Raw genomic sequence first — 144,179 nt, 5'->3', positions numbered from 1 at the left:
CTCAGGGGAGGCAGAGCTTATCCTAGGGGAGGCACTGCCTCCCCCAGCCTCCCCCTAGACACGCCCCTGGCTGTTAGAACAGAGTGTGATATCTCAAGACATATTTTTCAATGATAGGCCCTATCTGTCAGGTAATCTTACGGTATATTTTATATGTGGTATTCAAATATCACTTACAGGACTTTAAAGATAAGGTTATTAACAACATTAAAGGAGCAATATGTAACATTTACTTCAAGCGTTTAAAATGGGTACTGCAGCCCAAATTCCAAATACTGGAGAGAGTTGTCTCACCCGCCCCCTCTTCACACGCAGGTTGCCAGGTTGAGGACACGCAACAGGAACGAGCAAACTGACAATGGCAAGCAATGAGCCTTACACTGTAACCGTGGGTTCAGACCAGAGGCGGCGAGAGCGTCAGAATTCGCTCTGGCTGCCCTGCCAACAATGCAGGGGCCACAAAACATCCAGACATGTCGACCGGTATCTTTTTGACGACATATCATAAGTAATGTATATCCTCATGAAATATTTGAATATTATTATATAATATTCTATAAACCATAATATCCACTTCAGCAATTCACCTGGCACACCAACAATTTCAGACACCTTTGTCCACTCATTGTTTTTTCTATTTTATTTATATATCTATTTTTACAGATCAAATATTACGGGAAAACCCGCCATGGCAATAATCAGTTTCTCCTCCATTTTGTCTTTGGAACTATTGTTTGGTGGGAAACAAAGTTTACACTGTTCTCCACTTCTCGCCGCTGAGAGGTGCTGGCTGTCATAGAAAATTAATGACTTCCGGTCGATTTGACGCTCTCGACGCCTCTGGTCTGAACGCATGGTGAGTTGATCAGCTAATGTATACGTAATGTTTTTATTGTTTATAAATTATAAACCAGCTCATGTGGATTTTTTTTTACACTGTCAGTGTTAGCTAGATGTATTTTTGACTTCCATGGCTGCAGAGCACTGTGTTTGCCCTCTAACTTGTTTCAAATCTGGCAACCCGGGGTGTCCAAATACTATTGGGAAATGGGCGGGATCACACAGGCCAAAACACAAACAGAAATTCCGGCCTGGAACAGACATTTAAAAGAAGAATATACTGGCTGTAGCATTGATTTCAGAGAAGCCAGTATTTCAATTTAGCATGCTTCCTAAATCTTTGAAAACATATTATGATAATTGTATGCTTTAATACAGTAAATATGTTACATATTGCACATTTAAATGAATATTCCGGGTTTAATAAAAGTTAAGCTCAATCAACAGCATTTGTGCCATAATGTTGATACTATTAAAAAAATTATAATTTCGACTCGTCCCTCCTTTTCTAAAAAAAAAAAAAAATAGAAAAAAGAAGCAATAATCTGGGTTACATTGAGACACTTACTATGGACATGAATGGGGCCAATCCGTAAAGGTTCAAATATTCGCTTTTTCAAAAGTATAGCCACAAAATATAATCAATATGTGTTAACATGATTTTTGTGTGATAAAATTGCTTGTACAAACATTCTTTTAGCCAGATACAGAGCAAAGCAATCGTTAAATGACCACTATGCGGCAGTATAATGCTTTGAAAGAGGCTCCGACCTCCTTGATGCTCTAAATGGGATCAATCACAGTTTATCCCTAAAACACATCCACATTCTCCAGGGGAGCTGATCAAAGGTTTATTCCATGACAATAGATCACACATTGGTTGAAAACATCCATTTAAACATGCTGCCTAATAAAACCACAAAAGAGCAAACAAACTTGTTAAAATATGTTTTCTTTATTATCTGAAGGTATTGGGCTTACCTGCACACCAACGTGAGCTTTAATTAGATCTGTAAGTTGTTCCTGATGACCATTGTTCATATAATACTCTTATGCTATGAGAGATGATTTTCAAACTCTGGACCAAATGAGATAGTGTAGTAACATCCTGAGCCCCTCCACATAATCCAATCACCCTGTCCGAGAGGCAGGCTTAAGGTTGGTTAATATTGTCTTTGACTCAGGTGATGTCATCCAGCTCAACATGGAGACATGTAAAGGCATTTAACTTCATCTAACTTTGTTTTTCTGGCTTCAAATAAACAACAGACCAAGTATGATAACTACAGGAAACAAGTTTGTATCCTCCATCAATCTTATTGGCAGTGCAAATAATTCCCTACTAGTTGTTGACTGTATATGTGTCTTAAGGATAGAGGATAACTTGCGCAGACAAGATTACATTATAGTATTTTTCCTGACCTTTGTATAGAGGTCTCTTCACTCTTATTAATTTAAACTAATCAGATTTGTTCTTCTTCTAGCAAATAGCAGAACGATTTGCCTTTGTGTCCTCTTTGCCTTTGGAAATTGTCCACTCACTTTACGCAACCTATTGCTTGTGTGCTGTCTGAGGTGTTGATCATCCGCATGTTAAATCGACAGCGTCAAATTCCTGTTATGACTAAACACAATTACTATGGGTAGCTCATAAAATGTCAGTTTCGTTGCCAACAAAACAGTTCAAACATATTAAGAGTTTCTTATCGGCTCATTATCTCTTGCTTTAGTGTAACTCTTAGCTTTCCAGAATGTTATAATTGCAGATATCACTTTACCTCCCATAGGAAATTAGTCATTGCGTGGCAGGGTTCTTATCTTCTCTGCTGTCTTGGAACACAGGTAAAGGTGAGACACTGAGACCTGGTAGGGCCAGATGACTGACTCCTGCCATGCAAAGCTTCACTGGCATTGAGGAATGACTCCAGCAGACCTGGATCACAAATGCACATCCTTTCCAAAGCATGGACCTAAGGATACACCGCTTTTTTGGTCTGTTCGAATAATACAATTTGCTTATCAGTTGTTTAATTGATTGATTATAATTATGCTATATAATTATAGGAGTCCATTGGCGCCATAAACCCTGTAAAGACACCTCACCATTTGGCTTCTATTCTAAAGTGAACAATGCTGGATCGTAGCACATTCTTCTTGCAGCATTGCTGCATACTTTCCCTTTTGTGGAACTAATCCTTGGGACTGTAATACTCGTGACTGGTATTGACACACCAGACATCCAGTTTGCCCACCCAACCCCATTTCCCTTGAGATCCTAAGTCCCTGTATGAGGGTTAGAGGGGAGGTCGCCACTTTGCCATGGTTCATTTGTCTGACACGGCAGGCAAAGACATGACGAATGGGGCTCATCCCAGTGCCCAGCCAGGGCCCTCGGGCACCTCTACTCTACCACACTACCTGCACAAGAAACAGCAGCACCAGAGAGGAGTCCGACCTTTTTCTTCTATGGGCAGGGTCATGCTCATTAATGCCTCATTATGTTGGTAACAGTTTATAAAGTATATACCCACTTGAAGTACTACTTCTCAATCTTTATTATTACTTTTTTCCACATTTCAGGGTCATCAATGTTAAAGTCATCAAAACTCTGAAATACCACAAATGAAAGTTTGGAAATTTTGCAGTGACCAAAAATGTTAAATGAATCAAAACAAACTAATATCTTTGGCTTCTTCAAAGTAGCCACCATTTGTCTAGCAACTTCAAGATGGGTTTTAAACAGTACTAAAAGAGCTCTGTATGTATTCTGGATACTTGATGGATGCTTTTACCCACATGTATATACAGTATATTGTATATATAGAATTGTCAAGAAATTCATACATGGGCACAATTTATATTCCTCTTCAAAATTACTGTAATTTCAAGGATTAAAGCATAAACCTTAAGAACATAAGGATTTAAAGATAATTACAAACAATACATTCAGTCAAGTGTGTCCAGACTCTTGACTGGTAGTGTATCTGAGAGAACCCTTTTGTTATGGAGCTAAGTCTTTGATGGAATCCATGACAAAAGTTGTGCTTTGCACTAAAAGTGTTTTCAGAGGGGCTAAGTTTTTCTACTTGTTGATGTTGGTGCACCCAGATGGAGATGATAGTGAGGACATCCACACAATTACCGTGGACAAAGGTGAGGATGGAAGATTGGGCTTCAGTGTACGTGGAGGCTCAGAACACGGCCTTGGCATCTTTGTCATTAAAGTGGTGGATGACAGCTCTGTAGTTATTTCACACCACACAACAATCTGCTGAGAACTGATTTTAATAAACGTACAGTAGGATCAAGATTTCGCCCACAAAAAAGTTACTTCGTATATCAAAGTATGTGGGAAGTTGGTTGGAAATACTTTTGTAAATGTGACATGTCCTGTGGTGTGATATGCTATGCTCCATCTTAAACTATTTTTAACAGCATTTTGATTATTATTTTATAAATATAATGTATGCAGCTTTTATAACCTCATATTTAATTGAGGTTTAATTGAGAGACTATATGGACTATTTGATTTTTTAATAAATTATATGTCACCACATTTATGTCATTAAAATGTAAAAATAAAAAAAATAAAAATAAATGATGAGCAGTCCCAGCAACTAAAATAAACAATTTCCTGTATTTATTCATAGTCATTTTAGTTTAAATCTTTTTTGGATTAAAAAAGTCCATGGACATGTTAAAGGGGTCAAGACATGAGGAATTACATCTTTTAACATATAAGAGGTCATCATACAATAAAAACATGCTGTAAGTTTCAGAACATAAAATGTCCTCATCACTGCAAAATGAGTATATGTTGAAACGAAGCTGCCACAACGACTCGTTCTCTACTTCCTCCACATTGTGAAGTCACACTGTGGAAGTCATTTACATCTGACTGCCTCCACAAAAACACATCAACGACTACTTTACCTTATCACTTCTGTAGCCCTGTCCAGAAGTGGTGAGTAGAGAGATGGCAAGAGCAGAGAGCCAATCATAACAGTGGGCATTTACTGTCAAGTCTTAAAGGAGAAGCAGCACCAAACAGAGCATTTCTGACAGAGGGTCAGAATGAGGCTGAATGATCATGTTTTAGAAAAATATCACAGTTTGTTTGTGCAAAAAACTTTAGTAATTTTACAAGTGAACCTCAAGGAACATATTAAAGGGGTCATGACATGGTTTTTTTTATTGTATTATCATGTTCCCTTAGGTGCAATTATAGTATTAATATATTTTTTTTTAAGAAAAACTTTTAAAATCTAGTGATTTATGACCTTTTCCCACCCTGTTTCTCATCCTCTGATTCAAACAGTCTGTTTTGGGGGCGTTTTCCATTTAAGACTTCAGTGTTAACGCCCACTGTTATGATTGGCTAACGTCAGTGCCTATGTATCAATTATTGACGCCCCCAGCCAGAACAATATGCAAGTAAACTAAGTAAAAACACTGTGATTATTCATAATGAATGAAATTGCGCTTTAAAAAGTAGTTTAAAGTTTAAAATAGATTACTTACAGTTTGCGTCGTCGTTGTTCCCAGAATAGTCGGCACGGACTTATCTTTGAGCAACAGTTTTCTGGCAAAGCCAGCATCATATTGAGATTTGTTCTCAAAACAGTCATCCTTAAAATGTACAGAACAAACGCTTAAGTTAACACTGCCGTGACTGGAACGTCCGCAAAAAATAAACTGCATCCATTTTTCCCTGACGTCTGGATCTTTCGGCAGCTTATTCAGAGGTTTTGTTTGACCACAGCCAGGAACAGCACATCTGTGTGGCATCGTAATTTTCCTGTGCACAAGTAGTCTCTGTCAGAGCTCGCTGTCCATCGACTGAACACTTGTGAAGCGCACGGCGATACGAAATGAGCGTAGTTGTCTTGCGCTGGAGGCGGTCATATGCAAACGCTGGTACGTCACTTCTAACCGACACGTCACTTCTAACCATGAATCCAGAACGAGCTGTATTTTGAGCTTGATTAAATAAATGATTCGTTTAGAATGGGGAGGACGTCTTAAAATATTAAACTTGCAGGACGTTTTAATGATACAAAGACCTCTTATATACCAAAAGATCAAGGCAAATTTGGTTTCTCATGTCATGACCCCTTTAAAATAATAAAAAAGGCATATCATGACCCCTTTGCACATCAACAACCCAAATATGTATAAATTATACTGTGAGTTTACATTATACAATATCTGTTTAATTTGGTTTCCTTACTCCATGTTACAAAGTTGGCAGGGTTGCGTGTTCGGGATAAAGTTATAGAGATCAATGGCAATAGCCTGGGGAGCATCACCATGAGTAGCGTGGTAAAAGTCCTGATGGGAAACAATCGGCTGCGCATGGTGGTAAGATGTGTTTGGAAGGTGCCTGGTATCCACTACTCAAAAGATAAGATGACATAGTAAGAGAGTAGAAATTTACTTCAATTCAACTTGATTCATTTTTAATTTTCCAAAGTACATCAAAAAATCATGCTAAATACAGTACACATTGCCATCTACCAGTTTAGATTATTTAGATGTTACCTCTACACTGATGAGTCTTTAAACATATCTGTGCATGTGAAAGCTTGCAATGTTTTACTGCTGGTCTACACAAACAAGTATAGAAATGATTCAGCATTGTGCATGAAAGGTTGTGGTGTGACCCCTGTCCCTCAAGCCTGCCTCGTGGAGGTTTTCCATACATTTTTTGATGTTGCTTTTGTTGGATAATCCATTTAAAATACTGGTAGTTTTTTAGGCATTCATTTATTGGCAGGTGTGCTGAATGAGGGTGTTTAATCAGGCTCACTGTAGTGAGAAGATAAGTAGATCCTAGTGATGGGCTGCTGTCTTTTCAGCCATTTAATTAACTGATAGTAAATTAGGCAGGTTTCTTGCAAAAGTATATGCGAAAAGTTACATTGTGTTTGTTTCATTGTGTTGTTGTCAATGATGCATACCAAATTTCTTATAAATCTGACAATGCATCCAAAAGACATTTAACTTAAAATTGCTGGAGAGGCAGTATGGATGCTAAGGGACAAATTATATATGGCTGATATGGGTATCCTTGAGATCATCATTTTAGGACATGGTTCAAAAGTTAAAGACAAAACCAATGTTTTGCATTTCTTGCCCCATAGGTAGTGCTGTCACCAAACTTTGCATCCGCCCTCAGATCAGGGTCTTGATGTAGCATACAAAGTTTCGTTTCAATATAACATACCATTGCCGAAATATAGCCTCATATCCTGTTTTACATGGACCTTGCCAAATTTGTGTTAACGTAACTTTTCAACAAAATCCATCCATCCATCCATCCATCGTCAACCGCTTATCCTGTGTACAGGGTCGCGGGGGGCTGGAGCCTACTTTTCAACAAAATCAAAAATCAAAATTCTGTATTATTCATTCTGTGCAGATCAGAGATTATTTGGAGCCAATGTTTATGCAAATAAGACAAAGTTTGAAGGAATAGAAGCAAATAAATGATAAATGTCATAAACCAAGATGGCGGCCACTGTAATGGGCAGAGTTTGAATTTTAACCAATCCATTTGTATCATCAGGAGCAGAGTACTTACATGAATAAAAAGATAAGCACAAAAGACACGGGTTGCTTGGTGCCCCCATTGCACGTGGAACAACCCAGGCATGTAATTTTCCCCCTACTGCTCATACTGTTTGTACTGTTCAGTTACATGCAGATTAACAGTATACTTTCACTCCGGATGATTGACTATTGCTCTCTTGTTTTGTGGTGTTTTATGTATTTACTGTGTTGTTTGGTTTTAATGTATATGTTTGTAATTTGTGAAGTGCTTTGAGCACTGGAAAAGTGCTATATAAATTGAACTTAATATTATTCTTTATTATTAAAAGAAAAGTTAATTATTGAACTGATGGTGGCACTTTAGAGTGTGTCCAAGAGACCGCAAATTTAGTGTAAGTGCTATTCTTGGCCAGAAATTATGCTTCACTTTAAAATGACTTAATTGCAACAAGAAACCAATCCCCATGCAACATTTAATACCATGACCATATTAATTTAAGACTTCAATTCACTCCGATTTGAAGACCTTTTTTAAGGCCTTAATTTGCGAAAGGGTAATTTAAGACTTTTTTCAGACCTGCATAAACCCTGATTATCTCTAATTAAGATTTAAACAGTGTTATTATTGTATTACTAATTTATTTTTAATTAGTCCACTCAGTTTAGTTTTTAATTTAGTTGGTGTTCACTCTGTAATTTAGTGTTGTAGGTTTTCTAGTTTCAGTTTAGTTTTAGTTTTTCAGTATATTTAGTTTTTATTCCTACATTTTCAGTTTGGTATTTTAGGGCTTCCAAAGTTAAAGGGATAGTTCACCCAAAAATAAAAATTCTGTCATCATTTACTCACCATCATGCCATCCCAGATGTGGATGAATTTCTTTCATCTGCTGAACACAAACAAAGATATTTAGAAGAATATTTCAGCTCTGTTGGTCTTCACAATGCATGAGAATGGGTGCCAACAATTTTAATCTCCAAAATACACATAAGGGCAACATAAAAGTACTCCATAAGCCTCCATCTTCTGAAGCGTATGATGGGTTTGGGTGAGAAACAGATCAATATTTATGTCCTTTTTCCTTCACTTTCTCCTTTTTCTGTTTCTGGTGATTCACATTATTTGTGCATATCGCACCCAACTGGGTAGAGAGGAGAATGTATGATTAAAAATTGCTTTAAAATGTATCTTTTTATCACCCATACCTATCATATTGTGTCTGAACACATGGATTGAATTACTGGAGTTATATAGATTACTTTTATGCTCCCTCTATGTGGATTTTGGAGCTTCAACATTTTGACACCCATTCACTTACATTGTATGGACCCACATGGCTGAAATATTCTTCTAAAATCTTAATTTGTGTTCTGTAGAAGAAAGAAAGTCAGACTCCTGGGATGGCAGGAGGGTGAGTAAATCATGAAAGAATATTCATTTTTGAGTGAACTATCCCTTTAAGTCTTGGGATTGATTTCCAGAGAAGGCACAAACTGGTAAAATCTATATACCAAAATGCAGTGGATAAAGTGCCTGCAAATGTATATGCTTTACTATGGATTTCCACTGTGCTGGACAGTCTGTATGAATCCATTGTAAAGTGACACAGCTTCTGTGTCTAAAAGGCAAATTATGCTGCCACCTACTATCATATTAATAATGTTCCAGTTCTTGTTAAATGTTTGTAAAATACTAGACTAAGATATTCTGAGGGGCCTGTTTGACCTCAAAGTGAGGTAAGCGTACACCTGCGGGCATCAGTCAGAAATGTCTGAACTGACAAATAATATGAGGTCGTATTCTCTTCAGTCTTGCCTAGTGGAAAATGCTGTTCTAAGTAATGGTTGGGCTGTTTTACACTGCGTAAGGTTTTCAGAATGAATTACATTCAACACAGGACATTTTATATTCAGTGCACTTAGTTCACTCAATAGTTCACCCAAAAAATGTTTTATCTGAAAACCCTCATAACGTTCCATACCTGTAACATTTTCTTTCTTCTGTGGAACACAAATGAGAAATGTCTGGGGCTGAAGCTTTCAAGCTTCAAAAGATATTTAAAAATCAATACAAATATGATAAAAATGATCCATACTCTTCTGAAGAGACTTCTGAAGTCAAATGGTAGCTTTGTTACAAACAGACAATTTAACAGACATTTTATTCAACCTAAATAAACAGAAATTTAAGTTGTTATTCTCTGAAAATATTGCCATTCGCCCTAACTCTCCTTGTAGTTCATTCGAGAAGTGATGTATGATTGTAACGAACGCCAATCCCCAAGTTCACCCCGCCCCCTCTAGTTCTCACACTCGCTCCCAATCACCGGAATATTAGTTTCACCTGCACTGTTCTATTCCCCTATTTATACTCTGCCCTTTCTCCCCACAGTTGTTGGTTATTGTTTAGTTTCCCCTTCGCTTTGCCAGCTCTAGTGTTTCGCTAGCTTCCCCTGTTTAAACTACTCGCTTGTCTTGTCTCTGTGTATTCTGATTCCCCGGCTTCGACCATACGCTCCCCTTTACTACGCTTCTTCGGATTTGCCCCTTTGCTATATTCTGATGTCCCGGCTTCGACCTTACGCTCCCCTTTACTACGCTTCTCTGGATTTGCCCCTTTGTACTTTTGCCATTCTGCCAATAAAGCAGTTTTACCCGACATTGTGACTATCTCTTCTTGTGCGTGTTACAATGATCTATGAACAATTTCATTATTTTGAGTTACCGGTAGATCTTTCTAATGTATCAGATACAATTCACAAAACTGGTCTTAATGATTTGCTCACAAATCAGACTGATCCACATCACATGCTCATCTCATTAAATCAATGATCCAGTCGCAGCTGTTAACAGTAGCTGGGTAGTAACACTGTAATGAACACAATATGCCATCACATTTTTCTCTAAATATATATGCCTAGAGAGCAGAAGAACAATCATATATACTGTATACATTAGTCACACTTCAAATTTAAAAAATGAAGTGTTACTAATGTATACAGTATGTATACATCAACCAGGCCAATTTGGTTGCTTAGGAGGCCTGGCTGGAGTCACTCAGCACGCCCTGGAGTTGCACCAGGGGTGGTAGTCAGCGTCAATTATCTGGCCTCAAAGGTTAACATTCCATTTGAGAGCAAGATTATCAGCGAATTAGTCCGAATTATACTGATTTTAATTTTGGGGGCAGTCCCAGTCCTCATTCTCTTTCATTACATAAACAAATGGCCCAGAATATTCTTCAAAATGATCCTTTTGTGTTCTACAAATGACAGAAAGTCATATAATTTTGGAACATTTGGAAAATGAGGGTGGGTAAATTATTATGAAAAAATGTGTATTATTGGTTTAAAGTTTAAATATGGAACTTTTTCTGTAATAAAATGCTTTTTCCTATCCCAGCTTAATATACAGAAAAAACTATAAGTAAGTCATTGATAGTTTAATGTTCTTGAAAACTGTAAACACTGTTTCCCTGTGGTGCTATGAAAATTCCTCTGTTTTGAGTAACCCGTCTCAAGAGAGACAACAGCATTGACTCGACCAATGGTGTGACTCGCATGAGTGTTGGGGAACAGGACTATCTGTTTGTTTGATCAACGGCAGAGGGGGCATTTTCAGAAAGCTGTTTTGAAAACAATGTTTATTTTTGCAATTCTCTTTGGTGGAGCTACTGGCACAGAAATTACATACTTCAGCTTCTCCACCATCGAAAAAAATTACACACTTTAGCTTTAAAAATATAAAAAGGAGTCTCTCAGCCCACCAACAAAGGCTATAAATTTAAAATAAGTTGAGTAGTACAAGGCCATGCTCTGTTTACATCACTGATGGGACATGCAACTCATATCTTAGTTGCAATGTCCATGCCCAAGACCACAACCAGATCAGTGATGGGTAGAGTAATTCGATACATATGCCATGCAGTGGAAGTTCCTCTCAGACTAGAAAATGTGTGGTTAAAAATCAACAACTGACCCATGAAGCAGCCCTGTAGTCATTCTTCTGCATCTGTTTGGCATATGCTTTGTATATAGCGCTGTTGTTGGATTTCTGCATTGAAATGAACTCTGTGGAATGCGTAATACATCACTATTACAGGATGGGATCACCCTGTGAAAGATGAATGGTTCAGACTGGAGAATCTGATGCCATGAGAAATGTACACTCAAAATCCACAGAGCCAAGTTTATATCATCTTATTTTATATGCCAGGTTTATCACCTCACACTGTGGAGATAAATGACTGGGGTATTTGTAATGACAAGTGGCCTTTAACAATACATTCAATCACAAGACTCATTTCATCATTGTTATCAGTTTTAACATAATCTGCCACCAAAAATTGTCTAGGTTATATTTTAAAACATGCAACAAATTAAAAGAAAAAGAAACAAAAATAGATGTTTGTTGTTTATAGAAAATAAAGCTTTTTTAGTACCATTAAGATTTTTTGCATTGTGACATTATTCTTATGAAAATTAAGCACCTCACCCCAGCTCTCATTACTGTAATGCAACCGAATGTGTTATATTTGTTTGTAGTAAATGTTGTTTTATATTCTTTTGTTTAGGTTTATTTGTAATTCAAATTATTCTTAATTGTGCACTCTTTTAAAAAGTTTTACTTCTAAAGAAATAAATGGTCATATAAAATCATGACCACTCATGTGAAATGACGAAATCAGTAACCTTATAAAAGCACTTTATTTTTATATAGAGCATGTTAGAATCACATGGCCATCTGAATACTACTTGCTTAATCTCATTATTGGACACTTTCATTCATGGATTAAATTTATCCTGGTTTACTGTGCATAGTGGATTTCTACAATGCCATTTGTAACTGAAAACTACTGTGTTTGATTGATGCAGCATCCAGGCCACTAGGTGTCACTGTAAGTCATCCTTCAACCGACTTAAAAAACTATTACTGAGTGCTCCTTTAAAGGAATAGTGTTCCCAAAAATGAAAGTTCTCTCATCATTTACTCACCCTCATGCCATCCCAGATGTAGGTGATTTTCTTTCTTCAGCAGAACACAAACAAACATTTTTAGAAGAATTTCTCACCCACACCTATTATATGCTTCTGAAGATATGGATTTAACCACTGGAGTCTTATGGATTACTTTTATATTTCCTTTATGTGGTTTTTGGAGCTCACCATTAACTTTAATTATATGGACCTACACAGCCGAGATATTCTTCTAAAAATCTTCATTTGTGTTCTGCAGAAGAAAGAAAGTCATACACATCTGGGATGGCATGAGGGTGAGTAAATGATGAGAACATTTAAATGTTTGGGTGAATCTGATTTTGAATCTGATTCTGAATGTGAACTATCCTTATACTGATGATTCTCATTCATTCATGAAAAAATGTAAATGTGAAAATACACTAAAAATTTTATTGTGTAAATGAAAGTAATCAAGTACATCAAATGCAACCATGATATGTAAATACTTTATATTTAAAATAACTATTTTATTTCACATTTTAATAATTACTAATCATTATGACAATAGTGCCACAGTGCAATTACGCCTCATTTTCTTATGCAAAATATAATTTTTTTCTTTGATTTTGGTTTTATTCTTTTGATTTAGGGGTGAAACATAACATGGGCTTGTTCTTGTCCATGATCTTGACAGGCATTGTGAGAATTACACTTTTGACCGTTGCATAGCATCCACTTTAATAATTTCACAATAATTTCACATGAATATAATTGGTGTCTGGAAATTGTAAACACTTCAGCAGGTGTTTTTCATCAATTTTATTGCACTCACCATGGAGCGACCCAGGTTTAAGTGTCTTGCTCAAGGGCACAATAGTGATAGAACATGATTTGACCTCACAGTAGCTCAGGACTGAACCTGCAAACTTTGTGCTATAATGCCGCATTTCACTTGGGCATGCCATTGTGTTTCTTTATGAATATTAATTTCTACAATATAGTTAAAAAGATTCAGTATGCATTTCTAATTTAACTGAAACTTCCCATGTCTGGAGGTCACTCTTTTACATGTGTCTGTTTGGATGCTGGTCAAAGGACAAGCAGAATAAAAGGAAACATTAGAAGGACAAGTTAGTGGCAAAAGGAAGCACCCTGCAGCGCTCCGAAATCTTTGTCAGCCTGCTGTTTAAAAGCGGACGGAAGTGGGAAAGGTTTTCCTCTTGAGACAGGAAGGACATGGGGACAGGACATGGACACAGAGGAAGATCCAAATCCCCAAACATTTTGATAATGAACCAGGTGAGTTCACACACAACTCTCAGTCTACTTATGTTACAACAGCCTTTGATGAGGCCAGTGCTCTGTGTGAATACCAGGGGAATTGGAGACACCAAAAACAGAGAAGGTAGGGTATTTGCATTTGAAAAGCCAAGAAGCTGTATGATGAGTTTTTAAAGAGGCTAAATCAGAAGAGAGAAGCTGCCTTCTTTACAGTGTCTCCTGGTCTACTGCAGTGAGTAACACACAGGCATTTCAATGGGTTTTTCAACACTTTGAATATGATTTAAAACTCCAAGATAATCACAGCATGTAGGCTGGTCAGTATTGCCATTTTAGAGTGCATTTTCTCATATATAAACAAGCATTGGGAAATATATGCGTGTATTGTAGGCACTGTTTTTGAAACCACGTAGCATTACGTTAATTAAGCAATAAGGCACTGATTCTTTCGTTTCTTCTGCTGAACACAAATTAAGATGATTTGAACAATATTTCTGCCCTGTAGGTCCATATAATGCAAGTGAATGTTGGCCAGAACTCACAAGGTCCAACAAGGACATAAAAGCATCATAAAGTAATCCATATGACTAAAGTGGTTTAATCCATATATTCAGAAGTGACATGATTTAGAATTAGCTATATTTATGACCTTAAATATTCACTTTCAGAATGTGAATGTGAAAGTGTAGATTTTAAGTAAAAAAGGATATAAATATCTCTCTTTCCCACACCTATCATATCACTTCTGAAGATCCGGATTTAACAACTTGAGTCGTATGGATTACTTTTATACTGTCTTTATGTTCCTTTTGGACCTTTGAAATTTTGGTCACTACTCACTTGCATTGCGAAGACCTAAAGAGCTGAAATATTCTTCTGAAAAGGCATGGCATGAGAGTGAGTAAATAATTCCTTTTGGGTGAACTATCACTTTAATTTAATTATATTACTGAGACTACCATTAGAATTGCTCTCATCAGGGATCTTACATTGGCTCCTTTCCTGACCCTCAGGTAAAGAGCAAGGTCAACCTATAATTATCATGTTGAGTTCTCCCAGAGAGACTCAAGCTGGTATGAGGAAGTACAGCCCCATGCACAGCCCAGAGACTACGGCCATGATGGAGGACGTGGCTCGCAATCTGCTCAATGAGATGTAGTGGCTGCTGTCATGAGACACTGTAAAAGGGTGAGTCTGCAGTCAGCTAAACATGCCTGCCCTAGTTTATCCAACTAGCCCCCTTGGTCCATGTTGATTGACCAGCATTTTTGGCTGGTGAACAGCATAGCTATGCTGATCCACCTGCTAGACAAGCACCAAACCAGCACTAACCAGAATAAACCTGCTTTAACCAGCATGGATACTCATCTTGTTGTTGAAGCTGGTCTTTTCTGCAGAATAGATAAATGTCCAGGAAACAAAATCCTGGATAGTCAAATAGTCACTACTACAGAGAGATCAATTCAGGAGCTGTTCTGAAAACTCTTGCGAAATACCAGCATACAGTATTTCTGGGGTTCAAAAACCTTGTTCAGTATTATCGACAGCATACAAGCCCAAATGAAAAGTGTTTTTCATGCTCTAGACAAGATCTGTGAGATTTAGGCTGGACAGGATGAACACCACCTTTGTGTTTTGAGTGTTGGTGTATTGGTGTCCATTCCATGCTTCTTAACTGACTTAACCAGCAAGCCTCCCTTGGTCAACCAGTATCAGATCAGTATCAGTATCAGATGATGCTTTCATCTAAATTGATCTATAGAAACATTGTACAGCATAAACCAGTTTATACCTTTACATTCATTTATTAAACCAGTTGGCCTACCAAAAGTACTTTAAATGCAACTTAGAACAGACTGAACATGGAAAACTGTTTTCAGTATGTTTCCTTTGGTCTGATGTTTAATCACTGGAATCTAATAATGCCCATCCCAGGTAACTTCCTTGTTGGTGTACTTAAGCGTACCATTCTTTATTTTCTTATTTTCACACTCTCTTTTCAGTGCTGTGCCATCAGGCTGATTGGGGACCAGGCGTGCGTTATTCCAGCCCGGCCCCGCCCTCCTCCGCTCTACACTCCTCCCGGCGTTGCCTCAGGCTGGGGAGCCCCCAGCATGACGTGCGTGCTTTGCGCCCCATCTGCTGGCTGGTAATCCATGCTTTGCTCGACCAGGGATAAAGGCTAACACAGAGAGAGAGAGAGAGAGAGAGAGAGAGAGAGAGAGAGAGAGAGGAAAAAAACCTCACTTACCGGTTCTCTGATGCGCCGTCATGTGGTCCCCAATCACTCCTCCACCCTCTCAGGCAGACAGCAGCTGCTCCTCCCCGGGCAGACCACAGTCAGACCAACCCCCAGTGGACAAAATACCCTTCCGTGTTCTCGACGATCCGTGGGGACTCTCCTCTGCCCCTGGCAGCAGCCCTACTTCTCCAGGCGGTCGGGTAGTTGCTTCCCTCCTCCTCTCGCGGACGGCGGTCCTCTCAACCCCTCTGTGCTTCTGGGGTATGGCAGGGTACTCCTCCACCCCTGGCAGCGGCTCCTTCGCTCCAGGCAGTCAGGGAGTCCTGTCCCCACTCGCCTCGTGGACGGCGGCCGTTCTCCGCGTCTGGGCGGTCACCCTGCGTGGACCGCAGTGTCGATGACTCTGCAACGGGCATCCCTCCTCCTTCCCAGGTTTCGGCACCAATGTAAAGCAGTTCGATGGAAAAGAGGAGGTGAGAACTGGCTTGGCAATATAAATAGTTTAAGAAAAACTAAACGAAAAACACACAAGTCAAGTCAAGTCAATTTCATTTGTATAGCGCCTTTCACAACACACATTGTTTCAAAGCAGCTTTACAGAAGATCAGGCATTAACAGACGATAAAACTGTAATATCTATAATGTCGATGAATCATCATTGTGTAATTAGATAAAATACGATTGTTTATCGTGTTTAAAAATAAGTAATTAAATTATAATTGTATTAATAACCCCAGTGAGCAAGCTGAAAGTGATTGTGGCAAGGAAAACAAAACTCCATAAGATGTTGATTAATGAAGAAAAATAACCTTTGGAGAAACCAGACTCACTGTGGGGGCCAGTTCCCGTCTGGATAACATCATGAATATAATGTAAATATTACTTATGTATAGTTAAAGTCATGGTTTAAATTTATTAAACTAAGTAAGTGTTAAGGGTCAGTGTTTAAACATCGATTATGTTTGAACTGTAAGATTTTGATGTCCATCCTGGATTAACTGCAGAAGTTCACATAGATGCAATTGTCCTTGTTAATTGGCTGATGAAGGCTTTTGTTGGCAATTGTTAGTTTATGGATTCCATTTCAAGATCGTAGTCCATCAATAGACCGAGGTGATGAAGGCAGAGATCAGAGATGTGAAACGCAGTTGAACCTGGCCGGTAATTTCGGTGAGGTTCGGTGAGGTCCATTTTATTCTTAAAATCTTAATTTGTGTTCAACAGACAAAAGAAAGTCATACACATATAGGGTGGCATGATGGTTAATAAATTATGAGAGTATTTCCTTTTGGGTGAACCGTCCCTTTAAACGTTTCACTGAACACTTCAATTCCATTTTTCATTGCCAAGGTTCAGACAATGGCATATGAAGTATCCCATGTCTTATTGGTTGGAGCTGGCATCAGTTCATCCTCTGAAGTCCATCATAACAGACTGAAGTGATGTTTGGCTGGCACCGGCTGCATATAGTCATCATCATTCAGCGACATGTAGCAGTGGAGTCCAACACGAAGCATGAATGGTGCTGGATCCAGAGACAGGGAAACAAATAAAATAATATAAGCATAGATGCCATTCAATTTATTGCAGAGTTATAAATCAAGATCAATGTTTCTAGTTCTGGTTCAGGCAGACCCAACTAAGACCGCCTAATTGTGGGTTGGAGGATAAATTAGGTGGATGCCTGGCTAAGTAGATGAGTCTTTCATCTAGACTTAAACTGAGGGAGTGTGTCTGCATCTCGAACAGTGTTAGGGAGACTATTCCATAGTTTAGGAGCCAAATATGAAAAGGATCGACCTCCCTTTGTGGATTTTGATATTCTAGGAACTATTAACAGGCCAGAATTTTGTGATCGTAATGAACGTGATGGAATATAGTGTGGTAGAAGGTCACTTAAGTACTGCTGAGCTAGACCATTCAAAGCTTTGTACGTAGTTAACAGAATTTTTTAATTAATACGGAATTTAGCCAATGTAATGATGATAAAATGGGGCTAATATGATCATATTTCTTGGTTCTCATTAGCACTCTGGCTGTTACATTTTGAACCAATTGAAGTTTATTTATTGATCTTGCAGGACATCCTCCCAGTAATGCATTACAATAATCTAGTCTTGAGGTCATGAACGCATGAATTCGTTTTTTGGCATCAGCAACAGAGAGCATGTGCCTTAATTTAGCAATATTTCTTAGGTGGAAGAATGCTGTTCTACAAACATTGGTAATTTGATTTTCAAAGTACAGATTGGTATCAAATATAACACCTAAGTTCTTCACTGTTGAAGAGGATGTAACATTACATCCATCGAGAGTCAAATTATATTGTAGTGGTTTATTTTTAGAGTTTTTTGGTCCAATAATTAGTACCTCTGTTTTGTCAGAATTGAGTAGAAGGAAATTTCTGGCCATCCAGTCATTTATTTCATTGATACACTTTGCTAATTTCGAGAATTGTGAAATCTCATCAGGTTTTGAAGAAATATAAAGTTGTTTATCATTGGCATAGCAGTGGAAACTTATTCCACGATTCCTGATAATATCTCCCAGGGGAAGCATATACATCGAGAAAAGCAGAGGCCCTAAAACAGATCCCTGTGGCACTCCATATTTTACTTTTGTTTGTTTGACAATTCCTCATTTACATAGACAAAGTGGTAGTGGTCTGCTAAATATGACCTAAACCATGCTAATGCAACTCCACAAATGCCAACATAATTCTCTAGCCTATTCAAGAGAATGTCGTGATTTATCGTTTCGAATGCAGCACTAAGATCTAAAAGCACTAGAAGAGAAATGCAGCCGCGATCAGATGATAAGAGCAAGTCATTTGTAACTCTGATAAGTGGAGTCTCTGTACAGTGATGAGGCCTAAATCCTGACTGAAATTGTTCATATATACTATTTCTCTGTAGAAATTATCATATTTGGGAGGATACTACCTTTTCTAGTATTTTTGACATAAACGGGAGATTTGAAATCGGTCTATAATTAGCCAGATCTCCAGGATCAAGTTGTGGCTTCTTAATAAGCGGTTTGATAACTGCCATTTTAAAGTTTCTTGGGACATGTCCTAAGCATAGTGAGGATTTAATAATATTAAGAAGAGGTTCTGAGATTACAGGGGATACCTCTTTTAAGAACTTAGTTGGTATAGGATCTAACAAACATGTTGTGGCTTTTGATGTTTCGATTCGTTTTGTTAGCTCTTCATGACCTGTGACAGAGAAGGATTGAAGTTGCACGTGAGGAAAATTATTAGACACTGTTTTCTGAGGTGCTATGACAGATGATTGCATAATTCCAATTTTATTTCTGATTATTTCAATTTTATCTGTAAAGAAATTCATGAAGTCATTACTCTTGTGCTGTGACAGAATATCTGGTTCTGTTGAGGCTTTATTCCTAAACAATTTAGCCACAGTACTGAATAAATATCTAGGATTGTTGTGGTTATTTTTGCCATTGCAAAATTTCTATATTATCAACATCAACTCCATATGACAGAATTAAATCTAGTGTATGATTATTGCGATGAGTTGGTCCTGTTAAATTTTCTCTGACTCCAAGACAGTTGAGAAGATCGATAAATGCTAATCCCAATGTATCATTTTAATTATCTTTGTGAATGTTGAAGTCACCAACAATTAAAGCTCTATCTACAGTAACTACAAGATCTGATAAAAAATGAGCAAATTCATCAAGGAAATCAGAATAAGGCCCGGGTGATCTATACATTATGATCTATACATTATAGCAAGGATAATAGACGACAGAGATTTTTTATTTATATCTGACGGTGTCACATTAAGCATTATTAGTTCAAAAGACTTACATTTATATCCTGTCCTCTGAGTAACACCAAAAACTTTACTGTAAATTGTAGCAACACCTCCTCCTCGACCTTTCAGACGTGGCTCATGTTTATAACAATAACCTGGTGGAGTAGTTCCATTTAAACTAATATATTCATTAAGCCAGCCAGGTTATATATTAAGCCAGGTTTCAGTCAAAAGGAGCGCATCCAAACTATGATCTGTAATCATTTCATTAACAATTAGTGCTTTGGTAGAAAGAGATCTAATGTTTAGTACCCCTATTTTTATATGAGGTGTATTTTTAATTTGTTTGTTTTGTTCAAGTTTGACCTTAATCAAATTTTTTCTAAGTTATTTAGTGAGGGTATTGTGTTTGGTAGTTCAGGGAACAGACACAGTCTCTATGAGATATCTAGGTGATACAGTCTCTATGTGTTGTAGTTTATGTGACCTGTGTGACGTCTCAAGGCAGCTAGCAGACGTTCGGATTAACATTAATACACAGAGCAGCTGCCTGTCATTCTCTCTCTCTATAGAGAGACCGTCACCGGCCGACTTTATCCTTCGCACGCCCCCATCAGGCTGATTGGTGCTCCAATCCAATCCAATCCGATGTCCCAGCCCGGCCCTTCTCTCCTCCGCTCTACATGTATATAACCAGAGGATTTATAATTCCACTCTTCCCTTCACCAGCCATTTCATATCCTGAAATGAGTGTCTGTCCAGAAAAGACATGCTTCTACTACAAATAACCTTTTGCTGATATTTCACCCCCCCCCCCCACACACACATATGCAGAATCCTTTTCAAACCCCCTTTATTACTGTACTCTGCCATCAATTTTTTTGTATAATGAGTCTCATGCATTTTGACCATTGTAAGCTGTAGATGTATCAACAGTTTTTTCTGCAGCTGACACTGCATATGACCTCTAACCCTGAAGCGCGGCTGCTGTCATTATCCGCAGTGTCAGGCCAATGGCTGCATGTTCCTCTGACTTTTGAATGAAAGTCTTTTCTGAAATGCAAGAAAGGCGCCTTGCATTGTTTAACCTTCAAACGTCCACCCACGCAGGTCTGAAGCTTAATGCAGCTCCTTTGTACCATCCACAGAGTAATTCAAACCTTTCTGCACCAGAGGCCCCTGAAATCTGAGCAAACAGAACTCTGCTGCCTACTCAATGGATATGAATGTGTGATTGTCACTCACATTTCTTGATGAAAAGGAAAGTGTGTATGTGTGTGTGTGAGAGCTTTCGTAACATCTGCAATGATTTAAAGAGATGTAAATGAATTCTGCCTTTGGACCATATTCATGTATATGGGAGAAGGGGAGACCTTGTGTGTGAATGTGATCAATTGTTTGATTAATATATGTGAATTTAACAGTGTCTCCTCACATGCGCCTTACAAAAAATTATTGTGATGATAATACCATGATATTTTAATATAAACGTTTCCACAAAATATGGTTTATCCATGGTACATGTCCAAAATATTAGATAAATACTGGGCCATGGTACTGAATGATTACCACATATAACTACCATGTAATTTTAAATAATAGCACAAAATACTTAAATACCATAGTATCGCCATGGTATGGCTCTAAAAACATGGTTTTACCACAGTGATGTATGTCCAAAATCACAGTATTACTATTCTTAAGGTGTCCAAAAACCATATATCATGGTTCTGAATAGCTAACATATTAAAATTCATATACCAAGGTATTAACATTAACAGTTGTCCAAGGTACATCAAAGAATACCACAGTATTACTATTGTATATGTTGAAATACCATGGCATTACCATTGTGCCATGTGTCCAAAAACCATGGTAGTAACATGATAATATGATACATAAAATGGTAATGAATGACTTACATATTCATTTGCCATGGTATTTACATGATAGCCCAAGGAACTTCAAATAATACAATGGTTTTACCATGGTACATGTCCAAAAAACAGTAATACCATGAAATGTTTTTGTAAATGGTTAATGAATGAGAACTTGGTTTTAATATCCATGGTGGATTCCACCTGCAGCCGGTGCAGGATCTAGAGAGAGAACGGTAGCTCATGGAAGATCTGGAGCAACTGTGCTTGGCAGGCCTACTAACCATTCGACTTCCTCTTCCTCAAGCTTTCACTCCTCTCTTGGATGTTCCGGTGGACACATACATAACAGACTCACTCCGTCATCACTACTTGTGCCCTCCTCAGCCCAGCTGGCCACACTCTGAGTCCCCTCACAGCACAGAGCATTGTGGACTCTCCCCACAAATAAGAGAGAACCACAGTTTCTCCCTGTCATCACACCATGACTCTTTATCCAGTAGAAGTGTTTCAGACCCGAAGCGTGGAAGGTCCCCTTATATGAATGGACATATAGCGAAAACTGACAAATCTCAGAATGGAAAAGAGGTCAAGTATACTGTAATGTGTGTGAATCGATGGAGCAGGACACCATTGAGGCAGGTGTTTGGGCCCAGCTCAGATCAGGACTGGAGAAAACCAATGAATGGACATTTGGACAGCCAAGAAAGCCCATTGTTTCTATCTCCAAGACCAAACAGTCCTTGGGTGAGTTACTTAGAGATACTTTGTCCTGGCTCTGTGTGGAAATCTCTCATATGACATCTGTCTCAGAGGCTAAGTGAGCATACTATTTCATGAATTGAAATTTAACATACATAAATAATAGACTAAAACCTATTAATAAAGTTGGTTTGCAGAGCATGTGTTTCAGTCTGTACTCACAATGTTTTGGTGTACGTATTTTGACAGAATTAGAAATTAGAACTTTGTGGAACAAAACATGGATGTGTGGTTGTCAAAAATTCTGTGCAATCATTGGTAGATTATCTACAGAGATGTTGCAGTTCTATCCCAACCAGCAGATGACAGTGAATTTCCCAGTGCAACCACAAACCCAATTTGAATGGAGCGTCCCATAAAAGGAATAATTAATCCAAGAGTGAAAATTAATAATTTGCTCACCCTCATGTTTCAACCCCATTTTTTTTCAGTGAAACACAAAATTAGATGATAGACTAAACATGAAAAACTTAAGCTTCTCTTTTTCTATACAGTGACAGTGAATGACAAGCTCCAAAAAGAACAAAAGCACACAAAAAAGTATCATAAAAGCACTTAATACAATTTGTGTACAATATTTCAAGTCTTCTGAAGAAATATAATAGCTTTGTGTAAGGTATAGACCAAAGTGTAACATGTTTTTCACCGATAATCTACCCCTTTGCCGGAACTCTCAAATCTTATGGCACCTTAAGACCTTAAGACATGTTGTTCCAGGTTTGACAACATTGACAGCAAATTCTACTAGTTCTCGCTTGTCATGCAACAGCAAATATCACATGTGAGGACACACTGGTAAATTCACATATATCAATCAAACAATTTATCACATTCACACACAAGTTTTTCGTGTGTGAATATCTTCAGAAAACTAGCGCACAAGACATATGAACTGCTTTGAAGGTACTTTGTTGGTGCCTTTTTGTCCTTTTTTGAGTTTATTTTGTAGTACACTGGAGGCCAAAAGTTTTGAATAATGTACAGATTTTGTTGTTTTGAAGGAAATTGGTACTTTAATTCACCAAAGTGGCATTCAACTGATCACAAAGTATAGTCAGGACATTACTGATGTAAAAAACTGCACCATCACTATTTGAAAAATTGAATTTTCTAGAAAGTCAACAAATCTAGAAAGGCCACATTTCCAGCAGCCACAACTTATCCTTGATTAATCATGCTAAATTGCTAATTTGGTACAAGAAAATCACTTACCATTATATCAAACACAGTTTAAAGATATTTGGTTCATTAAATGAAGCTTAACATCGTCTTTGTGTTTGTTTTTGAGTTGCCACAGTATGCAATAGACTGGCATGTCTTAAGGTCAATATTAGGTCAACAATGGCAAAATAGAAACAGCTTTCTCTAGAAACTCATCAATGAATCATTGTTTAAAGGTACGTTTTCATTGCTATCCAATGAAATTGCTAAAAAAAAACTTAGAACCTAGAAGATTTCATACAAAGGTGTATACTACAATCTTCAAAGACAAAGGACAACTGGCTCTAACAAGGACAGTAACAGATGTGGAAGGCCAGATGTACAACTAAACAAGAGGATAAGTACATCAGAGTCTCTAGTTTGAGAAATAGACATCTCACATGTCCTCAGCTGACAGCTTCATTGAATTCTACCCGCTCAACACCAGTTTCATGTACAACAGTAAAGAGAAGACTCGGAGTTCAGGCCTTATGGGAAGAATTGCAAAGAAAAAGCCACTTTTGAAACCGAAAAACGAAAAGAAAAGGTTAGAGTGGGCAAAGAAACACAGACATTGGACAGAAGATAATTGGAAAAGTGTTTTATGGATTGTGGTGAGTAGGGCAGAGCTGAGCATCGTCTGGGCAGAGTGAAGCCGGAAAAATAATTGCCGAATGACTTCCACCTGTGAGCCACACCGGCCTCGTGTTCCAGAGAGGGGCGGAGGGATTATTTAAGAAGAGACAGCGGCAGATGGGAGAGAGATGTATGAAGCTTATCTGCATGTCTGACTGTCTTTATGATTTGACACAGCTAACTGAAAAGCAGTGCATGTTTTTGTTTCTTTATAAACTGAAAAGTGTCATTAATGTCTATGAGTTTGTCAAGCTGGTTCCAGCTTCCTCCTCACTGTCTTAAGCATTACACTGGTGCCGAAACCCGGGATGGAGGAAGGATACGGCATCCAAGGAAACCTTGCAGCTGACTGAGGATTGCAATGCCAAGGGAGAGCTCGATCCGGTGGCTCTGGAGCACTGCATCAACTGGCAACTGGAAGGGATGGCTGAGGGGTCCAGTTCCATTGCCTGGCGTCGCAGACAGAAGCACGACACCGAGCTGAGGGTCAGTCGACGGCATGTCCAGGGCCTGCGAGCCCATCTCCGGGGCCTGCAAGCCCATCTCTCTCTCTACTTTCTCTCCCCCTTTTGTTATTCCCGCCCCCCTCTTCCTTTTCTCCTCTCTTTCGCCCTGTTCCCCCTCCCAGGCATGCACAGGTCGGATCTTGTCTACGCGTCTGTCTGTCTTTATGATTTGACACAGCTGGCTGAAAAGGAGTGCAGGTTTTGTTTCTTTATACACTGAAAAGTGTCATTAAATGTCATTGTGTCTGTAAAAGGCTGTCCCAGCTTCCTCATTACCATCTTAAGCATTACATGGATCTTAACCCCATTGAGCTATTCAGGGATCAGCTAGACTGTAAGGTTTGTGAGAAGTGCCCAAAAAGACAGCCACATCTATGGCAAGTGCTACGGGAAGTGTGGGGTGAAATGTCACCTGAGAATCTGGACAAACTGACAGCTAGAATGTCAAGGATCTGCAAAGCTGTCATTGCAGCACACAGATGATTTTTGGATGAGATCTCTTTGTAGTAGTTTAAGAAGTTCTGAACATTTATTTTCAAATTGTAAAATGTTCCCGTTATTATTGTCATGACTATACATTGTGATCATCTGAATGCCACTTTGGTGAACAAAAGTACCAATTTCTTTCCATAAGAGCAAAATCCTCTTATAAAAAAAAAGATAAACATTTTGCAGATTCTGCAGGCAAACGTATGCACTGTATATCTTATACAATACATTCTAAAAATCTCATGAAAATAGAAAAAGGCAGTTTGAGTGGTCGTAAGATTTATTTCATGCATGTTCTTCCAGAGAGCTGGAACTTTTGGATGGCTCAATGATTTCTTCTCTTGTTTGTACAGGTATAAGCATCTCAGGTGGGATATGCATCAATGGTGAAGATAGAGATGATCTTTCCAGGAGGAGCGGCCTCCACTAGTGATGTTCTAAAGGTAACTGATTCTCCTCATATGTTACTCAGAATTTTGTGTTTGACTCCTAAACGTGAGGAGTGGCTGGCAATGATAAATATATGCCACCTGATTCTTGCTCTTCATTTGACTCCTGTTTTGGTTATGACTACTATTCAGTTACATTAGCTGAGCACAGAGGAGTTTTTATATGCATAAGTGGTACAAGTTATTAATTATTGATGAGTTATATTGACATGGCCCGCAAACACATTACTTTGAGTCAGCTGCTTATTTTAAGCTTGCTTTCTATGCTGTCACATACTGTATAAACACAAACTATACTTTCAACATATTTTTATACTGGCCCAGGCTAGTTTATTCTGGTTACTGCTGGTTTGGTGCTGGTATTGTTGGTGTAGCTGGCGGATAAATATAGTTTTGCTGATTAAGCTAATTGAGAAGCATGTTGAGGACATTGCACACCAGCATCACATGCTGGAGACCATAATCCAGAACATAACATATGCTGAGGACCAGTCCTGCTGGTCTTTTCACCAGAGGTACACACAATTGTATGTATCACAATGTGTCTATACAATGTACTGACATGCCCAGGTCTTTCACCTGTACTGACTGAGGCAAAATTAGGTGTAAATGTCAAAGCACGAGAGTGCATGATGCATAGCATAGCATACATAGATGCATACAAGGTTAAAACCCCCCAATCCCATGTGTGTATGTGTTTACTTGAAGAGAAGAAGTACAGTATCTTGTTGATTACTGCCTATCAGGTGACAGCACTTCCCTGTTCTGCTCTGAGAGGCTTGTGTTGCACACACTCAGGAGATCTGGTGTCAGGCTACAAACACTTCAGTTGTCCAAGAACATCCACTCATCTCCTGCCTCCAGCTAGGGCTTTGGTGTGGATATTTCCGTTCATATCAAACACACATAATTAATATTCCACTCAAGTCACTTGGTGTCACACCTTGAAGAGGGTTGATTGGCTGATTATAATATAGACCTAATTATAATTGACAAAAAGGACCACAATTCGGTAAAGTTACATGCATAGTTATAATGTAATCAAGCTACAGCAGGTTTTTGCAAAGTCAAGCTACTGTCTTCATCTATCTGTCCAATTATACATGACACAATGCACAATTGAATGTCAGGTGAGGAATTAACATAGACATTTTCTGGTTGAACTTTTGTGTTCTTCTAGCTTTTTCCCGACTTTGTCCAAAAGTTCGTCATTCTTTGTTTTTCATCTGCCCATATAATTAACAGTGTTCAGCTCCTTCAGCTTCAACAACATGAATGCCGTATCCTCATCCATATAAAAATGTACTTTCCTAGCATTCCCATGATACCCCTACCTTGTTTGTGATGCGTGAGAATTCTGGGTTAAATGCACGTTGAGTGTCGAAGCCCATCACATTATCTACTCCTGTTAATCTGACTTCGCAAAAATAGGACTGGTACAATTCTTTTTTTTAAAAGAAGCAAATTATTGTTTTAGTCTGACTGAAGTCTAACTTTTAAAGTGCATGTAAACAGAGAACATTTAGAGAGAGATGAGCCACTTCTATTAAAATGAATGGGAGAAAGTGTAACGCTCAACCAAGGAGCTCTAAGCCAACAGTCAACAGATGTAGAAAGGAAGTCCCGTCTTACAGGAAAAAGAACCAATCACCTTTTAGATACAGACATCGCCTGTCAATCAACTCGAGAACACAAATGCGCTTTATCTATATAAGCTGGGAAAATTGCATTTTTAGCGTACTATGAGGTAGAGAAGTACAATTTATAATTCCAGTATTATCAAATTTTATTGCTGATTTGAAATATACTATGTCCTTTGATTGTTATCTTAACCAATTTTTTTTATTTTGATCTTTCCCAATTCAATTAGATAGGAGCTGCACTGGCATTGACTGGAAAATGGCCAACAGTGGACTGACTTGTTAGAAGACTTTGATGTAAATGTTCTGACTGAATCAATAAACCAATTAATCAACGTATAACAGTAAATTAACTGATTGTGTTAAACATTTATTTTGTGATAAAATGTTTCTATTGTCTCAATAACATAAGTTATGATTCAGTGTACATAAAACTTGCTTCAGCATGTATTGTCATTGAACTAGAGTCTTAAGCCCAAAGTATACTTCGATTTTGATGGAAACACTAAGCGTCTGTGTACAGTTGAAAGTGAGCCTGTCAAAATATCCTCCATATAGCCTAACACCATGTCCTAACCAGACGCGACACTGCGACATGCGATAAAAGGTATCTTTTCCATGTCAATCAGAGTTTTTGTATGGGATCAAAATCCTGACAAATGTGTTGCGATCACTGATCCAAAAACAATAAGTGTAGATAAAAAATAAAATAAAATAAAAAATAATATAAACACATTCAAAATCATGTTTTTCTTGGTTATACAACTGTTTTTTGAGCTTTCTGACAATTTTGCTCATATTTTAAAAAACAAATTTACGCTTACACTGTATTTAACTTTTATTCTAAGTTCTGCTCTTGGTTTTCCATAACTTGTCAGTAGATTTTCATGTAAATCAGGGGGTGTTTTGTGTCCCCATTAGTCCACTAGTTCTTGATCGACAGCAGGGGCGTAGCACCAAATTTTGGGCCCTGGGTACAAACCATCTTGCTGGGCCCCCGTACCAAATATGTATGTATAGAAAACTGACTTCTAAGGGGCCCCCCCTGCCTAGGGCCCTGGGTACTCGGTACCCTTTACCCCCCCAGTCCGACGCCCCTGATCGACAGCTCCTTATGAGGTGCCCCTAGGGATATTATTCAGAATTACCATGCACATACATGTACTTTTCATCTCACATACACATATGAAACCAAATTCATTCACATACTATAGTGAAATGCTCACACACATACAAGTGAAATGCTTTTACAAACACAACTGAAACGCTCTCATACATACAACTGAAAATATTACGCTCACACACACAACTGAAATGCTCACACACACACAACTGAAATGCTCTCACACACACAACTGAAATGCTCTCACACACACAACTGAAATGCTCACACACACACAACTGAAATGCTCACACACACACACAACTGAAATGCTCACACACACACAACTGAAATGCTCACACACACACACACACAACTGAAATGCTCTCACACACACAACTGAAACGCACTCACACACACAACTGAAACGCGCTCTCACACACACAAGTGAAATGCTCTCATACATACAACTAAAATGATTACACTCTCACACACACAACTGAAAAGCATTTCAGTATGTTGTATGCAAGCATTTCAGTATGTTGTATGCAAGCATTTCAGTATGTTGTATGCAAGCATTTCAGTATGTTGTATGCAAGCATTTCAGTTGAAACGGAAGCACATTTCAGTTGAAACGGAAGGTGGTTAAAGTACCCACTCCACTCCAGTTGGTGGCAGTAGTGCACCTCAAGACGAATAACTAGAAGCTGTTGAAAGAAAGCATAGTAGAAAACCGCGCCTTCCACAACATAAGCGACTGTTGACCGTTAGTTCGCCCGCCAATTGCGCTACACCAATGTCTTCCCAACAACAGCAAAGAACATTAGTCGATGCAGCAGGCTTGCTGAACACCATATTGGCTTCAGCGGAGACCATCAGAACACTGTCAAATGCCACAACAATCGGGCAGCAGCCGACCGTTGCAACTCCAAGTGTGGACACGTGGATGTACGATCACCTAGCGTCGCTCTTCCCTTCCCGCCAGCGTAGCAGCGTTGCATTGTCAACTGCAGGTCCAGTCAGGAGAGAACGTGCTCCACCACGTTATCAAGCACAGCAATGTTTCAGCCCATGGACGTCAGGCAAAAGGAGAACAAGGTAAGTTAGCTAGAAACCAGCTTGCTTCAGCTTGTCATTTTTAAAACTAGGAAGACCACTAATCACAGCACCTAACTTAAGTTAGCTGTAGATAACGTGATGTATCCTCCAAACACCCATTTTCGTCATTAGGGAATAAAAATGACAAGCTGAAGCAAGCTGGTTTCGGAATTTACTGGTTTGGTTACAAATTTATGGGTGAACCTGCAAACCACAGAGAGTACAGTAGCTGAAAAAGCCGTATTGGCATTTAACTTAAATTCCGAAGACGTCCAAGATGTGCCGGCTATTGTTGGATTTCACAGAGAATGCTACATGCTCTTCACCAACAAAGAACACATAAGAAGAGCACGTAAGAAGATAGAAAATGCAGCTAACAACAGTGAAGGTTTGTATCAAATGTATAATTTTTATATAAAACGTTTCATTTATATACGTTTAACCCCTTACTAGTCAGCCCCAATTTTGGCAAGTGATGCATTCATGACATCCCCAAAATAAAAAGGTTGCTGCTCAGAAGTCATTCTGAATATACACATAACCAACATATATTTAGAAAGCCAACCCTTGAGAGTTTACATTTCAAGACTCAAAATTAACCAGACTGTTATTAATATTGAGATATATAAGCTCAAACATAGAAACAAAAAAAAATATTAAGAATATATTTATAAAATGTATAAAAATATTATGTGAATTTAGGATTGCAACTTATAACCACAACTAAAACATGGGGATTTTTTTAAAGACAATCATCCCAGCACATCCTATTCAATATTCTATAATAAAATCAACTAATCGAATATTCGAAAATCGTGACTCATCCCTAATTAATATAGTATTTCAGTGCAAGTGGATGACATGACATGTAGCAAAAGGCAGTGCAATATGTGTGTAAGTGGGGTCAAATGTTCATAGCAAATATAAAAATAAAAAAATAAACCAATGTAGCAGCATCATAGTGTAAACTACCAGTGTATTTGTGCAAGAGTCAATCAGCTGCCCTTAGGTTATTGGAGGGTGGGGGTGGAAGGAAGAGGCTCTCTATGATTCCCCTATAGAAAGTTAAGGGGATGGATTTGTGGGAGATGAGCCTTCCTCAACTGTGGGAGGAAGTGCAGAGGTTTTTGGACTTTCTTGGCCAGGTTCTGTTGGTGGTGTCGATAGATCAAGATGGGTCATCTGTGATGTGGATACTAAGCAACTCCGTGATCTTGACCTGCTCCATTCATGGTGCTGTTGATGTGATGATTGGCAACGATCACCTCTGTAGTCATTTGGGTGTGGAGAGATATGATGTTGTCCTGTCCGTGTCTGTGTGTTAGATAAACAACTGAATTATATTCAGATAAATAAACACAGAAAGCACACATTACTAGATAATTTTAAATCACATAAGCTACCATGCACACAATTTTGTCATTGTATAAACTGTGACGATCAACCATAAATGGCTTATATAACTCCATGACTACCACTATAAAGTTGATTTGAAATAATTTCTTTGTTTTGCTTTGCACTCTTTTTAGCTGATAATTAGTCTAGCTTACTTGTAGCCTAGGTAGCTTGCTATAAACCAATCCAACCTTGACATACCTGTCAAATTATTTCCTACTGTCTTCCCGTTTAAATATTAACCCGTAATTATCCCGTATTTGAATACTCTTTGCTTAGTTCATTGTGTATGTACCGAATGATTTGGATTAGCCTAAGCAACATACCATTAGACCTAGCTTTACTGCTCCACTACCAACATTCTTTCATGGCTACTGTTCTCATCAACGACAACGCATATATTCACGACGAAGTATAGCTTGCAGTCTTAAATACAACTTATATGAAAAGCATTAAGATATAGGGGTGTATAATCATTGTAAAACAAATCTTACCTTGACGTTGTCTTGCCGAGACACACCGGTCTCTCCAGGTTGGGTTGTAGACTCATTTGGCTTCAGACTGACGCGAGTCACGCGACGCCGGTTCAACGAATAACGTGATTGGCCAAATCAATTCAACAAGGTAACAACACAAGCGTTGATTGGATCTCACTCCGCCAACGTTTGTGATCAGCTAGCGAAATTAAATCTATTTTTATACTTTAATGTGCAACAATTGCCGTTGGAAACAATCGGTAATCTTTTTGTGAATTATTCATACAGACAGATAAAAAAAATGAGCCAGACAGCTGCTGGGTAACTATCAAATCAAAAACTAAACGAGATAGACGGACTCGGCCCACCGCCTATATGCTTTCTTTCAACAGCTTCTAGTTATTCGTCTTGAGGTGCACTACTGCCACCAACTGGAGTGGAGTGGGTACTTTAACCACCTTCCGTTTCAACTGAAATGTGCTTCCGTTTCAACTGAAATGCTTGCATACAACATACTGAAATGCTTGCATACAACATACTGAAATGCTTTCATACAACATACTGAAATGCTTTTCAGTTGTGTGTGTGAGAGTGTAATCATTTTAGTTGTATGTATGAGAGCATTTCACTTGTGTGTGTGTGAGTGCGTGTCAGTTGCGTGTGTGAGAGCATTTCAGTTGCGTGTGTGAGAGCATTTCAGTTGCGTGTGTGAGAGCATTTCAGTTGCGTGTGTGTGAGCATTTCAGTTGTGTGTGTGAGAGCATTTCAGTTGTGTGTGAGAGCATTTCAGTTGTGTGTGTGTGTGTGAGCATTTCAGTTGTGTGTGTGTGTGTGAGCATTTCAGTTGTGTGTGTGAGAGCATTTCAGTTGTGTGTGAGAGCATTTCAGTTGTGTGTGTGTGTGTGAGCATTTCAGTTGTGTGTGTGTGTGAGAGCATTTCAGTTGTGTGTGTGTGTGAGCATTTCAGTTGTGTGTGTGAGAGCATTTCAGTTGTGTGTGTGTGTGAGAGCATTTCAGTTGTGTGTGTGTGAGCATTTCAGTTGTGTGTGTGTGTGTGAGCATTTCAGTTGTGTGTGTGAGCGTAATATTTTCAGTTGTATGTATGAGAGCGTTTCAGTTGTGTTTGTAAAAGCATTTCACTTGTATGTGTGTGAGCATTTCACTATAGTATGTGAATGAATTTGGTTTCATATGTGTATGTGAGAGGAAAAGTACATGTATGTGCATGGTAATTCTGAATAATGTCCCTAGGGGCACCTCATAGCTCCTCCTCGTGTCTCGTCGCGCCTGGTGTGAACATGCAGACAGATTGCTTGTCACTGGAATCTTATCGCGTTGCACCTGGTTTGGACACGGTGTAGTGCTGCATTCCATTCATCTCAGAAAGTCGGATTTTCCAATTTCTTACTTGGAATCGTGCAATGGAACGCCACTTGAATTCGGAATTCCAACTAAGAAAACACGTGAAAACACATGAAATTAGTGGCGATTTCATATTCTAGCACTTCTTAATGACAACAATGGCTCAAATGTGAATATTGCCACCTTGTGGACACACAAATTAGTGCAAATAATTCCATTCTGCACATTCAAAGACGCGCGGTTACAAAAATGGGGCTGCGCGAGTTCAGAGCTCGCACTCTCTGCTGATGTCGAGATTTGCGTCACACATCCTGTGTGAATGAAGTATCCACCATTTTCCTGAACGTGGAAGTGTTCCACAATTCGACTGTTTTCAGTTTCCGGTCTCCAGTGTTTTCATTCGCATCTGCATATATTCTTATTATATACTAGTATTGTTTAAGGTATTACATTTGTAAAAATTTTCAAAAAACATGCCGATACTTCACAGTATCGATACACAGCGTACAGATGACTTTTTTTTATAGACAGTGCCTCACTTGAGTGTGTAGATGACATGAGGAGATGGTCCGTGGTTAGTTATGTTGATATCATGAATTATTCTGAGTTATGACCGAAAACAACTGCACAAGTTGAGCCTGAAATTCATTTGTACACTAAGCAACACTTAAATGGTTGTTATTCTCTGGATCGATAGTTTTGTCAGTTTTTACTTGGCGTCTCGAGACCAAATACAAAACAGGCAATTAGAATCATCATGGCGCCGCCCACTGGTTGCTCTGGAAAACTGTGGATAGACCATTTCAATTATATAAACAAAAACAAATGATTTTGAATGGTCCAAACGTGTTTCCGGATCCTTTCAACAAAGTCTCTTTTTCAAAGTAAGTCAGTCCACTGTCGTCATGACTGTGCAGCTCCTATCTACTTGAATGGAGAAAGACCGAAATCTCCAAAATGGCTGATCAAGATTACGATTAAAGATCCTATTTCAAATAAGCAGTAACATTTTATTTGTCTGAGTCTTCACTCAATCTGCCCGGCGTCACATCTAACTCACACCAGACACTCACCGCTGTGTTCCTGGAACTGCGAAGATGCCAGCAGGTAGAGACCTGTCTCCCGAGGAGAGGCGCACTAGGTGTTTAAAGGCAGCGGTGATGAGGTTGTATATTTTTCCATTGACTGTTGGCTGCCATTGGGCATTCCAATTAATTCCATACTTTTAAATAGAAGTGGCCCATCTCTGCTAAATGGTCTCTGTTTGAGAAGCAGCAAATGTTCACGGAACAGTGACAACACCAATGAACAGTCCTTGAAATGGTCTATAATTTGGGCTTTAGGGGGTCTGCAAATTTTGTTTTACTGTTGAAATGCTTTCAAAAACACTGTTTTAGAAGCTCTTCAGAGTGGCTATCTTACCTGTGCTCTGCAGATTAGCTGACACTCAGAGGAAGTGTGGAGTGCACTGTTGACACTTCCTGTTCCAATTGTCTAACTGATAAGTGCATTATCAGAAAATAAAGTATGCTCCTGTAGCACAGAGGTCAGGTTCCTATCACAAATAGTCTGCAGTCACATCACTCTCTTATCAACTGTTTTTGACATGCTTGGCAGAAGGAGGACAGGTGTTGTGTATTGTGTTTGGGCTCCAAAGTTTCTGCTTGTTTGGCTCGAATGCAGAAATTAGACCAGCATCCTTTATTTGATCTGGATACTCTGAAGTAAAATTCATCTTTTGCACTAGTGCCTGATTTCTTCCTAAATCTGCTCAAGAGCATCCCTTTATTGCTTTTCCTCTCTCCTTGCCCCCTTTTTTGTGTTATTCGGCTTTTGAAAAGTTCTATACAAATGTGATAACTTTTTCCTGTGGTACGAGTAGCCTCAGAGATGTGGGGTCTTGTCCCATGGAAACCATGGAAGTAATTGCGTTCACATAATCAATGAAGAGCACAATTAATAAGATTACATTTTTACTCCACTGACAATTTGGTTTAGGGCAGAAGTTTGGATTTGGGTGTATGATTAATACAATTTGCATTCCCACTGACTGTTTTACATAATTTACAACTAAAAACAACATGCTTTACAACTTGATTTTGGTGCCACTCAGTGGATATTTCACCTAAAAACTGGAGCTCACACATGCTCAGACATACAGCAACACTTCCAGCTTTGGCCACAGGGGGACAGTGATGACAATTTCACTCTTCTTACTTATGGCAGTTGGAAAAGCACTGGGCTAATTACAATTGGAATTTGAGGTTTGAGATCCATTTCGGAGCACCTCCGTTGGAATTACGGTATCACCTCCAGTGCAGGCGTGAATAGGGCTGTTATCTGTGATGTGGCTAATGGTTTGTACCTCACCACAATCACCGTTTGGTGAATCCTTGATTTTCCACTAATGGAAGAGGTAGGTACATCTTCTATGGCGTGTTCAGCCCCGGTTTATTTGGGTCCATGATTTTCGAGGTAGGGAAAACTGGGTACTCCTTTTGTTGATCCAGGATCAGGTTCTTATTATGGACATTGTCATGGAACCATGATTCAAGCCACCGGCCATTCACATCCCTCTCCCCGGCTATCAAGGTTGGGTCTTGGATTCATAATGGTTTTCTGGATTTCAATCGGGGGGTGTGGTGCTGATGCAGGCCTTGTTGCCAGGGTTTGCCAGGATCTTGTTGTATTTGCGAATGTTGAAAGAGTTTCGGCAGATGTTGGCTAGTGAGATGTTGGCAATTTCGGTAAGCACAGACCAATTTCAGCTGAAGAACTTTCAACATTTGTTTAGGCATTCTTGATAGTTTCTTTGTGGTTGATTAATGGAGAAACAAAAGCCCGCTCCCAAATTTCAATTATATTCTCGTCCCTAATTGTGGTTTGGATCTCTTCTTTATCGTTTGTCTTTGAGTTTTGGAGGGTTATTTTTCCCATTTTCTCATCTGCCAGGCAAAAACCCTCAGTATGTCCACTTGGAGAAGCAAATATGCCTCTTCTCAAGCCACACAATTTGAGGTATTATTCATGTGCAAGTCCCACTTTTCTTTGCAAGCACCACTAATATTACCACAATTGAGTCTGAATTGAAATGGACATGTAGAAATGTGTTTCAATGCAGCTTTAGGAGAGTGCTAAATGCATTGATATTTACTTTTCCCTGAGTCATATTCAAGTGGTTCCCAATGGCAGGCTAGTGCCTTGCATGGCAGCTCTGCCGCCATTGGTGTGTGAATGTGAGTGTGAATTTGTGTGTGAATGGGACACAGTGTAAAGTGCTTTGGTAACCTCAAAGATTAAAAAAGTCACTATATAAGTGCAGACCATTTACTATTTATCATTTCTCTTACTCTCTTCCGCTTTAAAGACATACTATACACACTATGGCACAATAAAGTGTGCAATAACTTGATAAATTACTTGTCTTTTGGAGTCATAAAATGCTTAGGTGATTTGTTTTTGGTCAAAAAAGCAGATGGCATGCATAAAAGATTGATGATATCCCTGTGGCCTCCTTAACGTAAGTGCTATTAGAAGCAGGGATGTCAGGCTAAACAAATCTCAGGCCCCTAAATGGCTATAAAGGGACACTAAGTTGTATTTAGTTGAATGTTTTGAACTGCTCTTTATGATGCCAATTAAGTACCTCTTGTAATCTACTCTCAGAATGCTGAGAGAATACTGAGTTCTTATTGGGTTCCCAAACTGTAACCATAATATTCTCAGTGGAAAGGAAAATAGAAGGTTATAGCTGACTGGGGTTAAAGGTACAATGAAGTAGTCCTTATGACTTGTGCAATATATTCCTAGTCATCTGAAGCCATATGATAGCTCTGACGAACAGACTAAAATGTAAAGGTGATGTGTAATTTCTTTGTTAAAACATTTTCTTCTATTCCATCTTAACATGCAAAAACAACTGTCTGTAAATACAAATTCATAGGTTGATTCCCCAAAATTGTTTTGTTTGTTTGAGCACCCCGACCAACCCAATACATCAATATTTAGAAATGGTAGCTCTCAATTCTCATTTGCATGTCCGCATATACACATTTGGCATGACATAGTTACAGGTTTAAAACAGAATTGTAATTTTTGGGGGAACTACCCCTTTAAGTTAAAGGATTATTTCAAGAGGAACATTGAAATGTTCTGTTGTTTCCTATGAGTTCTCCAGATCCAGTGTCTCTATAAAGGGAACAACACTGTTTGTTCTGCCTGATCGATGGAGAGGAGGAAAGCATGAAAACTAAGGATGACCCGCTAAGGATGGGTGTAGTGGTTTTACCAGACAGGTGCATCCTAGTTTGTGACAGGAAATGTGCCCACTTTTAACAACTGCTGCTGCTTTGTTAGCTCAGCTGCACTTTGTACTTTTTCCTGGCAGGACAGGAATAATTCAAATTCTTTTGCATCTGTGTTAGTTTATGTATAACCTTTCCACATGATACTGGTCTTAATGGGCCCTGCTCACTCTGATTTGACAGTCTCCTTCAAGTTGTAAAATAATTAACTCTAATAGTGTTGTTAGAGATAGGATTATGATTTTGATGAGATATGTTGAATATAACATTTTTGACCTGAAAGACCCACGCATCTGCATGTTTGATCTGCCAGTTTTTCCAATCAGAGAGTATCAGGAAAATCGATTTCTGAAGTGATAGTGATGTTATCCACTGGCAGAGAAGTGCTCTGTTTTCTCTCTGAAACACAAACACACACACACACACACTGTCTGAGGCAGACTAGATGAGTTCATTCACAGGTATTCAACTCAGAAAACAGGGGAAACAAGTGGCATCCTGTGCCTGCAGCATCTGTTTTTTAGTTTTTTGCCATTCAAATGTTGCATGCCTCAGTCAGGATAAGAGACATCTGCATTAATATTAACATTTATACCTTCCTCTGTATTTGTGGAATTTATTCTTTTACATTCTTTATGTGAAAATCTGAGTCATAACTTTTCATTTCCACCATTATAGGATCAGAAACCCTGTATAAGCATGAGGTACTGAGGGTTTCTATTTTTTATTCTGGTTTAAGCCTCAGTGGGATAAGAGGCACACTGGCATGACATGCTGATAATCTAAATCATAACATCAAACATCCGGGCAACAATTACATAGAAGGGTCTCTCCATATTCATGGCAAAAAGAGATTAAATAAGGCCACGTTATAGATTGAGATTCAGATTAGGTCTTTTTTTTTAACTTTTGGTTTGTTTAGTGAATGTCTAGGGGATTATTACAAATTGCGGTTGATCTCACGGCAGATCCCTATCTCACTCTACCTCCTGTGCAATAAATATCTAATTTGGGAACAAACCTGTATGCATACACACTTAGCATTTTTGTATTTGTGCCTTTATCCTACATATGAGGACAGTGCAATTGATTGTAGGATCAGTGTTATATACTGAACTTTTTTCTTAGACCGTGTAAGCATCTTAGAAAGCACGTAAAAATGAACGGGCTGCATTTTATTTTTATTTATCTTTTTGCAATTCATTTTATTATAAAAAAAGCATTGTGTGATTATAAATAATAAAAAGTGAAATATTACCTGTTTCCGTCCCACAGATCTTTCAGACTGTAATTCTAAACTTATTTGAGAATTCACATGTTGCTATTAAACGTAGGGCTTCATAATTAATTCGAAAGTTTCAACATTCCAAATATCCAATGTTTGGGGTGATACTTCCTGATTGATTGAGCAATGACAGAAGTGTTAGAAATTTGTTTGAAAGCAAGTAATTATTTTGGAATTCACTGATATGGCACATATGGTTCTGCAAGTTTGTTTGTTGACATTAAAAATTGTAGGTAAAACTAAAACACACCATGTTCAACATGTGGTGACTTCTTTAATTAAAAACAAATTTTTACAAGAAATATACAGCATGAAAATATACATGCATGACTAAAAACACTAAAGATTGACAAAGAAAACATACACAAGCACATCCATGAGGGGAAAAACATATTAAATGTTAATTTGTTTTGGTCTATTAACAGTGGTTACACCTCCAAAATAGATAATTTGTGTTTGTAAAAATGTCAATAATATTACAATATGAGGAATATTTACATGCATATATGCATCAAGGTTATGATTGACTGATAACAGGAAGGATGCAGTTCTGTCCAGGGGAGAGTGCTCTTTTTGTATACCCATGACAAATCTTTGATATCAATGTAGGATATGACCAAAAGCAATACCATATCAGACAAATCGTGAACAGTGAACCATTATGCCCAATTCTGGCCTTGAAAAGATGACATACTGTTCTACTGTCAGATTGTGGAGAGTATATTACACTTTGTGTCAGATTTACCTCACACAATGTTATGAATTATCTTAGAATGTAAGATTATATATATATATATATGGTTCACTGTTGAAAATGTATACACACACACACACACACACACACACACACACACACACACACACACACACACACACACACACACACAATGATCAGTCTTGCACCAACAATCATGCCACAGTCCAAATCACTGAGATCACATTTTTTCACCATTCTGATGGTAGATGTGAACATTAACTGAAGCTCCTGACTTGTATCTGCATGATTTTATAGACTGCTGCCACATGATTGGCTGATTAGATAACTGCATGGATGATTGTTGATGCCAGATGTGCTGGTTTGAGTATTTCTGTAACTGATGACCTCCTGGGATTTTTACGAACAATAGTCTCTAGAATTTACTCAGAATGGTGCCAAAAACATCAAACGAGCGGCAGTGTTTCGGATGGAAATGCCTTGTTGATGAGAGAGGTCAACAGAGAATGGCCAGACTGGTTCAAATGGCAAAGTCTAAGGTAACTCAGATAACCGCTCTGTACAATTGTGGTAAGAACATAATATCAGAATGATATTCTGAGCTGCGGGTTGGTACTGTTTTGGCAGCACGAGGGACCACCATATTAGGCAGGTGGTTTTTAATGTTGTGGCTGATCGGTGTGAATATACAGTATACAATGGCGGCCAGAAGTTTAGAATAATTTACAATAATGTTTCAGAAGGAAATTGGTACTTTAATTCACCAGAGTGGCATTAAACTGATCACATTATAGTCAGGACATTACTGATGTAAAAAACTGCACCATCACTATTTGAAAAAAGTCGCCTTATCCTTGAGTAATTATGCTAAATTGCTAATTTGGTACTAGAAAATCACTTGCCATTATATCAAACACAGTTGAAAGATATTTGGTTTGTTAAATTAAGCTTAACCTTTTCTTTATGTTTGTTTTTGAGTTGCCACAGTATGCAATAGGCTGGCATGTCTTAAGGTCAATATTAGGTAAAAAATGACAAAACAGAAGAAACAGCTTTCTCTAGAAACTCATCAGTCAATCATTGTTTTGAGGAATGAAGGCTATCCAATGCTTAAAACTGCCAAAAAACTGAAGATTTCATTCAAAGGTGTACACAACAGTCTTCAAAGACAAAGGACAACTGGTTCTAACAAGGACAGAATGAGATGTGGAAGGTCAGATGTACAACTAAACAAGAGGATAAGTACATCAGAGTCTCTAGTTTGAGAAATAGACACCTCACATGTCCTCATCTGACAGCTTCAATGAATTCTACCTGCTCAACACCAGTTTCATGTACAACAATAAAGACTCGGGGGTGCAGGCCTTATGGGAAGAATTGCAAAGAAAAAGCCACTTTTGAAACAGAAAAACAAAAAGGTTAGAGTGGGCAAAGAAACACAGACATTGGACAACAGATAATTGGAAAAGAGTGTTATGGATCTTAACCCCATTGAGCTTTTGTGGGATCAGCTAGACTGTAATGTGTGTGAGAAGCACCAGACAAGACAGCCACAACTATAGCAAAAGCCACAGGAAGTGTGGGGTGAAATGTCACCTAGAATGTCAAGGATCTGCAAAGCTGTCATTGCTGCACACAGAGCATTTTTGTATGAGATCTCTTTGTAGTAGTTTAAGAAGTTCTAAACATTTATTTTCAAATTGTAAAATGTTCCCGTTATTAATGTCGTGACTATATATTGTGATCATCTGAATGCCACTTTGGTGAAAAAAGTACCAATTTATTTCCATAAGAGCAAAATCTGTACATTATTCCAAACTTTTGGCCACCAGTGTGTGTGTGTGTGTGTGTGTGTAGAGAGAGAGAGAGAGAGAGAGAGAGAGAGAGAGACATACTGTAGATAGATACAGATATATATATAAAGGGATGCACCAAGTATAGAATGTTCTAGGTGTTCATTGGAAGGTTAAATAGTTCATTCAAATATGAGATGTTTGTGAGGGGTCTGGCATAATTTTAATACATTTTCTTTGGTTTTGGTGGCTAAATTGCTATATAGTGTTATCATTATATAATTTTTTTAAACTTTTCTTTTCTTTTTATTCTATTTCATTTCATTTTTCTTCCCTGATGTCAAAGGAATCACACATTGGACAAAGGTGTTAGAACAATGTTATCAGGCAATGTTCAAGGCACCTTTCTTTAACAGGCTGTTAAATAGTCAGTGGTAATGATGTTCTGTATTTTCGACAGACAAGTTAAATACCCGTGCAGAAGATGTAAAAAACACTATGAAAGCACTAACTGCTGTATGAACTACTGTCAGATCTCCCCGTGAACTGCTGATGGCAAATCCCTCTGGATTGAAAGTGTGCGAAATATGCAATACAGATTTGTTAAACCCACAAAGTTACCTGTGTTACCACAAAATAGCTTGGTGCTATATATAAAAATATGATATATATATATATATATATCAAATTCTTCCTCTTTTTATTTTAAAAAGTATGTTTCGTTAAAAACAACAATGTTTACATAGTATATATATCCCTTTTTTCCAACATAAAGACCACAAACATTTGATTAGTATTGCTCGAATTGCATAAAAATCCAATATAATATAATATTTGCATTCATCAACTATGTCATAACTGATCAGAATTGCCCCACCCACTATGAGTGGTGAAACCACTGATTTACTAGTTATATTTGCTAATATATAATCTAATATAAAAAATAACACCTCTACATTAATGATTAGTATCAAATGTTGTGTTAGCAGTGACGCTGTGAGATGAGATGGAGAATTCTTGGTGCATAGTGCCATAAATGACTGAGAAGTAATGGCACAGTTATTGAGGACTCTAAACACCAGCATAACAACAAGAACATCAAGAATCAATGCAACAAAACTGCAGTTTCAGTGACCTAACATTAGACGCTTCATATAATGTTTCCAAGTCTTTTCCCATCAGAGTTAGTGCTGGTACAATAGAAGAGCCAAGCAGTGTGCCTTGTCCTTTTGTGATATGAAAGCATTCAGATTATGCTTAAACATATGAAACTGTATCTTTCATCAGTTCTTCATTAACATTTCAGTATTTTTCTTTGCTGGGATTGTGCACAAGTTTTTAAAATGAAGTAATATAACATTGTTATATAGGGGTTTGTCACAGGTGGCATCAATGAACTGCTGTTCATACATTAAATTGAAATCACTCACAGATTTCTGAGGCAGTGTGAGGAATGTATCATAGACATGTCTAAATATCGCGTACTTATTTAATTCGCCACTGCTGACACCACAACAATAACTTACACAAGAACACTATATGGCCAAAAGTATGTTTACACTCAAACATGACACCCATATGTGCTTGTTTGACATTATTTCAAAGCCATTGGCATTAATAGAGAGACGGTCCTCCTTAACAGCTCCCTGTATTCTGAGAAGGCTTACGTTTTGAATATGATTTGAAGATCATCTGCAGGGATTTGCTCCTATTCAGATATGATCATCAGCGATTCATTGATTGCTGTGATTTCAACAACCAATTCATCCCAAAGGTGTTCAGTGGGGTTCAGGTCTTGGCTATCCAGAGCATTTCTACCAGACCAGACCTAGTAGAAAATTCCTTAATGGACCTTGCTTGCATTTGTCATGCTGGACAGTTCTCAGGCAAACAGTTCTCAAGAATGTAAAAGTATGACATTGCATTAAGATTTGTGTTCATTTGAATTAAGGGGCAAAGCTAAACCCATTCATTGTAAAGGGGTGTTAACATTCCGTTAGAGATTTTGTGTCTTTCTGAAATAGTGTTAAGAATTCCATGCTTCTATTGCATTTTATTGCTGTGATGACCAGTACTCCTCATACAACCATGGTGGAGGGAATTTTGAGAGGGAATCAAATGAGATGATGGCAGAGAGTAAGATGTGGCCTAGATTTCAGTGGCAGTGATCTCCTCAAAGTGGATCTCGTTGTTTCGCATGTCAAACTCCTCCATGTCCCTATTCTCCAGCTCCAGACTAAGCTCCCTCATAACACGCTCCAGGTCACGGTTTCGCCGGTACATCTGTATGTAGTTCTGTTGCAGCTGCTTCTGGTAACGGATCACCTTGTCTTTCTCCTCCTGCCACACCCTGCGCTCATCATCAAAAGTCTCCAGCTGGTCCTCGCTCCGCCTCCTCTCATACATCAACTCCGCTCGCAGTCGCTCCACCTGCTGACGGAGACCATGAAACACATCCACGCTCTGTCGTTGCACCTTCGCTTCATCGCTCTCATATGCAAGAAGCTGCTCTTCACTGCTGTTGTCCCGGAAAGCAGGGCTAATACCATGAGTGATCCCCCGGTTTTGAGGCAGGGGTAAACTCTTGCATTGGCCTTTAGGAGGAAGAGCTTGGGACGTGGGCACAGCCAGGGCCTCTTTGAAGCGGAGAGACTCTACCTCCAAACGGCCTACCTTCTCTCGCAAGAGCTCTGCTTCACTCTTACGGCGCTGCAGCTCATTTTCACAAACCTCCAGTTCTAGTGTGCGGGTATGGACTGTTGCATGGGCTTCTTGCAAATGAGCCTGGCTGGCTTGCAGTTCAGATCGAGCCTCTCTCAACTGAGCCTTCAAAGCAAGGATCTCACTGGTCTTCTGACCAAGCTCTGCCTGTATGTCCTTCAGCTGCTGCTTCAACAGAGAGATCTCCCCTGACTTTTGACATACCTGTAACAGATACAAAGACATGGGTTAAACATTTATTCCATGTTCAGTTACACTCAAAGCCTCAAAAGCCCTACATGTACACCAGATTTTGGTCCAGGGATTTTTAAAACAATTCTGGAGTCTCCCGAGCACTGCAAATTTTGGATGGATAGGGATAAGTGAGACATTCTAAACGTGCTGTGCAGGGGAGGCTACAGGAATGGTTTGAAAACCCCTTTTGTAGTCCAATGGCAAGAAATCTAAGAGGCTACCAGGTCTTACCTCCCACTTTGTTTCCTCTAGACGGGGACCTAGTTGAGTCTGTTCTCTCTCAAAAGAAGCACATCTCTTTTCCAGTGCCTCCCTTTCCTGCAGCAGCTGGGAAAAATCCTCCTGCAGTTTCTTTTTCTCCTGCTGCAGCTGAAATACTTGCAGCTGCAGAACCTGTTGCGCACGTTGTGCCTTCACCTGCACCTGCTTCATTTTTGATGCACAGCTCTGCCGAAGATCTTCCATCTCCTGTTCGCAGCGTTTCTGCTTCTCCTCATACACCTGCAGAAATGGAGAATACACATGATTTAAAGGCATTAGACTCATGGTTTGTCTTTGCATAGTATTGTATTTGAAAATTCCCAATCAATGAACACTACAAATTGGTAGACATTCAGAAACATGCTCCATTAAGAAAGTTTTCTTCACAATTATCACCTGACAAATGGCTGCCTCATTCTCATCCAGGTTCTCCCGGAGTTGCTGTAGCTCCAGGTCTCGCTCCCGCAGTTTCTCCTCTAGTTCACGAATAACACCTTCATATCCTTCCCCTGGAGCAGGGGACCGCCCACATGATCCGCTGTCTGACAGTGGCTGACCTCGCCCACTTAAAGACCCTGTGCTCTTACTTGATGATGATCGACCGCTGTCAGAATTAGAGTGTCCATGGCCACCACTAGAGCGTGTGGTTTCAATCTGGCCAGAGGATACTTCGCTCTGTGCCAGGCTGTACCCAGTGCTGCTGTAGGTGGGCAGGCTGGAGAGAGAGTTGCGGCCTGAGTCAGACATGGTGCAGGACTGGCTACTCCGTGCATTGCGACCCCCACTATACGAGTTACGCTTCTCGGCACAAACCAACCCTGCTACCCCACCAGGGAGTAGGAGGTTGAGACTGGCCTGGCTTTCAGACAGACTGTCCCCTGAGCGTGGAGACAAGTACTGCACAGAATTGCGATTCTTAGGCATGACAGGCTTAAAGGCAGTGGGTCGGATTAGTATCTTCTCCATACTCTGTAATCAAAATCGTGGAGTTAATATGACTACTAATTAAAACCATATTTCAAATCCTTACATCAATAAAATGCTGACTACACACATGATAAACAACTAAACCACAACATCATGAAGCTACTACTAGCATAATCTATTAAGCTCAAACTTGTATAGTATAAAATCTCAGTCTCTTCACATAGGATAAGGTCACTCTGCCTCCTATCTTTTCACACACTCTGTAAGCACTTTTTCTAATGATTTTCTCAGGCCTCATTGAAAGTTAGAGTGTGTAACTGAGATCATTAAATGAAAAACAGAGTGTCTTTGATTAAATATGTGAGTGATGGCATATTGACATTTTGCAGTATTTTTGAGTGCAGTGATTAAAGGCTCTACCCAATCAATAGGAATGAAAATCCAATTAGACATTCATTCACTGTGTGTAAAGGTGCAAAGCCACCAAATATATTAGAACTCTGCTATGAAACAAACTTTAAAAAAGAAAGAGTTATTTAAATCCAAGGCATGAAAAAAACTATTCCCAAGCATACCCCAACTTACCTTTTCCAGCCTGCCAGACACAGGGATGAGCTTGGGCGGAGGGCCACCAATGTTACCATTCATGCCTCTGTTATCAGGAGGCTCTTCAGTATCACTGCAAGGGCTGCATGCAGTCACATGATTATCATTCCAGTCCCCCACTGGCTCATCACTCAAATAGCCATAGTTGCCATTGCCAGCAGAAATTAGGGCAGAGGACTTGTTCTTAGCAGGTAAAGGAGGCTGGTTGTTGAGGAGCTGCTCCTGTGAACTGGCACTGCAGAGTGTGTCCTCTTGCTGTAGGAAGCAGCTAGTGGCTGGTGTGGGTTTACGATATTTAGCGCCAAATTCGCTGATGGCTCGGCAGTGGCGCTCCTGGTAGGTACGTCCAGAGATGAGGCTGCTTACGGAACCCATGTTTCCTGCCGCACACACAGTGGGGGAGTGAGATACTGAGCAGCACTGCTGGATGTCAGCACTGGGCTTTGGGTGATCAGTGGGCACAGGCAGAGCCTGAACTAGAGCCATGGCGAACACGCGCCCAGGACATATACTCTGCAGAGGGGGAAACAGGAAGGCAAGTAATAAAGCTTGAGTCTGTAAACAGATGTTGGCAGCATAAGCTAATTTTCATGTAACATGCAAAATTGGCTCATAGTGGATGTAATATAATTAGACAGTTCACTAATCATGTCTAAAGTAAGGATTTCCATGGTGGGATAGACTGGTTTATTCTAGTTAATGCTAGTTTGGGGTTGGTCTGGTGAAAATGGTCAACTGGCATACACCCTGAAGGCATTTTGAAAGATTTCATGCTTAAATGACATACCTAAAAGTAAGAGCTTATAACTATAAACACATAGCAAAAAGGGTCAACTGCATGTTATCAATTTAAACATTTTATGAAAATATATTAGAAACAAGCTTAGAGACTCCCATGCTTCACTACTGCTTAACCCCCCCACACACACACACACAAAAAGGGATCTAAAAATAAACTTTTCAGTTATTATTCAAGTTTGACATTATACCCTTTAGACAGAAAGTATGGATTATCACAAATTAACTGGTGTTGTTCTCCAACATGTCAACTATACGAGAAAATCAATTGTGTTGATAGGACAAAGCAATTGAAAAGTTATAGCAAATGGAACCAAGGTGCCCAATGTGGAGTTTTATTTATCAGAGTGTCCAAATACCTCTCCAAACAAGTATTCAGGTGATATATTGAACATTAAAACTATGAATGCAAACATCTAAAAAAATATAAAATTATTTAAACATTTGCTTCTTATTACCCTCTTGTGCACAGTTTGTGTATGTGCGCTCTGGCTCTGCTGAAGGATGTTTCAGTGAATATATCCCAGAGAAACCATCTGTCGCTAAAGAACGGCATTGGTGATGGCCAACAAAGCTGTCATGAAACACTGTGAGGAATATATTATTTCAGCATCTACGTCGAGTGTGGGCTGGTTTGATTCAGGATCGGCTACTGTAAGTTGTGATATTACATTTTCTATATCATGTTTATTTTCCATGAAATATTAAAACAAAATGGGACAGACATGCTGTTTATCTGTATATAATACATGTGGATTTCACACATTCATACTCATTGTAGTTTGGGCTCTGAGTGAAGCAAATTTGCACGTTACGTTCTACTAATCAAGACCTTTCCAAATAAATATAGTATGATACATGGCTGTGTGATATTTTTTATCTTACTAGTTCTAAATATAATTGTGAATTCTGAAAATGGAACAGTTATAATTTATTAGCTAATTTAAAAGCTGCATCATCAACACACTAGCATCCCATGCTGGTGACAAGCATTGAAAATACAAAGTGTGTCCATGCTGGTTAGTTCAGGTTTGGTGCTGGTCTAGCTGGTAGACCATCATAGCCATGCTGTTCATCATCACAAAAAGGTGCCCAAACAGGATGTTTTTTTGATGAAGCTGGTTGATCAAGAAACCCTGGACATTTAAACTAGTTAAAGGGATTGTTGTTAAACCTAAAATTGTGTCATTATTTACTAACCATGTGTTATTTAGGTTATCGATGGACCTCTCTTAGAACTGTTCTACGTTTACCCTAACTTGAGAGCTGAATAATAACATAAGTGACAATGTCACATACTGTAACCTGTAAATGTAATGCTGTCTTTATTTAAATCTAGTTATGTTATGCATTTTGAGTTGTTGTTGTTCTAAAAACTGTATTCGGTAAGGACATTATGACCTCCCTGATCTTTGACATTACTTGTTCCTGGTTCAAGACCTAACATTTACATTTACATTTATGCAAAACGATGCATTTATGCAAAACATTTGGCAGACGCTTTTATCCAAAGCGACTTACAGTGCACTTATTACAGGGACAATCCCCCAGAGCAACCTGGAGTTAAGTGCCTTGCTCAAGGACATAATGGTGGTGGCTGTGGGGATCAAACCAGCGACCTTCTGATTACCAGTGATGTGCTTTAGTCCACTACGCCACCACCACTCCGTGATCACACATGAAGTCGGCATGCTGTTTCCAAGTTCCGGTACCTTGGTATCGGCCACATTATGCCGACTCACAGACAAGCACCATCTCCTATTATTTTAACATTGGCTTCAGTGTGTTTTCTTTCCTTTGTGCTGCAACCGAAAGAGCGTTGTGTCAGCAGCGTGGGAGACCCAGGTTCAGAATCTGCATTTGAAACCAAGACGTAATCGCATTTTCATAATCAGTGGAGAGCACAATTCGGAGGTTGCACTTTACCCTTTAACATAAAATTTGTACTGCATTGAAGGTGTTTGGGTTGGGCGGTACAGTTTAATAAATATGCATTACTTTTCACTTTATGACAGCCTTTACAGCTGAAAACTACTTGGTTCACAACTTTCGTTTTGCGCCCCTCCGTGGACATTTCATCTGGAAAATGGAACTTTCTCATGGCCACACTGCTTTGGCAACTGGGGGCAGTGTTTTGCATTTTGGTAAACAGACCGATTTCAGCTAAAGAAATGTCTACATACTGTTTTCGATCAGTATGCAGGTTTAAAATGCCAGTGCAGAGCTGATATTTCAAGCCAAGAATTGCCTTTCTTCTGTGGAAACAATCTGGAACAGTTCCAGATTGAGCACTGGCTCCTGAACTGTGATGGTGGAAAAGGAGTACGAGAGATCTATTCCTCTGTGTATATTATAAATACATCCAGGTTCATGCTGACAAGGCAATGGGAATCTTTCTTTCAGAACAGAGTCTGGATAAGATTAATATTAATTGCAGAAAATTTGGAAATAGCATTGAGGTGAATGAGATGAAACAAAGTTTGAGAGAGAGGCTTAAGAGGGATTGCGTGACTCTTGAAGTGTAACAATTTCCAAGGCGGCTCTTTGCTTATGCACATGGTTCCACTAACTTGGCCATCAGGTATTTCAGCTTAAGCAGTTCTTCTAAAGTATGTTCCTGTATACAGTCCAGCAATCTAATTGCGCTGTGCCTCAGCCACAACAATTAGACCTTAATGCAAATGATCATCAACTATGGCAGGAAAAAGCTATAAAAAAGTTTTATTTAAACTTTTTATTAATAAAAATTAGTTTATTCTAGTGCTGTCAATAGATTACAATTTGTAATCGAATTAATTACATGGTGTCCCAATTAATTAATTGTGATTAATTGCATAAACAAATATTTGCTGAGAAAGCCTCTCATATAACAATAATTCAATATATAATGATTATACATATTTATATCAATATATAATTATACTTAGTTATCTTTAAATATAAAAAATTATATTTATATAAATATTCAGATAATTAAAATGCATTACATTCTTGTAGCAGAAGAGTTAATCATTGATAAGACAATACAAAAAGCGGCTTTACAATACAATGTATTGTTTACTACCATATTATTGATCATAATCCAATCATTGATCAACAGTTCACAGCAATCCATTTCACAAATACATTTGTCAATCAGTTGGAGATTTATTATGAGGGCTTGTTTAAGGGCCCATCAATTTACACCTACGTTAGACGTCTCGGGTGCGTTGCATCATAAACATAAAATGTTTAGGTCACTGTGTCAAGTTAAATATAGTTTAATACTCAATCTTTAAACACACCTTGAGATCCCTTAGATCGCATTTGCGCTCCTTCGAGTGTATTGAACGCAAGAACATTACGTATGTTTGTGTTGTTCTGCCTACTGAAGTGTTTTCTTCACTGTATAAACTGCGCGTTGCTCATACAGCTGAAATTTCACTTACTGCCCTCTGGATTAAACAGGTGGTACTGCAAGCTTGAATTTCTCAGGAATCTTCCTTATTATGGTGCGATTAATTGCATTAATTTTTTTTCATTAAATCGACAGCCCTAGTTTATTCTGGACCAGGTGAAATGTGTAAGGACTTTTGTTGCCAATGTCTGTTTCCTGGGAACCCTTTTCAAGCATGTAGAAGGCTTATAGAAGAGGAGGTCACATCACACCATGCTGAATTATCATGGATCACTTTACTCTTTTTACATCCAGATTCTACCCTCTCCCCAAACTAGTCCTTACCCTGTTGTCACCAACCCACACCATTCCCCCATCAAATTCCAACTGTTACCATTAAGTAAATACCCTTAACTGCTACCCTAATGTAAGCACAGCCAGAGTTCACGGCTGGGGTAATCTAGAGCCTATTGTAAAACCAGCTGCAATTTTACACTGACTTGAAAACTGAATGGTGACGTAACAGGTTACATGTCTACGTGGCAGTTTTACGTGACTACCTAACCTGCTCACAAACAAACATGCCACATTACAATGTTTGTGTACAGCGTTTACTCTTTTTTTTGAGGACATATTAGATAACAAACAGATAAATGCAATCCAGATGACTTCTACAAAAAAAGACGACAGGTATTGTCTACAGACAGTGTGCACTTGGCTTAAGGAAATTACATTATTTACTATGAACTTTGTTAATGTGGCTTAACTTGCTAAGAACTATTAACTGTAACAATGGGATCGTAATTAGCATTGGTGTAGCAGATGGTTTTATATATATATTTTTGCCATAGCATCTAATGATTGATTGAGAATCCCATCTGTGTCCATCTGTGCCACAATCTTCCTAACTATGTGGGTATTCCCCTTACTGAACAAAACAATGCACAAAATAAGACTAGAGGAGTGTAATTCTATGTTTTTCTTGAGCATTACTGACTGAATTAAATACACCGATTAGTTAGGTGGATGGATGATGTCGAAGCAATCGTTGCTCTGTCCACGGGCACTTTTGCTGAGGTCCTTCTTATGGTCCATGTCCACACCAACACTATGATTTTACTACAAAATAATATAGAGATATTATGGTTGCTGTAGTAAAACCATTGTTAATTTTTGTAAGGGAACGTTATGGTTAGGTTTACGTGTAGAGGTTGGTGTAGGGTGAATGTGGGACACTACATAAAAACAATAAACAGGCTGCAGTGATGCTGCTATACTGTATGTTAGTATTTAATTAGTGTTACAAATAGTAGCTATCTGCCAGTATTTGGACCAGGGTGCAAATCTATCTATTTATAGTGCAAATAGCCTCTGCCTTTGTAAAAACATGTCATGCTTCATTGTTCTGTGTCAACTGATGGATAAATACTCTAACAGTGATGGCTGAACGTAGCTCACTCAACATGTGCCCACTGTCTCTTTGATCTGCTCTGTTATGACAGTAAGAGAATAATGTGGCTCTCTGTCCAGATGTTTCTAATCAAATTTGACACTGGTCTGGTGGAAGAAATCTTGTTCTGATAAGTTTTAATAGATCTGTTACTGCCGGAAAGGATTAGCGGCGAGGTGTGAATCTCTTAGGAATCACGGAGCTTCTCTGTGGAGTCTGGAGCAGAACAGGTTCAAAATGCCAGCACTGAGCCTGGAATCAAGCAGAGCTCCAAATCTCCGGGTAGAAATCCCTAAACCTTTAATCACATTTGGTCTCTGTTTGGTGCAAATGTAGATGCAAAGGGCAGGATATTTGATGCGTGCTCAGATCCTGATCAAAGCTTCTTCCCATGACATTGTGGTGTCCGTCATTCCAGCATTTGTTCAGATAACGTCAGGCCTTTTCCAGTAACTGTGAATAGAAGTATGTGTGTACCCCAAAGTAGATTTCTCACTTCACCAAAAGAAGTCTTATTAAGATAATTTAATAGAATGATTCAACCAAAAATGAATATGCTGTAATTCTTTTCTCACCCTCATGTCTTTCCAAACTCGTATAACTTAATTTCTTTAATAGAACACAAAAGGAGAAATTCTGAATTATGTAATGTAATCTATCTTTTCCATGCAATCACAATGATTAGGGACTGGAGCTTTCAAGATTAAAAAAATATGCAAAAGCACTATAAAAGTATAATAGAAGTGGTCCATATGACCTGCACACTATATTCCAAGTTTTATGAAGTCATACAAAAGCTTTGGGTCATATGGACCACTTTTATTATACTTTTATAGTGTTTCTGTATCTTTTTTGAAGCTTAAAATATTCAGTAGCCCAGAATTTCCCCTTTTGTGTTTCATGAAAAAAAAAGTAATACGGGTTTGGAATAACAGATTTTCTATTTTTGGGGGAACTATCCTTTTGAGAATTTTAGGTCATGTTAAAATCTGTCAAAACAAGACAATTTCAATATATCTCAGACAAGATGTAATAAAAACAGATCACGTTACACAACCCTTACAGGAACACACCAACACAGAATCAAAGGAAACTAGAGAGCAGTGGAAGCAGCAAAAGGAAATGCTGACCTCATCCACTACCTCATCTGATTGTTGCACACGGTGTGTGCACGTGCTCCCCAAAAATAGAGAGGACAAATGTACATGCTTGGCTAAATGTTGCCCATGGAAATACAATTTGCCATTAAACAAAGGAGACAATTTATCCACAAGAATGCCTCATTGTGTTACCCTCCTTTATGGAGCATTCAGTGAGAGTCTTGGTACGCTAGAGTGAAAATGATAAAGTGATTAGTAAATCCAATGATTAAGAGTTTAATGATTATGAAGCCTCAGGCACAGCTGAAGCATCTGAAGACTGAATCAGTCAACTGTGTTTATTTACATTCTTAAGTGAACTCTCAGCCCTGATGACCTTTTTAGTCTTTCTCATTAGTTTTCTAATTCTTCTTCTTTCCTATTCTCTCTTCTGCTCATTTCCATTCTATAAAATGTTTCACACACTGATTCATTCTATTTCCAGCAGGTGCAATAATAAGGCTTGCCTGACACCAGTGTGAAAGAGTTTTGGGACAGTTGATGAGACTGTCACTTGCCCTATAGAGTCAGGGTTGTGTTGTAACAACATCCTACGTCGTAAGTTGAACATTTGGATTTCTATGATGTATTGAACATTGTTGTTGCAAATTTTGCAGATTTAAATGTCACCAAGGTAATGTTATCTAGCTGGCTAGCACAAGTACAGATTTGTTGAAATTGCAAGAAAAACCGAGTGGCCATTCACATCGAACGCATCTAACTCTTTTAGACGCAGCATAATGGATGGAACAAATTGTAAAATTGTCTTGGGTCGCATTTGGACACAGCTTCTAAAACATTTGCACTCCTGCTTGAGATGCTGAAAAAGGGAGGAGTAATTTCCTTTAACTCATCTCTTTGTCTGCTTTCCTATGTCCTGTCCTCTCATCAAAGAGCCACACGGCAACCTGCGGCCCCGCTCTGAGATTTCCTGCCAGCTGCACAGTTGTTGTCCCCCTTTATAGATACCATATGCAGTGATACCAAAACACAACCGACAGAGATCATTGTCACATGACCATAACAGAAAACACACCATTAGTAATCTTAAGGACCTACTTTGAAAACCATGAAACAACTCTAATTGGGTTGCAGCAATTACAAAGTGTGTGCTGTGATACCACACTCATCTAGTGTTTATACATGGCATGGAGAGTAAATGTAGCAGTATTTAGGGTTAATTATTAGATTCTTTGTTATTTCAAAGAGGATGGGGAAATAAGCAATGTACAGCAACTACACATGGCCAAGTTGCATATTCTATAAGCTTTACTTGTCAGTTATCTAACTATGCTTGCAATTGAGTAATATATAATACATTTTATAAGAACAAATATGCTTTATAATATGGTTATATTTGTTAACATTAGTTAATGCAATAGTTAACACAAACTAAAAATAATTTCTTTATCTTGGTTAATGATCATTTCCACATATACTAATAAATTTTTTACATATAAAGTTAAATACGTAGTTAGTCATTGTTAGTTCATGATACCTCATGCACTTATGAATAGAACCTTATTGCAGGTTGTTATCAAGCATTTGTAAATACAGAACAATAACTTTAGGAAGTGCACTCGTTCTATCTGACACTGACTGCATTAAAATGCCAGCTGTTCTCCACAGAGGGACTATGAATCCATGATTAAGGAGAAAAAATTTTACTAATCTGAGGGGCCAGTGGGATCCATACAGCTCTAAATTAGTTTAGCTCTGAATGCCGCTATGACACAGCAGAACCACAACTACTAGCTGAGATATCTCATAAGACAGAGGGGGAAGTTTTAAAAAAAAGTTTGAAGTTTGAACACAGAAATGATCTTCATTCAAAAGTATATGAATTTCAAGGACTATCAAGGCACTTTATGGTAGTATATCAATGCTAATGCTAATTAGATCCAAGTGTTTGGTCCAGTGATTCAGACTTAACCCCAATTCACATACTATCTGTCATATACAGTATTCTAAGTGTGTCCCAAATACAGTATTCTTTTTTTGTCCCAAAAAAAGTGTGGCTGACACTGTGCTCTGACCCCAGCTTAGTTGGGATATGCGAAAACAATTGCATTTCATTGGCTCTGCACAATGCCAATAAAGTTGAATCTTAATCTTAATTTAATAAGCTAAATGTTGGGGAGGACGTGTCTCCCTCAGTTTCTATGGTAGTTACGACGCTGTTAAAAGGTGCTTGACATATTTTTTTGCAGTGGATTTTCAACCACGCATGCTTTTTGTGCTAATTAAGCGAAGGTAAGTACTTTAGCTAGATGCTAACATTTACAGTATGCAAGAATGTTGTATGTGGTATCACGATACGTTTTTATATTGCTGTAGTATCTCTCAGTACACGTGTATTGCATTACTACACACTTCCCCATCACCAGCAAAGTACACATTTTTAATGTGTAACAGGAGAATGCTAATTAGGATTCACCCAAAGCTTTTTCAGCAGTTTGAAAAGATGTCAGCCAGTTTTAACATCTATCATCCTTTGTCCTTATCAGCTAATGTGCAAGATTTAAAATTTGAATTAATAATAAGACATGATCAATTGACATGATAAAAGTCCACTGGCTCCCAAGACTGGAAAGTTTAGTCATGAATGACGCATTTGAAATAATAGAGCAAATAGCAAAAGGAAGAAAGGGATCACTGCTGTCAGTGGACCCTAAATATTCCTCCCCAGTGAGTGCTGCAATGCTCATGCAGACTGAAATAAGCAGATGCGGTATCTTCTTTCAGGCCTCCATTTCTCACTCAGGAGATCCATTCTGAATTATGACAGTGAGTCACTGATCACAATTTCACAGTCGCCTTATTGTCTGAGAGCGAGGATTATGCTTTTTTGGCAAACTTACAAAAGCACTGTGTGTGTTGTCATTAATTATGAGTAAACTTGTGTGTGTCAAGGAAAACAAGGCAGAAAGAGGCTGCCAGAGTATGAGTTCATATGATTTATTAATAAGGAATATCAGAGACTTCCTAATAAACTAATGTTTATAATAACTGTAGTGTATTTGGGTAGTTGACGTATGAGTTAATGTAAAGTGTTGTCTTTTAGTTTTCTATGCTACTTCATCTAAAATGATGTAAAAAATGTTTTAGCTAATTCTTGTATAATTATTATACAAGCAGATTTTATGATTTCATTTTAATCGAGAAACGAATCGAAATATTTGTACTTGTCTAAAAAATTGTAACTTCACAGGACTATTTAAATGAACTGCAAAAGAGCAGTTTGCTTTAACATTCCTATAAATATTTTTCTTAACTAGAATAAAAGTTAATGCCCATATATTTTGTCAGTTAACTAAATTGAAACCTTTAAAAATAAAGATATTCTCTTATGTCGTTTGCACAATAGTTCACCCAAAAATGAAAATTCTGTGTTCACATGAGAACTTTTAGCACCAAACAACTCAAGTTTGAATATGAAAGCCACTGTGAACAAGCTTGACTCATAAAATTCCTTAAAGTGAGTCACAGCCATTGTATTGAAAAGATGGACCAGGAGACTCACTTCTTTTGGAACAACATGAGAGTAAATGATGACAGAATTTTCATATTTTGGTGAACTATAATCATTTAAGAACTTTCAAAGCTAGCTAACTATAGTCTTACTCATTCAAATTTTCAGTTTTTAATTTCCAAATCCCAACTATAACAGAGATCCACAGAAAACACATTGCTGCTGCTTAAACTCTGACACTCTCTATGTAAAACTACTCCCTCTCTTTATGGTAAACTCACTGTAGCTCTCCTTCTGCACTCCATTAATTGTGTTTTTCTTTGTTGAAGCACTGGATCAAATTAAAAGCGGCAGGGAAACACTGCCTGTAGAACCAGAGTTATTGGCCCTGCTAGTTTCATTGCCAACCTGATGCTGTTGCAGGCTCTGTTTGGGGCTGTTTCCATGGCACTTGAGGTCTACATGTGCATGTCCTGGGGTGAAAGAGAGAGGGGGTAGCAAAAGTTTGTAACAAAAACAGAGGGAGAGCTCCACAGAGAAGAGAAAGAGACAATGAAATAGAAAGAGCATAAAAGAAAGACAAAGAATAAAGACAAATTAAAAAAGGGCACAGGTGGAGTTTTAGTGAGCATAAATCGAATGCAACAGAGTGAAATAAAGGAATCTGTAAAAGAATGAGTGAGCGAGAAGGACAACAGAGGGGGAAACTCTGTAAGTTTAAAGAAAACAGGGGGTTGGTCGGCTCTTTAGCATCTCAAAGCATATAGGCTCTCTTAAAAACTAATTTGAAAAAGGGCCCGAGCTGCCACATAAACCTACCAAAGACAATCAAGCTCTCCTGTCCCATCTAACTCGCCCGGGCCTCCCTGGGTATCCCATCCAGCGAGCCTTTCAGAAAAGAGTCCACTGTCTCAAACTCTAAAATGAGATGCAGCAGGCGATGATTTCTACACAATACCACACAGAAGTTGCTGCCATCTGGACTGACACTACCTGTCAATCAACAGCATACATTTCATTTCACCCAGTGTGCAGTGCAAGCCCTACTGGCATAGGTCCAAACGCTAGCCATGGTACCCGATTACTAAAAGTCTGCCAACGGGAACAAACATCCTTGGCCTCCTTGGCCTCTCTTATATACCTTTGTAATCTATACAAAGTAACTTTTAAAGCTGAAGTGTGTAATTTTTTCAGTGTTAAAATATTTTCTCCTATCCCAGTTTAATTTGCAGAGGCAACAAAAAGTAAGCCATTTCTAGGTTTATTTCCCCACTGTGTAAACACTGTGCCTCCACAGCACAATGTAGGGCTCTGTTTGTTTGAGTATCCTGAACAACACGACACAGCAACAATGGCTCAATCAGTGGCATGAGCTTGGGGTGGGACTCTGTTTGATTGACCAATGGCAGAGGTGGGGTGCATTTGGAAAACCTGCATCATTATAATCATTATTTTTGCAAATCTGTTCTGTATGATGTTAGAGTCACAGAAATAACACACTTCAGCCTCATTAATTTGTTCACACAGAATATTGAATGGTTGCATGGATGCAATTATTGTTATTAAATACATCCTAGAAAAGTAGCCTATCCTTACAGTACCATTTGACTTGGTCCAAAATTATACTTTTCAGACTGTGACCCAGATAACTTTAATTCAAAGATGTGTATTTCACTGTGTAAATAACAGTTGTCTGTTTGACACTGCAGAAAAACAGAGTTGTTTATGATTTAATTATAGCGGTCAGTTTGTTAAAAAGAAGGGATTTCCACAGTCTGTTAAACTGATCGTCTGATACATACTGCACACAAAAATGGCAAGCGTTTGCTGAAATGGCCAGTTTCAATCTGACTGGATGGCTGCTATGCAACTTCTGGTAGTCTGGGTGGCACCAGTCGGCCTGGAAATGAAGTTGTGTATACAAGGTACCAGCCAGATTGATGCAAAGAGTTCTTTGATGAAGAAATAATCACTGGATTTGCCAAAGTTTGTATGGTGAGTGGCATCAAATTTAAAAAAGTTTTGTTTGGGCCACTTTGCAGCAAGAGATCCATGAGCAAAACTGTATATTCCACTTTGTTTTCTGAGTTATGAAATAATCAGTAGTTATTACTTTCGATGGACAGATATTCAGATTACAAAGTCTACAGACATTTTATGCTATCTTTTGGTGTTTTCTGTGTTCCTAAAAAACACTTTCGCCCCCTTGTGGTCCAAGGTTAGTTACCGCCATAGCGCAGCAAGACTGCACTCTGAAATAAATTGACTGTTCATAAAAAAAAAAAACCTTGGATTGTCAGCAGACGATTTGTCAGATCTGATATAGCTTCATAGGAATGTTCCTAATCAAATGCTCATTTGCAACTAACATTTTTGTGTGAACAGGCCTAAAAAATTAAAGATACTTGGGCAACATTTGGGGTTCACCTCAGCTCAGCTGCCACACTGGCAGAACTCTCTGGACAAACTCCTAAGTCCCATACAAGGCAAGTCAGTTCACTGGGCAGCCATCTTTGGAATGCTCTAGGTCAGGCTGGGCAACTATGTTCAATGTAAACAAACAGCATAAAGGTTAAGCTCCTATCTACTTGAATGGGGAAAAACCAAAACCTCCAAAACAGCTGGTCAAGATCCAAGAACATATTTCAAATTAGGGCTGCAACTAACGATTATTTTGAGAACCGATTAATCTAACGATTATTAGAGCGATTACTCAGCGATTATTGCAAACATTAATCATAAGCTCTTAACCGATTATTCAGCTTGTGCCCTGGTTGTATTAAGCGTGCTTACTAACAATAAAAAGGAAAAAAATAATCTTTTAAAAATACCTCGAAATTACATTGGTGAAGAAATTCACTGCAAAAAAATCCTATTGTTATCAAGTGTTTTTGTGTTGTTTTCCATTTAAAATGGTCTAAAACATCCATAAAACAAGATACATTTACTTGAGAAGAAACATATACTATATTTAGACTTGCTTTAAGAGAATGTACCTTAAATATAAATGTATTTTGTTTATACAAGTGTATTTTCTTTACTTGGTTATACTTCTGCGAGTGCAGTGAAGACAAAATATACTTATATTCAAGATCTAGTCTCTAAAAGCAAGTCTAAATATCTTATATGCTGCTTCTCATGTGAATGCATCTTTTCTTTAAAGGATTTTTAGATATTTTTAAATATTTGTATTTTTAATATTATATTCAACATTCTCAGATGTTTTTTTCTGCTGTATAGCTGCTAAAGTAAATGTACATAGTTTTAAATGAGTTTTAGATATTTTGATTGAAAAACAAGCCAAAACAAATCAATGTATAAATGTATTTTGTTGCAGTCTATAATAAATATCACCTTTCTGTTCACTTCAATCCATCTTTAACAAAACAATTTTTTTATTATATACTCGTTTATTAATAAAGCTGCTTATTACCAATTTTCTTCATGAAAAGAAATGCACAGTGACATATTTTATGATTCAATACGTTATAATCGAGCTTTAGCAAATGCGCGCTCAAGTGACGAGCATCTCCGCGACAGAGTTTGTATCAGCCGGATGCAGTTTCAATCTCCCCCCTTAGATCGGGACATTCGCGCAACTCGTAGAAGAGGTGCTGACCGCACAGAGAAATGCCAGTTTCTGAGTTTGTAGTTAATTACATGATCTTCCTCTGTATTATTTTAAATTTAATAAAGTTATAACGCATTAAACTGCATTTAAGATGTAACACCGGGATGTTCTGCTCTCGTGCGTCATCATTAGAGTTTAATGTGATCCCATGTTACGTTAAATGAGATCAAACGTCTATTCGACAATTAAAGTTTTGTCTACAATTTTTTATTGTCGATGTTGCTGATAAAGTCGCCTAATCAGAAGTTACTGTAAATCTTACAACAATGGTATCATAAGTTGTGCTTCTTTAGCTCAGATAAATCTAAAAAACACTATTTTTCAGGCTGATTCAGCAAATGTGCATTCCCAAGATGAATGACAGGCTATGTCTGTATCTAAAAGGTGATTGGTTCTTTTACCTGTAAGGCAGGAATTCCTTTTCTACATCTGTTTGCTGTTCCAATTTCTCCCATTCATTTTAATACCAGTGATCCGTCTCAGGCTAAATATTCTGGAATCTCTAAGCACACATTCAGTTCTCTGAGGAACTTACCTTAAATTCTTGCAAGAACTCTAAAGAACTCAAAGGAATATAAATGGTTCCTTCAGTAACCTTATCATAAGGTAAAGGCTTTGAGGCACTTGAAATGTATCCTGTATACATTCCTTGAGTACATAAACAGTATATTTGATGCTCCTTTAAAGGGTGTCTGCAGAATCTCCAGAGGGTTCCTCTGGTGTGGAAGATGAGGAACCCCAAATTTTGCCTCCAGGATCTTTTACTTTTTACAGTGTAGTCCTAAGTATGGCTACAGGACTAGTAACACCATAGTTCTGTGGTTAACATAGTATCTAACCTCACTGCATACTTGGTCAATTAAATTTAACCCATTGCAGTTCTGGGCTTTCCTGTCTATTTGTAAGCACTAGAAAAGCATCCGGCGTGGGAATGAGCATGTAACATCCAGGAGCCAGTTGTATCTGTGTCAGCTGCTCTTTGCCATGGTAGGAATTTCCAACCGCTAATGGTTTTTCGGTTCAATCCAATGGTCAGAAACAGACACTTTGAATAACAGCAGCACAAAGAGGAACTGCGGTTCCACCACACTGTTATTACTGCTAAAGTGGTCATTCTGAGGAGATGCCACTGACAGAATGGTAACAAGCTGATGGGGTAATTTTCCCTCAGAGAACATTTAAAATGTACTTGGTCTTGGTAACTGAGTATGTGCTATAAAAAAATAATATTGATCTATCAGAGTGAAAGAGAGAGGCCAAAGACCCTTTTGTTATACACAAGAGAAAGGACAGACAGTTCTTTGAAGAGTACAAAGAGTAAATAAGGACAATCTATAGTCTGTCAGAAAAGACAATACAGATGTTTCTTTTTATTGTTCCTCAACACAAATTTGTCCAGATTTGGTTGAATATATACAGAATATAATGCCACAATATAAGAATGTAATGTCCCTAAAAAATCCATAGTACTATTTTTTGTGATATCTGATAACTAATGGCTGAGAAAGAGTAAGAAACAAAACATAAAAGGTACATAAATGAAAATAAACAGTGCAAAAGATGAATATAAGTGTCTCGCCACAGTTGACTGAAAAAAAAAAAATCAGGGCTACTTCCTGTCTAAATGGAACATCGGCAACTTTTTAAATGTACAGTTCTTAGAGTCAAAATATCTCTTTACTGGCTGTAGACTCTTAAAATGGCCTCTCTCTCTCCTCCTTGAAACTTTCTCAACCAGCATCAGCAGAGAGTTAGACAGATAAATAATCTTGTGGTCTTTCTGACAAGCCTTAATCACCACTCTCATGATCAAACCCAAATCACACTGCAGATATGCACAACACAAACTGCAGTTGGGGGAAAAGTGGCACAGCACACATACCACTAAATTAATTCCACACCATAGCTTACATAACCATGACCTCAGACAAACTATGCCAGCATGAATATGTAATTCATCTAAAAAGTGCAAAGATGGTGAACCATGCAGGAGCCACAAACCAAACCAAACAAAAAAAGACAACCTTGGAGATGGTTTTGAAAACTTGCAAACACGTCGCAGTGAGGCCAGCCACAAAGGGATGTGGACTTACAGACAGTGTCCCAACAGATTCCAGCCAAGCTCAGACAGAGAGGAAAAGAGTGGCATGGAAAGTTCTGATTCAGTGCTGTCAGCTGAGACCGACTCGCAGTTAATGAGCTCTCCCTCTGTATATACGTCTGCAGGAAGCTAAAGCCTTATATAAATACTTGGCACATAGGGGTATCTCATAAATGGAAACAGTAAAAGAGAAAAGACGAGAGGACCATGGCATGGTTTTTGGACATGTACTATGGTAGTACTATGGTATTTTTGGTATTGTGATGGTGCTTTTTTGAAATTACCATGGTATAGTACGTCACTTACAAAGAAGTACCAAAAAGGACCATGGTACTAATACCATGTTTTTTGGACATGTACCATGGTATTACCATGTTTTTTTTTAACATGTACCATGGTACTTTAGAGTACCATGTAAAAACCATGGTATAAATCAAAGTAACATTACATTACCATTTGATACCATCACTGTACCATAATACTACCATAGTTTTTAATTAATTCATCATTAATTCATAATTGTTTTTCACATACAAACATATACTCTGAGTACCAAAAATACAATGGCACTAAAATTATTTTGTACTGTGAAGGAAATTTTTATTTGTTGTAAAGAATGGTACTCCAAGGTACTTCCAAAAACACCATGGTGCTACAATTGTCAACATGATCACGAGAAGTCAGTATGTTATTTCCTATTTCCGAGAGTTCCAGTACCCTAGGATCGGCCTCGTTATGCCGACTCACCTACAAGCGCCATCTTCTATTAGATATTTTTGCATCAGCTCCAGCGATTACCTTTCCCTGTGGGGTGACTTGAAAAACATTGCATCAGCAGTATGTGAGACCCAGGTTCGGATCCTGCGTTGAAACCCTGAAGTAATCTTGCTTGCATAATTAGTGATGAACACAATTTAAAGGTTGTTTTTCCTTCTAACAATACAATTTTACTGCACTTATGGTTAAGTTTAGGTTTGGGGTTTGGGATGGGTTGTACAGTTTATAAAACATGCATTCTTTTTCACTGTATTACAGCCTGTACAGCTGAAAACAACTTGCTTTACAACTCGCATTTGGTGCCCCACAGTGGACATTTTACCCAGAGAATTGAGCACACACGTGCCCATATGCCCAACAACACTTACCACTTTGGGCACTAGGGGCAGTGTTTCGAATTTCGGTAAGCACAGACCGATTTCAGCTTAAGAAAAATCAACTTACTGTTTCTGATTTCAATGTGAGATCAGTCTGCCATGGTACATGCAAAAAAACAAACAAACAAAAAAACAGCACTAACATGATACTTTTAGATACATTTTTGTAATAATAAACTTGTAAGACTCAGTAGAGGCACAACATTTCCTTATAAAGACGGCAAGCTGACAGCATTTACTAAGGCTATGTTTTAAAGCCCTGTAACATATGAGAGTGATTTAACTTATCTACTATTTTCCGACTCACTGACGCAAGCACCTTTCCTCCCCCCCAGGTGATCTCATCTGGAGCAGAGTATGTGCTTGTATATACAATAAAAGATTACTCTATTTCAGGCTTTTCCTGTATAAGAATGTGCCACTGAGCTAAGTAACATCCATCTACTTTAAACACAAATGGGAGCTCTCAAACTTTGGAACCCTTCAATCAAAACCTCAACCCATTCTAAACCGAAACGTCAATAGAGTCAGACTGCATACTGTGCAAGAAGCTTAGTGGTGTTTGACCAGTCTGAAGATGCTTTGTGTAAGCACTGAGTGAGGAGCGATTTGAGATTCCTTTCTTTCTGTGTGTGTGCTGACAAGGCAATTTGATCATACATTACCAGCTCTTAAATCACAATAATGTATAAAAGCAAAAAAAATTCTTCCAACTTACTGCTCTCTCCAAAGCTTGTCATAACAAATCAGAAACAAAACCCAACAGCTCCATCCATTAGACATAAATGCCCATATGAAACCAAAATCACATAAAATGGAGACTTTTGCTTCAATATCCTGCTTCTCAGATATTTCTCCAAAGAAAAAGGCTCCAGTAATTTCTCCTCTAGAGTTTCAGAAGGGATCTCCACAATGTCACAAACAGTGCTCAGATTTGCCAAGATTTTGATCTGCAATCAAAAGTCTGGTATTTTAATATGAGCACACACATTTTCATCAAACTTCCAAGACCAAATGATCTGAGCTATGCAACGCTCCTTAATTTTTTATAGCTAAATACTCTTACTGCATATCAACAATTACATAATTTGTTCCTAAGGTTTCTCTTAAGGAATTTAAGAAGAAACATCAGAGGCAAAATTGATACTTTAAAAGAAACATAAATAAGAATACATAAATCAATTTAGTCTCCTGAGCTCTGATAGAGCACATGACATACTTTTTTAAAATAAAAATAATCCTCAAAATAACACATTAATACAGTGGTTTCACTCTAAAGTAAAATATTTCCCATACAAACCTTGTCACACATAACTCTCTTCAACAGAAATCACTATCAATGCCCCAAAACTTCAAAGAGTTTCTTCCCATTGTAGACCCTCACCCCACTGCTATCAACTTTAAGAATGTTGATCATTCATTTCACTTCACTTCAAACCCCTGAGAGCTTATTCTTGCGAGCAGCAGTGGAAATTTGAACTCCTATGCCTAGTGAGGGTTTAATAAATACAGTTGTGTTGCTGACATACCCATAGTGCGATTCATGGCCGCTTCCTCACATCACACCAGTCTGTCCTGTAGGTACAACTCTGTACACAATCACAGCCTGCTCACTGTACTCTGCACATTTGCTTTCTCTATCTCAGACATACACACTCACTCTATCTCTTTCTCTCTCTCACACATATTCTCCCTATTCCTCCTTCTCATGCTGAAGTATTTTCTTTCCCCGTTTTCTCTGAAACCCCTTCCTCTGTGTCCTGTCCTCTCCTTCACTCTCCCCTCTTTCCTTGCTGCCTGCCTGCTGCAGCACCGCCCCGTTCTCCTTCTCCCCTCCTCCCTCTCTCTTGTCTGTGGCCCCTTCCTTCTCCACCACCCCCATCCTCCTCACACACATTTAATCCCTCCTCGTGTGCACTCTCCTTCTCTTTTACCCTGTCTTTCCTCAACTTTTTCTTCTCTTTCTCTCTGTCCAACACGCTGTCTCTGGAAAATGGAGATATAAACAGTAAATTCAGAATCTGCAATCGGACTGAATTTATTCTGATTGATGAAAATTAATGTGCCGCTTTAAATGGAAGTTATTGGGGCCAGTCCATAATGATTAAAATACATATCGTTTCAAAAGTATAGCCACAAGATGTAAACATTACATGTGTTAACATGATTTTATTGTGATAAAATCGCTTACTGACCATATCAGTGTAAAGTTATATCCTATACAATATTAAAACTTTATTGCCATGACAACTGCAATTTTATCAAACTAAAATCACATAAAATTTCATATTAACAGGTATAATCTTGTAGCTATACTTTTGAAATACAACTATTTGCCAATGGAGTAAGAATTAAAATAAACTTTAATCATGACATATACCATAAAAAATTTAAAAGTCTTAATATCATATGCAGTTTTGTTTCTCAATTAAGTCAAATCTTTAAGGATGTTTGGATGTTTTTACTTGAAAACAAGACAAAATACTGATTAAGAAAATTACTTCTACCATGCGTAGGTGTGCTGATCCAGTCAAAGTGCACCAAATCAAAATGTTAGAAGGAGGGACAACCACTTTGGCTTTGGTTTGCATTTCAACGAGCCCCATTCACTCGCTCCCTTCTTTCAATCTTTTACCACTTCTCTTTGTAATTTACAGGCAATTCTCAAACAAAAGCAGGGAGGCATGACGTGTTATTCTTCACCTGTGTGAGTTGTGAACAGTAAAAACAGGGATCTTGAGTGTGTGTGGGACACTCAAGCAAAGCGAAAAGTAGGAGATTGGGGAAACGAGAGAGAGACACAGAGAGAGAGAGAGAGAGATGGAAGAAAGAGAGCTAATGAACTGTTAGGAACAGATGAGCATCTGAGTGATTAATGGACACTTGTGCCCTCCAGGGGAGTTATCATATGAACATACACTCCATATAAAGTCACCAGGGAGGCTTAATGTGATACTCCCAACACATACGCACACATAAAAGTACTTCCGGTCAATTGCATTCACTTGGCCAGAACGATTGCACATGCATGCTTGCAGTACACCCTGCATACTATCCAGGAAGAAAACTTTTCTCTTCCAGTACTGGTCTAGAAAAGCTGGGGGGAGGAGATATTTTTACACCCCCACCCCAACTTCCCAATCCCACTGTCTCTATTGAACTCTGAATTAAAAAGGGAAAGAAATGGGACGGAATGAAGTTGGTTTGGAAAGAGAGAGAAATTAATTATAGTGAGGGACAAAAGACTGAACAAGAGCGTAATCCCTCCCGCCACACACACATACCACACACTGATCTAATCAATTGCACACACACTCATGCAGACAAGCACACACACAAAATGAGAGGTCTTCAAACTCCAGCAAAACACTTAACCCCTCTAAAAGAAAGAGAGAGAAGTAGTAAGAATGATAAAGAGATGGAGGAGAAAGGGAGTGAAACCATAAAAGAACTGTTGAACTGTTGAGTGCAGAAGTGGGGGAATGGGGGAGTTTGTGAGCCTCGGTACTAATGAGCAGGTCCACATGGAATCTAAACTCAGAAAAACTTTGCAGAAAGCTCCGCAGATCTGCAGCACCCATCACTTGCAAAGTTCTACACATCCTCTGTCCCTTTGCATAGTAGCATTTTATTCTGAAGAGAGTGTCACCGAAACATCAGGGTTGGTACTGTTCTTTCCCTGTAGTGAACCCTTCATTTTAAAGCTGATAATTACACATTGGTAGGGTGATCAGATTCGTGCTTGTGGAAAAAGGGACAGCCCCCTCCCAGCAAAAATGAAATTGACGTATCTTACCATGGCGCAGATCAATACGAATTAGAGGGTGTATCCGCATCTGTAATTGTTGTGGCCTTGTACTTTTAGTGTGCGCTTGTCTTTCAAGAGTTTATCGTAAAATGCAGAGCAGTCCAGTCCAATATTAAGATGTACGAAAAGCTTTTCCTTCATGACTGTTACGCTGAATCGAGATATATCCAGTGTCCATGCTGCGTTTATTAATGGGAACACACGCTACACAGATGCAGATGTCCCAGGCAGGCATAAAACTCCACGACCTTGGCTAAGACTCCGAAGTTGATGGTCTTGCTCTCCACCTCACAAAAAACTTCTGTCCATCTCTCAGACACGGCCATCTTGTTCATGTTCCACTCAGTGATGCGACGAGTGACAATGTTTTTCATGCAGGCCCATGAATCAAAGAGCGTAGTTTCATCAATCAAACTGAGATTGGGGATTCTGGAGTAGAAGGGTTCGAGGCTGCTCTGAATGTCTTTCCCCTCTGGGATGTAACACAGTAGGGCCCACTCAAGTTTTCCTGTGTTCTCCAATGAGCAGCTCCAATTTTGGAGGTAATCCACTGATGATGAATAAGAGTTTCTTACTGCACAAAAGAAATCATCCACTCGCATGTCACCAGCTTCAACCAGGGCACCTAACTGCTTTTTATTGAGGGTATGAATGATTCCTCCAGCCTGGCCTGCAAGACTTTTCTCAAGTAATGAATGTGCAAAGCTATGGCGGTGAACAACAGAACGATTAGCAAATAGTCCTTCACTTGCATAGACCTTGTGCATTCGTAACTTTGCTTCATAAAAAAAAAAGAATCGCTAACACTTTGTGTGGCACAGTTACTTTTAGCAGCATCCACATAATTTTTTGTATGAACATGGGCGATGGAAAAGCAAGCTCCATAAATCTCACACCTCACTTTACTAGGCTTTGTATGTGACTCCTTTTTTAGAAATGTAAACTCTTTTTAAGATGTACAGTAATTTAAAATGTAAGATGATTACAACATGCTCCAAAACATTTGAGACAGGGGTAATTTAAGACTAATAAAAATTTGATGAGTTAAAATAACAAGGTGATGTGAAACAGGAGATTTTAAACAGGTAAGTTAATCATGTCATAGTATATAAGGAGCCTCCAAAAACAGCCAAGTCCTTCAAGAGCAAAGATCATTCGAGACTTGTCAATTTGCCAACAGATGCTTCAGCAAATAATCCAGCACTTTGAGAACAATGTTCCCCAAAGACAATTTGGAAGGATTTTGGGCATTTCACCCTCTACAGTGCACAATATAGTTAAAAAAGATTCAAGGAATCTGGTCAAATCTCGGTGCATATAGGTCAAGACGAAAACCACTTCTGAATGCGTGTGATCTCTGATCCCACAGATGTCACTGTCTGCCATCCAAGCTGTTATTAGTGTCAGGTCCAAAAGCCAGTGTCTGTATGGGCCACGGGTGTGTCAGTGCCCATAGCATGGGTAACTCGCACATCTGTGAGAACACCATGAATGCAGACAGATATGTACAAATTTTGGAGCAACAAATACTGCCATCCAGCATTTCCAGTGACGTTACTGCATTTTTTTAGCAGGACAACTTCAAACCACAAACCGACTACAAGTGCATGGCTGTATAAGCAGAGAGTGTGGATGCTAGATTGGCCTGCCTGCAGTCCTGACCGGTCTCCAATTGAGAATGTGTGGTGCATTATTAAGCACACCGTACGGCAACGAAGACCCTGTACAATTGTGCAGCTAAAGACCTACATAATGGATGAAATTCCCCTTTCTAAACTTAAACTTGTGTCTTCAGTGCCCAAATGCTTAATAAGTGTTATTAGAAGAAATTATGTTTCACAGTGGTAAACACTCAACTCTCCCAACTTTTTTGGAGCATGTTACAATCATCTGATTTTAAATTAATGTAAGTTTAAAAAACTATGAAATTCACAAGGTAAGATAGTTGTAGTTCTTTAAATATAGCAAAGGGTGAATATAATTTAAAAATCACTCCTTTTGGTTTTATTAGCATTTATTATACTGTTCCAACTTTTTCGAATTGGGGTTGTAGAAATTCTATTTGAAGCAATCTTACAGCTAGATTATCATGATTATGCTCCCTTTGAAGTGCCCTTTGAAGGCTTATTTATCCTGTTTGGAATGCAGGGATAGTATCTCTTTGAATGAAATACAGAATAATGGTTTATATTCTAAAAAACCTTAAATACAAATTTTCAATCAAGTCAATTGCTGATGTATAAAATAAAGTCAAAATGTTTTTTCTTGTTGAATGTTATGATTCCCTTGGAAATAAATCATATTTAGTAAGTAAATGGATTGCGAGCACCATTTCATAGTCCACATAAGTCCACAGATTCTGTCTGGAAATGAGAAACATGCATGTCAATGGGGCAAATAATAAATCACAATAATTCACAAAATGCATGTTAGTATGAATCAGTATGAATCTCTGCTCAGGCACTGAAGGTATGAGAAGATCATGCTGACACCACTAAATCTTAGAAGCCAGATGAAAATGTGTTCGACCATCTAAATGATCAAAGACTATAGTGAGGACTGAACACCAATCTTTGATTACCCCTCTGATGGAGGAAGATTACATAACTAAATCATGGGTTCAGAGAAGGACATCTAGTCTGGGATTGTGATCCATGCCTGAGCTTAGACCCCCCAGTATCAGAGATGGGGGGTCTGAGGTCCATCACAAAGCTTTCAGCTTAAGCCAAACACATCTGCTGTCATAACACATCCAAAACACCCTCTACACTATAACACATCCAACACATCTGTACACTATCAGTAACAGATACACACACCCATATATATCAACACCTACAGTGCAAGAAACGTCACATAGACACACAAACACGCACACTAGAGCTTCACAAACTTATAACGCAAATACATATTTACGTGTGACTTAAGTGTCAAAATACTTTTAGGGGCCACTGTATACAGAGCCCGGCCTGAGTGCAGTAATGAATGGCGTGTAATGAAATTGTATGTGAAGCTGCCAGCAGGTCTAAGCATTGCAAACCAATCTACATTTACTGCTCTGCTCTCTGCCATGGAAAAGCAATAAAACCACTGAGGTGAGGTGTGGAGTGGAGGGGGATAGGGATGAAAAACTGAGAGAGCAATTGAACTCTGTGTCCTTTTTGTGCACTGCTGAGTGGGAGTACAGACCACTCAATACTCTTTAACAAAGAAACAAGCTTTGGACATTGGTCCTGAGTGGGTTCGGTACACTTCTACCCTTGTGTGCACAGTGCTGGAAATGAAAAAACATACCAAGAGTTTACCGGGTGTTTGAAAAGATGTCTATTCTTTCGTTTTCAGACAGTTTCCATTCTCAGAATCCCATCATGAATGAGTGGTTAGGTCTCCAGCTAATAAATCCCAAAGGATAGGCAGCAAATGGGGCTCGGGACTGCTAGCGAGGAGGTCTATAATGCTTGGAGAGAGATCTCTACTAGCATTGTCAATCATCTCAATGGTAGTTGCTCAGCTGGCGCATGCAGCCCCACTAAAAGTATGACAACATTCATGGGCACTCAGAATGTGTTTTAGACAAAATCACCAAATGACTAGCTTTTTAGCTGCAAAAAATGACACGATGACAACGCTAATTGATTGCAATTTCAAAAATAAAGCACATTGAGATCTTCTGAATATCTAAATTGTTTTTCCTAGAAAAAATAAATGATTTTTGATTGTCTTTTAATTGGTTCATTGTAATTGCAATTTTTTTCTAAAAGAAAATCAAATGGAGAATTTTGCTAAAGTCTCCTGCTTCTCAGATTTTTCTCCTAAAAAGAGACCTCAGTAATCTCACCTTTTTCCTCTAGTTTCAGAACACATCTATTTCTCTGTGCTCAGATTTGCCAAGATACAAAAGTCTGCAATCAAAAGTCAGGGTTTTCAATGTGAACACAAACATTTCCAAAGCCCAAATTATTGGAGATATAATAGTTTTATACCTCTACACTCTTACTGCATATCAACAAATGTCTAATTTGTGTCCATTTTATTTATCTTAAGGAATTTGGTAACACTCTACAATAAGATAGCATTAGTTTACGTTAGTTAACCCAGTAGTTAATACGAACTAACAATGAACAATATTTTTAGAGCATTAATAAACCTTGGTTAATGTTATTTTCTACATATTTCTTTTTTTTTTTTTTTACATTAAAAGTTGTTTATGTTAACATATGGGCATATGCAATTTTCCCTTCTTTTTTTTGGAATGTCCAATTCCCAATGTACACACTATGGCATATGATGACATAGTGACTCAAATCAGTCTGGGTGGCAGAGGACGGATCCCAGGCTTCACGCCACCCACCACAGCAACCATGCCCAACTCACCACTCGACCCACCAAGAGCAAAACACCTTATAGCGATCACGAGGGGTTACCCCATGTGACTCTACCCTCCCTAGTAACCGGGACAATTTGGTTGCTTAGGAGACCCGGCTGGAGTCACTCATCACACCTTGGGATTCGAACTCCAGGGGTGGTAGCCAGCGTCTTTACCACTGAGCTATCAGGGTCCCCCAACAATAGTATTTTGATAAAAAACCAAATGCATTAACTAACTTAACATTAACTAATTTAACATTAATTAACGTTAACCTTATTGTAAAGTGTCACCAGGAATTTTAAGAAAAACATCTGGGACAAAATTTACAATTAAATTAAACATAACTGCGATATAAATTACATTATGTCTCCCATGCTTTGAAAATATCTTAAGAGGTGCATTCTGTAAATGAGGACTCCTGAACTATGAAAGAGCAACCTCTCATCAAATACAATTTTATACTGGGCACTGCTAATGTCTGCTATCAGAGGAAATAAAAGAAGGAGTGAAAGATTGAGAGAGATACAATTTATCCACCAAACACCTGTTTCTAACCCCAGCCATGAAACTCAAGCTCCCAACGCTGTTTTATGGGAGCAAAGGGTCAAGTGAGGTCAAAGGTCGAAAGACTGACTTTCTAGAAAAGAGCAGCAGTCCGTGTTCTTAGTCACGTTGTGACCTCAGGTGAAAACACCTTATATAGTATCACAATTAGAAAAGGTCATGCCGACAAACACCTAAGAGAAACATATGAGATGACGCCTTTATCAAATCAGGTATCATTGTAACATTAAAACAACTTCAAGGATGAACTGAGCCATAAGCTCTTTTAAAGATCAGTCCAATGCTGTGAGTCAGAATGTCAAAAAGGGTTAGACATGCCTCACCACTTTAGCAGTGAATGGAAAGAATAATAGGATTTCTACAAAGAATAAAGGCCTCTACAAAACCAAAATCGTTCACAGCTACAGACTCTCCACTTTGCTATGGGAGAATGGCTAACATAAACACTGAAAAATAGTTATACACAGACAGTTATTTCCCATAAATAAACAGAAGTGATTCACAAGTCTATGGAAGACACACGAGAGCTGGAATTGAGAGAGGATTTACAGAGAGAGAGAGAGAGAGAGAGCGCGAGAGAGAGAGACATCTGAAGCTGCCCAATTCAAAAGGATTGCAAATCACTTAGGGACACGATATCACCATCACCACTCTGGTTTTATAACACAGTGGAAAAGAGGCAACGTGTGGCATCTTTTAAACCGTGCACACACAAATTTCAGGGCTGCCCAGCACTCCGTCAGTAAATCTTAGCAGGAGAGAGGTGGGAGCAGGCAACATGTCAGACACTCTTTACTCTGTCTGTCTTACCATTTATTTCCCATTAACTCCCAGCATGCTCGCTGTTTTTTGTTCCACTGGCATATAGAGAAGGTCAGGCTGGCCCTCTCTGCCAACACAGCAGTGGCTCACAGACATGTGAATACCATGAAAGTTCCTTGGTTTGATGAGACATACAACAGACACATGAACACACATACCAGCCTGTATAAGCAGGGTTCAGTGGTTGTCATGGAGATTACACACACACTCTCTCTCTCACTCACACAAAAACACACACATGCACACACACACACACACACACACACACACACACACACACACACGTTCACCTAGCTAGCTAAATACCATAGACTCCTGTTGTTTTTACATAAATCTAATTAGACTAACTATAACACTAACTATAACACTACTCTTAAAGGAGAGCAATTATGCCCCTTTTTACAAGATGTAATATAAGAATCTGGTGTCCCCAGAATGTGTCTATGAATTATTTTCAGATCAAAATACCCAACAGATAATTTATTATACCCCGTTATAAACGCCTCTTTTTGGGTGGAAAAAAAAACACACGCTGTTTTCGTGTGTGTCTCTTTAAATGCAAATCAGCTGGTGCTCCCTGCCCCAGACATAGCTCTGGTCTCCTTGAATACAATCAGAGACAATGGTAACTTTAGCTGCGTTCGCTGTGGAATCAGCTAACAAGCACACTTGGAAAGGCGATTTGCAAACATTCACAAAATATAAAGTGTAATACTTACATCTTCAGGACATAAAGCTGGAACACGAACAGTTGGTACTGATCCATGCTTGAGAATAAAAAAGAAATTAAATCCTACTTTATATTGACACTCATTCACAAAGCAGTACGGTGTAAAATTATTTGCCCAAACATACACGAATATTGTATGTTTGGGGCATATTTCCTTCAAAAACAAAACTTGTCTGTGGCGTCTTCAGTGACTGTAGACAGTGCTGGAGTACATGAAGACTCTTATGTTCACTTTAACAGCCAACAACAGAACACTTATGATGCTTACAAAGCTGAGACATTATTCTTCTCACTGTATCTGCTCCAGTGCGGAAAAGAATAACGGACTGTGTGTAGATCACTCAGGGGAGGCTCTATGATAATAGGGTGGAGTCTGTCACCAGTCGTGGGTGAGGCTTGCTCTAACGTGACGTCACATTTGAGCAGTAACGAAAACCATTCATTTTGACACACTGTTTTTAATAGGAATATAAGAAAGTGGAGTGGGTGGACTTTTAACATTGCAGGGTGGTTGTGTACACACACTGTCGACTCACATTTATGCACAAACACCATGTAAAAGTGAATTTTGCATAATAGGTCCCCTTTAAAAAACATATTAGTATTTTTAGAATAACAAAACATTTTAGACATTATTTACGAATAATTTTTATCTGTGAGGACATCCCAGGACATAACCAAAGAGATGTTTTGTGAGATTTAGCTACAATTTATTGCTACAACCCCCCCATTTCCTACACTTTTATAAATAAAACTTCCCCCAGAGTCCATTATATTATATGATTTTATATTTAGGGCTGTCGATTTACATTTACATTTATGCATTTGGCAGACACTTTTATCCAATGCGACTTACAGAGCCCTTATTACAGGGACAATCCCCCCGGAGCAACCTGGAGTTAAGTGCCTTGCTCAAGGAGACAATGGTGGTGGCTGTGGGGCTTGAACCAGCGTCCTTCTGATTACCAGATTACAGTTATGTGCTTAGACCACTACACCACCACCACTTAATGTGGGATTTAATGCGTTAATTCAGTGCAATTAATTTGACTAAAAATAACGCGTTTTAAAAATTAACGGCATTAATCACAATGCCCCCGGACCGCAATATGGAAGATTCCTGAGAAATGCAAGCTTGTAGTACCACCTGTTTATGCCAGAGGGCAGTAAGTGAAACTTCAGCTGCGTGGCAATGCGCAGTTTATACAGTGAAGAAAACAACCATCCAGCAGCAGAACAACACAAACATGCTTATGTTCTTGCGTTCAAAACACTTGATGGAGCGCAAATCCGAACTAAGGGATCTCAATATGTGTTCTAAGAATTAAACTATATTTAACTTGACACAGTGACCTAAAATGTTTATGTTTTATGTTGTTATGTTTTACGCTACACAAGCATGTCTGATGCAGCTGTTCATTGACGGGACCTTAAACAAGCCCTCATAATAAATCACCAACTGATTGACAAATTCACTTGTGAAATGGATTGCTGTGAACTGTATGCCAATGATTGGCTTATGTTCAATAATATTGTATTCTAAAACTGTTTTTGTATTGTCTTATTAATGATGAACTCTTCTGCCACAAGAATGTAATGCATTTTAATTATCTGAATATTTTGTATTTTTAAATATTTAAGATAACTATGTATAATTATATATTGATATAAATATGCATAATCTTTATATATTGAATTATTGTTATATGAGGGGCTTTCTCAGCAAATATTTGTATATGCGATTAATCAAGATTAATTAATTGGGACACCATGCAATTAATTTGATTAAAAATGCTAATCGATTGACAGCCCTAATATATAAAGTATGTCACAAAAGTGAGTACACCCCTCACATTTTTGTATGTATTTGATTATATCTTTTCATGTGACAACACTGAAGAAATGACACTTTGCTACAATGTAAAAAAGTGAGTGTACAGCTTGTATAACAGTGTAAATTTGCTGTCCCCTCAAAATAACTCAACACACAGCCATTAATGTCTAAACCACTGGCAACAAAAGTGAGTACGCCCCTAAGTGAAAATGTCAAAATTGGGCCCAATTAGCCATTTTCCCTCCCCATGGCATCTCATGGCAAAGAACTCTCTGAGGATCTGAAAAAAGACCCTGACACTGAGCTGCAGCACGGTGGCCAAGACCATACAGCGGTTTAACAGGACAGGTTCCACTCAGAACAGGCCTCGCCATGGTCGACCAAAGAAGTTGAGTGCACATGCTCAGCATCATATCCAGAGGTCTGCATTGCTGTCATCCCATAAGGAAGCCTCTTCTAAAGATGCTGCACAAGAAAGCCTGCAAACAGTTTGCTGAAGTCAAGCAGACTAAGGACATGGATTACTGGAACCATGTCCTGTGGTCTGATGAGTCCAAGATAAACTTATTTGGTTCAGATGGTGTCAAGCGTGTGTGGCGGAAACCAGGTGAGGAGTACAAAGACAAGTGTGTCTTGCCTACAGTCAAGCATGGTGGTGGGAGTGTCATGGTCTGGGGCTGCATGAGTGCTGCTGGCACTGGGGAGCTACAGATCATTGAGGGAACCATGAATGCCAACATGTACGGTTACATACTGAAGCAGAGCATGATCCCCTCCCTTCGGAGACTGGGCCGCAGGGCAGTATTCCAGCATGATAACGACCCCAAACATACCTCCAAGAGGACCACTGCCTTGCTAAAGAAGCTAAAGAAGCTGAGGGTGAAGGTGATGGACTGGCCAAGCATGTCTCCAGACCTAAACCCTATTAAGCATCTGTGGGGCATCCTCAAACGGAAGGTGGAGGAGCACGAGGTCTCAAACATCCACCAGCTGTGTGATGTCATCATGGAGGAGTGTAAGAGGACTCCAATGGCAACCTGTGAAGTTCTTGTGAACTCTATGCCCAAGAGGGTTAAAGCAGTGCTGGAAAATAATGGTGGCCACACAAAATATTGACACTTTGGGCCCGATTTGGACATTTTCACTTAGGGGTGTACTCACTTTTGTTGCCAGAGGTTTAGACATTAATGGCTGTGTGTTGAGTTATTTTGAGGGGACAACAAATCTACACTGTTATACAAGTTGTACACTCACTAATTTACATTGTAGCAAAGTGTCATTTCTTCAGTGTTGTCACATGAAAAGATATAATCAAATATTTAAAAATGTCAATCGATTGACAGCCCTAATTATATTATATTATATTATATTATATTATATTATATTATATTATATTATATTATATTATATTATATTATAGGGAAGGAGGTATTGCCCCAAGTGAAGGAGTTCAAGAACCACGGGGTATTGTTCATGAGTGAGGGGCCAATGGAGCGGGAGGTTGGCCGGAGAATCGGGGCAGTGGGGGCGGTATTGCACTCGCTCTATCGCACCGTTGTCATGAAAAGAGAGCTGAGCCAGAAGGCAAAGCTCTCGATCTACCAATCAATTTTCATTCCTACCCTCACCTATGGTCATGAAGGCTGGGTCATGACCGAAAGAACGAGGTCGCGAGTACAAGCGGGCAAAATGGGTTTCCTCAGAAAGGTGGCGGGCTCCCTAGGGAGGTGTTTCAGGCACGTCCAGCTGGGAGGAGGCCTTGGGGAAGACCCAGGATTAGGTGGAGAGATTACATCTCCACACTGGCCTGGGAACGCCTCGGGGTCCCCCAGTCAGAGCTGGTTAATGTGGCTCAGATAGGGAAGTTTGGGGCCCCCTGCTGGAGCTGATGCCCCCGCGACCCGACTTCGGATAAGCGGTTGAAGATGGATGGATGGATGGATATATTATATTATATTATATGCAATATTGTTTTACACAACACTGGCTAGCCTCTTTGCATGTGAAATGAGTAACGATAATTACTTACAGGTTGTGGGTTTGCTGTTGGTTCCAAAGTAGTTTGGTTCTAAGCTGAAGTACTTTAACTCTGACAAAGAGTTTCCCACTGCTTACAATATGATGTAAGGTAATATGGGATCAAAGAATTTGTTGTGATTCAGAGACAAACTATTTATAGGGCATTAAAGTATTAAGTAAAAAGTATAAAGTATTATGTTCCACAGTGGAACAACCAATGAGGCAGAGAGATGATATGTCCATATCTAAGGGTTGTTATTGAATGAAGAGAGCAGTCCAAAATACCATTCAAAATGATAAAACTGAATCCACTTATTAACCACTAAATTAGGCTGCACCAACTAAAGTAATTTCTAATGGTTAAATCAAGTAAAAATAAGGAACAATAACAATGTTCCCACTTTTTACTGTTTATAGTGATGTACATTAGACAATAACAATAAAAACAGCTATAAGATATGGTGAAAAAATCCCACAATTTCTCTGGGCTGTAGCTAAACCTATGATGTCTTTTACACCACAGAGAGGAAGAAAGAGAGCCGGAGTCTCTCTCTCCACTGCTGTAGGAAACAGACAGCTGCTATCAGGGTTAACGTAGATTGAGAGCTGAAGGGGTGGAGCAGCTGCTTAGACCACACACACACACACACGCGCGCGCGTTGTTGCAGCTATCCTTAGGAGGACTCTCCATAGATTTTTTTATACAAACTATAGATTCTATACCCTAAACCTAATCCTCACAAAAAACGTATTTTATGGGGGCACTAGAAATGTATTATGAACCACATTTATTGCATAATACCCTTATTACAATTATTACCAGTTTGTAACCTAAAAAATGTCCTCATAAACCACCCAAACCCGCCCCCACACTCACACACATAACACAAAGTCCTGAAGAACTGCCAGTCATGTACTGTAACTGCATACTAACCAGCTGAGTCGAGCCAAAGGAGCTAAAACTGGAATTTGAAGAAGAGCGCCCTCCTGGGAAATACTGGCAGAAGAACCAAGAATGTTTTCAAGTAAATGAAGGGGCTTTGAGTATGTTGGTGTCGAACAAGGTATGCATTTGTGTATGTGCTATGTTGTCCTATATGTTTATTGACTAAAAGAACAGACCGTAAACCAATTTCACACTCTATTGTAATGTCTCAGAAAAAGTATTGTGGTAGTACCATGGTACAGTGATAGTATCATATAATATTTAATCATTACTGTATGTACCATGGTATTTACATGTAGTCCAAGGTACTTCAAAGAAAACTATACACTCACCTAAAGGATTATTAGGAACACCTGTTCAATTTCTCATTAATGCAATTATCTAATCAACCAATCACATGGCAGTTGCTTCAATGCATTTATGGGTGTGGTCCTGGTCAAGACAATTTCCTGAACTCCAAACTGAATGTCAGAATGGGAAAGAAAGGTGATTTAAGCAATTTTGAGCGTGGCATGGTTGTTGGTGCCAGACGGGCCGGTCTGAGTATTTCACAATCTGCTCAGTTACTGGGATTTTCACGCACAACCATTTCTAGGGTTTACAAAGAATGGTGTGAAAAGGGTAAAACATCCAGTATGTGGCAGTCCCGTGGGCGAAAATGCCTTGTTGATGCTAGAGGTCAGAGGAGTATGGGCCGACTGATTCAAGCTGATAGAAGAGCAACTTTGCCTGAAATAACCACTCGTTACAACCGAGGTATGCAGCAAAGCATTTGTGAAGCCACAACACGCACAACCTTGAGGCGGATGGGCTACAACAGCAGAAGACCCCACCGGGTACCACTCATCTCCACTACAAACAGGAAAAAGAGGCTACAATTTGCAAGAGCTCACCAAAATTGAACAGTTGAAGACTGGAAAAATGTTGCCTGGTCTGATGAGTCTCGATTTCTGTTGAGACATTCAGATGGTAGAGTCAGAATTTGGCGTAAACAGAATGAGAACATGCATCCATCATGCCTTGTTACCACTGTGTATGCTGGTGGTGGTAGTGTAATGTGTGGGGGATGTTTTCTTGGCACACTTTAGGCCCCTTAGTGCCAATTGGGCATCGTTTAAATGCCACGGCCTACCTGAGCATTGTTTCTGACCATGTCCATCCCTTTATGGCCACCATGTACCCATCCTCTGATGGCTACTTCCAGCAGGATAATGCACCATGTCACAAAGCTCGAATCATTTCAAATTGGTTTCTTGAACATGACAATGAGTTCACTGTACTAAAATGGCCCCCACAGTCACCAGATCTCAACCCAATAGAGCATCTTTGGGATGTGGTGGAACGGGAGCTTCGTGCCCTGGATGTGCATCCCACAAATCTCCATCAACTGCAAGATGCTATCCTATCAATATGGGCCAACATTTCTAAAGAATGCTTTCAGCACATCAATGCCACGTAGAATTAAGGCAGTTAAGACAGTATTAGTATGGTGTTCCTAATAATCCTTTAGGTGAGTGTATAGTACTACCATGGTACCAAATAACCCTTGTATTACCATGGTACCACTATTAGTGCAGTGTTTGTAAAACATCTTTTACAAACGTCTTGGATCCAGTTGTTAGAGTTAAGCTTTGACTGGCCACCCAGTTTATCTACCCATGTCAACAACAACACCTATCCTCCAATTCCTGCACTTTGACCCTTACTGCCCATGCCATTTAGGCTCAAGCCACCCAGTATCCATGCTGCTGTCACACACTGCACTGGTCATCCATCATGAACCTGACCCTAGTGGAAAAATACACTTCAAAGTGTTGGATGGGAAACTTTCTTGCAGGATTAAGACTCAGCCAGACACATATTCACACCATTAATCAATGTCCACACTCCAGCTCAAGTGATACTCAGCAGTGACAGCAGGGAAAAAGTTGTTTTCACTGAGAACGAGCATCAATTCTGCTGATGCCTGTAAAATTGACATTAAAATGATTTTTCCAAATTATTTTGTTTATCACAGACCAGTGGTCAGGAAATGGCCCAGTTGGGCAAGAAGCTAAAATTCATATTAGGCCTTCTTATATTTTCACTGGCTACACCACAAAATTTTGTATTTGTTATTTTAGCATTAGCAACATATTTTGTAAGGTGTAAGAAAGTTTATAAGTAACACTGTAAAATAAGGTTGTATTCGTTAAAATTAGCTAATGCATTATGAACTAACAATGAACAATTGACCCTTCCCTAAGCCCGCCATAAAAGCACTTCTGTTCACAACTGTTGCCCTGCCGCCATTACTCTGACACGTGTTTGCTACTTTCCAATGGCAGACTATGGAAGTAATGTGTGTTTGAGTACTTTTAAGCAGGATTTTATAAAAAATAATCCAAAAAAGAAAAACACATTGTTGCCAGGTCATTTGTAATAGTGACACTAATTACCCAGAGAGGATAACCGCAGCGTTTTTAAATAAATCTGGAGAAGAGTATGTTATGAATTAAACTGTATCAGCCCTCATTCACAAATGAACATATAACATCTGCAATGACACCTACACTTGCATCAAGGTAAAATAAAGCTAATTAACTGAACGTTAATTCATTTATATACAGTATTCACAGTAAAAAGTATCTTGTTAAATTTACGGTAAAAGAACTGGCAGCAGTGGTTCCAGAAATTCCATGTGAAATATACACTAACCACGTTTCAGGGTTTACGGGATGTAATTTTGATTCTGTATATTTGATCTGTATATATTCTGTATATTTTATGGGGCATTACCGTCATTTATATTATTAAATAATAAACTTGATATATTAGCCTTCTGAAACTGTAAAAATCTGCTTTTCAGTATATAATGTATTGTTAATTACCGTGGTAACTACAGAAGGGCACATGATGACATGAAGTTCATCAATAGTGACTCTTCCAGGAGCAATGAACAATAAACATGTAGAGACAGTCACTCACACAAACACTAAACACCATCAGGGTAACACATATGAGATTTAAATAATGCAGTAAACATGAACTAAACTACATCAGATATAAAACAGAACACCCCAAAGTACATAACTGATATTAAAAATAAGATGAAACATAACTATTCCCATAAAATATAATGAAATGTAATGGGTCACACAGGAAATTCTGGAAACGCTAGATTATTGTTTTTTACTGTAATGCTACATGTACTCTTTTGTTAAACATAATATACATTTTAACCATTAATTATATTGGAAATCATACTTTTTACATCTAAAAAATATTTTTTTTTTACACCATTTTATCGTAAAACTACATGTATTGTCTTTTTAAATATATATATTTTTTAAATTATATACTTTACATTAACTACTCGTTAACTAATTTACGTTGTTTAACTGTAGCATTTTTACAGTCTTTTACCGTTAAAATTACAAAAAATGTGTACAGTGTTGATTCAAGTCATAGCAAATGCGATTCAATGCGATACAAATGCGGTCACAGCATCAAAATGAGTGTTATGAGACATTATAAACAGCTCTGTTCATGTACGCTAATGTTATTAGATGTGTAATCGCTATTAAATTACGTTTTTCTCTTTTCAAGTGACTGCAATAATTGTTTGCCTTGATTCTGATTCACAGTTTCCACAGTTTTCAATCAAATTACTATAATTTAACAATTTCTTTTTCAAAAGACTTCAGATAAATATGCATTAAAATGTCACTCTTCATATCATCTTACATAAAATTATGATCCATTCCGTTTATGAGAATATTTTGCCAAAAAACACATCGTTCACGGCAATCTTCCATTAATTCCAATAGGGAGTTCTACAGAGCTTGTCAGAGCGAGCAACCGTAACCAAGGGGGGCGGAGCTAAGTGAAGAGTCAATTGTATTTAAATGAAATAACATTAACTACAATTAGTGAATGCTGTAAAAAAAAAATATGTTAATTGTTAATTCATGTTAACTATTAACAATGCATTAACTAATGTTAACAATAGAACCTTAGATTTTATTTTTATATTTGTATTGACATTAAGATTCTTTTACACAAATTAGTTAACAAAAAGTTACAAATTATTTACAAGGTATTTAATTTGCAATTGTAACTGGAAATGATGCAGCTGAAGTGTAACTCCATGTCATCTATAAAAACATCAACACTTTTGCTGAAAAATTACGGCATATAGTAATTTAGGTAGTAACACTTTACAATAAGGTGCAATACATTCTTTAACATTAGTTAATGCAATTAGTATCAAGAACTAACAATGAACAAAATATTATTTACAACTTTAATTATTGTTGACCAGAGGTCAATCACACAGGATACCATTCTTGTGTTTAAACAAAAGCTACAACGGTTATTTGTAGAGTGGAATGGAACAAAACACAAGTGCCTTGATACACAGTAAACTTTTATACTGAACACGCGTCTTAAAAATGCAACACTCGTTTCATAAATGCTGAAAAACAGTGCCACAATGGTCAAAGATGTCTGTCTTGTGCATGTTTCCATAGAATAACAATAAAAAAGGGTCTTATGTGAAAAAGGTACCTTTGCAAGGTATACAAGCACACGATAACAGAGCAGCGATAGGGCAAGTAGCAGTTCCATCAATTGGCCTGAAACAGTCTGCTGAGCCCTCTAGTCAGTTATTTTCTCCAGGTTTTTTAAACAGACTCTCGTCTCTTTCATACTGAGGCTTTTGCTGTGCACTCAAGACAACCTGAGTATATTTCAATCAGGCTTTCCAGATCATTAGCTTTAAGTGTCTTTAATTAACTAAGTCTAATTAGAACCAACACAGTGAGAGCTTAAGTTATGACACTGAAGCAGGGATCCATAAAAGCCTGCATGTTCTGTATAGTTGGAGTAAATGAATGACTCAAGAGCAATTCCATTTGACATGTCTGTTTCTTCAGTACTGACAGCGAGAATAAAGAGATAGTGTAGAGAGGCATACAGGGTCTTATCACATGTCTTACCTTGAACAGAAGCCCAGAGTTCAGCTCCTAAAAACGGCAGAGATTCAGGACTGTTGGAGTCTTTACAAATCACCAGAGCCCCACTGCATCATCCACCTCCACTCACACACACATCTGCAGACACACAAACACATACTGAGGATGGGGCAAGTTTACAATTGGTTTATAAATATGTTATGTATATATAAATATGTATATATGTGTGTGTATATATATATATATATATATATATATATATATATATATATATATATATATATATATATATATATACGCTATACATAATACAAATTATTCTTTTTTATTTTTTATAAAAATATCTCAACATTCAATTTATCAGGTTAATAAATTGTAGGATAATAAGACTTTTCTTCAAAGTATCTTGTTTTAAGCATAAAACTCACTTTTTTAGATTCCAAATTAAAAAAAGAAGAAATTGAAATAGTGTTTAAAAAACTTAATTTAAGATATATTCTCAGAAAATAAGTCTTAAAGGGATAGCTCACCAAAAAAAATTTACATTCTGTCATTACATCAACCGGTCCTTTTGTTTTTCACAAAAGAAAGTAATATGGGTTAAAAACAACACAATGGTGAGTAAATGATGACTGAAGTGATTTAAAAAAAGAAGCAAGCAGAACACATTCAGAACACAAACAGACACCAATGAAAAATATTCCTTTTGTCAATTAAAAACAATAAAAACAGCATGTGGGAAAGACTAGCGGGCCCCTACCATCTGTCCATCTCCTGAGTGGATATGACAGAGTTCAAGTATGCATACTTTAAGGCAAAAAGCCTGTTATTATGTTAAACTAGAAGCATAATAAGATCATGGCTTTCTGAGGGGGCAGTAGTTTTTCTTTTTCTCCTTGGCTATCAGACTGTGCTTCTTAGAGGACAGTATATGTCAGAGCAGGAGAGACTAGTATAATCTGTGAAAGTTTTAAGTTCCTCAAACCAAAATACTGTATCTGCTTGGCACATCTTAGTTCTGAGATGAGTGGAAGGGCACACTGCCCCACAGTGGACCGTACCCTACAATACGTCTGTTAGGAAGGATAGAGTAAAGAATATAAAGACATAGAAAGTCTATGTGTGTCATTTAAGTGAAGTCTAGACTGAATAATCAGTTGCCAATTTGCTAAAAATCATTTTTGGCAATGACCCTGTGCAGCTGTTTTGCATGAAGGTATGCAGGTACAAGTCCTATCTACATGTATGTTTGAAATCTCCAAAACTGTTGGCTAAGATTATGTTTCAATAAAATAGTTCAAATCAACAGTAAAATGGTATAATGGAAATTTTGCTTCTTATGCTGAAATGATACTGTATATAAACAGTATATGTATGCTATATAGGCCTATATATACCTTAGATTTAATAAAAATAATTGAGCAACAGCGTCCTTTTTACTGTAATAAAATGAGACTAATAATTGGAAACAATGGGAATAGTAAAAAATAAAATCCGGACAAGTTATGGTAATAAGAACTATGGGGTAAAATGTGCTTAAGTGCCCTAAAATTAATGCAATAATGCACAATGCAAAAATATTAATGGTCCTAAATTTAAGTTAAATTTTCTTTATGTAAAATATAGTATAATATTTTTTGGTTTTGATTTAGGATTAATGACAGGGCATTTTCTTGACAGGTTTTGTGTGAATCACCCAAGTTGATTGCCTCTGTCAACTGAAAGGTGGACTTTCATTTCTAGAGCCACATTACTGAGCATTGCCATTTCATTTTCAAGTGGCCTGTCTCCTCATATTGTCTCTGCCCTGTGCTCTTCAGCAAGGTTTAATGGCCTCATGAAATGGTTGGAATGCAATTTTCCCTGTGTTGACATATTTCCAGAAGAAAAAGAATGTACATTTGAAATGAGTGTATGTTATAAAAAGTTTTATTTATCAACTTTGAGGAGGAAAAAGCATATAGATGGCCTCAAAGCTAATAGACATGGACTGAAAGACAGAAACTCCAATACAGAGTCTTTAACTGCTTCACTACATAAGTAATACCCGCTCTATCTGTAAGTGTTTGTGTACCACCTGAAAACCATTGTACAATATCAACATGGCATGCACTCAACTAAAAATAATAATAATTACAAATAAAAAACAGTTTTTAGGAATTTCCTACCACAATCTCTGACAGGCACCTTGTTAAGCTTTGTGCTTCCTGTTACAATATGGCAAGGCCGTCTCATAATTCATGGTGAGATGAGATACTGTATCACAGAGTTTACACATGCTCCTCAAGGGACTAATCTGCAGGGATTGTCCTCTCTCTCCTCCTATATACTTAGTCAGGAATGCTAGTTAATGTCTACTGTGTGTAATAAAAATAGTGTGAAGAATGAAGTGGAGATTAGAGAGGAATGCATTTGTAGTTATCTCTTTGCTTCAGTTATCAAACAGTTTCGTGTGTACTAGCACCTCTGAAAGTGGGTCACATCTACATGAGCTTACAGTCATACAGACAAACACACTGCAGTGACACACGTGGAGAAGAGAGGGGAAAGGGAGGTTCACACGTGCCTAATCCCGCCTGCCATACAGAGAGCATGACTGGGAAAATAAAGTGGGAGATAGGGGGTCTTAGACAGCTGTGTATAACAGTGCAACACACACTCACATGTTTGATGAATTCTTAAAGGTGCACTTAGTAATTTTTTTCCCATTAAAATGTTTTAGTCCCCAAAAAATTACTTGAAATTTTTAAACATTTGTATAAAATCATGACCACTCACATGAGATGAGGACTCCAGTCATATCAGTAACCTTATAAAAGCTGTTTTATTCTACATAGGGCAGGGACACCCTCATGGGGGCACCCATGTTAGAAATAGAATCACATAAAAAGTTGAATACTACTCACTTTATATTCCGGGTTCAATACAAGCAAAGATCAATTGACAGTATATTATGTTGATTACCACATAAATTAATTTCTTTTAAAAAAAGCAAAAACCAAGGATACACTGACGCAGTTACAATGAAAGTGAATGTGGCCAATTTTTGGAGGGTTTAAATGCAGAAATGTAAATCTTATTTTTTTTTATAAAAGCACTTACATAAATTATTCTGTTAAATCTCATGTATTAATTGAGCCGTAAAGTCATTATATCATCATTTTTACAGTCATTTTAGGGTTTTAGGGTTTGTTGACATTATATTGTCATGGCATAAAAAATTTAAAATTGACTATATAGTATACACTTAAAAGGTTAGTAAGTGATTTTATCGCACTACAATCATGTTAACACACATATTGTTTATGTCTTGTGCCTATACTTTTGAAACAGTGAGTACTTTAACTTTTATGGATTGGCCCCATTCACTTCCATACAACAACCTAAATTTTGGCTTTTTTAAAAGAAGGAGGGAAGAGGTGAAATACATTTTTGTGGTAATGTAAACGTTCTAGCAGCAGACTCACAGCTGTACATCATCACGCCATTTTCTAGTTATCTCCTAGCCAATCATATATCAGCCATTGCTTTAAAATCCTGCTTTCAATCTACCTCTTTTCTGTTTCAGAGTGTCAACACGGCAACCTCCTCCTCCCCATCGCCACCAGTTGAGTCCCATCTTACACTGGGGTGGCTCCTCGCCCCCTGCCTCCTATCTCCGGCAAGATCTGATGGTTCGAGTGGCAATGTCATCAGACTGCCAGATGGGGCTTGTGCCAAAAGAGATTTTACAATTCTGTGTTCACTATTATTTCATGAAATGTCCTTTGAACTTTACTGTGCGTCTGTGCTTTGTCCTGATAGAAATCTATATTATGCCAAAAATACTGTCAATTGAATTTAACTTGCATGGAACCTGGAATCTTCCTTTAATCTCAGTAACCGTCTTGTTATTGGACACTTTCACTCTTGGATTAAATTAATCATGGCTGATTGTGAATAGTGAATTTCTACAATGGCATCTGTAACTGATTTTAACTGATGCTTCATCCACACCACTAGTGTCACTATAAGCCCAAGATGAGCATGAACAAAACATGAGCAAAAAGTTACTGATTGCCTTTAAAGCTGAAGAGTGTAACACCTGCAACCTCTAGAGTCAGCAAAAAATAATGACCATTTTCAAACAAGTTTCCTGAACACTAACTCCTTCTGGCATTGGTCAGTCAGATAATCTTGCCCAAAACTCACAATTGGTTGAGCCAATGGTTTCATAGCACCACAAAGCCAGAGTGTTTACATGTTTTGGGGAAATCAACATCCCAGCCTCATGACAAGTCATAATAACAGTGTGAGATGGCAAAATCATAAGGGTAAGCTAGTACAAAAACTTTTACTACCATAAAGAAAAATAAATGAACATACAAACAATATTATTATGATTTTTCCTAAGTTTATCTACTAACCCAAACCTAACCATAAAGTCTAACCTCTTACCCAAACCCTAAACCATGGTTTTAACAGTAAAATAAAGGAAAATCAACACATTCTTGCGCTAATAAAAAACCCTAGATGCAGCACAATAAATAGAACAGAACGCAGGTGTTTTGAGATGCATTTTTTGAAAGTTGACACAACATCTGAGATGTGGTACTGCAGCCAAATACATTCGTCTAGAGCTTGTTTACAAATAAAACCAGTGGAAAAACAGCAAAAACACTTCAGTTTGAACAGTCCCTTAGACTCAGTTCCAAACTGCACACTTGATGTATACCTGCAGTCTTGGAATGGCCATCACATGTGCATTTCCATGCAGTCAACATGAATTTATGATCCCCTTTTGTCATTTTAATTTTCAGAAGGATGCTCAGAGCACCCCCCTTTGTGTCCACTAGGCACTTTTGGTCTGCCCGTTTGCAGAGCTTGCACTGATATAGACTCCGCAGCAGACTACTACCTGAGAGACTACCAGAGTACGCTGCATTCCAGCAAAAAAGTGTGCACATGGATGAGGGCCGCAAAGGTTTATGGAAGCATTTGGGACAAGGCGTTACTCATTTGCTCACTCTCTTCCTTATCAGCCACCCAGAAATGCAAACATATTGTGCAGTAATCAATTAGTGAGCCACTATCTGCAAACTGATACAATATGGCCCATTGATTTTGCCATGACCTCAACTAGCCTGTGAGGTATAAACATATGCCTGTTGATTGGTGCAGCTATCTGATGTCAAGTTGCTCTACTACCATTCAAGCTGATCTGTCTTGCCATTCTAACTGAAAAAGAGGCTCTTCTTCTTGACCTCAAAGTCATTGTACAGAGGATGTGATAGGCAGGAGGTTGGACTCTTGCCAAAGTCTTGCTTTAAAAACTCTTCACATTCTCTCCATTAACCTTACAGTGTCTGTGTTTTCCTCCACCTGCTCTATTAGGTAACTGTACTCTTAAATGAGGTAAACATGCATCTGGCCATTCTAGGCCCAGTGAGGAGAAGTGGGTGACAGATGGTGAGGGCCAAGCATCAGTGATACAAGTACAGGGAGGGAGAAAAGCATCAATACCCTTCTCTCCCCACATCATCCCTGATTCCAGATGGGGACGTAACTCCATCTCTCTCATCATTCTTCCAGCCCAGAGAACCAAATGTCAGGCTATATGACAGGATAAAACAACACTAGCCTCACACCACAATACCAACACTTTCCAGGTTTGTACTTGGGGTTGCAATAGTGGTCTTAATTAAGGGTGATCTGAGGATTTTGAAGGTCAGGGAGTCAAAACATGGGTGGTTATATTCTGGTTATACCTTTGGTTCAAGACTGAATTTTGTTGTCTTTGAATTCTTTAAGTTAAAAAACATATGAAGTAGGACAAATACATTGAACATAGGAAAATATTATATACAGTGAGGTCCAAAAGTCTTAGACCAAATTGAAAATCAGAGATTTTAGTTTTATTTTATTACTATTTTTCAATTAGACATGGAAATAGAAAAGGTTTTAGAATTTTGTTAAAATTTAAACAAAGAAATGTTATGATCTAAAACGAAAAAGGAATATGAAGGTATGAAGATGCAGCACTATTTCTAATTCACTAACTAAATTAAAGCAAATTTGTGAGACTGATGCACAAACTTGCACAAACTTGTCCCGGCTCGAGTACATGCTGTCATTAGTAAAAGGGGGACACACCAAATACAAAACAATTCTAAAAATTCATGTACATTTTTCAAATCAATGTTTCATAAAACATGTTATGCTAATAATATAGGCCTAATGATATCTGTAATAAAATATTTTGTATTAAACAAGAAACATTTCCATTCACAGTCTCAGACCTTTGGACACTAATTTAATCTGATAGACAACATTTGAGTGGTGAAATGTGTTTATGGGAGAAAGTATGACAAGAACATGTTTCAGGTTTGAGGAAAAACAGGACGGTGGATTTTGTGCTATTTTTTTATTTCCATTATAGAGAATCCGATTACTGTCCAAATCACACAGTGCTGCTCCCGACCTCCAGGGTAGCATTAGCATTTTAATTTTCATAAAACTAACAACTGAGCCACATTAACTGACCTCTGCAGCATTGCAATTTGGCTCGGGGACAGAATGCTCACGTGGGCTTAAAACAGCCTATCTGAACCCATCCTGGTTAACCTGCTCTGCTCTGTACCCTCCATTATTTTCTAATCAACAGACCTCATCTCAAATTCTCCTTACATAAGAATCCTCTGTTGTATCAACACAGGTCAATCTAGGTTTTATTTTATCACATGACAGTGTTTCTGTACCCCTGTTGGCATATGATCTCAATGCAGATATGGGGCTCTATTTTCGTGAGTGTGAAAATTGGGGTGGGATCGTGTTAACTGTGGGTGTATTGTATGTAAATTATTTTCTTGAGAAATAGGCAATGCGCTAAGACATTCCAAAAGCAGGTTTGTTTTCAGCACTAAGTCCAAACTCAGTTCCTGCATCTTGGAGATTCCACCAGCAGGTGGTAATAAAGTTAATGTCAATATAGTGGAAGATCAAATTATGTCTCTGACGATCAGAGTTGGAGCTGTCTTATGAAACAAAAATTGTTAAACTTTCTAGAGTTTATGGTTTATTTTCCAATTATTACTATTATTATGTTTATATTTACAATTGCATTTATAATCTAATCTGTATTGTTGTTTTTCCACCTGTTGTCATACAATGATTTCTGTAAAAGTCACTGCAAAGGGTGATGGAGAAAGAAGTTGGAGAGGATAAAATGTTGATTATATTTTTATTTAGTTTGAAGTGTACTTTGAATTTTGGTTTCATTTTGTCATGTTTCAATGAATGAATTTAATCTGTGAATCAAAATCGACCAGTAGAAGTGAAGTGTGTGCAGATGCAATCGCAATAATTTTTAAATTTATTTTCTCCCCTTTTCTCCCAAATTTGGAATGCCCAATTCCTAATGCGGTCTAAATCCGCATGGTGGTGTAGTGACTCGCCTCAATCCGGGTGGTGGAGGATGAATCTCAGTTGCCTATTAGACCATCAATCCATGCATTTTATCGCATGGCTTGTTGAGCGTGTTACCGCAGAGATGTAGCATGTGTGGAGGCTTCACGGTATTCTCCGCAGTATCCATGCACAACTCACCACGCGCCCCACGGAGAGCGAGAACTACACATTATAGCGAGGAGGTTAACCCAAGTGACTCTACCCTCCCTAGCAACCGGGCCAATTTTGTTGCTGGCTGGAGTCACTCAGCACACCTAGGATTCGAACTCACGACTCCAGGGGTGGTAGTCAGCATCAGTACTCGCTGAGCTACCCCTTCGATACGATCACTATTAATACTATCCATGATTCTTGTGTTAATAGATGAAAATGATTCATTATACTTACATTCCCTATGATTTAACGGAGCCTACATCCAAATCCTGGCAAGGAAATGTTTTTGGTTACCGATGGCATTGTAGAAAAAAGTATTCCTCATAGTATCCGATAATAGTCCAGCTGATAGACCAGCATTTTGTGGAATGCCTACAAAATAAATCGAGTAGCATTCAGCTGGTCATGTGATTGTGATCTCAACAATGGCAATGCATGTTATTCCAATTTTACTCTGCAATTTGTCACAAATTTGTCCCCAGGTACTAACACACAAACAAACATTCTGTACGCTCTTATTTAGCAGCACAAACGGAAGCTTAAGAAAGCAGTACTCTTTTACACAGATGTACTTCAAATTGTCAGCGTCAGTATCCAAACTTCTCTCTGCAGTTGATTAATGTAGTTAATCTCCACTACTGTGTCATTAGCCACATGTAATGGGTCTAACAGCAGCACAGTGGTGTCAGTCTCACACAGTGTCTTCCATCTTTTCAGAGACGACTCAAGGGCACACAAGTTTAGCTGTGATGTGAGTGATGCTAAGCACACAACCGCACATCTGCCACTTCTTTGTTTAAGGTGCTTAAAAAACTCTGATATGACCTGAAGGAATCCTCATGCTTCAGCAGAATTCTGAGAACTTATTTGCTGATATGCTCTAGTTCAATGCTTGTCAACTGGTGGGTCATGATGAAAACATGGGAGATATGTTCTTATTGGGTAGCAAACAGCAGGGAAAAAACAATGCTAAATGCCAATAATAAATGTAACTAACCATATAATCATGCATAATTAGGATATAAAAATAAATAGGCTTGCAGACTTTTAAAAGGGAGGAGAAAACGCTTCCAATGTCTTTTGTGTTGATGTCAAAGGCTGTGCATGCAGTCAAAACAAAATTTGAACAAAATCTATCACTTGCTAGCCAAACAGGGCAGATGGCAAGATGGATATCTTCATCCTCGAAAATCAACACACAAATATATGCATGGTAAAAGAAAGCTAAGAAAGCCAAAGTAAAAGAAAATGCAACCTAGGCTGCATTAAAGGAATAGTTCACCCAAAAATGAAAATTATCTTATATTTAACTAACCCTCATGCCATCCCAGATGTGTATGACTTTCTTTCTTTAGCAGAACACAAATTAAGATTTTTAGAAGAATATTTAATCTCTGTAGGTCCATACAATGCAAGTGAAATTTGATCTGAACTAAGATGGTCAAAATCTCACATAAAGGCAGCATAAATGTAATCCATATGATCCAGTGGTTTAATCCACGTCTTCTAAAGTGATCCAGTCGTACTAAGATGTACAGTGAAAAAGGAGTTACATTTTGGTCTGTATGGTCCTTTGGGTCGCTTCACAAGACGTGGATTTAACCAATGGAATGATATGTATTACTTTTATGATGCTTTTATGAGATATTTGGACCTTCAGAGTTCTGGTCACCTATCACTTGAATTGCATGGACCTACAGAGCTGAAATATTATTTTATAAATCTTTAGGTAAGATTAGGTATATAAAGCAAATTTGCTTTCTACCCATCTTTATGTCAGGAGCATAATACTGATAATGCAATACAATGTTAATACTTTTTTGTCAGTCGGAATGACATTTTCTGTTCTCGTGACCTTTCTTTCTGTAGTTTGGACATTGTTTGCAAAAGACAGGACTGAGACATGTAAAAAAAACAGTCTTTTACCTGCTGTGTTACACATTTGATCCATATGTTACAGTCTATTAAACCTCATTACAAAGTCTTGAATTTAATGAGGGTGAGAAAATGATGAGAGACTTTTCATAATTTTGGGTGAACTATTTCTTAAATACAGGTTCACCTGCATGCAAGTATAAATGTACGTATATGTCTTTTATAGAATAGATTTATATTTATATATTTATAATAAATGTATTAATACACATTTATTAAATGAATTATTTAATAACAACAATAAAATGGGGCCTGGGTAGCTCAGTGAGTATTGACGCTGACTACCACCCCTGGAGTCACGGGTTCGAATCCAGGGTGTGCTGAGTGACTCCATCCAGGTCTCCTAAGCAACCAAATTGGCCCAGTTGCTAGTGAGGGTAGAGTCACATGGGGTAACCTCCTCATGGTCACAATAATGTGTGGTTCTCGTTTTCGGTGGGGCATGTGGTAAGTTGTGTGGATGCCACAGAGAATAGTATGAAGCCTCCACACATGCTGTGTCTGCGGTAACATGCTCAAAAAGCCACGTGATAAGATGTGTTACTGGATTGAGGTAAATACACCACGAGCATATTGGGAATTCCAAATTGAGGAGAAAATGGGAGAAAAAATAATAACAACAACATTTTAATAATTAAAAAAGATTTTTATATTTATTAAATTAATTATTTATTGAATAAATGTGCCAGCCACAATTTGTCTTGAACCTCAAAATTACTTGACTCCAAGAGCATGAAACCATTGAAATTCAAGAGACATTTTTCAAGGGGCATCAATTTCCTAATAACCCAATGTTATTCAAATAATTTTGCATATTTCTGGGCCTATTTAGTTCATGGTAACATTAATAATAATAATACAAAGGGCTGGGTCTCTACATGATATCCAGTGTAAAATCTGGATCCTTAAGCAAAACCAGTTGAGAACCACTGATCTAGGTCTTCTAGGGATGAGTGGTGTGATCCATGAAGCGTTGTCACTTCCAGCAGCATCGTTGCCGAGATTTATATTTAAATCTTGAGACAGCTGCAATTTAAGCATGAAGGGCACATCTGCCTGCAAGTTACATAACAGATTCTTATCCAATCAAACACCAATCAAAAGATTTTCCATCTCAGATGGTGCCGTTAATCTGGATTATTTGTAGTCTCAAAACAACTAGTACACATATACCAAAGTAATTCTTAATGCAATTGTAACCCTATATCCTGTTTGAGAAATAAATGCAGTAAATCTTTGATTTTCTCAGTTTTCTGTCAGTGCTAACAGAGTTTCCAAGAAAGTAAAAGCAGCTTTGTTGCCTATAATGCTATTGCTCTGATGACTGTCCTAGTTTCAACTGCTTTCATTGTGCAAGCACACATACATAAAAGATGATTTGCTGTTTCAAAATTCTGGCATTTATTCTATGAGGATTTGTTGCAGACAACACTTGAGTTTGGTGAAACAACCCCAGTGAGGCCACAATGCAGTGTTCACTCTCTATGAGGTCATAATGAGGTTTGACAGACTGTAAAATATGGATCAAATTTGTAACACAGCAGGTAAAAAAAACAACTGAATGACAGTTTTTTACATGTCTCAGTCTTGTCTTGCGCGAACAATGTCCAAACTAGAGAAAGAGAAAGTCACAAGAGAACAGAAAACATGGAAATTCTAACATTATTTACTCACCATCATGCCATCCCAGATGTGTGTGTATTTCTTTCTTCTGAAGAACACAAACAAAGATTTTTAGAAGTATATCTCAGCTCTGGAGGTCCACACAATTCAAGTGAATGTGGCAAGAACTTTGAAGCTCCAAAAAGCAGATAAAGGCAGCATAAAATTAATCCATAAGACTCCAGTTGTTAAATTAATTTCTTGAGTGATATGATAGGTGAGGGTGAGAAACATATAAATATTTATGCCCATGTTTACTATAAATCTCTACCTTTGACCAGCCCCGGCCAGTACATATGCACGAAGAATGCAAATCACCAAAAAACATAAGAAGAATAATGTGAAGGTTTCTCCCCCACACCTGTCATATCACTTCAGAAGACAGGGATTTAACCACTGTAGTCAGAACCACTTTTATGCTGCCTTTATGTGATTTTTGGGCATTGAAAGTTCTGGTAACCTTTCACTTGCATTGAAATATTCTTCTAAAATCTTAATTTGTGTTCTGCAGAAGAAAGTCATCCACATCTGAGATGGCATGAGAGAGTAAACGATGAGAGAATTTTCATATTTGGGTGAACTATCGCTTTAAATGTCAAAATATCTAAATAATCTAATCTAAACATAATTAAGTGAGTTTCTACATTTAAAATGTACTTAATCATAATTGTTAATCATAATGTATTCACCCTCATGTTGTTCAAACCCCTGTGACTCTCTTTATTCAGTGGAACACAAAGGAGATGTTAGCAGTGTTAAATTCAGTCACCATTCATGTTCTTTTTCCATACAAAGAAAGTGAATGGTGACTGAGGTTAGCATTTTGCCTCACACCTCCTTTTATATTTTGCAGTTTAAAGTATTTTTTTCTAACTATAGCTTGAGAAGTACATGAGTTTGTGACTGTTGGGTTTCTCAATTTTTCTCATTAAAGTAACTTTGATGCACAATTTCACTTTGTAAAACATCCAAGTTAATAACAATTATCTCAATATAATGACCATAAGGCTCTAGGACAAACCAAATGCAAATGTTTTCATGTAAATGTAATTGAGTAAGAGTACAACAATAGTACAATTCAGAGTAAATACAATACTCAATAAACTCAATGCATTTAAAGTATACTTGATGTAGATTACACCTGGGTCTTTTATTGGGGCTCCAAAAGATTAAGACTGCTAAAAAGAAGAGCAGTTCAGACTTTTACCACCAGGGGGAACAAATACAGAGCCCATATCTCGAGAGGAGAGTGGGACCACAGAGAGCACTACAAACTGCTCCAGTCTCAGTGTCAGTGTGATTTCATTTAGCACTGAAGGATCAACTGAACCAAAACACTCCACAGTGAACGTTTCCATTTTTGTTTTTTCAAGACCTCTTTTTATTGACAGCTCTCCAAAGGTTTGACATGCATTGCTTATCTTATTATAAAACTATGAAGTTTTATAATAAACTCACTTGAGGGAATTTTCCTCTATGCAAATGCAGAAATTTTTCATTTTCCCAGAATGTAAAAATAAATAAATCACTCAAAAGAAAGCAGCTGCTCATAGCATATGCCTGCTGGAAATCTCAAAGATCATTCTCGTTTAAATTCCTTCTACCTCTCTGATCCATCCTTACTCTCTCCATCCACCACTCTCACATTCCTTCTTTCTCTCAAACTATCATTTACCTGAAAGGCAGAGGGAGTTTCTGCACAGAGCAAACAGGACCAAACCCATCACATACAATAAGCAGACAATAAGACCGATCTAGATCAGAGGCCAGTTCCTGCATTTGACTACCTCTTAGTTTACCTGAATTGACTTTTGGATTAACAAGTTTTGTTGAAGGGAGAGTCAGGGTCATGCAGAAACAAACAGGTAGAGGTGAGGGCGGTCATGTTAACATGACACAACTTGTCTAACACACACAACAGCCTTTTTCTGAAATTTAAATCCACAAAAATCAACAAACACACATAGTCTCTAGTCTAAACTAAAGCAGAGGACTTCATTTGAAACAACATATTATAATACGATTATTGCAGTATTCAGTATATGTACTGTGTTCAGTCAGCAAATTTTTGTGTGTGCATGGAATACCCGGATGATGGCAGCCATATCACCCTGCAGCTCTTGCCTGGTTGCCCACTAAAGCTAAGCAGGGGTGAGTCTGGCCAGTACCTGGATGGGAGACCTCCTGGGGAAAACCAAGGTTGCTGCTGGAAGTGGTATTAGGGAGGCCAGCAGGGGGTGCCCACCCTATGGTCTGTGTGGGTCGTAATGCCCCAGTATAGTGACGGAGACACTATACTGTAAAAAGGCACTATCCTTTGGATGAGACGTTAAACCGAGGTCCTGACTCTCTGTGGTCATTAAAAATCCCAGGATGCTTCTCGTAAAGAGTAGGGGTGTAACCCTGGTGTCCTGGCCAAATTCCCCCCATTGGCCCCCATCTATCATGGCCTTGTATTAATCTCCATCCCTGAATTGGCTACATCAATCTACCATCTCCTCTCTGCCAATAGCTTGTGTGTGGTGGGCGTTCTGGCAGCACTATGGCTGCCGTCGCATCATCCAGGTGGATGCTGCACACTGGTGGCGGTTGAGGAGATTCCCCCTATACTATGTAAAGTGCTTTGAGTGCCTAGAAAAGTGCTTTATAAATATGATGAATTATTATTATTATTAATTAGTATTATTATTATTATTATGACCTACATAATTTACATTATTATATTCTACAGTAACAGAACACAATGAACACTATAAACTATAACACAATTTGATCTGTCAAATGATGTAATATCAACCACACTTTTTAGCATACTAGCAATAGCTGATCTGACTGGCAAGAATCAAGGTTTTTAAAAAATATATATTTAAGTAACTATATAACAAAAAACTGTATGTAAATATGTTTTACTCTTATTTTTTCACCTTTAGATATGAAGCACTGGATGAAAAGTAATTCATTTTGTTAAACACTAGTTATACATATGGCTGGGAATCTGAGCTGCTCAGTATCCAACTAGGTAATATTTCAAAACGTAAACATTAATTCAACGAGCTTATTCAATTTTTATTATCAGACCTGTTCAGCTGCAGGGTGAAGATGACTATTTAAAACAGACTACTTCATATCATCCTCTTAACACACCTGATTCATTTCTCATTTCTGGACTGTACAGGTATTTTCTTTCTATGCTTTGTGTATCAGTCAGTGTTGCTCTTGTTTGGGTTGTCTAATTTCATGTTTATATCAATTTTCTTAACTCATAAATCAGGCCTAATATCTACCTAACACATATTACATGTCACAACTGATTTAGTAGCAAGGTCTCCTCTGTCAGGAATTCATAGGTTTATTACATTCAGCCAACAATCAAATCTTTAATTCAGTCACGAAATCATCTTATCCTGGTGTTGAAAACACTACATACTGTATGGCCCAAATGTTGACAGCATGACTAAAAGCCCATCCTCTGCTCCACTAAACTCTGCTGAAAAGCACATGTGTAAATGGCAGGATGGCTGAGGTTAATATGAAGCATTTATTAATTCATATCTGTAAGTGCTTATGGGGTTACTTAAGGCATCTTGAAATTATAAATGTGATACAGTTTTGGCAGAAAATATATTAAAAACGAAATATACACAGTATATAAAAAATATTTCGCTTCGGACACATTTTTTAAAGCCATGATGGTAAAAACAGCTATTTTTTAAATTTTGGAAGGGGCAAGTAAAAATCTGGACCACTGGCCCGACCTGGCTAGCAGAAAAAATCCTTAGCATTGAGCCCAGCTGAGACTACACTACACAATATGCACTAAGCAGTTCTCCATTCTGAACACAGCCTAGCTCTCAGTAGTGTACAGTTGGTGTACTGAACCCCTGGTCTTCATTGTATCATACTACTCCCTCTTAAAGTATTAGTTTACCCAAACTAATTCAGAAGGCCTTTATTAATCCCCTGGAGCTGTATTGATTACTTCTATGATGGATGGATGCACTTTTTTTGGGGTTCAAAATCTAAGGTACGATTCATTCCCATTATAAAGTTTGGAAGAGCCAGGATATTTTTTTAATATAACTCTGATTGTGTTTGGCTGAAAGAAGAAAGTTATATACACCTAGCATGGCTTGAGGGTGAGTAAATTATGGGATAATTTTCATTTTTGGGTGAACTAACCCTTTAATGGGTCTAGCCGTATTCCCCTACAGAATATCCCAAATACAATGATGACAGAAACAGACACATTCAACTGTAATAGTCTGTTGTCCTATATTGCAAAGGTCAGCATATACAGTGTGTGACATTAAAATAAGCCTACTTTCATTTAGAGAAAGAGCCCCCTGATTTTCCTCTTCAAATGAGATTTCAATAGCTACAGAGAGGACAGTGTGAGGGAGCATACGCCAATGAATCAGCCTATAGATCTGTCTTGACTTCTTATCTGGACATGTCACAGCGAATAAAAGGAGGGCAGAAAATCATTAGTATTTGTCTAGGCACACAGTAGGAGGACAGACGGGACAGGATTACAGAATTTAAACAGGGTCTTTGGTGTTCGAGCTCTCTGTTGTACAGTGGGTTTGTTGTTTGAACTTTGCCTGTCAAAATCATAGCCTTGTATAATCCACTTCCACTTTAATGAATCTTCCAAGCCATAACTGCCGACTTTACATGCTACTGACAAGTCACAGTATTAATTGCCATTTGTTGGGAGTGACCACATCTTAGCAGCATTAATAAACTATAGCCTAATTAGAAACCTTATTTCAAAAGTAATCTATCAGACCTCTCCTCTAATGTCCTTGAATTGCAGTTCTAATCCAAATGCACACTAATCTATTTAAGTTTGAAACATTTGTTTTTAGTTTCCTAAAACTATAGTAAAGATTTTGCAGATTATGTGGTTATGTAAAGCATGTTCAAATATCTCCGTTCCAGTGTGGATGTGAGGTGTAGCAAAATGAATGCATTATAAAAGGAAAACAGATCTGTGTGGACATGTCCTAAGAGTCAAATCTGTGTTATATATTTATCAACCAGAACATGAATGCACATAGCAGCCATAACTGAAACAAGATTACAGTACATCACAGTTTATCCCATAAACTCAATGGGGAGGGGAAAGATAAGCTTTTTCAACCAACTGTAAAAGCAATATATTAAGAGCAACCTCACAAATCCTCAAATGTGTTCCTATGGGAATACTTGAGAAATGACTGCCAATGGGACAGGATGAAACACACTTTGTAAACAATTTAGAACCAGTAGAAACATTCAGTCCAGAAACATGAATAAAGACATAAACTGCATATTAAGAAGCTTGTTCACACTTCCTCACACTTGACGTATGCACAGAGCGCATGCATAGCATGTGTACAGCGCTCTGCACATGCATCGACCGCAAGGAAGTGTGAACATGATTCTCTTATGAATGTGCCAAGGAGAGAGCACATGTCAAGATTTATCAGGGTTCCCACTCTTTTCAAGGCACAATTTTCTACGATGTTTCCAGGACATTTTATGTGCAATACAGGTGAAATGTACAAAAACACACTGGTGGTCATCATATATTGTGGTTATTGGGTGGTTATTTTTTCTGAAATCCATCCTCAACAAATGTTATTATCAAAATGGTATCCAATGAAATTAATTCATAATTTCTTTTAATAATTTAATATAATATATTATTTATGAAATATAATAATATTTTATTTTATTTTATTATTATTATTTTTTTTTACAAAATCCTCACAGCAAATGTACAAATATTACATTAATAAACAGTAGTAATATATTGTTGTCTTTTCTTCATTTCACATGTCCATTTTAATTAAGCTTTTATTTTGGCATTTCTGTGTGTTTTTGACAGTCGTATCTTACCTCCAGATAAGCAGTTTGCTACATTGCCAAGTGTATTTATTAAACCCCAAAAAGCTACACGCACACATGATGATCATGATGAGGTGTTTTCAGTGTATGACCGGCCAGCTTCACACATTCACTTTGAAGCATGGAGAACATGAAGATTATATATTTATTGAATTAAATCACAGCCTTTTACAGTTTAATAATCAAAAAAGGACATATCTGGATTTTAATGTAATTAATTGTGCATTCAAACATAAATTTTTGTAACAAATATGTCATATTCGATGACATTCTGCACTTTATACCTAATTACATTTTTATGACTGAATCAGTAATTCAGTCCTTATTTTCAACATTGAGGAAATCGTAGATACATTTAGGTCTATTTCTAGCCCAAAATGATTTCAGAACAACTTTTTCTGAGAGTAGGTCATTATTAAATTTGAGCTTTTGTGTCATGTGCCTGAAACCAGCTTTCCAAATATGGCACATGAATGACCAAAGTGCTTTATTGTTTCACTTTTGGTGTGAACAGACATTTTATCATTGATTTATTTCACTTTCTCATTTCATTTATGGAGTAAATGGGCATTATCACTTGTTTGTCCTGGTCCTTGAGAATTTAACATTTCCTGCTTGCTTACGGAAAAACTGCCACATAAATGAGGTGGCTACACTTCCTGCTATTATGATGGCACAGAAGTTGACAGTAAGTTTACCCACACGATTCAGATATTTGGAAAGACCAGCTCAGAACCAGTTTCCAAAGGGCTCTTTCAGCATCTGTTTCCAGCCTGACCTCTGCTGTTTCCTGTGTTGGAGTGGCAGGATGAGACAGCGCTCTCTCTTCTCTCCACTTTACTTTTCTCTACAAGCCTCAAGGACAGAAAACAAACAAGGCCCTAAGGGGCAGGGCGAGAGTGTGTTTGAGAGAGATGGGCACTCAATGGCTAAAGGCTAAATCAGAGTGTTTCAGTAAGTATTAAAGGACAAGAGTTTGTGTGTCTCAGCTACAGGAGAGAAGATGCATCAATGATGAATCAAAGACCAGAGGGCAAAGCAAAAATCTGTTTTGCAGAGTACATAAAAGTGTTGACCGGTAACTTGGTTTGAAACTGCAAAATAATACATGGTTTAAAAATATTTTTATAAGGACCCTCTCTAATGTACTTTGCCCTCTACAATGCGAGTATATCACCTGTATATGTGACCAAAATATGTCTTTTATTAGCCAGTGGCAAATAAATATTCAGATTTTATTGAATCGAGTTGTGTAGGCACAAAGATGATCCTTTTACTGAATAAGAAGCTGGCGATTAAGAAGCTGGATTCCGGAGATCAGCAGTTACAGAAATACTCAAACCAGCCCATCTGGCACCAACATGCCACATTCCACATCACTAAGATCCCATTTTTCCCCATTCTGATGGTTGATGGTTGATGTGAACAATAACTGAAGCTTATGGTTGATGTGAACAAACACCTGACCCGTATCTGCATGATTTTATGCACTGCGCTGCTGCCACAATATTGGCTGATTTGATAATTACATGGATGATTGTTCATGCCAGATGGGCTGGTATGAGTATTTCTGTAACTGCTGATCTCATGCGATTTTCACACACAACAGTCTCTAGAATTTACTCAGAATGGTACCAGAAACAAAAAACATCCAGTGATATTTTTTTCAGCTTTCAGTTGCATTATGCCAAAGTCTTTCTAGCAAGTCAGTCCACTGTTGGCCATCTTTGGAACACTCTCAGGAGGCTATTTCCAGTCATGCCAGTGCAGCTCCTATTTACTTGAACAGAGACAGACTAAAATCTAAAAAACGGTTAGACAAGATTATGATCAAAGAACATATTTCAAATCAGCAATCAAATTTGACAATACTGGTATCATAAATTGTGATTCTTTTCCTCAAATAATGCTCAAAAACGCAGTGTTAACGGCTTGTATAGCTAATGCGCATGCATGCTCTAGAGTTGATTGACAGGTTATGTCTGTATCTAAAAGGTGATTGGCTCTTTTAACTGTAAGGCGGGACTTCCGTTCTACATCCATTGGGAGTTCAGAGCTCTGTGTTTGAGCATTCCAATTTCTCACATTCATTTTACTAGAAGGGGACCATCTCTGCTAAATACTCTTATTAGACTTACATGTTGTCAAACATGCAAGTGAAAACAAAAATGTACTAGCCAATCGAGATTCTCTCTTGTGAAGTGACGTTCACAAATCAAGTCAAAGATATACTAACTTACTAATCTGTTGCAACTTGCACAGACTCCAATCATTTTTATGTTTCTTTGGATAATTACTTTAAGTATTTAGTTATATTTTTAAGTTTATCTATTGTTTTCCAATTTTTTTGCACATTTATGTTGTGTACGTGATATTGCAATGGCACAATCCTCTGAACGTTTTGTCACAAATAAGTCATTTTCAGTCAACGTGATCATATTTTTCTTATAAAAATAATGCAAAACACACAATTTCAAAACGGTTAAGAAATTAAATAGTGTCCATCCTCAAAACTTCAGAGAGATATAGGATACATGGAACAGCTGAATGTAGGGAATATTTATGTCAGCTTTGCCTCCCTTTAGCGCATAAGCTCTGTAACAGATGGGGAGCTCTGGAAGATCAAAGAAATTATGACATTGCTGTGTTACTGCTGTCAAACACTGACATTGACATATGTATAAACATGCACCGATGTGCAGCCATCTGACATGGTAACAGACCTGAGAGGAATGTCTTCATTACTTACATATGAAGAGATCTTAAGAAAAATCCAGCTAACCTTATCAAGCAGGAGATTATGCCAAAGCAAGAACATTAGGAACAGCTGCCTATGGAAAAGATGTAAAAACATGACATTTTTGAGCATGGCTATGTGACAAACGCAGCTCTTAGTGACAGCTCATAGATACCATGTCTGACAAGCTCCAGAAAACACACAACAAATACATAAGTGGCCCAAAACATTTTATATTCATAAATATATATTTACTGTAAATACTGTATAAATTGGTCAATAACACCAATAATATTGTTGCTACATTTTTAATCTGAACGCAAAAACTGCCAAGATGCAAGCTTCACATACTGCCATTTTATCCTTCTGTAACAGCATGTCATGGATTTGTTTACTTAAACAACAGACAAGAAGGATGGATTATATATGACTGTCTAGTGTCATGTAAAGGAGGATAAGTTAATGATAAAGAGCTTTAGTTTCTAGTTAATATCAACATTTAAAAAACAAGGAAACTTATTATATTTAATAAGGAAGTGCGTACTCCAGGTAGGGAAGGAGGTATTGCCCCAAGTGAAGGAGTTAAAGTACCTCGGAGTCTTGTTCACGAGTGAGGGGACAATGGAGCGGGAGGTTGGCTGGAGAATCGGGGCAGTGGGGGCGGTATTGCACTCGCTCTATCGCACCGTTGTCGCGAAAAGAGAGCTGAGCCGGAAGGCAAAGCTCTCGATCTATCGGTTAATTTTTGTTCCTACCCTCACCTATGGTCATGAAGGCTGGGTCATGACTGAAAGAACTAGGTCGCGAGTACAAGCGAAATGGGCTTCCTCAGAAGGGTGGCGGGCTTCTCCCTTAGAGATAGGGTGAGGAGCTCAGTCATCCGTGAGGAACTCGGAGTAGAGCTGCTGCTCGTTTGCGTCGAAAGGGATGCCCCCTGGCCGCCTCCCTAGGGAGGTGTTTCAGGCACGTCCAGCTGGGAGGAGGCCTCAGGGAAGACCCAGGATTACGTGGAGAGATTACATCTCCACACTGACCTGGGAACGCCTCGGGGTCCCCCAGTCAGAGCTGGTTAATGTGGCTCGGGATAGGGAAGTTTGGGGCCCCCTGCTGGAGCAGCTGCCCACGCGACCTTCGGATAGCAGTTGAAGATGGATGGATGGATGGATGGCTTGTTTTTGTATATATGTAAACAAAGTGCTACCGGGTACTTTTTGGGCAGTGGGCACATTTTTGGAGATGTTTATAACCTGCTACATCCCGTTGTGTTTCAAGTTGTGAAATTAAGTGATGATTTGCATGTCACACCATATTAAATATTAAATCATATTAAATGAATCATAATATAGAATATATATTTTCAATTAACATGATTTTAAGATTAAATAAACAGAAAAGATATTTGCATTAATTGAGTTATACAGTAAACCACAGTTTACATTTATATTTATATTAATTATAATTATCTAATATACTGTATATTTTAAGAATAATCAGGGTTTCTGTCATGAACTATTCCCTTAAAGGAGACCTATTATTCCCCTTTTTACAAGATGTAATATAAGTCTCAGGTGTTCCCAGAATGTGTCTGTGAAGTTTCAGCTTTTTGGGTGTTCGCTGTCCTTTTCTGCATATCGCGGCGCCGTTTTGCGGTCCATTATGCATAACGAGGCGGCTCATTTTAGCTTACCGCGGCCCATTCGGCCCGTTTCACCATGCTCCGTTCTCCCCATGGCCAGTCCGCCCCTGATCGGACCCAAAGTGCCTGGGCCCAACCGGGAAATGCCCGGTATGCCAGATTACCAGTCCAGCTTGTCCGTGGCGTCTTCGGTGGCTCTGATGCTGGAGTACATTTAGACTCTTATGCTCACTTTTACATCCAACAACAGAACACTTATGATGCTTACGAAGCTGAGACATTATTCTTCTCACTGTATCTGCTCCAGCATGGAAAACAATTTCGGACTGTGTGTAGATCACTCAGGGGAGGAGGGTGGAGTCAGCCACCAGAACATTGTAGGGTGGTTGTGTACACACACTGCTTACTCACATTTATGTACAAACACCATGTAAAAGTGAATTTTGCATAATATGTCCCCTTTAAAAAAAAATCCTAACAAGTATACAGTATATATATATATATATATATATATATATATATATATATATATATATATATATATATATATATATATATATACACTATATCTCAGCAATTTTATAATCATTCTATGTGTAGAAAGAACAAGAAAGTAAAGAGATAGAAGTAAATTAATCTTTAATTCTGTCCATTAAATTTGTAGAGTAGTCCAGTTGATTTGAAGTCATCTGAAGTTTTCTATTTGTATTGGTGATATATTTATTTATGTGTGTATTTAATCAGCATGTATTGCTGTTCTGTTATCATCTTGTTTACAGATCAGAAAGAGTGGAGCAGAACAAATGTATGTGTGTAACTTGAGTGGAACTGCTGCTAAAATGCAGAGAATCTTTGCTAAAACCATTTACAAAATTTTTTGCATTAATTCCAAAGAGAATGGTTTTAAGAACGATTAACCCAAAGTTATGTTTTCCTCTTATATCATGAATGAGGCTTGTGTTTATATTGCTAAATTCTTACATCCTACAAAATTATATTTATTCATTATTTTTAAAAAGCATAAGTTTGTGTAGGTTTTTATGACCACTTTCCTGTGTCATGGTGCAAAATAATTTGCCTTGATCAAATTCTGTTTTTGGTGTTTGCGTGTTAATGTGTACAGGCCATGGACCAGGTGATGCTCTGTTTGTGCATGTGAGTCCATATGGCGATCTGATGGGGTCTGACAGAACGCAATGGTTCGCTGAGACAGAGCGGGCAGTCCAACAGCAGAATACTCTATAAATGCCTCTACCTCTGTACCCTCCATCATTCCCACCATCTAATTAAACATGAAAAGAAGGCAAATGCATTAATAAACAAAAGCACTGCACGAATTCAGCAAAATAGAACCAAAAATATCATTACTGAGATATTTTGCTCCAGACGGACAGGCATGAGGAGAGGCACCAAGGGGAGTTATGTAACTAATCCTTTTGCTATGCAGAACAAAAACAAAAAAAGAGAGGAAGATTCACCATTAAAGGTGGCAGGACAGCTTCTATACATCTCAAATGAATGAATCATAGAAACTCCATTTATGTTATATTGATAAATATAAATACAATTATATTAAAAAAAAAAAACAGATAAAATGTTAATTGTTTCTTCTAGACAGCAATGAGACTACATGGAAAATAAATTAAGTCAAAGACTCTTGCTTCAGATGTTTCTCCTGAGAAACAGATCCCAGGACAAACTTTTAGGACAATTTTTGAGACTCAGGTTGATAGTTCAATGATACAGAACTTGGGAGCTTTGATTCAGACTTGATTGGGATTATTAATCAAAGACGGCACAATCAATCAAAGCCCAGATAGCAAATTGGCTTTGGGCCGGATCTGGCTAAATTTCGGCTGAGATTTTGGCCCACATACCGCATGGAATTACGGTCCAAGGTTGGCCCAAGTGCTGTTTGCCGAAAGTCAACCAGATCAATGCCGGAAGCAGACCAAAACTCGCCCAGAGTTTTACAATGTACCCAGATATTATCCAGAACTGGCCCAAAACAACGCCGTAATCCCCAGATGTCAGCCAGACAAGAGCCAAACTGCCACCACCTTTAACCCAGAACTCAGACACAACTTATCCAGAAGCTCCAGAAAACAGCCATAACTGGGCCAATATTATACCAGAAATTATCCCGGTGTAATACTTATATATTGTGCAAGGAATAATAAAAGAATGACACTACATAAATGCAAAGTACAATATTTTATTGAGAGGGGAAGAAAATCTCAGCCAGATAAAAGGAAAAATAAAAACAATGGGAAAAAGACAAGATAAACCAATACAAGAGTAAGGCAAAACAAAAGCAACAAATAGTCACAATACAAGAATAATAAAAAGACAGAGCAATAAATTAAAATGTTACAAAAAAATGCAATTATGCGATTTAAAAAAAAAGTATGTGGAATGCTTAAATAGTAAAATACAGAAACAAACCAAAATACGGTGGCCAAGAGATCTCAACGCATTGAAACAGAAGAAAACATGCAAACAGGAATAAACACCAGCAAATTAAGAAAACCTCTTAATCAGTTTGACAACACACATGCTGCAAATACTCAACACAACCAAATACAAAAACACCCTGCAAACGGCAAGAGACTTCAACGTCCTGCAACAAAAGAAAACATGCAAATAGGAAAAACACCAGCAAGTTAAGAAAACACCAGCTTCACAACACTCATGCTGCAAATACAATGCAACCAATAAATAATAATAACTAAAAAAAAAAAAAAACAATAAAAAAAAACACCACAGTCGAGTAGATATTTGTGTTGTGCATTTGCAGCGCGTTTCTGTATTTGGTTGTGTTTTGCGTATTTGCAGCATGTGCGCTGTCAAACTGATGATGTTTTCTTAATTTGCTGGTGTTTTTCTATTTGCATGCTTTTCTTCTATTGCAGCGTGTTGAGCCCTCGGCCACCGTACTAAAAAGCAACAGATATCAAGCAAAAAATTTAATTGATAAAAACAATAAAGCAAAAGTTTAAAAGCAAAGTGTAAATGTGTCATGCATAAATTGTCAAATACAGAAACAAACAAAAAGCAGGTTATAAAAGACAAATTAAATACAATTTATATTTACAGATGTGCAAAAAAGGTAAAAATATAAGTTGCAACAATGTAAAAAAGATTCCCTAAAAAAACTTAAAATGTGTGATTAACATTAACATTTTGCAAAGGTGTCCTCCTTTTTCTGCCACCCTCACGGTCACCAGCTAGATGAAACCACTTTTTAATAACTTTTTCGACCTCCAGCTCAGATGTATGTGTACACACAGGATTTCTTCTTACAGCCTCTAGAATAGGAGCATACAAATACAGAATTAAAAAATACTTTTAAATAAAATGAACAATAGAGATATAAAGCATTGTATTACAAGACACCACTGGTCAAAGAATTAAAACTTTCAAAATTCATTCATGACACGAGGGAATAGTCATGAAGTTCCAGATAGACTTAGACACAATAAAAATACACTTACCAATCACAATGTTTTTAAGCTGCAAGCTTTGGAAAGGTGTCTTCCCATGTACACCTCTCCAGTTGACCACTTTGGCAAAGTCATTTTTTATTGCTTGCCTCATAATCTGCCAGACCGTGTCCTTTACATCCACTCCACCCAGCAATCCCAGTTCAAGTACCTGAAATATTTTTAAAACATGCCATCACTATTAAGTCAAAACACAAAACATTTTTTCATATCGATATTATATTTTCCAAATTAGACAAATATAAAGTTTCTGTTGTTGTTAGATGTTTCATGTTTTAGATTAATCACACACCATTTAATTGTAACAGTAATTACAACCAGAATTTGTAAGTGATAACAGTATGCAACTGTGCGTTACTGACAGTGTTACCTACCACTTTTTGTCTTGTTACTGGACAGGATCGAAGATCACTTTCCAGGGTAGTTAACGACCTTAAGTCTTCAATTGGAAACCGTTTTGGACTTTGGTTCTGTGTCTCTGTGATCTCCCGAACATTGTTTGCTTTGAGATCTTGCACCATCCTTATAATGTTCCTCTGCTGCTCCATAAGAATTTCTTGTTTAGATATTATGTCATGGAGAAGTGCTAAAACATTAAACACAGGTATTGAAAGGTTTACCACACCACCACTGCTATGACATGAGCCTTACGCTAATGGTGAATATATGATAGAAAATACAAAAAGAAATCTTACATCTTATTAATCGGCCATCGCTTGAGAGGCTTTTTCTCTGTGGTCTGGGTGTTTCATGATGCTAAGGTGACTGTATTGCCTGTTCAGGAGACTGTAAAGTTGTATATTGTTGCCACGTCAATTCACTGTGATGCTCTGTGATTTCTTGTGATTTTCTGGCAGAACTTCTTACTTGCCATGGCTGCTGAGAAGTCTGGTGAAGTGGTAGAGATGGTTCAGGCAAGTCAGTTGCTTGGCGTAATGCTGGCCCAAGAGTTATTTCATGCCTTTCAGAGGCAGGACTTATATCCAACAAGGATGGTCTTGAAGTTTCTTTGATCTGTGTTACATCTGGAGACTTTTGGTGCCATACAGAGGGGTGGTTTTGTCTTTGTCCTTGAGGACTTGGTTGTAGCTCATAAGAAGCAGAACAAATCATGTTGGATAGTGGATGTATTTGAGGGGCTTGTGGCAAATTGTTTTTTATGGGTGCAGTAGCCTCCTCATCAGTGTCATATTCATCCATTAGGCGCCTGTTTCGTTTTGCTGTTTTGAGCAAAGAGCGTCCATCTTTTGGAAGGAAGGGGTGATGTACTTTAAGTATAGAAAGGAGTGCTGTGAGAGCAACCAAAGAAACGCCAAACTCAACTGCCCAGCCTTACAAAGAGCTTGCCAAGTCATTACATGAAAATCGGCCATAGTCGTCATCACTAGAATCTTCACTAGCATCCTCCTCCTCACTTTCATAAGCATCAATCTCAAAACTGTCAACACTAGAACTTGCTTCAACACCATCTTGGGTTGGCCTCTTTTCAGGCTGAGAATTAATTTCTTTTTCCAAAGATTCAAACATTTTGTTAACTCTTTTAACAGCTCTTTTTCTCATGTTACTTCGCTCACTGTAAGCCCACATATTGTCCTACAAGCACTGTAAATGGGGGCTAATTGTAGACTAATTCTAGAATCTCTAACATAAAAACAAATAAAATCCAACCACAGAAAACCACCAAAAAAGGCTATCTAGTACTGCGCTATATTAAAATCTACATGTTAGTTGAGATATTTAAAAAAGTATCAACTTACCTTGATCATGTATCAACTTACCTTGATCATGTATTAAAACTCCAAAAGATAAAACCAAGGTAGCGTGTGTGTGATTGAAGTTAGAACGACAATTTGTTTGAATTTCACCGCGAGACTGCGTTGGAAAAAATTAATTGCTGAAACACTGCTACGTAACTTCCGGATCCTCTGGTAGGCGGGATTATGTCACGGGGTATACTCTGGGAAAAGTAGTCCTTTATGTAAAGCGGATTTAACACTATATATGTAAATCAACTACTATTTCCATGATGCATTGCAAACTGCGTCATCGTATCAGACACCACAGACGCCGCATTGACCCATCTGCCAGATTGTGGCCAGATTTAGACCGAGCAAGACTGCTCTAAAGCTACGCAAGTTTCCTGGTTTTTAAAAAACACAACCTTGTTTTATTTCTCAACCAATTTCATTGGTTTACGTGGAGAACATAAATGTTTCTTCTCCAAATACTTATAATCTGTATAGGCTATTCTATGGAGATTATATAGATTATTAATTGTTAAGGAATTGTGAAAACTCTTGTCAGGCATTGATGATTTTTGCTTCAAAAACCATAGTTTAATTGTGGGGTTTTGTAGTAAAACTGTCGTTATACAAATGGTAATCAAATCTGCAAAAATCTTTTTTTTTTGTGGCATAATAAATTATTGATTACCATTTGAATAACCACAAAGTAGGCTACTTATTCAGTCCCATTCAATCTTTTGTCTGATGCTAGACTGAACCATTTGTCTTTGTCTTCAATCATTTAGCAAACATCTTTTTTTTATTTTTTTTTTATACTGCAGTTAGGAGGTATTGTCACCTCCTTAACTGCCCATTACAATAATCTTGCTAACAGAATAATCAAGTCTTCTTTCCTTTAAAACCTGCCTCCTTATGTAAGTGTTTAAATAATTATCTATAGGTATTTTTTAACTAGGACTATAACAAAAATATTTAATTTTATATTTATTATATTATGACAAAATTAACCTTAATGATGTATAAAATATGAACCAATTAACACCACATTGTACACTGCTATTTTACCATAGAGCACATTCATGCCAGAGATCTTTAATTTACTCTTCAGCTAACCAAAACCCAACCAGATCTCAGCCAAATATTTTCTTTTTCTGGCAGACCGAACTCAAGCCAGGGCTCAGCCAAACAGATACAATTTGATTGTTTCTTTTGGTTAGCCAGACTCCAGCCAGAGCTTAGCCTAGTACTGTTTGACACAAGAGTGTGAAAAAAACAGTGCCAGAATTAAGCCAGAAGTGCCTAATGTAAGCCAGACTCGGCCCAGACTTTGTTGCTATCTGGGAAGTGCACTTATATGTAGTGACTGGAGGAATCAATGAAGGATAATCATTAACTCGGCGGGCTCCGAACAAACAAGAACTTACTGTTAAAAACTCCCCTAATTACTGAAATAGCGCCAACCAGTCTCCACAAGCACAATAAATGTATTGACAAAGAGACAAGGAACCACTGACAGAGGATCCTCGTGGTGCTTTCTAAAAACCCCCGCACATGTGAGACTCTGTGCTTCACCACGTGAGAAAAGGGCACGTGAAAAGTTGGCAACAGAGAATGTGTGTGTTTTCAGTTTTAAACTTAGAAATGTATTTTCTAGTGAAATATGTTTTAATCCCCGTATGTTTTGTGTGTCTGATGTTAGATCAAACTAGTAAGACTGTCTAGTAGTGTAGTAAAACTAGTTATAGTTAATAAGAGGCCTTATATTTAATAGCCTAACAGTGTAAACCCATTTTTAAGGGTACCAAATATACTTTTCTTGGTATCAAATTAAACCTTACGATTTGTCCTAGCCGAATTCAATATAAGATCTCCGTAGAATGATATTTCGGCTATGTTTACCATCTTTTGAGTCATTCAGCCCAAAATGTCTTATCATCATAAACACAGTCATAAACATGCAAATGAGTGAGACGGGACAAAGGAATCATTCTCCTGCCCAAAGAAAGGAGAATTTTACGACCTCCAAAGGAATGCTCAGACAGGGCTGATTCTCACTCAATTCTTACTGAGAAGGAGAAATGAACACTTTTTAATCCTATATATATATATATATATATATATATATATATATATATATATATATATATATAATCCATGTGATAAAAATATTGACATGTATCTTATGTTCCATCTCATAATTTTCCTAAATGTTGTTTGGTCTATGTTTCTTGCAAACTCTAATGGGTTAATGTTTCAGACTTTGCATACCATGGTTACCCGAAATCATATGTGTGGCATATTTGGTCTCTATAACTTGGTATTTCGAAGACTGAAATGACTGTGTACATGATATGTCGATAACAACAACATATTAGTATTACAAGTATATTTCCTAGTTTTCTTTCTTGCACATGCAATGATAAATGTGAGAAAAAAAGAGCAATAAACCAAATTCCCGCCTGGAACCCAAACCCTTCTCATTGGTCGAGCCAATGAGAGGTGGGACACGTTTTCTAAGGGCATAAATTGCACCAACAACGGACCTTCGCTCTCTTACTTCCCTCATCTCCTTACAGCTTAGTTCTTCCTCTTAGTCCTCTTATCTCTTAGCTCTCTTATTCCTCTTACTTCCCTTATCTTCTCTTATCTTCAAAAGCTCTTGTCTTCTTCCTCTCTCTTCCTTTTCAACTCCTCTCCTCTTACTTCACTTCTGGACCTCCCTTGGACTTCTCCCGGATCTCTTCAAGCCATCTTACATTTTTTTCTTCTCTTCTGCTGAACATTGCAACTTCTCGGAACAACCCTTCAACTCTCTCTCAACAAGTGAGTTTCAACTCCACGCTCTGGAAACACTGAACCGAAATCCTCCGTCTCAAAGGACGCCATGAGGACCCGACATACGTGCAGACTTGCTCAGCGACACACAGAGTTCCTTTATGCAAGTATTATTTCACCTGAAATTCAAACGCGTTAGAGTGTGTAATTTCCTTGCTGGCTTCAAAGGGTTAATTGTTGTAATAAGTTGCTATCCTTAATCTCTTTATTTTCCTTATTGCTTCTACTCTGTTTATTTTATGTTTATTTTATGTTTATTTTAAGTTACATGTTAAGTGTCTGTTTGTCAAGTGTAGTGATATATTCTAGTTCCTTGTATTAAACCCAATTATATGCTTGATTGTCTGTGTGTGTTGATCATAAAACAAAGCCTCTTTAATGTGCGATTTTAAGCTACGAGCTGATATTATCAAAGTTAACGTGCTTTGATGAGTATGCTTATAACTAAGAATGGACCTTCAAGGGAATTGATCAGGAATATTTAGCAAAGCCGTTCGCTGGACGAACTGACTGGTTGCGGTAGCCTACGGGTCAATTCCATTGAGGGTCTAATTAAATTAATATAGCCTGTCTGCATATAATGTATATTCCTAATTAATTATAATAAGTGGTGTTTAATTATCTATATATATTTGAAGCAGACTACTATAAGCCCTGTTTGGGGTGTTTTTACAATGTGAATGGGTATCCGGGTCAAATCGTCTGATTAATCATTGATTACGATCATTGAAATTAATTATACATTTCCCCAAACCTGACCTGCATACCCTACATATATCAATTCTTCAGTAATTTTGACTAATTTGGCAGCGATACACAGAGATGGTAGGCTGTAGTGGACTGTGTACACCAACCACAATCAGGATGGTTTGGTTCACCTTGCATCCTGCTGCTCCAATGCAATGGGTTACTCAATTAAAGCTGACTTACTTTTTCACATTTGCCCTCCAAAATGTTCAGACTGATAAAGTTCTCATATTCAGGACTGATTCCTGCTTTAGGCATGAAGCGGAGGTCATAGCATATCTATAAGTCAACCAATTTAGCGGTTTGACGATTAATAGGCTCCAATAACAATTCAGTTTTTGCAAAAACCCATGTCAAAATTCACCACATTTGTCAAACTTTGCTTGAACAGCCTTTTGTGGGTTTTGGTTTATTTAGTATAAATAACAAGCACCCCGTTTACACCGGGTATTAAAATGCGTTTTTGGTGATCCGATCACAGTGGTCGGTGTCAAATAAGTTTAGTGATATGACCATAAAAACCACATTCGTAGGTAATAAAACAATTTACCACATTGCATTTGAGATGTAAACGCTAATGTGTCCTGTATGCATTCCCGACAGCAGTGAAGCGCTACCCCTCACCTGTCAATCAAGCGAGAGTTTAAACTTTACAGGTTACGAGCTGCATTATACACAAATAACCATCCAATCTGAAAATATTAGAAAGCGGATATACACTCACCTAAAGGATTATTAGGAACACCATACTAATACTGTGTTTGACCCCCTTTCGCCTTCAGAACTGCCTTAATTCTACGTGGCATTGATTCAACAAGGTGCTGAAAGCATTCTTTAGAAATGTTGGCCCATATTGATAGGATAGCATCTTGCAGTTGATGGAGATTTGTGGGATGCACATCCAGGGCACGAAGCTCCCGTTCCACCACATCCCAAAGATGCTCTATTGGGTTGAGATCTGGTGACTGTGGGGGCCATTTTAGTACAGTGAACTCATTGTCATGTTCAAGAAACCAATTTGAAATGATTCGAGCTTTGTGACATGGTGCATTATCCTGTTGGAAGTAGCCATCAGAGGATGGTACATGGTGGCCATAAAGGGATGGACATGGTCAGAAACAATGCTCAGGTAGGCCGTGGCATTTAAACAATGCCCAATTGGCACCCTAGGGGCCTAAAGTGTGCCAAGAAAACATCCCCCACACCATTACACCACCACCACCAGCCTGCACAGTGGTAACAAGGCATGATGGATCCATGTTCTCATTCTGTTTACGCCAAATTCTGACTCTACCATCTGAATGTCTCAACAGAAATCGAGACTCATCAGACCAGGCAACATTTTTCCAGTCTTCAACTGTCCAATTTTGGTGAGCTCTTGCAAATTGTAGCCTCTTTTTCCTATTTGTAGTGGAGATGAGTGGTACCCGGTGGGGTCTTCTGCTGTTGTAGCCCATCCGCCTCAAGGTTGTGCATGTTGTGGCTTCACAAATGCTTTGCTGCATACCTCGGATGTAACGAGTGGTTATTTCAGGCAAAGTTGCTCTTCTATCAGCTTGAATCAGCTGGCCCATTCTCCTCTGACCTCTAGCATCAACAAGGCATTTTTGCCCACAGGACTGCCGAATACTGGATGTTTTTCCCTTTTCACACCATTCTTTGTAAACCCTAGAAATGGTTGTGCGTGAAAATCCCAGTAACTGAGCAGATTGTGAAATACTCAGACCGGCCCGTCTGGCACCAACAACCATGCCACGCTCAAAATTGCTTAAATCACCTTTCTTTCCCATTCTGACATTCAGTTTGGAGTTCAGGAGATTGTCTTGACCAGGACCACACCCCTAAATGCATTGAAGCAACTGCCATGTGATTGGTTGATTAGATAATTGCATTAATGAGAAATTGAACAGGTGTTCCTAATAATCCTTAAGGTGAGTGTATATATACACAAGCATGAGAACGCCACAGAACTTCTTCAGTGTGTCTGATATCAACATGCATTGACACAAATGACAAGCACATACATCTAAAGCTCAGGTTAATACAGGTACTTCACTAAAACACAGGTTTATTTTGCTCGAAATGTTGGTTTGTGCTTAGATTGAATTTCAACTGCATCTGGGGAAACAGTGCACCTATTTTATTTGCGCTTTGTTTGTCTTTTATTACTTTTATTGTATTTAATTCCTGTTTATTATCATGCAGTATCACAATTTATGTATGTATCTATGAAATCAGAGACCCTCCCCTTGATATCAGAACACAAGTGGTCACAAGAGATGCATTTAAAGGGATAGTTCCCCCTAAAATGTTATTTCTCTCATCATTTACTCACCACCATGCCATCCCAGATGTGTATTTCTTTCATCTGCAGAACACAATTTATGATTTTTTTTTTAGATGAATATTTCAGATCTGTTGGTCCATACAATGCAAGGGAATAGGTCCCAAAAAATTTAAGCTCCAAAAATCACATAAACTCCAGTGGTTTATCAATATCTTCAGAAGCAATATGATCGGTGTAGGTGTGAAACAGATCAATATTTTTGTCCTTTTTTACTATAAATTCTCCTCTCTGCTCAGCCTCCACTTTAAAATTTACTTTCACATTCTTCTTCTTCTGTTTTTGGTGATTCACATTTTTCATGCTTATCTTCCCCTACTGGTCAGGGAGAAGAATTTCTAGCAAAAATCGACTTAAATATTGATCAGTTTCTCACCCACACCTATCATATCGCTTCTGAAGACATTGATTAAACCACTGGAGTAATATGGATTATTTTTATGCTGACTTAATGTGATTTTGGGACATTTTGGCACCCATTCAATTGCATTGTATGGACATACAGAGCTAAACTATTCTTCTAAAAAATCTTAATTTGTTTTCTGCTGAAGAAAGAAAGTCATACACATCTGGGATGTATGAGGGTGAGTAAATAATGAGAATATTTTCATTTTTGGGAGAACTATTTCTTTAAGCGACCAGATGTAAACAGTTATGTGCCTCGTCTGACCACATGTGAACAGATCACCTAAGATACATCCTAATACCAGGTGTAAACAGGGTCAAGATGTGAACAAATAAACTTTCGATTATCTGCCATTGTGTTCCTGACATTGAGTTTGATTACATGCACAGCAATATGCTGATAACAACCATAAATCTCCTTATTAAAAAAAGAAATCTGACAATGAAAAACAGTTTTTACATTATATTATTCTCTGTTATTGACATCAAAACGTAAACATTCGTGCGCACAACATTTGAACACATTGGATAAATTGGTAAGAACACTGGTAATGTTGTTTACAGGCAACACAAAATTGAGGTAATAGGCAAAAATCTGTGTCTATCTTATTTTGCTTAAGCCATTTATGACCTTACCCCGAAAAATGAAGGTGTTTACATGGCCTTACACACTGTCAGCTTTATTTAGCATTAGCAGAGTAGGACTGTGCATGTAAACTCTCATAAATGAATCGTAGAAGTAAATCTCTAAAGGTTCAATGGCAGTAGGAAAGAAACATCTCCACATTATCCATCTGCACATTTTTTCTTTTCTTTCTATAAATTTAGCATTTCCTCCATCAACCGCAGCATAACTGTTGTCTTTAGGGAAATGAGTGTGTGATAGTCCCACAAAATGTGAAGGTGTTCGGAGGCATGTAAATAAATGCCATGATATGCAGTTATGCAGAAACCTAAATACAAAACAGTTTTGACAATGCTTTAGCCTACAGTACATTTGAAAGTTTTCCGGTTTAATCCGGTTTAGAAAGGCACTGTGAGCTGATGGCTGTGAGCGGCGCCGCGAGCCCAGATACAAATCGTCGAGCTGCGAGGGAAAGCATGTCCATCACTTCCGCGAAGGTTTCCGTGTCTGACTGGATGAGTCTGCTCTTCTCACACCTATGGGTAGAAGGACCAAGGCAGGGAGCCGCTGGGGTGGCGTGCTTTCTTACAAAAGCGAGCAGCAACCGCAACGTTGCCATGGTCATGTCCTTACAAAAACGCATCCACGAAATATGTCTCGGTGTGGGCAGCGCCCAGGCACGAAAGACAGTGATCGTGGCCGTCTGAAGGTGAGAGATAATGACCGCATCCAGGAATAACACACAACCAGAAGGGCATCTTTAAAAAGATGCGTCTTTAAAAAAGACGTTCCGATCTTCCGAAGTGCCCAGGGGTGATCTCTGCAGTGAACCCGTACAGAGAGCCTGCTGTACCCGCTGTAATGCGCTGTAAGGATCTAGCAGAGGTGAAATGGAAGCCGAGGGAAATTCAGCTCGCTGAATCATCGACCGCTCGTCTCCGAAGAGAAAATCTGAATGAGCACCAGCTCCTTTATCCCGTATGTCCGGGGGAGTGGCATGCAAATACCACTCGCCAATTACCATTGGCCTTTTATCAAAGATCAGAGGTGTCTCGGGCTCCCAAGAGTGACCACTAATGTCACTACATCGACACAACATTGAGTGAGTGAGAGATAGGGAACCTGACACACACACACACACACACACACACACACACACACACACACACACACACACACATGTTGTGTTTCCATGTTTTATGGGGACTTTCCATAGACATAATGGTTTTTATACTGTACAAACTTTATATTCTATCCCCTAAACCTAACCCTCACAGAAAACTTTCTGCATTTTTACATTTTCAAAAAACATAATTTAGTATGATTTATAAGCTGTTTTCCTCATGGGGACCGACAAAATGTCCCCACAAGGTCAAAAATTTCGGGTTTTACTATCCTTATGGGGACATTTGGTCCCCACAAAGTGATAAATACACGCTCACACACACACACACACACACACACACACACACACTTTTTGGATTCCTTCATTAAATACACCATCAATCAAACCATGTCACTAAAATAAGTGGAGGAGACAGTGTGCCAAAGCAACAAGAGAAACATCTTTCAAACATGCATTTAAATCAAGAGCACTTCAGTGCAATTCGGTTTGCCCTCATCATTGCTGTATGACAGCTCATCTCTCAGCCGTGAATGCTTTGTGTCAGGGAAAAATTTCTGCTTTAAACCAATTCTACTGGAAATGTCAGGGAACTTTTTGTCTGAGGTGGTTGAAGTGACATAAATGTGAGTTATGTGGAGGGAGGAGAGATTTAGTATTTATGTTGTTGATGAGAGAGGTAATAAAATTACTGTGGGGCTTGAACTAAACCCCAAAGCTCACAGGCGGAGCTGTGAAAACATCAGCAGCAAAAAAGGCCATTCCTCATCTTCTGGCTTCAGTGGGAAGGGGTGGGAATAGAGAGAGAGGCAGAGGGAAACAAAAAAACTAAATTTTCTCATAATTTTTCAGCTGCTCACAATTATGGTAAAATGTGAATAATCTGCGCAGAGGCAAGATTCATAGAGGTCATTTATGGTACACCCCTACTTTTCCATTTTGAGCCAAAGAAGAAAAAAGACAGCGAGAGTGGAAGAGAGTTAACTGATGGCTAACTGGGCTGCAGAGAAAAGCAAAGTGGGAACAGCACAACAGGGTTTCTGGCAGATTCATCCACTAAACTCCAGCCACATGGGGCTCACAGTAACCCTACTTCCCACAATTAAACAAAACAAAAAAAGAATAAGTTTTTATTCACTATCAATCTTGCCGTTTGCATTCAGGATTTCTTTTAAGCTGCCTTTCATGTGCTTTTGGAGCTTAAATATTTTGGACCCTATTGACTTGCATTGTATGGACATCTGACAAATATCCCAATGCTGACTGTATCACTTATTGACAGACGATGTCAACAATTTTTGGAAATAACAAAACCATGGAGCTGGGAAGTCAGCAAAAATATTAAACAGTAGCACAGAGTATTTATGACAAAGGTGCTAATGATCTCAGACCATCTCACTAGTTTATTTCCATGCAGCAGTTCTCACTTAGCATGCATTGTGAATGCAACTCTGAAAGTTTACTTTTTATTTTTATTTTGTTTAGAAGTGTAAAATTTATATTTCCTATTGACACACTAAAGCTGAAGATATAAATAACCATCCTAAGACAAATGTTGTTGTGAAACATCTTATGTGCCTAAGACTTGCACAGTACTGTACGTATTATATATATGTGTGTGTGTGTGTGTGTGTGTGTGTGTGTGTGTGTACAATATTCAAATACAAATCTGTTAAATACAGATGCAAGGGAATAAATGGCCGAAGAGATATTGTATGTTGGATAAATATAAATAGACTAAGCTGTGTATTGCACATAATTATTGCACAATGGGGCAGTTTTAACTGTTTGTGAGATGGATAGCCTGAGGGAAAAATCTGTTCCTGTGCCTGACTTTTCTGGGGCTCAGTGCTCTGTAGCACATCCAGAAGGCAACAGTTCAAAAAGGTTGTGGGCAGGGTGAGTGGGGTCCAGAGGGATTTTTTCCAGCCCTTTTCCTCACTCTGGAAGTGTATATAGTTCTTGAAGGGAGGGCAGGGGCAACCAATAATCCTCTCAGCAGTCCTAACTGTCGTTTGTAGTCTTCCGATGTCAGATTTCGTAGCTGCACCAAACCAGACAGTTACTGAAGTGCAGAGTACAGATTCAATTAATTCAACTGCTGAGTAGAACTGTATCAGCAGCGCCTGTGGCAAGTTGAACTTCCTCAACTGGCAAAGGAAGTACAACCTCTGCTGGGCCTTTTACACAATGGACTCAATGTAGGTCTCCCACTTCAGGTTCTGTGAGATGGTAGTGCCCAGGAACCTGAATGACTCCACTGCTGCCACAGTGCTGTTTAGAATGGCGAGTGGGATAAATATTGGAGTGTTCCTCCTAATCCACAATCATCTCCACTGTTTTGAGCATGTTCAGCTCCAGGTTGTTTTGACTGCACCAGTGAGCCAGCCATTCAACATCCCTTCTGTATACAGACTCATCGTCATCTTGGATGAAGCCGATGACAGTAATGTCATATGCAAACTTCAGGAGCTTGACAGAGTGGTCCTTTGCGGTGCAGTCAATGGTATATAGGGAGAAGAGTAGTGGGGAGAGCACACATCCCTGGGGGGCACCAGTGCTGATTGTACATGTGTTGGAAGTGAATTTCCCCTGTCTCACTAGCTTCTTTCTGTCCATCAGAAAGCTGGTGATCCACTGACAGATAGACATGAGAAGAAAGAGTTAGTGTAATTAAGTCTGGAGAATAGCTGGGAGGATGGTGATGAAAGCTGAACTGAAGTCCACAAAAAGGATCCTTGTATATGTCCCTGGTCTGTCCAGATGTTGCAGGATATGATGCAATCCCATGTTGACTGCATCATCCACAGACCTGTTCGCTCGATAACCAAATTGAAGGGGATCTAGCAAGGGTCAAGTGACGTCCTTCAGATGGGCCAACAACAATTCTCTCAAATTATTTCATGACCACAGACGTCAGAGCGACGGGTCTGTAGTCATTAAATCCTGTGATTTTGGATTTCTTTGGGACAGGAATGAAGATGGAGTGTTTGAAGCAGCATGGAACTTCACACTGCTCCAGTGATCTATTGAAGATCACTGTGAAGATGGGGGCCAGCTGGTTAGCACAGGATTTTAGACAAGTGTATGAAACACCGTCTGGGCCTTGTACTTTTCTTACCTTTTGTTTCTGGAAGACACAGCACACCTCCTCTTCACAGATCTTAAGTGCAGGTTGAGTAGAAGGAGGGGGGACGAATGGGGTTACTATATGTTAACTATATGTGAAACAGTAGATTCCTGATGGCATTTGGCACATATCGATAACTGACCTTCAGATTCCCATTTAAATCCACTTAAACACAAGTTCATGAACTGGTAAATCGAGACGTCTGAGCATTCAGGCATTGTTTGTGTGACAATGCAGGAATTCACAGCCTAAAAAAGGCTTTCTTTTCATACACAATATCTCAGTGTGAGCCTCAGCGTGAATGTCCGAAAAACATGTAGTTAAGTTTGTCCTGCCTATTACTCTTAAACACTGCTATCCTACCAAATGCTTTCTTCATCAGTCAACACATTCCAAGCTGAATACTGGCCTGTTAGTTTTAGTGCTAACTCAATGCGAGTTACCTGAACAATGTAGCTATAATGGACAACACTGAGACAGTATTGTGTCTGGTAGACCATGTCCTCAAACTATGACCTCACCACATCACCTTGTTAGAGCCCACCATTACCACCACAAACTTTACACATGCCTCTCAAAATGGGAAGAGTAGAGAGATTTCCAAGGCCATTGGGAAAGGTCAAAAACCTCACTGCAGTCACTACAGGCTTTTGGAGATTAAGTGTAAACACATGCTGTAGTTTCACAGTGTTCTACAAAGCCGTAACTTACAGACGGCTAATGAGTCTGTCTGACTGCCTGGATGTGTGATGGGGTGGTTAGGGACATGAAACAAGGGCTGTTTAAATTGCTGTGCTGTGCTGTTTTGTGAGGATGTAATCCCCTAACAAGACAGGACAATCAAAGACAATGCAGCTCTTTAGACATGCTAGAGAGCCTGCCGTTATGTATTAGCATGACTGGGCAGAGCATAAGCCATCGGTTTATGCACTTAGCTGTGTAAAAACAGAGAAGCATTATTCCAAAGTGATCTGCAATCTTTCAACTGAAGGTTCTCATAGATCCATAATTTATACATGCAACAAATTCCACTAAAGATTGATTCCTGTATTATCTTACATAGTCGGTAAAAGCCTTCAGAGGGGATGTCAGGATAGGATTTCATCAGCTCTATAACTGAGTTGCTCTCTTCATGGTGTATCTTTGCTACATCTCGTGAACTTTATGTGGGTCAATGACAAATGAGAATTTTCAAGATGAGAGAAAAGTGCATGTGCCAAGATCTCAAAAATATACAGTAGGCTGAAACTAATTCGTTATCTTTATTCATAGTGGTTTTTAGAACATTTTCATTGAAGCTTTTTATTACTGACTTTGATACAGTCTACAAGAGTCCCCCCTGCAGTCTTTAATATATATTGTCATTTTTATTTCCGAGCACATGAATGACCAAGCGAAGTCGTATTTACAAGTGGGAAACATGAAATTCTAGATGATACCCGAATTGCTGAATTGTGGTAGAGGCATGTCATCATGAAATTTCAATTTCAGTGGTTTATTTAAATACTATTAATAAATAATAACTTACTTTATGCATATATATTAATACTTTGCTAGATACCATGCATTAATTAAGCAATAAGGCATAAGAGGCCATACTATATTGTGAATATAGTCACAGCTGAAGGACAATGTTAGACACAACGAGAAGCGGAGTGCCTGCAACTCATTCAGCTGAGACATTATTCACAATATGGCACAGCCACAAGTGTCTTATTGCTTTTATAAAACACCACATAATAAAAATATTAAAGACACAAATGTTAACTAAAATGTTATATTTAGTAAGTAAAATTATTAAATCCCATCCTTTCACCAGAAAATATCATCCCTGGCAGTAAACAGAACGTTGCAATGCAATAAGAATACCTGTCATCAATGGGTGCTGTGGAGTGATACAAATAGAAGTTCTGTGAACAGGTCAGTGCCCGGTTGCATAAAACACCTTAAGGCAGTCGCACATCGGACGAGAAGCACCATACCGCATCCCAACTAGGACACAGCACAGGTATCAAAGGGAATGCCGATGCGGATCAGGTGGCAGACAGTACACACAGAAGTTACCAAGGATTTCCCTACTTCAAGAATGAACAACGCTAGGATAAATAATCTATGTCCTTCGATAATTATTTGGGTTGAATTTAATGGAAAATATGCAAGTTGCGCTATTTGGAATGGCAGAAATTTGAGCAGCCTCCGGAGTCGTAGCTGGGCACCGTGACAGACGGCGAGCATCTGAGCAGGGCCGGCCCAAGGCAAGATTTTCAATTGGCTCCCCCCAGATCAAAATCACTGAGGATGCTTCTGAAATTAGTGGGGGTGGTCTGTGTAAATTGTAGATGTATCATAATTATTATTTTTATAGATTTAATCATGTTTAAATGCTACTAAAACAACGTAAAGGACCGTTTTTCATGTACAAAACATTTAGTGCTTAATAATTTTTTTATTTTTTTTCACATGATCTGTAGCTGAAAATGACTGCAAAATGTATGTCCTAATCTGCAGATTAGGACACACATTGATGCAGCATTTTGTGATTTCACAAAATGCAGTGATTTTTGTGTGTTTGCTGGGATTCAAGGAAAGCTGCTTGTCAATTTACAGTATTAGTCTTACATATTAAATTGAGGGTGGTGCAGTTCAGGGGTGAGCAATTATTTTTGTACAGGGGCCACATCAGCTGTTAAGTAGATCCTGGAAGAGAGAAGATAAAAGGTTCTACATAGCTGTATCTTTTAAGCCCAGAAGTAGTAGTGCACTCAAGTGTATACAGACTGATGGGACCATTCTTTGATTGCTAGAAGTTTTGCTGCTACTTTTCTATCATGTATTAGTAAAACTGAATAAAGGCTGAATACAATTATTAATTGTTTATTTTACTATATTTCAATTCTGTGGTAATTTAGTATTCAATTTAACACTCTACATCAGGAGTCTGGTTTAATAGTAAAATAAAATATTCCGAAATTATAGATTCTAAAAGCTTATTTTAATGTCTGCCGCAAAGTGGACAAAGTTGTTTTACTCTCAAAACATTATCAACATATTTACATGCTCATGATGTGAGTCTCGTCAACAATTTGTTTGGTATCCCATTCAGCACACAACTGAATTAAACAGGCTGCATGACACTGATAAATGATTACTGCAAGAGTAACATTCAGGGACTTCAGCATTTTACAAAGAACACAAAGAACAATAATTTTCTCTCTCACTTGCGTCACCTCCGTGTGCGCATGATGCGAAGATCTTTTGGGATTTTACTAAAGTTCATCACTGAAAAGGTTAGCTCATAGACTTGGCAGCACACGCAGGCTCATGACTGGACATGGAGTGGCAGCATCACACTTTTCTTATATGATAATATCTTTTTTTACTAATTTTGTCCACATCTGATTAGGATCTGATTATAATATAATCGAGTAGCACTAGTGCTCAATATATGGTTAGAGGAGCGAATAGTCTTTATGAGAGGGCACTCTTTCAACACGAACTGTGCGGCGCCTGTCTGTCATTTTGTGCCCTAGGCAACGGCCTATTTCACCTATGCCACGGGCAAGCCCTGAATCTGAGCTGTACGTTCATAGAAAACAATTGTTTCTAATTTTAGAATGAGCCATGTCGTCCGCCAGACCCTTCCATTGTGCGACACACTTTAAGTGTAATTTTCCCTATAGAGCACCCTAAAGTTTCCCTTAAACTTAAGGGTGTTGCAGAAAATAGCCCTTAAGTGTTACTTACGGGTTTTTATAGGTAAAACGTCATACTCCCTTACGATTTCCCTTAAGTACTGAATTTAAGTATTTTTACTTGAGTCCGCCCTTAAAAACCATTAAGTGTTGTATAAAACCCCTTAACTGCCCTTTTCCTTAGGAAAACTTCACCTTAAGTGTAGGTTAAGAGTTGCAAAGTTTCTATAGTATGCCAGGGATAATTTTTCACTATAAGGAGGACCCAGTTTAGACCATTTTAGCAATGAAAAACTGTTGCAGTAGTACAGATTTCACGGTCACGCCATATGAGAAATCGCTAACAAGCTGGAGGGTGATCTAATAGGAATACACACAAACCAGAAGTGTACCTAGTATTATTTGCTCTCTGTATCTTTATAAACTGTATGAATGGTTGCACTTTAAAATCATATCACAAGTTCATTAGCAATATATCACAAATATGCATAACATATATACATTTGTTTCAATCTGTCTTCTTCCATATTTTGATGTAAGTGTTTTTTTCTCTCAAATTACTTAAGACATAATGTCGTCAAAAATGATCTAAATGCATTTTAATTTAAACCATGTTTATCCTATGGATAAACTGAAGTCAAGAACTGCATTTAAATTATTATAATTTTTTTTATCAATTTATTTGGAATAAATTAACAGAATTAAAATAAAAATAAACTTCATGTCACTGACCCCACATAACAAATCAAATCAGTTTTACTAAGCAACTCTTTAGGCACTTTTCCACCATCACACAGAACGCTTCTTGTAAAACACTGCTGTTCCATATTGATGCAGACTCATTAACACAGTTAAGTTTTCTTTTTCCACAGTGGTGCTGCAAAATCTGAATTAGACTAACTGAGCAAATGACCAATCATTTAAGAGTTTTTTTTACCAGCACAGTTCAGTGCAGTTAGCTAACTGTGCTGAGAAACAGAGGCTGAGAACTGTTTTTAATCATACTGTAACCATATTAAAGTGAAAGTATTACTGGAACTATAGTGTAGTCTAGGGAATATGCCGTATACCCAACTATCTTTCTAAGGATTTTGCGTATGCTTACCTAAAAAGAGTAGGGATGCACCAACACTTTTTCTCTTCCGATCCGATTCCGATATTGGAAATCTCAGTATCGGCCAATACCAATCCCGAGGCAATACCAGTGTTGTTTTTTGCATAATCAGTTTATAATATCTTTACATTATTGTGTGGAACTAATTGGGTGTGCTCTTATATGTAAAGAAACACAAACCTCAAAACTACACATTATTTCAATATAAATGCATAGCTTATTAAGAAACACTTTATTATTAACTAGTATACTGGATAATGTAGCAGCAAAATTAACAGTAATTCCAGAATAAGTCATCAGCAGAAAAGAAGCTTTTTTTTGCTAATGTTTTTCACCTTGTATCTGGACTTAAAAGGATTCAGATCTCTTTTTTGTTAAATTTAGTTGTAAGATATCGGCTCACTTTTCATTCGCACAGTTATTTTTTTGAACCCATTCAACATAAATATTATTATAATTTGAAAACAATAGTTTAATAGTAATATATAGTAATATACCTCAATCGTGCACCTTTTGTAACGGATCCACTGGTTGGTCTCTCTCTTTCTTCCTCACTGCCATCAGTGCTCACTCTCCCCTTCGAGTTCTGATTAAATGCACCTGCATATCATTAGTGGCTAATCAAGGATTGCATATATACCCCCGCTTTCACACACACTCTTTGTCTGTTCTCATCGATAGCATCTCTGAGACGCTACACCTTTCAACTATGTCAAACGTACCTGTGTCGTCATTATTGCCTGCAAGTACCATAAGACTGTTGTGCGTTATATGTTCATTCATGTCTATACTCTGTCTGGATATTACTTACCTGCTGTTTGCCACTCTGCTCAACTGGATTTACTCACAATGTTTACATTACTGTTTCAATCATCTGTTCAATAAACCCTGCTACTGAGTTCATGTCTCTGCCTCTGTGACACCTTTAACTTTTAAACCCTCACGCTTTTATTTTGACATTCTGAACTCTCCAGGAAGTCCTGTTGTTCGTGAGTAGCGCTCAAATATTGCACACGAGACCGTGAAGGCTAAAAATAGCCGTGTGTGTGTGTGTGCGCGTGTGTACACCGCAGCGCCATTCACTCACTGACATGCTGTAGCTGCGTGTGCATTTTATATATTTACTTATTAAACACAGCCTTTTGTGATTCACAGAGCTATCGCACACATTCAAGTGGCTTTGAATAAAATGCACAAGTCATAAACTACTTTAATGTAATTTTTTGAGCTTGACAGTGACTAACACAGTATCAGATTTGGATCGGGCTCGTCAGACCGATAATTTTAAAGACATAAGTATCGGAGCCAATATACCAATCCATGTATCGGATCGGTGCAACCCTAAAAAAAAAGAGTAATGATACGTATAGCTGCCAGAACAACGAGTATGCTTTTAACCCGTAACTTTTTGAAAATATTCACAGTGTGCCCACCTCTTACTACTACGAGAGCACAGACTGGAACCATTACTCACCATGCCCTGAAACATTAGGTCTGATGTTGGAAAAGCTATATATCAATCAGAGATACTGCAGAGACAGAAATGGCAGATAACGCCATATTAAAAAACAAACAATGACACAACTTCAATATGTCTATGATTGTGAGTGGGAGTTGCACTGGACAAACCAGCAACACAGCAGAAAGAGTTGAGTGTCAGAACGAGCCAGAGGTTTGTCTCCTATCATAACACACATCGGCATGGGACACACAGTGAAGTGAAAACATGCAGGACCCCTCTGTTGTTTCAGCTAGGAGTCTCTGGCAGAGAGAAAAGGCAACATGCTTTGCATCTTTCGCAGGACAAGAATCATAAATCAGGGGATGTACAAAATGGACACTGTTTTCATAATGTTTCTCAGTGTGGGGGTGTGCGGATTTCTAGAGCCCTTTGACAGGGCAGATTCCTGACTAATGAAAAGCAGGCCGAGCACAAGATGCTGCACAAGTTCAGTGTGCCATTCTCTCATGCCCATGGCCAAACCGCTACATCAGACTGAAAGAATCACGTCTTGCTACTTCACCGGGCAGGACAACTTGTCACTATATCTGACCACATTTACATGCACTTAAGAAAAAGGCTTTTTCCAGGGTTTTTTCATAATGCAGCATTCAGAAACATCATGTAAATGATAATGCACCTTACACCGCTTAAAGGTTCTGTAAGTTATTTTAGCATTCTGAAGCTTTTACCAGACTGAGCCGTTGAATTAGCCAAGCCCAACTCATTCCAAAACCCCACCCTCCAAAGATAATTTTGCGACCAAAATCGAGCAGCATTGTTTGTTTGGTTCAAAATTCAACGGTGTCAAAATAGCCCTCTACTGATAAACATTATGAATCATAGCCTCAATGATCCGCTTCAATGAGAACACTATGAGAACGAGTCTGGTGAAAAGCATCAATTTCCACAGTCCGCAGACACATTTTTGTTCGCTGCTTACAAAGTGTAGTTATCACAGAGAGATTATATCCAAGGACATTTATTTCAATAATATCTTTAAGGCAGCTGGAATATTGTTTGCATACTTTGCCATGAAAATAATCGCTTACAGCACCTTTATCGGATTAAGAGAAAGCAGTTTAACACACCTGGGTTTCTCCCAGAGTACACAGCTTACATGGCCATGCAAACAAATTAGCTGCATTCAGTTTTTTGAAGAGCACGCATGTTAGTGAATTCCAAGCATCCATAGAGCGCACGTGGAGGTTTATTCACAATTATCATAATCCACACCCATGAAAATGCCATATAAAGAAGGCTTCAGACTAAATAATAAATGAGAATGGGAAGCTTTTAACATCTGCTATCCAGGCATCAGGCCGGATTAGTGTTTACACCTCAAATGCGATGTGGTCACACGCATTTTTGACTATCTCCGTATGTAGTTGTATGAAGTTCCTTCGTTCAGGAAATGAGGAAGCAGGAGACGAGAGAGCTGGAGGGAGAGAGCACGCCGGCTCCATATGCCGCCAAGTGGTCCACTGCCAGCTGGACTGCCTTTTCCAGTGACGCCAGACGGTGGCACTGGACCCACTTCACCATTCCCTTTGATATATGGTCGACCAACTGCTCCAGCACCACCAGGTTGATGACTCCATCAGCGTCATGGTCATCAGTCAGCAACCACCTCTGACAGACATCACGGGGCTGTTGTGCGAAAGGGTAGCCGATGTCCCCGAATTTCAGCTCCCAGAAGCACTGACGGTGATATTCTGGGTTATGGTCGACCCGTTGCAGGATGGCTCGTTTTGGGCCGAGTACTCCAACAAATTAAGACCGGTACCTGTTGGGCCACAAGCTGAGCCTCCCCCAATAACATTGGCAACAGACACACCACCTACTTGTGGGGCCACCCCGACCCCTCCGCGTCATGCTCTCTCATCTGCTGCCATCTCCTTCCCTTTTATCTCAACCATGGCTCACTGAGAATAAAAACAGGGGTTAGCACAGGTGTAAATCCTTAACCACTCAGCTACCCCGGACCTCACTCTGACTGACAGGCACAGCAAGCCCAGTAATCACGCCAAGAAATCCATATTATACTGTTTCAATTTGTAAATCCATCAAGAAACTTTATCCATATGATATATTAGAAGGAGAAAGATGAAACCATGAGAACTTCCCAAGGCAGCCCATCACGCATTGATTTTTCTCTCAGGAAAACTAATGGACAGCTCCTTACCCAACATGTTACAGATCTACTGTTTCCACATACACAGACCCATGAATAGACTCACACACACTTCTCTTGTTCACATACATACATGCATGTCACAGAAAAGAAGTCTAATAGAGGGCTGCCTTTAGCTCAGGAACACTAGATCTCTGATCCGCGCTCCAATCACTTAAAGATACCATTTTTCATTTAAAATACAGACACCAAACTCTTTGTGAATTTAATAAATGGCTATGTCAGAAGCACTCCAGCAACAAAATCAAAGATTTACGGTATTTCCTGAGCCAGCACTGAATGTTTCCCACACTGAACATATAAGAGATAATGTCATAAATTTTGTGCACCAAGCATGTCCAGTGTATCGATGTGCACTTCCAATTAAGAAATTAATTGCAAGTAAGGTTACAGAGCGACACATGCCAAAAGCCAGCCAAAGTCCTATGAAACTATAAGGACTATCCTACCTTTGAAGGTACATTTAGTATAATGTTCTCGATCTAATGCGGATATGTGCCAAAACATTCAAAAACTCTTTTAAATTATGCCAAAAATGCCCATCTTGGTGAGGTATTAATGTAAATGTAAACTGTGGACAAAAAGTGGATTTGTGTCAAAATGTCAGATTAGAAGTGTACATATAACCTAATAAACCTGCAGCTGATAATATGTTGTTAATATTAATCAAACAACAGTACCAAGAAAACAAATACACCACTCACTACTCTTGGCTGGATAAATATAATAGCTTTAAAAAGTATTAATGGAATATAATCAAACAGTTAAGACCAATAGCTAGTTTTGTGTTAAACTAGTCACTATACTGGGGCATTAGGACCCACACAGACCATAGGGTGAGCACCCCTTGCTGGCCTCCCTAATACCTCTTCCAGCAGCAACCTTGGTTTTCCCCAGTAGGTCTCCCATCCAGGTACTGGCCAGGCTCAACCCTGCTTAGCTTTAGTGGGCAACCAGGCAATAGCTACAGGGTTATATGGCAGCAGTATAGTCATATTTATCAGTTTTTTCACCCACACCTATCATATCGCTTCTGAAGACATGGATTAAACCACATAGTCTTATGTTTTACCTTCATGCTGCCTTTATGTGCTTTTTTGGAGCTGTCAAGTTCTGATCACCATTCACTTGCATTATGAGCACTAACAGGGCTGAAATATTATTCTAAAAATCTTCATTTGTTTTCAGCAGAAGAAAGAAAATCATCCACAACTGGGATGGCATGAGGGTGAGTAAATGATGAGAGAATTTTCATTTTTGGGTGAACTATCCCTTTAAATTGAATCCCAAAGCTATTTCATATGTTTGCAACGCCTTGAAATTAAGTACAGAAGAGAAACTGACAGAAAAGTTTGCCAAATCTCCAGTCATATAGTTATATATACAGTATATTATGTACATGATGAAGAGGTTACAGATGGTTTCCTGTAGAAATGGACTCACATAGATCAGTCATCCTAAAAGTTGGTGCTATGCCTTGTTTTCATAACAGCACACAAACACATCACAAGGAGAGCAGGTGAAAGACATAGACTAGAGACTTACATACACAATGTTTTTGACAATTTGTATAACCTTTAAATGTTTACAACCTTTCCTTGGACCCACATTTCTACCCTAATATTTCAATAATTTCCTCTCTGACCAGAAATGATGTCTGCTTCCGCAACCAGTGAGATGCCAGTAAGCAGCTGGGTATGGCATACCATGTGCAGTGCCAGGAATTACAGTGTCATGGTTTAGACATTGGCAGACCCTCCAAGCCATAAAGAAGGCTTAAAGCAATGAGAACAAGGGCATAGGCGGCATGTCCTGTTTTGAATTACTTTTAAAGCCCTTGCCAAACAAAGACTCCTGATATGTCTAGTGGAATATTTCAACTTCCACAAACGATTTCCTAGAGCTGAGTCTTGTTATAAGGGACTTTATTTTTTCAGTTAATAAGACGGCAGAGAACTTTGTGCTCTTTGTTGATAGAAGAAACAGAACTCCTGCGCTGAGTGTGGTGAGTGTGGCAGGTAAGTGGGTCAGAGTTAAGCCTGCTTCTTCCAAGAGGAGGAAAAGCAATTCAGGTGTTCTTGTAGAGCATTTTAAGCACTTCAGGCTCTCCCAACATTACAGACACTTGGATAATTTTGGGTAATCTAAATTTGAAATCCCCTTTTCTACACTTTAACAACTTGTTCCAATGATTTGAAACGTAGATATTTAGCTGATTTACAATCTGACAGTCACTAAGAGCAAATAAAAACTGCCCATGCCAAACAATTATCGCAATGCGTACCACAACACTTGTCATACAGCACATCCAGTAGATAAAACAAAGGCCTTTCTATTTTAAACAACAATGCCTGGCTGAGGGGCCTGAGTAGCTCAGCAAGTAAAGATGCTGACTACCACACCTGGAGTCGCAGGTTTGAATCCAGGACGTTCTGAGTGACTCCAGTCAGGCTTCCTATGCAATCAAATTTGCCCAGTTGCTAGGGTGGGTAGAGTCCTGTTGGGTTAACCTCCTTGTGGTCGCTATAATGTGGTTTGCTCTTGGGGGGGGGCATGTGGTGAGTTGTGCGTGGATGCTGCGGAGAATAGTGTGAAGCCTCCACATGCTAGGTCTCCGCAGTAATGTGCTCAACAAGCCACGTGATAAGATGTGCGGATTGACTGTCTCAGATGTGGAGACAACTGAGAATCATCCTCCACCACCCGGATTGAGGCGAGTCACAACGCCACCACAAGGACTTAGAGCGCATTGGGAATTGGTCATTACAAATTGGAGAGAAAAGGGTAGAAAAAAAAATGCCTGGCTGAGGAAAGTTGTTTTCCTCAGTATAAAATACTGTCTAAAGCAGGGGTGCACACACTTTTTTACGTGATGATCTACTTTTAAATGATCAACTCAATACGATCTACCAACTAAAAAAAAAAACAGTTTTGTTTAAAAAGTAGCTTGTTGGGACTACTGCATTTATGCATACATGGAATTCATCTTCTAATTAAATAAAAAAAAATATATAATAATGTTCAATGTTGATATCATTCAATTTTAACTCTAAAACCAAAACACCTACAGCACATATTAAAACATAGCCAGGGCTTGCCTTATTCTGATGACTTGCACTGAATTGAATCAGACAGTTTTGTATAATCCGGGCATTAGCTGCTGGTAGCTAGCCTCAAAAACTGCTAGCATCGCAATCTCGCGCTCTGTTCTTAGAAGCCCTTGGAAGGCGCAAACCTAGTTGTCATGGCAACTGAATAAACAAAAAGCTCGCCTGGTCAAAATGTACTCATAAAAGTGCAAATCAGACAGAAACTAAAATATGGAAAAGCATTATATTTATTTGTATTAAAATTGAACGAAAGACATAAAAATTTTGTGCGATCTACCAGCATTGCCTTTGCGATCGACTGGTAGATCGTGATCGACGTATTGGGCACCCCTGGTCTAAAGAGTAAGCGGGTGAATGTCACGAAACACGTCAAAAGCTAGTCTGTGTCACATTCAAAAACAAAAGAAAGAAATGATACGATCTAATTGGCATAAAGCAAATGAAGTCTCCTTTAGGGCCAATTTTCGTTTTTGCATCCCAATTCTTGTTACCGTAAAGCAAAAAACAAAAAAAACATCTCTTTACTGTAATGCAGAAAAATTATAATGTATTGTTTAAATGGTCAAGTATTTATACATCATGGTAGTATATGTTGTACTGCTTTGAATTTATGCTTTAAAAAAACATCGTATTACAGCCATACAGTCATTTTACTGTAATATGATATGCTTAACAGTCATGGAAATAATGTAATAATGCAAAAATAGCCGCATATTATTTATTTAAAAAAGATATCTAATTTTAGGGTAAGATGGACGTGTTTTTAGGTGAGATTCACCTAAGCAACACATAATGACCCTCAAAACCTTTTGAAGTAGCATAGATTGTTCTGTGACAAACTCACACAGCATTTATTCTCAGATAACATTCAAGGTGCTCTTAATTAACAGCTTACAATTATCATATACTGTGGCAGCGGGGGCGTGGTCAAGCGCCCGTCCGGGAGAGAAAAGCGGTAAGGGCGCTCACACCTATTATGTCTAACACCTGTCTCTAATTGCAGTAGCGTGAGGAGAGCGGATAAAAGCCAGCAGCCACAGAGCATCCGGAGGCTGACAACACGGCAGAGAATACGTGTGTGTGTGTTAGCGTAGTGGTTAGCGCTATGAACCTGGCGACCTCAGTTCGATTCCCGCTCATAGCCAACACCAGTGACGAATATCTGAACCGGTCCTGGGCCTCCCCTAGGTCGACTCAGCCTAAAATGAGTACCTGGTGCGGTGTGTAAACATTGCCACTGGGGAGACAAAAGGCGGTCGGGCGTGGTGCTGGCCACCCACCCCCTCGTGTACCTTTCCGGCCTTCATAGGTGCTCGCTAACAGCACTTGCCCCTACAGTCTGTTAAGGCTAAATGGGGGATCTTTTGTAATTAAATTAATTAAACTGAAAAAATAAAGCTTACCCCTTAAGCTGACGTCTGTTCCCGTCCCTTCCTTGGTCCGCTTTACATATACAATATACACACACCACTAGCCAAGTGTGAGGTCTGATATAACCTACTGTGAATGAACTTCAAGGATTTGTGAAAAGAGCTGATTACAAAGACATTTAATACAATGGGTCTCCAGTTGGGAAGGACGCTCCCATATGCAGTAATTAACAAATACACTGGGATACCATAATTACTTTAGCTGGGATAAATTCGTGTCTGCCCACATTCAACAAAATAAGACAAAACACTCACAGTCGCTACACTCTCGCAGCCAAACAGAAACCAAATAAACACAGGACAGAACAGGTGATATCTAGCTTAAGAGTAACTCAAGAACTGCACTTCAGACAAATTAGGGTGAACTCCAAATGCTGAAGATGATATGTAAAGTTAAAAAGTTGAAGGAAAATAGTGAATAATAATAATGGTTGTAGTTATGCATTGCCATTACATTAGGAAGAAAAGAGTGTAAAACCGCAAAGTGTGATAAACAGCACAGTCCTCAAGCCGAGAGAGCCACCAATTGTGCTACTGAAGTTTCAAAGCAGAATTGTGAGTCGCTTACCATTGACTGCGTGAAGAGAATGACGTCCATGAAGAAATCGCTCTTCTAAAGAAACGATGTCCTTGTGTTTTTTAATCTTCCAACTCTGGGGAAGTTCAAGCAAAACCGAGTTACCGTCTCCATGTTCCTCTCAGAAGCACTGTAGGAATACCCGTTGCTGTAAGGGGGTTGTAAACGGAGGCGCTACACATCTCTACGGCCATCCTCCTGGAAGTGACTGTTGCAAACTGCGTTGAATCCCGCTGCGTGCTGGACCCTGCCCCCATCACTCCGTGCAGGACCGCTGCTGGTAGGAACGCAAGAGTAACATGCCTCACATTTGGGTCCCGATCGCTGATCTGGAGCGACAAGCTATGGGAGAGAACAGGGGGCATTTTCGGGGCTTCACGACGGACGACAAGTTCAAGTTCATGAAGCGACTTGAACTGTCTCTGATCGTAATTTGTCGTGGATGTCAAACTTAACCAGCTTTAGTTAAAGTTATATGTATTCAGAATACATTGATCACAGATATACAGTAGGCTATGTAGTTTATAGGTAACTTTATAATAACTGAACTTTTTAGGAGCTGGCTTTTGGTCCCGTGCACTGATCACACATTGAATTCGGCGACAGTAGGTCGAAAGTTCTGCTGCTGAAATTGGACCCAATCAGATTTCTTGCGACAGGGAATTATATTCCGATTTGAAGGCGGTAGCGGACGTTACGTCCATTAGTTGTGTGTGGGAGCAGGTAGTCAGAGAAGAGCCTAAAACATTCAAAGTGGATATCTATTTTTATATTAATTAATATTAATGTATGAATGCAAAAAAACACCCCAAAAATATTATTATTTATTTTTACAATTAATTAATTGTTATAACAATAAACAGTAAATCCAATGTAAAAATGTGCACACAACATGTGCATCAAATTATACAATATTTATAGCAGGCTATAGATGGCACTACACAAGAATAGCAGAGCTGGGACAGGAAAATGTTCTAAAGTAATTGGTAAGAAACTAATCTCAGGCAAGTCAGATTGGCATCATATCATGCGTCATCTGATAATAGCAATAACAGCTAAATAAAACGTTAATTGTGTACACTTGTAGTCTATTTATTTGGCTTTTGTCCTATGTGGAAAATAAATGAGGGGCTGCGGGAACGGGAGAGGTCGGGAAGAAAATCACTGCGGGCAGAGATCAGGTGAACATGGAGTAAATTCAGCAGAAGCATTCGGGTGCAGGATAGAAACTTGCGAGAGCAGGATAGAAAAACAGTTCCGCACAGACCTCTAATTGTGAGTTCCAGATTTGAGAATCATCCACAGAGTGGCAGCAAAAGCAAGTTGTATTTAAAGGTGTACAGTCAACAGGAATTCATATTTTATTAATCCTAACCCATCCCTGATCATTTCCATCAGTAAATTATCAAATTCTTTTTAAAGCAATAGCATATGTCAGTGTAAATCCTTTCAATTGCATTTCCACTCAAAGTTATGGTAAAATAAAACATTAAGTGGGATTTACCTCTTTTTTTAAAAAAGCAATATGAGTCATGATAAACTTTGAAAGTAAATACACTAAGAAATAAAGTAATCTCCAACCCATATAAGCAACCCCACGTTACTTATTGCTTTGTGTAACGTAGTCTGGGATTTGTTCTCTGGCCAGTGTATTTGAAAGATAACACATTTTTGTTTGAGTGAAAATAACTAAATGGGCATAGAGGGTTAGACACAAAGCAGTGGTATTTGTTGTTTTCATGAATGTAAAATATGCTTTTATCCAGTGATTCATTTAGATGGATGATGGATGGATAGATAAATGTGTTGAAGAAACCCGAATGTTTGACTCTGACTTGAAGAGTTAATTAAACGTTAACTATTTTGATGATTGAAAATCACCAAAATACACGTAAAATCTCCAAACAGCTACATGCAGGGTACTGGGCAGCATAATGTACATATATGAGCAAGCTCATAATTACTCTATCAAATTACTTCAAAGGAAATCCAAATATAATTTATGCAAACTAACACGAGATTCTGAGCCGGACTTTAATTAATTTTGCTCCTCTGGAGAACTCATCCAGTAACCTACATTTTTTGCCATTCCTGTGATTGTACATTGGCACAAAATAGGACTATACATTTACTTAAATGACTGCTTCCCCATTAGGGTTTGCTTCAGTTGGGCACCGCAGAGCAACCTGACAGTGAGCAGTTTTAGTCAAAGCAGACTAGTTCAGAGTCGCTCATTGTGAAGTTGAGTCATTGTGTGTCTATATTAAGCATCCTTTCTATTCAGAGAACCAGCTTGTACCCCTCACCCCATCCCCAACCGACCCACTGAGTAGCACTACAACAGTGTCTGTGCATTCAGGAGAACTTTGTGTGTATGTTTGTGTCTGTGTATGGTTGCATGTCTCTCTTAAGAGTATCTGGCCTTTTTCATGGGATGGTGAACTGCTTTGACTGATTGATTATACCATTGCTGTCCAATTATCATCATTTGAGACACCCCAAAGAAGGACAAGAGGAGCCTCAGATAAGTAGTAAGTGAATTTCAGACACCAAGGTTCCATTGCCTCCTCTCATAGACACACATATATGCACACAAACAACAAAACGGAGAGTTGAAAAACTGCAATGGTGCAGTGTTGAGCAGCTGAATCCTGCTTTGTTTAGTTGCCAAAGCTGTAAGCACAGTGTTCCATTACTGTCAATGGCATGCTGGATCTAAATGTTTGGATGAGTAAAACAGGATGTGGCATACTGGATCTACATAGGAATGTTTTTTTATGTGACAAAACATTTGTAAGCATGTGTGTGCACATATGTGTGCAGGGTATGTGTGCCAAGGCGACATAAGTTGGCCCTGCAGCCCAGAGAGGGAAGGAAACCAGGAACTGCTTACGGTATGAAATGACTAATGAGCAGGACCAGACAGAATCTGATGACTATTTTGCATTATCTGCACATATGTTGGGGTAAAATCTGTGGAATTCTGCAGAATGGATTTGTGCATGGTAAAATGTGTTAAATGAAGCTGGATTACAGTCAGCGTTTGTGATGATATGCAGCCGAGTATGATGAAAAAGTTCAGATCAGCTTGACGTCTTGTCAGTTCTTCAGTAAAAGAAGAAGCTCACTGGTCACTTGAAGAAATGAAAATGACTTTTTCGGCTAGTGTGGCACCAGAATTACACACATCGTGGAAGTTCCAAGAGGAAACGTCCACTAAAATTTTCCCTCAAACTAATGATTTTTTAAAGGTTTTTTAAGGTTTAAGGTAAACTTTCCTACCCTAAACCTAGACCTAACTGATTGTGTCATAAAAGCATATGTGAGATGAAAAAACTTAATTGATGAAGCAACCACGTCATTTTGTGGTACTTTTAGGACACTTTCAGCTTACGTAACGACTCGCGTGCTCTGTAATAATGTGATAATGATTTTTATACTGTACAAACTATAGATTCTATCCCCTAAACCTAACCCCTAAACCTAACCCTCACATTTTCAATAAAACATTGTTTAATATGTTTTTTAAGCTATTTAAATTATGGGGACACTAGAAATGTCCTCATAAACCACATTTATAGCACAATACCCTTGTAATTACCAGTTTGTAACCTAAAAAACTGTACACGTAAACCACATAAACATGCCCACACACACACACACACACACACACACACACACACGCAGTCTAAAGTTTGGATTAAACACAGATGTTACTCTTATGGACAGAAATTGGTACTTTTAATCACCAAAGTGGCATTCAACTGATCGCAATGTATATTCAGGATATGAAAAATTACAATTTGAATTTTTTTTTTTTTTTTTCAGATCTTCTTAAACTACTTTAGAGATCTCATCAAACAATCCTCCACATGCTGCAATGAAAGCTTTGCAGATCCTTGGCATTCTAGCTGTCAGTTTGTCCAAATACTCAGTCTTTTCTGGCTGTCTTTTCAGGCACTTTTCATTCACCTTTCAGTCTAGCTGATCCCAGAAAAGCTCAATGGGGTTAAGAGCCATAACACTCTTTTACAATTATCTGTTGTCCAATGTCTGTTTCTTTGCCCACTCTAACCTTTTCTTTTTGTCTTTCTGTTTCAAAAGCGGCTTTTTTCTTTATAATTCTTCCCATAAGGCCTGCACCCCGAGTCTTTACTGTTGTACATGAAACTGGTGTTGAGCGGGTAGTTCCCCTTCTGTCGCTCTCTCCACATTGTGTCAGAGAAGCGACACTAGGGGTCTCTCTTGAGCGCCGATATTCACCTCTGAACTATGAAAAAAGGCCAATGAGAGTTGGCAACCAGTATTTGCATGTCCGGCCCCCGGACATACGGGTATTTAAGCGGCGCAAATACGGGAGTTCATTCAGAAAATTTCTTCGGAGCCGATGGTCGTGTTTGCAGACTGCTGCGTTTTACACACCGAGTTCCTGCTATTCTCTGCTGCATGCTGTTGGATTCTACGGCGCACAACAGCGGCTTTCTCCTGTTTGTACAGCTGTGCACTTCCTGCCCCTGAGCGCATCGACAGTTGCAGATAAGAAAGATCTCTCACGAGTTCTTTCATTCATAAAAGAGTGATTTTATTTAAAAGAGTAATTTCAAAAAACAAAAACAAAAAAAAGAACTCTAAAAGAGCAAAAACACAGCGGCGTTGAACGTCCTTTTAAGGACGCGTCTTTATAAAGATGACTTTCCGCCCCTGTGTTGTTCCTGGATGCGGTAGAGTACTCTCCGCTTCGGATGGCCACAGGCGTTGTCTCGTGTGTCTTGGCAGCGATCACACTGAGGCTGCGTTTGTGGATGGTTCATGTTCTCATTGCGAGAACATGACCATGACAACGTTGTGGTCACGGCTTGCTTACAACCGTAAGCAGGCCACTCCAGCCGCCCACGCGTCGCTCCTTCTTCCCACGGGATTGAGGACGATGCGGCTGGCGATGGAGGCGATCCGAGGATGGCAGCGGGTGCAGCTCCGCCGGGTACGCCCCCTCGGACCACCCGCGCCCCGGCACGCTCGTTGACGCGCCTCCCGACGCCGCGTTACCTGTTCCGCACCGCTGCGAAGCCCCACCGGGTACGTCCAAAATACTCGTCCCCTTGGTGCCCCTAGCAAGGAGCTTAGAGGCATGGCTTTCACTGCCCAGCTCGTCACGGTGGCTGCACCGGACCATCCGACTCGGTTACACAATTCAGTTTGCCAGGTCTCCGCCCCCCTTCGTGGGCGTTCGTTCCTCCGCAGTGCACGGCGAACATGCCCACTCCCTGCGCGAGGAAATCGCCTCCCTTCTAATCAAGGACGCGATAGAGCCTGTCCCTCCGACTGAAACGAAGAAGGGTTTCTACAGCCCTTACTTCGTTGTACTCAAGAAAGGCGGCGGCATACGACCGATCTTGGACCTGCGAGTTTTCAATCGGACCTTGTCCAAACTCCCGTTCAAAATGCTTACCCAGAAACAAATTTTATCTGGCATCCGGCATCTAGATTGGTTCGCAGCGTTAGACCTGAAGGACACGTACTTCCACGTCTCAATTCGCCCTCGACATCGACCCTTTCTATGGTTCGCGTTCAACGGCCAGGCGTATCAGTACAAGGTCCTCCCCTTCGGCCTGTCTCTGTCCCCTCGCATCTTCATGAAGGTCGCAGAGGCGGCTCTTGCCCCGCTACGAGGAGTGGGCATACGCATACTCAATTACCTCGACGATTGGCTCATTTTGGCCTCCTCGCAGGAATTACTATGCGCACACAGAGACCAGGTGCTCGAGCACCTCGGCCGTTTAGGGTTTCAGGTCAACTGGGAAAAGAGCAAGCTCACCCGGTCCAGAGCATCTCTTTTCTCGGTTTGGAGTTAGACTCAGTCTCAATGACAGCACGTCTCTCCAACGAGCGTGCTCAGTCAGTGCTGGAATGCCTCGCTTCTTTCGAACCAGGCACCGTGGTCCCTTTGAAACGTTTCCAAAGGCTCCTGGGGCATATGGCATCCTCCGCGGCGGCCGCGCCACTGGGGTTGATGCATATGAGACCACTTCAGCATTGGCTCCAGACTCGAGTCCCAAGACGAGCATGGCGCCATGGCACGCACGGCGTGGAAGTTACCCCTGCCTGCAGCCAAACCTTCAAACCCTGGACAGACCTCTGCTTTCTACAGACAGGAGTACCCTTGCAGCAGGTGTCCCGTCGCGTTCTGGTTACAACCGACGCCTCCAAATTGGGTTGGGGCACCGTGTGCAACGGGCGCGCAGCCGCAGGCCGGTGGAACCGAGGCCCGCTGCGCTGGCACATCAACTGCCTAGAGCTGCTGGCCGTTTTTCTTGCCCTGAAGAAATTTCTTCCATTGATTCGTGGCAAGCACGTCCTAGTCAGGACAGACAGCACCATGGTGGTGGCCTACATAAACTGCCAAGGCGGAGTACGCTCCCTCCACATGTCACAGCTCGCCCGTCGTCTCCTCCTTTGGAGTCAGCAGCGACTGGAGTCACTGCGCGCCACTCACATCCCCGGCAACCTCAATGTGATAGCGGACGCACTGTCAAGACAAAACTTGCCCGGCGGAGAGTGGAGGCTCCACCCCCAATCGGTCCAGCTGATTTGGGACAGGTTCGGCAAGGCCCAGGTAGACCTGTTTGCCTCCCAGGAAACCTCCCACTGTCCGCTCTGGTATGCCCTCACAGAGGCTCCCCTTGGGACAGATGCTCTGGCGCACAGCTGGCCCGTGGGGCTGCTCAAGTACACTTTTCCCCCAGTGAGCCTTCTTGCACAGGTGCTATGCAAGGTCAGGGAGGACAAGGAGCAAGTCACTCTGGTGGCCCCCTACTGGCCCAATCTCCACGTCTGGTCCCTGGACGGGACGCGGAGGATCTAGCCAGCCTACCTTCGGCCGTCATAGACACTATTAACCAAGCCAGAGCCCCTTCGACCAGGCATCTTTACGCCCTGAAGTGGCGTCTGTTCGCGGACTGGTGTTCTTCCCGAGCCGAAGACCCGCAGAAGTGCGCAGTTAGGTCAGTGCTCGTGTTTCTTCAGGAGAGGCTGGAGAGGAGGCTGTCCCCCTCCACCTTCAAGGTGTATGTTGCTGCTATCGCGGCCCACCACGACACGGTAGACGGCAAGTCTCTTGGTAAGCACGACTTAATCATCAGGTCCCTAAAAGGTGCCCGGAGGATGACTCCCTCCCGGCCTAACCTGTTTCCCTCCTGGAATCTCTCGGTCGTCCTTATGGGACTCCGGAGACCCCCCCTTCGAGCCGCTTGACTCAGTTGGACTCAGGGCCCTCTCTCTCAAGACCGCCCTGCTGATCGCGCTCGCTTCCATCAAGCGGGTCGGGGACCTGCATGCATTCTCTGTTAGCGACGCTTGCCTGGAGTTCGGTCCGGCGGACACTTTCGTGATCCTAAGACCGCGACCGGGCTACATGCCCAAGGTTCCTCCCACACCCTTCAGGGATCAGGTGGTGAACCTGCAAGCGCTGCCCCGGGAGGAGGCAGACCCAGCCCTTTCACTGCTGTGTCCAGTACGTGCCTTACGTATTTACCTGGACCGCACACAGAGCACCAGATGCTCTGAGCAGCTCTTCGTCTGCTTTGGGGGACAACAGAAAGGGAATGCTGTCTCCAAGCAGAGACTCGCCCACTGGGTTGTCGACGCCATTTCCCTGGCTTATCACACCCAGGCCGTGCCCCCCCCTTTGCGGGTCCGAGCCCACTCCACCAGGAGTGTTGCGTCCTCGTGGGCACTGGCTAGGGGCACTGCCCTAGCAGACATTTGTAGAGCAGCGGGCTGGGCAACACCTAACACTTTTGCGAGATTCTACAATCTCCGAGTTGAGTCAGTATTGTCCCGTGTTCTCTCAGGTACCAAGCCCGTAGAACTCGGTGGCACGTCCACGATCTGACCGGGTGAATCGATTGCACCCAGCGCCCTTCCCCCTAACCAGGGGAAACAGTGCGCCTTCATTCCCAGGAGATCCCAGGTTTGGGACACTGGTTGACTCCTCCCTAGCCCTCGTGGGTCGCAGTTCTGCGGAGGAACTCACTGACCCAAACCACTGCGGGTACCGCAAGCTACCCTGTACTGGTATAGGTGCCCCACAGGTAAGGCCTCCTGTTTGGACTCCCCCTGTGTGTAAAACCACGGTTCTGTCCCCTCACGAGTTGACTCCGTGTTTCCCTTAGGCAGTTACAGCTGCCTCGGTTGCCGTGCTGTATGCTTCCCCCCTCTGCGAGGCTGGATCTACCACCGCACTACTTTTCCGCATAAGACCTAAGTATAGGCCATGCGATGTATTTGCCACTCAAAATTTGCCTCCCCTCCGGGTAGGTGTGGCCTCCGCAGGGTCTTCTCCACCCTAATAAGGGCTAAGACCCCCTTCCCTCAATGCGTGTAAGGGCCCGGCCGTAGTTGCTCTATCGCGAGAAACATAGAGAGAAAAGAGGCCCAGCCAGGCTGGCCCGTTCCCATGTTGGCGGCCATCACCTTGTTCCCCCCTCCAGGGTAACGATAAGGAATCCTGATGGCTTAAATGGGGCATTGGGGAAGGGTACGTGCAGCCTGATACAGCTGGTCGTTCTGTACGTAGGAATACCTGCTCGCTCCTGTATCAGCAGATCACGTACACGGCTCAGCGCATGGCTCTTTTTAAGTGGACCCCTAATGTCGCTTCTCTGACACAACGTGGAGAGAGCGACAGAAGGGGAACGTCTAGGTTACGTATGTAAACTCCGTTCCCCGATGGAGGGAACGAGACGTTGTGTCTCCCCTGCCACGTCGCTGAGCTGAGCCCCTGTTGTGGCCGGACCATTTCCGGCTCCTCAGAAAAATCCTGAATGAACTCCCGTATTTGCGCCGCTTAAATAACCGTATGTCCGGGGGCGGGACATGCAAATACTGGTTGCCAACTCTCATTGGCCTTTTTTCATAGTTCAGAGGTGAATATCAGCGCTCAAGAGGGACCCCTAGTGTCGCTTCTCTGACACAACGTCTCGTTCCCTCCATCGGGGAACGGAGGTTACATACGTAACCTAGACGAATTCAATGAAGCTTTCAGATGAGGACATGTGAGGCATCTATTTCTCAAACTAGAGACTCTGATGTACTTATCATCTTGTTTAGTTGTATCTTGGCCTTCCACATCTCTTTCTGTCCTTGTTAGAGTCAGTTGTCCTTTGTCTTTGAAGGCTGTAGTGTACACCTTTGTGTGAAATCTTCAGTTTGTTTTGGCAATTTCAAGCATTGTATATCCTTCATTCCTCAAAACAATGATTGACTGATGAGTTTCTAGTGAAAGCTCTTTCTTTTTTTCACCAGTTTTGACCTAATATTGACCTTAAGACATGCCAATATATTGCATACTTTGGCAAATAAGAAACAAACACAAAGACAATGTTAAGCTTAATTTAATGAATCAAATAGTTTTCAACTCTTTTTGATATCACGGCAAGGGATTTTCTGGTACCTAATTAGCAATTTAGCATGATTACACAAGGATAAGTTGTTGGAGTGATGGCTGCCGGAAATGGGGCCTGTCACGATTTGATAAAAAAACTATTTTTCAAATAGTGATGGTGCAGTTTTTTACATCAGTTATGTCCTGACTATACATTGTGATCAGTTGAATGCCACTCTGGTGAATTTAAGTACCAATTTCCTTCCGAGACAGCAAAATCTGTACATTATTCCAAACTTTTGGCTGCCAGTGTGTATATATATATATATATATATATATATATATATATATATATATATATATATATATATATATATATATACACACCACTGTGCTTAAGCAAGCTTGTAAATCTAGTTGGTTATGTGATGCACATGTTAAAATGTATCACCTTGCAAGTCATTCACTATAGTAAAAGTGTTACTGTAAAATGTCATAAGAATTGTTTGAGGAACATGAAGAAAAGTAAGTGTTTATTCATGCTAAACTTGCTTAAGATTAACAGTGTTAGTCACACACACAGAGGAAAACCATGGACTCATA

The 144,179-nt window shown here is 39.0% G+C and overlaps 1 protein-coding gene and 1 pseudogene across 1 annotated transcript; one reads left to right on the top strand and one right to left on the bottom strand.

Annotated features, from left to right (window-relative positions):
* The first annotated feature begins 3,159 nt into the window (after nucleotides 1-3,159).
* On the top strand, nucleotides 3,160-29,303 carry LOC127617748 (PDZ domain-containing protein 7-like; annotated as a pseudogene).
* Nucleotides 29,304-39,047: 9,744 nt separating this feature from the next.
* On the bottom strand, nucleotides 39,048-134,560 carry LOC127617934 (leucine zipper putative tumor suppressor 2 homolog). Its single transcript, XM_052090114.1, has 6 exons — nucleotides 134,186-134,560; nucleotides 82,683-82,796; nucleotides 45,470-46,003; nucleotides 44,354-44,926; nucleotides 43,928-44,197; nucleotides 39,048-43,666 (listed from the first exon to the last, which is right to left on the bottom strand). Exons 3-6 carry the CDS (start codon nucleotides 45,974-45,976, stop codon nucleotides 42,890-42,892), a joined length of 2,127 nt encoding a protein of 708 aa, XP_051946074.1. The 5' UTR covers nucleotides 45,977-46,003; nucleotides 82,683-82,796; nucleotides 134,186-134,560; the 3' UTR covers nucleotides 39,048-42,889.
* Nucleotides 134,561-144,179: the final 9,619 nt, after the last annotated feature.

The sequence above is a fragment of the Xyrauchen texanus genome, chromosome 24 (genome assembly GCF_025860055.1).
Source record: "Xyrauchen texanus isolate HMW12.3.18 chromosome 24, RBS_HiC_50CHRs, whole genome shotgun sequence".
Classification (NCBI taxonomy): Eukaryota; Metazoa; Chordata; class Actinopteri; order Cypriniformes; family Catostomidae; genus Xyrauchen; species Xyrauchen texanus.
Note: the sequence above shows the minus strand (reverse complement) of the source record. Positions and strands in the feature narration are given on the sequence as shown.

Bases quoted from the DNA above. Each gene is read 5' to 3' on its own strand.
- LOC127617934 (XM_052090114.1), bottom strand. From the start codon at position 45,976: ATGGCTCTAGTTCAGGCTCTGCCTGTGCCCACTGATCACCCAAAGCCC. The intron at 44,927-45,469 runs GTAAGTTGGGGT...TTTTGATTACAG, and splicing joins TGTCTGGCAGGCTGGAAAAG to AGTATGGAGAAGATACTAAT. The intron at 44,198-44,353 runs GTGATAATTGTG...CCATTTCTGCAG, and splicing joins ATGAGGCAGCCATTTGTCAG to GTGTATGAGGAGAAGCAGAA.